This window comes from Hyperolius riggenbachi, chromosome 10, assembly GCF_040937935.1.
Source record: "Hyperolius riggenbachi isolate aHypRig1 chromosome 10, aHypRig1.pri, whole genome shotgun sequence".
In the NCBI taxonomy this organism is placed as follows: Eukaryota; Metazoa; Chordata; class Amphibia; order Anura; family Hyperoliidae; genus Hyperolius; species Hyperolius riggenbachi.
Genome location: NC_090655.1, coordinates 277,359,919 through 277,466,699, shown reverse-complemented (window position 1 = coordinate 277,466,699; position 106,781 = coordinate 277,359,919). Strand labels below are relative to the sequence as shown.

At 46.6% G+C, this 106,781-nt stretch overlaps 1 protein-coding gene across 1 annotated transcript; it reads right to left on the bottom strand.

Moving 5' to 3' along the window:
• Positions 1 to 16,131: 16,131 nt before the first annotated feature.
• On the bottom strand, positions 16,132 to 89,408 carry LOC137537230 (uncharacterized). Its single transcript, XM_068259326.1, has 23 exons — positions 89,010 to 89,408; positions 80,937 to 81,056; positions 80,679 to 80,813; positions 80,470 to 80,593; positions 79,559 to 79,656; positions 79,002 to 79,446; positions 75,477 to 76,577; positions 70,471 to 70,583; positions 66,177 to 66,973; positions 64,932 to 65,619; positions 63,800 to 64,081; positions 61,121 to 61,204; positions 60,859 to 60,965; positions 60,660 to 60,726; positions 59,974 to 60,040; positions 50,438 to 50,541; positions 49,698 to 49,748; positions 39,328 to 39,447; positions 39,069 to 39,203; positions 38,860 to 38,941; positions 23,180 to 23,277; positions 22,482 to 23,067; positions 16,132 to 17,492 (listed from the first exon to the last, which is right to left on the bottom strand). The coding sequence occupies exons 2-23, from the start codon at positions 81,030 to 81,032 to the stop codon at positions 16,306 to 16,308; spliced, it is 6,567 nt and encodes a 2,188-aa protein (XP_068115427.1). The 5' UTR covers positions 81,033 to 81,056; positions 89,010 to 89,408; the 3' UTR covers positions 16,132 to 16,305.
• Between the last annotated feature and the right edge of the window lie 17,373 nt (positions 89,409 to 106,781).

Here is a 106,781-nt window from a genome sequence, read left to right as displayed (position 1 = left end):
CTGGGAGACTGAAGGTGGAGCAGAGCTCCGTCCACCCGCAGGAGCAGCGGCGCATGCAATCTCCTGCAAAACCCAGCCCCAGGACTTGACCCAATTGGCGTTAGACGGTACTGGGGCTGCCTCCTTGACCACGCCCATGGGCATTAGACGGTCGTTTGGTAGTTAACCACTTGCCGACCGCCCACAGCCGACGGGCGGCGGCAAGGGCTGGGCCCAAACGATCGCAATACGCCCATCGGTGGCGGCGGGCGCGGTTATGCGGCGATCGCGTCATCCGTGACACGATCAGCCGGCGGCAACAGGCTCTGCCCCCCTTGCGCAGTAATCCGCCGGCCGTTCGGAATCGCCGGCGGGTTACTAGGTGCCCTAGTTCGCTGCAAGTAAAGCGTATAATACGCTTTGTAATGTATACAAAGTGTATTATACAGGCTGCCTCCTGCCCTGGTGGTCCCAGTGATTGAGAGACCACCAGGGCAGGCTGCAGCCATGCAGGTAAGCACCCAAGCACACTGATCACCCTCCCCCTCCCTTATGATCGCCCACAGCACCACTTAGACCCCCACTGCCCACCCCTCAGACCCCTGTTTACACCCAATCACCCCCCTAATCACCCATCAATCACTCCCTGTCACTATCTGTCAGCACTATTTTTTTATTAGGTCCTAAACTGCCCCCTGGGGGCTCCTGATCACCCCCCCCACACACACACTCTCAGATCCTCCCCAGACCCCCCCCCCCTGTACTGTATACATCTATCCTCCCCTGTAATCACCTGTCAATCACCACTTGTCACTGCCACCTATCAGATCAGACCCTAACCTGCCTCTTACGGGCATCTGATCACACACCCACACCATCAGATCGCCTGCAAACCCACCCTCAGATCACCTCCAAAGTGCATTGTTTACATCTGTTCTGCCATCTAATCACCCACTGATCACCCCGTCACTGCTACATATCAGATCAGACCCCCTATCTGCCCCTAGGGCACCCAATCACCCGCCCACACCCTCAGACCCCCCAGACCTCTCCCCCCTGTGTACTGTATACATCTATTCTCCCCTGTAATCACCTGTCAATCACCCCCTGTCACTGCCTCCCATCAGATCAGACCCTAACCTGCCTCTTACGGGCATCTGATCACCCACCCACACCATCAGATCGCCCGTAATGCCATTTCTTTCCCAGTATAGCCAAGTCCTCCAGTGTTCACCAGCACTGCCATTATCTTCCAGTATGTAATGTCCCCCACCCAGTAATGCCATTTCTTTCCCAGTATAGCCATTTCTCCCCTGTGTCCCCCAGCATTCCCATTATCCTGAAGTATGTAATGTCCCCCACCCCAGTATTGCCATTTCTTTCACAGTATAGCCATGCCCCCCCCCCCCCCCCGTGTCCCCCAGCATTGCCATTATCCTCCAGTATGTAATGTCCCCACCCCAGTAATTCCATTTCTTTGTATGGCCATGCCCACACTCCAGTATTGCTCCTTCCCCCACCTCCATGCAGAGTAGGTGGGCTGTGGGTGTGTGAGAGCTGACAATCACATCCAGAGCTTTTATTGGCTTCCATGAGAATGTGATGGGCAGCATACCTACTACACAGGTCCAGGAACTTCAGGCCATATTTGGAGTTCTTCCAGATTCTGGGAAACTTATGTTGATTTTTATGTTGTGATTTGTTTACACTTCTGGTCCCTGACAGTGCCGGGCTGTCTGTACATTTGAGAAGATAAAGCTCCATGGCCTTCTACAAAGCATGATGTACTAGAATGATCAGAATTATGTTTCTCTAGAATACATCTTAAGGGAGAACTCTGAATATAGTTTTCTGTGGGATTTATATGACAAGAACCCCACAGATTCTTACAATTCCCCCTGAGAAGACATATGCAGAATTCTTACCTATGTGTCTATTTATATTTAAGCTCCACCTATGCTTAGACAGTCCATATGAGTGTTTTCCTTGTTATGTGTCACCTTTCCATGCTCACACACTCTCCCTTATTTAGGTGTTTGTACACCGGGAGAGAGAGAGAGAGAGCAAAACTTCTCAGCCTCCGTTATCCTGGCTTTCTGTGATGCCCTAACTTCTAGGCTGATGTCACCCATCTGCTCAGCAGCATTCGTGTCACTTGCATTCTCATGGAAAAGTGAAACTTGATTTTAGTTGACACAGCAGAGAACCAGTGACAGGGTTCTTCTAAAAACACATTTAAACAACCAGCTCCTCTGCATATTTACTGCCTTAAGTTTGAGAAAACAACTAACATTTATATGCTATAGCTTATCCCAGAACTATTGGCCTATAAGACTGTGTATCGGCCACTAACCTTCTAACCATGTGGATTTTGTTTGAGTAGCTTTAAACACAAACTCACCTATGTAATGTTGCATATGATTGTAATCTCCATCATGATGATCAGGGGGTGCAGAAAAGAAGTTGCAAGTCGCAGAGGCCCAGTCTGAGGATCCCTGGAACATGGAAACCTTTCCCACCAGGTCAGACTGGAACTCACCTGATTGTATTTGTGTTCCACCTCTTATAGAGCTCCTTGATCATGGTGAAATATCACCTCCAGTTTAGTGTTATGTTTAACAACTTTAAAGGAATGCAGTCTTGTTTATTACTATTGATTTATTAAGTAAAGTAAGGAACAAGCATGAGGTACATAATAATACAGACAAATGGTGAACAACACCAATATACAAAATACAGAATTGGTAACAAAATGCATAGAGTTCCTGACTTGTTAACACCTACCAATACGAACCTCCAACCCGCCACAATGGCGGAGACTCCCTGTACTGTACTGTGCCCATGCAGAGGAGGACATAGGAGGACAAACAGAGCACACAGAGGGACACAAAGGGTATAGAGTAGGACACAAGGTGTACACAAAGAGGACAGCGGCAGACACAAGGGGGACAGAGGAGGACACAGGGAGACACAAGAGGTACAAGGGGGCATGAGGTACAAAGGGGGCATAATCCACAAGATGCACTTTCCCTATGAATAAGTAAATAAATATAGTGTGTGTGTTTCCCCTGGTTTTTGTCCTCTAGTAAATTCCAAGACATAAAAGGGTGAGAGAGCCCTGCCCTTACTTATAGCCAATAAAGTCACCAAGAATACATGCAGATCTCCTCTCTTGGATGTTAGGATCACTGTGGAAGGTAGTCAATCTCTCAGCTAAATGATAATAATATTAAGCTAGACTACTAGGCCTTTTATAATAAATTGTTCAAAATGGCAGCTTTTTAGTAGATTGTTGGTGATGTTATTAGTTAAAGGACAAGTGTAATGAGAAGAATGAGGGTGCCATATTTATTTCCTTTTAAACAATACCTATTCCCTGGCAGCCCTGCAGATCTATGTGGCTGCAGTAGTGTCTGAATAACACCAGAAACAAGCATGCAGCTAATCCAGTCAGATGTAACAATAATGTCAGAAACACTTGATCTGCTGCATGCTTGTTCAGGGTCTATGGCTGAAAGTATTAGAGGCAAAGGATCAGCAGGATAGCCAGGCAACTGGTATTGCTTAAAAGGAAATAAATATGGCAGCCTCCATATCGCCCTTGTTACAGTTGTCCTTTAATTGTAGTTCATACATTCTCCAAATTGTGACATTATAAATGATTATTTATTATATAGATTATTATATAGATTATAAAAGGGGTAATTGCTGCAGATGCACACACAGCACAGTCCCCAGTTTCCGGCGCCAGCGGGGATCACCTGAAGTGGGATACATGTGCTTGTCCGTTGCTTGAGCAATTGGCCTAAAAAGAACAACCCCCCCAAATATTCACTGAGCTTCCAGCTATGTCTTGCAGCCTTCCTCTTGCTCCTAGCGGGCTCCTAGTGGCTTTCCAGCTTCCCCTGTGCATGGAAGCCAGCTTGTCACCTGACCTGCTTCGGGTCATGTGACATGCAGACTTGTGTGCACGGACGCTGGAAGCAGCTAGGAGCAAGAGGAAGACTGCTAGATGTCGCTGGAGGCTTAGTAAGTATTTAAAAGACTGCAAACACCCAAAAAACCAAAGTCCCCATTATCCCTCAGGTATACCGGTTAGTTGAGGCTTCCGGTTAGTTGAGGATGCGCAACTGACAAGCTACGGAGGATGCGCAACGGACAAGCTACAGAGGATGCGCAACGGACAAGCTACGGAGGATGCGCAACAGACAAGCTACGGAGGATGCGCAACGGACAAGCTACGGAGGATGCGCAACGGACAAGCTACGGAGGATGCGCAACGGACAAGCTACGGAGGATGCGCAGCGGACAAGCTACGGAGGATGCGCAGCGGACAAGCTACGGAGGATGCGCAGCGGACAAGCTACGGAGGATGCGCAGCGGACAAGCTACGGAGGATGCGCAGCGGACAAGCTACGGAGGATGCGCAGCGGACAAGCTACGGAGGATGCGCAACTGACAAGCTACGGAGGATGCGCAACGGACAAGCTACAGAGGATGCGCAACGGACAAGCTATGCGCAGCGGACAAGCTACGGAGGATGCGCAGCGGCCAAGCTACGGAGGATGCGCAACGGACAAGCTACGGAGGATGCGCAACGGACAAGCTACAGAGGATGCGCAACGGACAAGCTACGGAGGATGCGCAACGGACAAGCTACGGAGGATGCGCAACGGACAAGCTACGGAGGATGCGCAACGGACAAGCTACGGAGGATGCGCAACGGACAAGCTACGGAGGATGCGCAACGGACAAGCTACGGAGGATGCGCAACGGACAAGCTACGGAGGATGCGCAACGGACAAGCTACGGAGGATGCGCAACGGACAAGCTACGGAGGATGCGCAGCGGACAAGCTACGGAGGATGCGCAACTGACAAGCTACAGAGAATGCTCAACTGACAAGCTAAGGATGATGCGCAACTGACAAGCTAAGGATGATGCGCAACTGACAAGCTAAGGATGATGCGCAACTGACAAGCTAAGGATGATGCGCAACTGAAAAGCTAAGGATGATGCGCAACTAATAATCTAATGAGGATGCACAACTGACAAGCTACGGAGGATGCGCAACTGACAAGCTACGGAGGATGCGCAACTGACAAGCTACGGAGGATGCGCAACTGACAAGCTACGGAGGATGCGCAACTGACAAGCTACGGAGGATGCGCAACTGACAAGCTACGGAGGATGCGCAACTGACAAGCTACGGAGGAATACACATGTTGAGCTCCGTAAGCAAAAGAAGCACACAGTGCTCTGCTTATGCCGGGGACACTCGGGGTGCAGGGACACAGAGGATCTGTCTGCCTTACATCCTGTTCTGGTGGGCGGCAGCATGGTGGTAAGCCTTTATCTAATGGGCATTACTGTAATCAGCTGCACACAATACGGGACACAGGGCACATAGCGGGGGACACACAGCGCTCTGCTTATGCCGGGGACACTCGGGGTGCAGGGACACAGAGGTTCTGTCTGCCTTACATCCTGTTCTGGTGGGCGGCAGCAAGGTGGTAAGCCTTTATCTAATGGGCATTACGGTAATCAGCTGCACACAATACGGGACACAGGGCACATAGCGGGGGACACGCAGCAATTACTGCTCAGCCTAAATACATATATTGCAGTGGCTGGTAGACTCAGGGGTGGCACAATCACGTCAGTATCTGGTACAGCACATTATGCACAGGGGAGGGGGACACACAGAGGTCTGCCATTGCCATCAATATATGCCATGGCTAACAACACAAGATGGGCCAACATCACTCCGCACATGGGGGGTACACAGAGGTCTGCCATGCATACTGCTCCGCTCTGGATGGGGAGGGGGGGATCTTTCCTCGCACAGCCACAACTATACATGCATTTCTGTGCATTGTCTGCTGAGCTGAAGCAAGTGAGTGTGCAGAATGTGGCACACATACCATTACATGTATAGATCTGCTTACAGTATACAGTAAGGCTCTGGTCACAGTGGGTCTTTGTAGCATAACAGCCGAGGTTTGCCACACTGCAATGCACCACCTATGTGATGTTCACAATGCAGCAGATGCGTTGCAGTGTAATGGTGTCCACATAGATGTCCCCTGGATTTTATAGTCTCTGCTACCACTGAGGTGTAAAGCAGAAGAGATCCGAGCCTCAATGTACTGCAGTGACACCCAGATGCCCTGTGGCCAGTGCAATAGTCCACTCCTGGGCTGACAATGCTTTAGCTGTAACTGGCAAAGCACAACAGTGCCTCTGCTTTATGAGAAAGATAAGGAGCGCTAACCCTCCACAGAAGCTGCTGGTTAATTACTACAGATGCACTATAGAAAGCGGTCTGACCAACTGCATGCCGGCCTGGTACAACAGCTGCACCAAGGCTGCCAGAGAAGTAAAACCCCCATAATCCAGCACCAACGGGGATTGGCAAATGCCGGATAAGTGTAGTTTCTGGTTGCTTGAAAGTCAATGTCAAAAAAAGGCCTAGCTAAAAAAAAAACAGTACTATACCACACACTATATACCAAACTCAGTATTAATGTTGAAATGCAGTAATTTAAAACACATTAAGAAAAAAGACAGACTTAACTTAATGTAGCAGAGGTTTATTATTGCATAAAGAACTGTAAAACAAGATTTATGCATCCTGCAAAGTCAGGATTTTTCCTTCTGGTTGCTGAGATTTCTGGATAAATGTATAAGACTCGCTGTATGAGAAGGGGATTACCTTCAGTAATTTTCCTTTTCTGGAACAGAAGATGGCGGCATACTGTTGAGTTTAGGCTCTGCCCCTGAACCCGAAAGGACAGTTCAATTATAAATTAACCACTTAAGGACCAGGCTCTTTTTTCCTGATCTGTGCTGCGTGGGCTCTCCAGCCCGCAGCACAGATCAGGTTTGCAGCATGGCGATCAGACTTCCCCCCCTTTTTTCCCCACTAGGGGGATGTCCTGCTGGGGGGGTCTGATCGCCGCCGGCTACATGTGATTTGCAGGGGGGGAGCTCCTCAAAGCCCCCCTCCACAGCGATTTTCCGCCCTCTCTGCCCTTCCCTCCCCCTTACGCTATGGGCTGCGCAGCGTAGCGTGGATCGGGGGGGTTGGCCCTAGAGCTACGCAGCCGCACTCGCGGCTATGCGGACTGCGCAGCCGCGGGCAAAGGATGCGGCCATCTTGGGAGAGGCGAGAGAGCCCGACCCGGGCCGTGGGGTCGGCAGCCGGCCCGGGGGGCTAATGAGCGGGGGGACCCCGCGGATCGGCACGGAGGGCGCGGACGGCGTCCTCCGTGCCTTAACAGATGAGGCAAGTGATTAACTTTTTGTCGGCGTTTCGCCCCGTAAGTCCTTTAACTCTGCATGTATATAACTATCAGGTTAGCTGCACCCAGACCCTCCTTCTGAGTTTCCTGTTTGCATAATAAGTAGTAGCAGTTTTGCATATGATTTGCATCTGAATTGAATGTGAAGTGTGCAGAAAGCCTAATAGAGGTGCTGCACACATGAGCTGGTTGTCATTTCAGATGCAGCCTTTGTGGTATGCGCTGGCCCTCTCCTCGCTGACACTCTTTTAGCCGAAGAGATAGCCACCAGGAATACAGTCTTTAAGGTGATATTCCAGAGGGAAGACATCTCAATTGGATGGAAAAGAGGTCCTGATAAAACCTCTAAAACCACACACAAGTCCCACTGTGAAAAAAAAGGCTTTCTTGGTGGTCTTACTTTTTGAACTGCTTGTATAAACTGTATAACCAAAGGATTCAATGCCCATTTGTGATTGGTTAAAGCAGAAAGGGCTGAAACTTGTACTTTAATGGCCGAAAGGCTCAGTTTCATGTCTACTCCGGTTTGCAGAAAACTGAGAATGTCTTGCACTTTAGGAGTTAACATATGAAAATTATTCACTGCTGCAAAGTTGGCAAATTTCCCCCATATTCTGTGATAGGTTGAATTTGCTGACACTTTTCTAGCTTTTAACAGACTGGATGTAACTTCTGTGGAGCAACCTAAAGCTAGGAATTTCCGCCTCTCAACCTCCACGCCATCAAACTTAGATTGTTCACATTCGGATACAACAACTCCCCCTGCTGCAGCAGATTCGGAATTTTCGGAAGTCTGATTGGATCCTCTAGGCTCATTTCCAATAGTAGAGTAAACCAAGGCCTCCGAGGCCAGTATGGCACTATAAGGATGATCGTGCAGCATTCTGATCTGAGTCTCTGAAGAAATTTCAGTATTAGTGGAAACGGAGGGAAGGCATTCCCCAGACTAAAATTCCACCAAGTCATGAGACAGTCCGTTCCTGCTGCTGCTGAATGGTAATAGCGTGAGAAGAACCTCGGTATCTTGCAATTTTCTACAGAAGCAAACAGACCCAAGTGAGGTAGACCTCACTTCTGTACAATCATTTGAAATACTTTGTTGTTCAGACACCATTCGTGGGGACTTGAAAAGTGCTTGCTCAACCGGTCCGCAAGAGTATTCTGTGGACCTGGAAGATGAATTGCCGTTAAGTTTGTTAAATGTCTCTGTGCCCAAGATATCACATGAGCAGTCTCTTGTAGAAGAGCATGACTCCTTGTTCCTCCCTGCCTTCTTATGTAACACACAGCAGATACATTGTCTATCTGGAGAAGCACTGATCTTCCCACAATCAGATGTTGGAATGACTTCAAAGCAAGAAACACTGCTCTGAGCTCCAGTATGTTGGAGGGAGTCTGAATTGGAGCAAATTTCCATTTCTGTTGGACACAAGTATCCTCACAATGAGCTCCCCATCCTGTCAGGATCGCATCGGATGTTACAACAATTGGTAATTCCTGCTGAATTTGATGACAAGACTTCAAGTTCCTCTCCGACGTCCACCAATGAAGGGAATTCTTTACTTCGGGAGGTAGAAAGAATCTCTGAAACATGTTCTTCTTGTTCCATTGCCTCAGAAAAAAGATCTGCAACGGTCTGGGATGCCAGTGTGCCTATTTCACCATAGGGATTGCTGATGAGAACGTTCCCAATAGGCTTAGACAATCCCTGGTCAACAGATAATTTCGAGACAGTACTGACCTGTCTTTTTTGCTGTATCGATAAGATCTTCTGATCTGGTAGGCAAACTTTGTTTTGATAGGTGACAAACCTGGCTCCTAGAAATATCATATCCTGTGAAGGATCCAACTGACTCTTCTGAAAGTTTATCACCCAACCCAGTATCTGTAAATTGCTTAGAAACATCTTTTGGTGATCTATCAGAATTGAGCGGTCCCGATTGACTAGTAAGAGGTCGTAAAGATAATGAAAAACTCTCAGGCCCTTCTGCCTGAGGGCAGCTATTACTGGAAGAAGTACTTTTGTAAACGTCCTGGGTGCTGTGGAGAGACCGAATTGAAGACTTTGGAATTGCCAATGTTGACCGTTGACTGCAAATTTTAGGTATTTTTTAAAACTGTACTTGATTGGAATATGGAGATATGCATCTGACAAGTCTACTGTTGTCATCCAATTGTTTATCCTTAAAGCCCCATCTACACCATGCCATATTGCAGCGATCCGGCGGCTCGATTAGCCGCCGGATCGCCTCTTCCGCATGCCCGCCGCGTCCCCGCTCGCCGCATTCGATTCCCCGCTCGTGCCCGCTCGTCCCCGCCGGCGCCGCTTATCTCCCGCACGATTCCCTGCCATTGTCCCCTCGCGGGGATCGAGCAGGGAATTGGCGGTGCGGAGATCCGTCCTGTCGGATCTTATCAATCGAGCCGCATCAGCGGCTCGATTGATAAGGAGCATCGCGGCCGCATCTACTCGTGTAGATGCGGCTTAATACTTTTATAATGGTCTGCAGAGATTCCATCCTGAATCAACAAATTTTATATGGCTGTTTAAAAACTTCAAGTCCAGAACCGGTCGCCATCCTCCTATCGACTTTGGGACCAAGAATAAGGGAGAATAGACTCCTAGGAACTGCTTTTGATCTGGAACTGGAATAATTGCATTGTTTCGAGCTAGAGAATCTACATATTCCAAAAGAACTTGACTTTTTTTGCTTTTTCTGAGGCAATCTTGTCTCCACAAATCTTGATCTCAGAGATAACCTTTTGAACTTCCAGCAGTGACCTTTTTGTAATGTCTCCAAAACCCATGCTTCCCCGACCGCCTCCACACAGACAGCCTAGAAGGAACGCAATCTTGCCCCCACTGGAACCGCCTGAGTGGTCGCACCTTCAGAAAGCCTTTGGGTTCTGACTTGTTCCTGGTGTAGGCTTAGATCTTCCAGACTTGAGAAAGGACGACTGCATCCCCTTCCTATGGTTATTAAATTGCTTGCGTTTTTTGCAGACTGTACAAATACTTTAAATGCATTCAGAGGCTGAAATTATATAGACTCCATTGCATTTCTTAAGTGAACCTTAGTAGGTCCCATGTTTCTGCACATCAATGGAATTTTCACACCTCTTCCAGCAGATTCTCAAGGCCAGCAGTTTGCTTTTGTCTACCCCCCACTGGTAAACAACAATCAAGGAAGAGCTTACTTAACCCTTTCCTTCCCAAAGTGCAATGTTAACATATAAAGCCAGCTTCTTACTGTCCCTCAGACCATTGAGAGCGGCTTCTCACATTGGGAAAAAACAAGCTAATTTGCTGGAATCTCTAGGGATTTTAAATAAAACGCACAGAGGTAAAAAAAAGGTGGCCAGGCCCATAAAAAGTGCCACACTCAGACTCAGTCCAACTTCAGGGCCCCAGGTCCATTCAAGGAAAAGAACTTTCCAGCGATCTCCAGTGACGTTTACTGGAAATCAGAGGCTGAAAGTAGCAGAGGTTACCATGTCCCTAGTCAGAGATGCAGTAACACCCTGGCAGTGAACCCAGTCGCCAATGCTAAGCCCCATGCAGTCACCGCATTGCTCTGCAATGCCTGCTCTATAAACAATAAGACAGATACTATTGTGGACCTTATTCAGACATGCGATTTTTCATTCATCACTGAAACCTGGATTGATGCCAATGCGGGCCCCACATTGGAAGCAACCATCCCATAAAATTACTCAGTCCTAAGTGAGGGAAGACGAGACCGCAGAGGAGGGGGTGTAGCAATTTGTGGCAAAACAACTCTGCAGCTCAGAGCCCTGAATGTTGGCTCAACAAAGTCTTTTGAATGTATAGGTGCCCAGATCTCAGCTGGTAAAGGCTTCAAAATTTTAGTGGTTTATCGTCCCCCCGGAGATGCTGACCCATTCCTACAGGAATTCTCAGAACTTCTGGCCATGCTGGCTCTGTCTTATCCGAGATGGATCATCCTTGGTGACTTCAACATCCGGGCTGATAACACTCAATCACAAGATGCAAATGAACTAATAAATCTCATGGGTGGACTAGGCTTCACACAAGTTGTAAGATCTGCTACCCACAGAGGAGGGCATACGCTAGACTTACTGTTCCACCTAGGAATGGACATTAGTAACATAACAGTAACCCCAGTGGTGTGGTCAGACCATCACATAATACAGTTTACTATTGAACATCACCCCATCAAGCAGCACCCTAAAGAAACAATCAAAATCCATCCCCTGAATAAATTAACACCGGAGAGGTTAACTGCCAACCTGGATTTTACAAATCTGCTCCACAGTCAAATGGACCCCAACACTCTAGTAACCCAGTACAACACCACGATATATGAAACACTTGACTGTATTGCCCCATGGCGCACCAAATCAGCAACCAAAAAGCAGAAAGCTAATTAGTTTGACAAAACCATCATGGATCTAAAAAAGAAAGGGCGCAGACTAGAAAGACAGTGGCGTAAATCAGGGTCTGAGGAGCACAAATCTAGCCTAGTTCAACACCTCAGACAATACCAACAAGCAATAACCAAGAAAAAATCAGACTTTATCTCGCACAAAATATCTACAGCCAACAACAGAGCTGCTCAACTCTTCCACACAGTGGAATCACTCTGCAATCCTTCCTGCCTAAAAGCCCCAACCACATTCTCCAGGGAAAGGTGTGAAAAATTCTCTGCCTTCTTCACAGACAAGGTGTCTACCATCTGCGCCAGCTTTACACCAACAACATCAATTGACCACTGGACTTTGCATATGCCTACTACCGTACCACCATGGCAAGTCTTTGACACTCTGAGTGAAGAAGATTTTGGAATTCTCATTCAAAGTCTCCGCCCCGCGACCTGGATCCTGGCCCAACTGGATCCTTAATGCAGTGCCCAGAGCTGATCAGGCCAACACTTCACAAAATCACTGAGTGCTCCTTGCAAAGTGGACTTTTCCCAGAACAACTAAAGAAAGCAATCATAAAACCCCTCTTGAAGAAACCATCACTAGATCCTGATTCTGTGACCAACTACAGACCTGTGGTGAACTTACCATTCCTATCAAAAGTTATCGAGAAAGCAGTCGCCAACCAGCTAGAAGCCAGGCTTACAGATAACAACATCTTTGATACTTTTCAGTCAGGATTCAGGAAAAGGCACAGCACTGAAACGGCATTAGTCCGAGTAATGAATGATCTACTTACTGCAAGGGACAAGGGTGATTCTTCTTGACTTGTCTGCAGCATTTGATACTGTGGATCATGAAATACTAATCCAGCGACTGAAGAATTACTGTGGCCTAAGGGGTAATGTTCTTAGCTGGTTTCAGACCTTCCTATCTGGCAGGACACAGCAAGTATGTGTGGGCACACACTACTGTAATCCAGTGCCACTTGCCTATGGAGTTCCACAGGGTTCTGTACTATCACCATTACTCTTTGCAGTCTACATGCTGCCACTGGGCAAAATAATCCAGAACTATGACCTAGGATACCATTGTTATGCAGATGACACACAACTGTATCTGTCCTTCAAGCCTGGCACCCAAGACCCATCAGCATCCATAAATGCGTGTCTAGTGGATTTACAAAATTGGCTGAACACCAGCTGGCTGAGGCTGAACTCTGACAAAACAGAGGTGTTGGTGGTAGGTGGTCCACACATGATGGATAAAGTACAAAACGCTCACCACCTCAAACTAGCAATTGGGGGAGATACTGTACAGTATAAAGACTCTGTGCGAAACCTTGGGGTGATCCTGGATGGAAATCTAAAACTCAGACAGCAGGTATCAGCTGTCGTCAAGTCTTCCTTCTTCCATCTAAGAAATATAGCAAGAATCAAACACCTTATCCCAGCTGAAGACCTACCTGCCCTGGTACATGCATTTGTATCCTCCCGCCTAGACTAATGCAACGCCCTGTTCATCGGATCTACAGATAAGGTTCTGCGCCCCTTATAGCTAGTACAGAATGCTGCAGCCAGACTCCTAGCCAATGCCCCCCGCAGCTCACACGTCACCACAGTACTGCAAACTCTTCACTGGTTGCCAGTAAAATGGAGAATCAATTATAGGGTCTGCCTGCTGACATTCAAGGCTCTACACCACATGGGACCCAAATACATAGCGGATCTATTGGAACTTTATGCCCCTCCACGCACCCTCCGCTCTGCCAACAAGATGAAGCTGGTTATTCCCAGGATACACTTAACATTTGGTGCTCGGGCCTTTTCCTATGCAGCCCCTACTCTATGGAACTCACTTCCACAATCAGTACGAGAGGCTCCCTCTCTGGACAGCTTTAAAAAAAGGCTAAAAACTCATCTCTTTTCCCTAGCCTTTGAGACTGCATAATGCAGAGTCACAGTGCTTTGAGTCCCCAGGGAGAAAAGCGCTATATAAATATTATTGTTATTACCTGGTCTATAGGAACGTGCTTGCTGTAATCTATTTGAGGTCTCTTATTCCCTTGTTGACGAAAAGGTTTCAACTTTCTATCCTGCGGCAAAAGTCCACATTTTCCTCCTGTCCCTTTTGCTATAGCAGTATCCATTTCTGACCCGAAAAGATGTTTGCCGTCAAACGATATTTTACACCAGTTATTTCTTGATGATTGGTCGGCCGACCAAGGTTTCAGCCATAAGGCCCTCTTTGCTGTTACACTGTGTAACACTGAACGGGCTGAAGATCTGATGGTATCAACTGCAGCCTCCCCGATGAAGTCACTTGCAAGTTTTAATTCATCAAGAGCCTTGATAACATCTTGCATGAGTTTACGGCTACTTCAATGTTATCAACCCAAACTTTTATGGCTTTTGCAAGAGAAGTTAATGCCACCGCAGGTTTGCATGCCGATCCTGCTGCCAGGAATGCTTTTTAATATCCGTGTCTACCTTCCTGTCCGAAGGATTAGAAAAGGAAACGGCGTCATCCATGGGAAGGGTGACATGTCTTGCACGTCTCATTATGGATGCATCAATTAAAGGGACAGAATCCATAAGTTTTGAGTCCTCACTTAAAGGATACAGTTTAGCGAATCTGTTAAAGACGGTTTTTGTTCCACTTTACTCCACTCTTTTAGAAAAATGTCCTTTATAACTTTCATAAACGGGAAGTTAGTGGGATGTTTATCAAGATGGGGATGATATTTATCCGGTTCTTGTGGCGTCTTTCTCCTCTTCCCAGCTTATTGCTGATCTAATTTGTGCTACAAAAGCTGGAACTAAGAAAAAAATCTAATCCAACAGGAGGTAGTCCTGCTACCGCTGTTCCTTCCTCAGACTGCAACTGAGAAGCTGATGGAGGCGGCTGAGCTGCTGCCCTCTTCTGGAATGTTTCCTGTGCAGCTTGCTGAATAAAAGACATCACTTGTTGTGATTCTGACTCTTTATCCTTGCCAAGCTCCATGAAGCATTCCTCACAGACCATTTTATCTGGCAGGGCTGGCTGTGCACATGACCAACACAATCATTTATCTGGCTGAGAATGTCTTCTAGGCTCTATAGGTGCTGGAAAAGGAGATCTACTTCTACTGTAGTGAGAATGAGATCCTCTCCTTGATCTATACTCATAATAATCATAATATGGTGAATATCTCCTTTCACAAGATCTCCCTCTTGATCTGTGTCTGCGACTTGGGGAACGACTTCTGCGAGATCCATAGTATGTACTTGAATAGTATAGATCAGGGGAACGCCTCCTGCTAGGAGATTGTCTCCTAGAAGAATGTCTCTTAGGTGGTTGTCTCTTTTCTTTAGGAGATTTCCCCCTATGCTTGGTAGGTGATCTTCTTTTAGATGAGCTTGCATCATAAGAAGAGTATACAGCAGACTGGCCCCTTGCAGACTTTGATCTTGACTGTGACTGGACCGGCTTCGAGGACTGGTGACCTTTATACACCTGCTGTCCTTCTTCTCCCTCATGCGGACTGTGGAGACACAAAAACAAAATATGTTCCACTAAGAAATCCGCTTCTATAAGGAAGAATGCTCTCTTTTTTTTTTTATAGGTACCCTGTGCCTTTAAAAATAATGTAAAATGACACCCTTGTGCTCAATCCCAAAATACACAGAGGAAAGCGTAACCAACAAGTCACTCCTTTACCTCTCCTGCGATACAGAATCCTGTGCTTGCATCTGATGTTCATCCTCCATCTGACAACAGATATACATGATTTAATATGCAGCCAATAAAAAAAAGGAAACATATTACCTGGGTAGTCTTCTATTAAAAATACCTCTGGAAGCCGAAAGAAGATACTTCAGTCCACTGGATGCTCTTAGTATACGTCCAGAACTCCAGGAAAGCCAGTGGAGAGGCACCGAGCAGAGCGGTACCTCAGCAGAGACGCTGCCACCCGCTCTGGCGTTTCTAAACAAATCCTCCTTCCCCCAGAAGTGACCTGCCGCCGCCTCCTCCACCAATCAGGAAGAACTGCGTTAGATCTCGCGAGACTCCCTGCTTAATAGCCAAGCGGGCGGAGGCCAGTGGCAGATAGAGTACAGCGGAGGAGTCCGGCAAACCGCACGCCAGTCTCTGCCCGGGGGGGGGGGGGAGCACAAAAGTGCAGCTAATGGAGGATGGAGGGAGACCCACCAGCATGTTTAAACCCCATTTAGGGGTCGCACTGCTTGCTGCCAAGACAGGAGAGGCTGAACCCGTCCTGTAAGTACGCCAAAAATCAATCAAAGTAAACAAAAAAAGGTGCAATAGAACTAACAAGAAAAAAACAAAATCAAACTGTCCATTCTAGGACAGAAAAAGAGAATGGCAGGTGGTGTTAATTTTAATTGACGTTATAGTTGAACTGTCCTATCGGGTTCAGGGGGGGGGGGGGGGGGCTAAACCCATCAGTATGCCGACATCTCTGTCCAGGAAAGAACGTTCTAACTAGGCTTAGTACTATATGTACCCATATTTATCTCATCATATCACTTCAGGGACTAAATAAGGTAAAAAAAAAAAATAAGAAAAACTGAAACAACATGCATCAGAACATTTGGAGTCAATACATTTTCCACACTCAACACAAGTGTCTGATAAGCTGTGACTTATGGCAAAAACATTTCCCACACTCAGCACATGGATAGGGCTTCTCACCAGTGTGAGATCTCTCATGCCAGACAAGATGTGATTTCTGTGCAAAACATTTCCCACACTCAGCACATGAATAGGGCTTCTCACCAGTGTGAGATCTCTCATGCCGGAAAAGATTTGATTTCCGTGCAAAACATTTCCCACACTCAGCACATGAATAGGGCTTCTCACCAGTGTGAGATCTCTCATGTTGGACAAGGTCTGGTTTCCTTGCAAAACATTTCCCACACTCAGCACATGAATAGGGCTTCTCACCAGTATGAGATCTCTCATGTGTGAGAAGATGTGATTTACTCACAAAACATTTCCCACACTCCACACATGAATAGGGCTTCTCACCAGTATGAGATCTCTCATGTGTGACAAGATGTGATTTACTCACAAAACATTTCCCACACTCCACACATGAATAGCGCTTCTCACCACTATGAAATCTCTCATGTATGACAAGATATGATTTATACGCAAAACATTTCCCACACTCCGCACATGAATAGGGCTTCTCACCAGTGTGAGATCTCTCATGATCGACAAGACTTGGTTTATGACCAAAACATTTCCCACACTCAGCACATGAATAGGGCTTCTCACCAGTATGACATCTCTCATGTATGACAAGATGTGATTTATGAGCAAAAAATTTCCCACACTCAGCACATGAATAGGGCTTCTCACCAGTGTGAGATCTCTCATGTTGGACAAGGTCTGGTTTCCTTGCAAAACATTTCCCACACTCAGCACATGAATAGGGCTTCTCTCCATTGTGAGATATCTCATGGCTGACAAGGTGTGATTTCTGAACAAAACATTTCCCACACTCAGCACATGAATAGGGCTTCTCACCAGTGTGAGATCTCTCATGTATGACCAGATTTGATTTCCACTTATAACATTTCCCACATGTGGAACAGGAATGAGACCCTCCAGCAGGGGGAGACCTGTGCTGGGTATGAGACCCCTCAGGGTTAGACAGGTGAGGGGAGTCTGGGGGAATATTTGGTGTAACCAGGATATCTGCAGGAGACTCTTGTCCAGTGACATCACCATCTGTTGTACAGTCTGTGGATACAGAGAGACGAGTCTCTGAGAGGTTCCTGATGCCGGGACTCCGCCCTGCAAATAGAGAAACATCATCACTTCCTGTTAGAGAATTCTGAGGGGAGGAACAATTATCATTAGGGATGAGAGGAAAGAGGATGGTCGGCACTGCTGTACAACTTCCTTTATTTGGCAATGTGCAGACAAGTAGGCTGTGTGTTACATCATCACCTCACAGTCCATAAGAAGAGACTAAACACATACCGGTGCGGGGGTGGATAATGGTGGGTGCTGGTTGCTGGGAGCCTGACGGCAGTTTCACACACAAGCGCTTCTTCAGAGGCTATGACGAGGGGGCGGGGCTATATCTGCTCTAGTTGCAGAAAGTGTGTTACTGTAATAGTAACCTGCAATCCAAGATTACAGTGTGGGGAGGTCAGGGAGAGGGAGGCCAAACAACACGGCCGCTATTCCTAATGGAATTACAAGTCCTGCTGCAGCAGCTAATTATACAAGCCACTAACATAATATCCCATGATGAATATAGGTCAGGCCATGCAGAGCAGAGAATCTGGCTGACCTCATCCTCATATACAACAAGGCCTGCCTGATTAGGGGAAGCTGGGGTTAGGTAGGTTTAACAGTTAGAGTTGTTACTTAGCAATGGCCGCTGCCTTGGTTTGCCACGAGGTAGTGATGTATAACTCCAACAATACTTCAATAAAGCGGCCGCTACGTAGCGTGCACAGAGGAAATACTAAATCATGTGATGTAGCAAGTACAGAGGAAATAAGTTGCGCTGCTCTATTAGCACTCGTAACAGTAGTTTAGTTGTGCTGTTTGGCAGCACTATACAGGGAGTGCAGAATTATTAGGCAAATTAGTATTTTGACCACATCATCCTCTTTATGCATGTTGTCTTACTCCAAGCTGTATAGACTCGAAAGCTTACTACCAATTAAGCATATTAGGTGATGTGCATCTCTGTAATGAGAAGGGGTGTGGTCTAATGACATCAACACCCTATATCAGGTGTGCATAATTATTAGGCAACTTCCTTTCCTTTGGCAAAATGAGTCAAAAGAAGGACTTGACAGGCTCAGAAAAGTCAAAAATAGTGAGATATCTTGCAAAGGGATGCAGCACTCTTAAAATTGCAAAGCTTCTGAAGCGTGATCATCGAACAATCAAGCGTTTCATTCAAAATAGTCAACAGGGTCGCAAGAAGCGCGTGGAAAAACCAAGGCGCAAAATAACTGCCCATGAACTGTAAAAAGTCAAGCATGCAGCTGCCAAGATGCCACTTGCCACCAATTTGGCCATATTTCAGAGCTGCAACATCACTGGAGTGCCCAAAAGCACAAGGTGTGCAATACTCAGAGACATGGCCAAGGTAAGAAAGGCTGAAAGACAACCACCACTGAACAAGACACGTCAAGACTGGGCCAAGAAATATCTCAAGACTGATTTTTCTAAGGTTTTATGGACTGATGAAATGAGAGTGAGTCTTGATGGGCCAGATGGATGGGCCCGTGGTTGGATTGGTAAAGGGCAGAGAGCTCCAGTCCGACTCAGATGCCAGCAAGGTGGAGGTGGAGTACTGGTTTAAGCTGGTATCATCAAAGATGAGCTTGTGGGGCTTTTTCGGGTTGAGGATGGAGTCAAGCTCAACTCCCAGTCCTACTGCCAGTTTCTGGAAGACATCTTCTTCAAGCAGTGGTACAGGAAGAAGTCTGCATCCTTCAAGAAAAACATGATTTTCATGCAGGACAATGCTCCATCACACGCGTCCAAGTACTCCACAGCGTGGCTGGCAAGAAAGGGTATAAAAGAAGAAAAACTAATGACATGGCCTCCTTGTTCACCAGATCTGAACCCCATTGAGAACCTGTGGTCCATCATAAAATGTGAGATTTACAAGGAGGGAAAACAGTACACCTCTCTGAACAGTGTCTGGGAGGCTGTGGTTGCTGCTGCACGCAATGTTGATGGTGAACAGATCAAAACACTGACAGAATCCATGGATGGCAGGCTTTTGAGTGTCCTTGCAAAGAAAGGTGGCTATATTGGTCACTGATTTGTTTTTGTTTTGTTTTTCAATGTCAGAAATGTATATTTGTGAATGTTGAGATGTTATATTGGTTTCACTGGTAAAAATAAATAATTGAAATGGGTATATATTTGTTTTTTGTTAAGTTGCCTAATAATTATGCACAGTAATAGTCACCTGCACACACAGATATCCCCCTAAAATAGCTCAAACTAAAAACAAACTAAAAACTACTTTCAAAAATATTCAGCTTTGATATTAATGAGATTTTTGGGTTCATTGAGAACATGGTTGTTGTTCAATAATAAAATTATTCCTCAAAAATACCACTTGCCTAATAATTATGCACTCTTTGTAGTTAGTGAATCAACCCTATTGTATTTTATAGCATGTAATTAGTAACTGTTGAATTGAAGTAAAAGAGGAGAGAGTCAGGAATAGATATGGCACCTATTCTGCTGAACTTCTGAGACACAATCTCCTCCCCAGTTCTCCTTGAATGTCGCTGTTGCCCATCTTCTAATGGCCAATCTCCCTGTTTCTTTTACATTATAACTTTTAAACCTTCCTAACCCCAGCTTCCCCTAATAGCTAACAGCGCTATAGCTAGTGAATCAACCCCAATGGCCACAACTCATTAAGATCATTCTGGTGATAATAAGGCAAGTGAAAACATCACCCACACATCGATCTATATTTTAAGTGTTAATTGACTAAAGAAGCTTGTCTTATCAACATGTAGTGCTAAGCTTTCACAGTGAGAGTGCTGTCTTATCACTCCAGTCCTGAAGTTTTCACCTTTGTAGTTATTCTCACATGCAGTAGGAAGGGAGGGGAGGAGAACACACAAGGAGGATGTAGCTCCACCCCCTGCTGCCAGGACGATTACAGCAAGGCTGGGTAGCACAGCAAGGGAAGGAGAGAGAGAGAGAGGCTGTGGAGGCTGTGCAGCTAGGTCTGTGTGTGTTTCTGTGTCTGTGTGTGTGTGTCTGAAAGTGTAAGTGGGGAACCTGTCCTGTTAAACCTCTGTATGGTCTTGGCCACCCTGCTGCAGCTCAGTGTAAGAGTTTTGGCAATCGTCTTACAGCCTAGGCCCTCTTTATGTAGAGCAACAATTTTTTAAGCTCCTCAGAGAGTTCTCTGCCATGAGGAGCCATGCTGAGCTTCCAGTAACCAGTGTGAGGGAGTGTGAGAGCGATAACACCAAATGTACCACACCTGCTCCCCATTCACACCTGAGACCTTGTAACACTAACCAGTCACATGACCTCAGGGAGGGAAAGGGCCGGAACCAATTCCCTTCCTCTGCTAAGTTCTCTCCTAGGACATCATTTTTCATCTTCTGATTAAAATAACTTCTCAACACTCTGCAAATGAAAAAGTACTGTAAAATAATTTTGAGTTTTTTGTTGCTTGCTGGTGGCTTAAAAGGCAATTTATTGATAAGATATGACAATATCACCAAGGAGAAAACTTAGGGAAAGAAGTGAATTGGATTGGGCCCTGAAAAGTCTAATTGAGTAGAATTTTGACATTTGTCACTTAGGGGTGTCCTCGCTTTTGTTGCCAGCGGATTAGACATTAATGGCTGTGTGTTGAGTTATGTTGGTGGGACAGCAAATTTACACCATTATACAAGCTGCACACTGACATCTTTACATTGTATCAAAGGGGTAGATTCCTGAAACTCTGGTAATATTACCGCACATACTGAGAGGAAGATGATCTATACTGTGCCCAGCAGTGACATACAGGGGTTGGACAATGGAAACACCTACAATTTGGCATCATAATCTTTGAACATGTTTTAAGCAATCAAAACTTGACATGTGTTAAATTTTTTTTGTTTATTATTTTTGTTATTTGATATGTTTAATTAAAAGAATTGTTTTTTTACAGATATTTAAACAAAAGTTGGTTATAATTTGTTGGTGTTCGCATGGCAGGCGCTACTGTAACAGAAACTGCCCGAATGCTTGGCATTTCAAGAGGTAAAGTAATGACTGCCTTTGAAAGAGAAGGAAAAACTTCCTCAGCAAAGCACAGCTGTGGCCGAAAGTTGACGTCGTCTGAGAGAGACTGTCGGACTCTAAATCGAATTGTTAGAAAAGCTTGCAAGACCACGGCTCCTAAAATCACTGCAAAGCTGAATAAACACCTACAGAACCCAGTTTCCACAAAAACTGTTCATTTTTAGCTGCACAAATCTGGATTCCATGGAAGAACTGCAATTAGAAAACCTCTGATCTCAAAGACAAATGTTTCAAAGCGTTTAGAGTGGTGTAGAAACCACCAGAATTGGTCCCTTGAGCAGTGGAAAAATGTGATTTTCTCTGATGAATCATCGTTTACCTTATTTCCGACCTCCGGCCGAGTGTACGTTTGGAGACAGCCAAAAGAAGCATTTCATCCAGACTGCCTTCTCCCAACCGTAAAACATGGCGGGGGTTCTGTGATGATCTGGGGTGCTATTTCTTGGAAATCCGAAGGGCCAATGATTTCCCTTCATGGAAGAATTACCAGTCAAGACTAGGAATTTTGGGCAACCAAGTTCAACCTATGGTTCAAGAACGGTTTCCGGAGGGGAATGCCATCTTTCAAGATGAGAATGCCCCAATCCATACAGCTAGAATTGTTAAAGAATGGCACGAGGAACATTCTAATGAAGTGGAGCATCTCATCTGGCCACCACAATCCCCAGACCTCAACATTATTGAGCATTTATGGTCGTTATTAGAGATTCAAGTAAGAAGTTGATTTCCGCTGCCATCGTCTCTAAAAGAACTAAAGGGTGTTTTAACTGAAAAATGGGCAGAAATTCCTTTGGAAACAATTCACAATTTGTATGAATCAATACCTAGGATAATTGAGGCTGTAATTGCTGCAAAAGGTGGACCTACACCATATTATAATATATTGTGTTGATTTTCAAGGTGTTTCCATTATTTTGTCCAACCCCTGTATTTGTTAGTCAGTTTATTAAGGATATTGAATATATCATTTTTATCACTCACCAATTCTCATATCTGCAATAATGTCTTCTTTCTTAGATGTCCTCATCATGTCACCCTCCTCCATAGACTGCTGATCACTCTTCACATACGTCTCTTCTTCCTCTTTCTTTATCCTCATCATGTCACCCTCCTCCATAGAGTGCTGATCACTCCTCAAATATGTCTCCTCTTCTTCCTCTTTACTTGTCCTCATCATGTCACCCTCCTCCATAGACTGCTGGTCACTCCCCACATATGTCTCTTCTTCTTCCTCTTTACTTGTCCTCATCATGTCTCCCTCCTCCATAGACTGCTGATCACTCCTCACATATGTCTCCTCTTCTTCCTCTTTACTTGTCCCCATCATGTCACCTTCCTCCATAGACTGCTGATCACTCCTCACATATGTCTCTTCTCTTTCCTCTTTATTTGTTCCCATGACTTCACCGTCCTCTGCGGACTGATCACTCCTCAGATAGATCTCTTGTTCTTCCTCTTTATTTGTCCCCATCTTATCACCCTCCTCCACAGACTGCTGATCACTCCTCACATACGTCTCTTCTCCTTCCTCTTTAACCACAGCACTTACATGTATCAGTTCTCCACCCTAATCACACAAAATAAGAAGCACGTAATAATTTATACACAGATAAAACCATAGACAACAGGAAAGAATGTCACATAGTTTGGGGTCTCTACTGACACTCAGTTCCACCTACCTGATAATGGTGGGGGGTGGGGCGATCTTCCTGTAGACAACCCTGGGAATAAAGAGGACCTGTACATCTCTCTGGTGGGTTTGTTTTACTGGACACATCTGTAGGAAACACACACTGACTGAATACATTGTCTGGAGCGTGAACAGGTAACGTAGCTAGTACAATACAAAGATTAGTCAGGTCCAAGCCAAAGTCATGCACAAGTCGGAGATATTGAGGTACAGAGTAGCTAGGCAATATCGTAGTCAATAAACAGGCAGGGTGATACACACAAGTCAGATGTCAATCGTACTGTAAGGATCAGGCAATAGCGAAGTTAGGGACAGGCCGAGTCGAACACATATCAGATGGCAGAGGTACAGAAGGATCAGACAAGAGCGAAAGTCAAGAGGCAGGCAAAAGGTCAGTACACAGATAAATATATAATAGATGTTACTTCAATAATATTACTAGAATATTACCAGTGTTCTCCCCAGAAATTTTTTCCAGCCGGGTGTCATGAAAAAGTAGCTGGGTGGGGCAAGATGAGAGAATTCAGGGCTGGCGCTTCTCTGCACAATTCTGCTTACAGCAGAGGAGGAGAGGAGCCGATGACAGCCGGGTACTCACCAAAACTAGCCGGGTGGAGCACCCGGCTAAAAGGGCCTGGGGAGAACACTGATTACAAATAAATTACAAGATATATAACTACAAAGTACAAGACTGACTGACTAGAGTACATCTATATTGTGCGTCTACACAATATATTGATGTAGCTCAAAATACAGCTAGCTAGGCCAAGAACCAGCGAACTGATTAGTATCAAGGCCAGTGAGTGACTGAGAGCTCTGGCCTTATAAACAAATTACAAATTCCCAGAAACCACTCCCAATTTAGCAGCACTTCCTGTTTAGTGATGTCATCAAAATGACATCACCACTGACGTTGCTCAAACCCGCCTCCTTAAAGGGACACTTAAGTCAAACAAAAAAAAATGAGTTTTACTCACCTATGGCTTCCAATAGCCCCCTGCAGCTGTCCGGTGCCCTTGCTGTCTCCCTCCGATCCTCCTGGCCCCGTCAGCAGCTACTTCCTGTTTCGGTGACAGGAGCTAACAGGCTGGGGACGCGAGTGATTCTTCACGTTCCCAGACACATTAGCACCCTCTATGCTGCTATATGGTATATGATATATGCTATAGCAGCATAGATGGCGCTATTGTGGCCAGGAACGCGAAGAATCACTCGCGTCCACAGCCTGTCAGCTCCTGTCACCGAAACAGGAAGTGGCTGGCGGCAGGGCCAGGAGGATCGGAGGGAGATGGCGAGGGCACCGGACAGCTGCAGGGGGCTATTGGAAGCCCCAGGTGAGTAAAACTCATTTTTTTTCGTTTGACTTAAGTGTCCCTTTAAGATATAAGACCTTTCAGGTCTCGTGCGGGTCCGTTTGGATGAGGATGCCGCCGGAAGATGTCAGTGTGGGAGACTTGCCAGCAGCACGGCCCCCGTCGGAGACGTCGCAGGACCTGCCACTGGAAGGTAAGCTCATCGCATTACATCCCCCCTTGAGGAGTGGTTTCCAAACACTCTTCCAGACTTATCAGGAAATTCCAGAAGAAGGGAAAAATTCAAATTCAGGTAAATGTCGAGCATCAGCATATTTTTTCTGTCGGGACACAGCATTCCGTATATTCTGCTGGACCTGAGGCCAAATCTGTTGAATATGAGTACTCCACTCCTCCAAAGCTGGGAAAGGAGAAGGAGATGATGGGAAAAAGGTAAACTTAGGGTTTTGACCAGTGACAAACCAAAATGGTAACAATTTGGTAGATGAATTGGGAAGGTTAATAAAGGCAAATTCAACGAATGGTAAATAATCCAACCATGACTCCTGACAGTCTGATACAAAACAGCGGAGATACTGTCCCAGGGACTGGTTAGTTCTCTCTGTTTGCCCGTTGGTTTCTGGATGAAACCCGGAAGAATAAGAGAGTTTGATGCCCAAGAGATTACTGAAAGCACGCCAAAAGCATGGCACAAACTGGACGCCCCTGTCTGACACTATATTCTCAGGAATACCATGCAGGTTGAAAATATGTATAATAAATAACTTTGCCAGTTCTTGAGCTGAGGGTAACACAGGGAGAGGTATGAAATGTGTCATTTTACTGAACCGGTCAACTATGACCCGAATAACTCTTTTACCTCCCGAGGAAGGTAAATCCACGACAAAATCCATAGAGAGGTGACACCAAGGTCTCGATGGAATGGGCAAAGGCATGAGATGACCTCGGGGAGCAACACGAGACACTTTATTCCTGGCACAGGTGGCACAAGCTGCCACAAATGCCTTGCAATCCTTACTAATCGAAGGCCACCACACATGCTGGGACATGAGTTCCAAAGTTTTAGTTTCACCTGGATGCCCTGCTAGTTTAGACTCATGAAAAACCTGTAATATCTGGAGTCAAAGATGCAAAGGCACAAAATCTACATTAGGGGGTTTCCCAGGAGGACTATCTTGTTGAAATGACTGTAAGGAGTCGTAGAAATCAGGAAACTCCTGGGTGTAAGTGGCTGCCAGAAGGGCACAATACTTTTAGGGGCGGCACCCTGGAATGTCTCAGCTTCAAATGTTCTCAATAAGGTGTCAGCCTTAAAATTTTTAGACCCGGGTTTGTACGTTATCACAAAATTAAAATGGGAAAAGAACAGTGCCCATCGAGCCTGTCTGGGGTTAAGCCTTTTAGCCCCCCTCAATATATTCTAGGTTCTTGTGATTTGTATACACTGTTATAGGATTAACTGCTCCCTCCAGCCAGGCCTGCACTCCTCGAAATCCTTCTTTACTGCCAAGAGTTCACAGTTGCCTACGTCGTAATGACGTTCAGCAGGGGAAAAGAAGGCACAAGGATGCAACCGTTCTGGACGGCCGGAAAACTGGGAAAGCAGGGCTCCTACCCCTAGATCAGAAGCATTTACCTCAACTATGAAAGGTAAATTTACATCAGCATGGGTGAGGACAGGAGCCGAGCAGAAAGCATTCTTGAGATCAGAGAATGCCTTATAAGCCTGGGGTGACCAATTGACCGGATCTGTATCCTTTTCAGTTAAATCGGTCAAAGGGGCAACCAAAGAAGAGAAGTTTTTAATAAACCTGTGGTAGTAATTCGCAAACCCTATGAATCATTGGATGGCCTTGAGGCCTTTGGGTGGTGGCCAGTCCTGAACTGCTGACAGTTTCTTATCATCCATAGACAGGCCAGTATCGGAAATGACATAGTTTAGAAAAGGAACCTGTGTGACCTTGAATAGGCACTTCTCAAACTTAGCAAATAATGAGTTCTCCCTCAGTTTTTGTAATACAAATCTCACATGTCCCTGATGCTCAGACTAAGAATTAGAGTATATTAGGATGTCGTCTAAATAAATGACCACAAATCTCCCTAATACAACTCTAAAGACATTGTTTACAAAATCCTGGAAAACAGCTGGTGCGTTACATAAGCCAAAAGGCATCACTAAATATTTGTAATGACCGTGCTGGGTATTGAAGGCTGTCTTCCATTCGTCTCCCTGACTAATCCTAATCAGATTGTACGCCCCTCACAAATCTAACTTAGAGAAAATTCTTGCTCCTGAAACCTGTGCAAATAGATCGTCAATCAAGGGTAGCGGGTACCTATTCTTAATGGTGATTTTGTTCAGTCCCCTGTAATCAATACAGAGCCGCAAAGCTCCATTTTTTTTCCCACAAAGAAAAAGCCGGCGCCGGCTGGTGAAGTGGATGGTCTAATTAACCCTTCCTCTAAGTTTTCTTTGATATATTTTTTCATCGCAAATTTTTCAGGGCCTGTGAGGTTGTAGAGGTGACCTCGCAAAGGCATGGTACCGGGCAACAGATCAATGGGACAATCGTAAGGTCTGTGTGGTGGTAATTTATCGGCTGACTGAGGAGAGAATACATCAGATAAATCCTCGTAAGGTGGTGGTAATGTCACCTGTTTGACCCCTAAGCTGAGGAGAGGATTCCCCCTTAAACATACATCCTGACAATGATGTGACTAACTGGTAAGTTGTCCTGAAAACCAATCAATATGGGGATTATGACTCTGCAACCAAGGCAAACCCAACACAAGAGGACTAGAAGGCATTCTGAACACATGCAACTGGATTTTCTCATAATGTAAAGCCCCGACCTGTAATGAAATCTCAGGTGTAATGGATATGGGTTGCTTGGTCTGCAAAGGGGTATCGTCGATTGCCGTAACATAAAGCTTGTTCTGCAAAGTGAGAAGCTAGAATGCCCAGGTTGGCTGCAAAAGCGGTATCTATAAAATTCCCTGCAGCACCTGAATCAATAAAAGCTTCGGTTAGGAACAAGTTACTGCCCCAATGTATTGTGACTGGTAAAAGAATGTTCTTTATTTTTAGGGGAAGAAGTGGCCCACCCAGGTGAAGTTCCCCAACTTCACCTAGGCGCTGGAGTATTGCGGAGCCTTTCCCTTTGCAGAACACGTCTGGGCAAAGTGACCCTTTTCACCACAATACATGCAAAGGCCTGCTTGCCTTCTTCTGAGCTTCTCGGCAGGTGAAAGTTGCATAGGTTCCTCACTGGAAGATGTACTACCTGACCTAGGGTTCCCTGAGACGGAATAGACTTTATTCTGACGTCTGTGTCTAATCCGTCTGTCAACCCTTATGGCCAGGGAGATAGCATCCTCCAAGTTTTTAGGTTCAGGATGGCTCACAAGCATGTCATTTACAGAGTCATCTAAGCCAAAAAGAGACTGGTCCCTGAGTGCTGCCTCACCCCACTTGACGGATACAGACCATTTTCTGAACTCGGCCGCATACTCCTCAACAGTATGTCTACCCTGACGTAAGTCTCGCAACTTATGAGCAGCTGTGGCTGAAATATCTGGATCAGCGTATATAGTTGCCATAGCATAAAAAATAAAAATTTCCACAGAAGAAAGAGCTGCATGATCAGGACTTAACCCATATGTCCAGGTTTGAGAGTCCCCCTGTAGTAATGTTTTAATCAGAGTAATTTTCTGGGACTCTGTACAAGAGGACCTAGACCTAACCTCAAACTATAACAAGCAAACTGCAGCGAGTCCCTGTGGAATAGGCCTAGTCAGGTCTATGTTGCCGGTGCACAATCCCTCTGTGGGTCACCACTCCACACACGGTTCAATGTAGTAAATACGAAGGAGGCACTCAATTGGCTTCAAACTTGCGTTTTATCAAATCCCAGTAATACACGACATGTTTCGGGGCATATCCCCTTCATCAGGTGTACATACATTGAATGGCACACAGTGAATAAATACATACTTCTAACCACCACACCCTAAATTGGACCACCTCCATCTTGTCAGCTGACAAGTCAGCTGATCACTGACATCACACAGTCCAAAGTCTTGTTAACCCCTTAGGGCACTGATCAGAGGCATTACTATATCCGTCTACCTCGGTAAACCTGATTAACAAATCAAATTACTGCATCTTAGGTAAACCTAATACAGACAATACTGCGAAAAACTTCTGTTGCAAATATTTGGACCACAGATCCATCTTACCACCCTCCAACCGACACCCCCAACCAATCACGATGGTGTGTGTCCCATTAATACCTGGGGATTGGAGAGAGAGAGAGAAATTAAGTCAGTAACACATAATACAGCATCATAAAAAACATTTCAAGCTGAACATTTCATTCATCCCCTTGGGGTTGATGGACTCCAACTTTCTCATCCACCGGGCCTCCTTCTGTAGGAGAATCCGGTCTCTGTTCCCACCTCTCTGCAGCGGTGGTACGTGGTCCAAAACTAGCCATCTTAACTGTGACACCCTATGTCCGCATTCAAAAAAATGTCGGGCTACTGGGGTGTCACAGCTTTTTTCTCCTGGCTTATAACCACGAATGTCACCCTTATGCTCCTGAATCCTAGATTTTACTATTCTGGTGGTTTTACCCACATAGAACATCCCACAAGGGCATTTCAAGGCATAAACAACAAACATGCTGTTGCATGTATACATTGAGTTAATCTTTATTCTGACACCAGAGTATGGATGTTCAACATAAGCGCCTTTTATAATTGCATGGCAGCAATTGCACTCCAAACAGGGAAAAGTACCCCTTTTCCCTGTCAGATCACCAATACATTGTTTCCTGGTTGACACATCAACCCTGCTCACCCTGTCACGTATTGTTTTACCTTTCTTGTAGGAGAATAAAGGTGGCTCAGTGAATAACATTCCAAAACTTGGGTCATGCTGAAGTATGGGCCAATACTTCATAACGACCCCCTTAATCATTCCAGACTGTTTACCCAGACTGTTTACCCTCTATCTAAATTTGTGGATGTGTATTTGCAAGACTTGGTAAAGGCAATACCGGTGTGTTTAAAGGACACCACAGACTTGCTACAAAGATTGGGAACACTCAGGCAGGTGTCAGGTTTGGTTTTAGCCACACTTGATGTACAGAGCTTATTCACCTCAATCCCGCATGAGGAAGGGATGGATGTGGTAGAAGATGCATTACTGGACACCACAATGAACCATCACCTGATATACTTTGTCCTCGATTGCCTAGAGTTAGTACTGAGGAATAATTACTTTAAATTTTGTGATGATTTTTATTTACAGAAACAGGGCACGAGCATGGGGTCCCCTGTAGCTCCCTCTTTTGCAAACCTTTTCATGCATAAACTAGAGAAATCAATGTTTATTGAGAATCCCAAATATTGTCACATGATACACGGGTATCTGCGGTTTGTGGATGATATTCTAATTTTATGGAAGGGTCCAGTGGAAACTCTGAGGGAAATGGTGGATGAGGCAAATCATGCGCATCCAACCATTACATTTACGTTGGAACACTCCACAGAGGTTATCCACTATCTAGATGTGGCGATCTCGGTTTCACCCCAGGGGTTACATACAGATTTGTATACGAAACCGACTGATCGCAACAATCTTTTAAGAACGGACAGTTTCCATAACTCCACAGTGGTGAAAGGTATCCCTAAGGGGCAATATCTAAGGGCAAGGAGAGTCGCATCCACAGACCATGGATACAGAGTTGCTGCAGAACGGATTACTAACAGATTTCTAGAGAAAGGGTACAAGAAAGGTGAGCTTGAGAAAGTGGAGAAGGAGGTGGCTCAAATCTCAAGAGATAACCTATTGAATAGTAGTAGACAGGGGAACAACCAGAGGAAAAACAAGATCCCGTTCGTGCAGACATTCTGTAAACAGTCTGGAATGATTAAGGGGGTCGTTATGAAGTATTGGCCCATACTTCAGCATGACCCAAGTTTTGGAATGTTATTCACTGAGCCACCTTTATTCTCCTACAAGAAAGGTAAAACAATACGTGACAGGGTGAGCAGGGTTGATCTGTCAACCAGGAAACAATGTATTGGTGATCTGACAGGGAAAAGGGGTACTTTTCCCTGTTTGGAGTGCAATTGCTGCCATGCAATTATAAAAGGCGCTTATGTTGAACATCCATACTCTGGTGTCAGAATAAAGATTAACTCAATGTATACATGCAACAGCATGTTTGTTGTTTATGCCTTGAAATGCCCTTGTGGGATGTTCTATGTGGGTAAAACCACCAGAATAGTAAAATCTAGGATTCAGGAGCATAAGGGTGACATTCGTGGTTATAAGCCAGGAGAAAAAAGCTGTGACACCCCAGTAGCCCGACATTTTTTTGAATGCGGACATAGGGTGTCACAGTTAAGATGGCTAGTTTTGGACCACGTACCACCGCTGCAGAGAGGTGGGAACAGAGACCGGATTCTCCTACAGAAGGAGGCCCGGTGGATGAGAAAGTTGGAGTCCATCAACCCCAAGGGGATGAATGAAATGTTCAGCTTGAAATGTTTTTTATGATGCTGTATTATGTGTTACTGACTTAATTTCTCTCTCTCTCTCCAATCCCCAGGTATTAATGGGACACACACCATCGTGATTGGTTGGGGGTGTCGGTTGGAGGGTGGTAAGATGGATCTGTGGTCCAAATATTTGCAACAGAAGTTTTTCGCAGTATTGTCTGTATTAGGTTTACCTAAGATGCAGTAATTTGATTTGTTAATCAGGTTTACCGAGGTAGACGGATATAGTAATGCCTCTGATCAGTGCCCTAAGGGGTTAACAAGACTTTGGACTGTGTGATGTCAGTGATCAGCTGACTTGTCAGCTGACAAGATGGAGGTGGTCCAATTTAGGGTGTGGTGGTTAGAAGTATGTATTTATTCACTGTGTGCCATTCAATGTATGTACACCTGATGAAGGGGATATGCCCCGAAACATGTCGTGTATTACTGGGATTTGATAAAACGCAAGTTTGAAGCTAACCTCAAACTATGACATACAACGGTTACAGAAGATACTAAAGTCAGTTTGGGAACCTGAACATTTTCCAGGTAGTGGAATTTTAAGCTCAGTAAAGGCTGGAACAAGAGCCAGTGGAGGAACCTGCTGAATATAAACATTTGCTGGTATATTCATCTGAGCGAGTGTGTTGGATAACTGAGTTAGCTGCGTTTGTGGAGTGGCCACTTGCTCAGTGAGATGATTGACTGCACCTGCGAGTGTCAGAATCTGGTCGCGTAAATATTATTAATATATATATATATATATATATATATATATATATATATATATATATATATATATATATATATATATATATATATATATATATATATATATATATATATATATATATATATTTTTTTTGGGGGGGGGGGGGGGCTTGATAATACCACGCTGGAGCGTGAACAGGTAACATAGCTAGTGCAATACAAAGATTAGTCAGGTCCAATGTACAATGTATCAATGTACCTCAAAGTGCAGCTAGCTAGGCCAAGGACCAGCGAACTGATTAGTATCAAGGCCAGTGAGTGACTGACAGCTCTGGCCTTGTATACAAAATACAAATTCCCAGAAACCACTCCCAATTTAGCAGCACCTCCTGTTTAGTGATGTCATCAAAATGACATCACCACTGACGTTGCTCAAACCCACCTCCTTAAGGTAGAAGACCTTTCAGGTCTCGCGCGCGTTTGTTTAGACGCATTGCGCATGCGTGCGCTGGAACTCACCGCCGCGGGGAGACAGAGGATGCCACCAGAAGATGTCAGCGTCGGAGACTCGCCAGCAGCGCGGCCCCCGTCAGAGACGTCGCGGGACCTGCCACTAGAAGGTAAGCTTATCACAATGTGTTTATCAGATGATGGAGGTTCTAGGTGGACAATCCTGGGAATAAAGAGGACCTGTACATCTCTCTGGTGGGTTTCTGTTACTGGAAACATCTGTAAGAAACACACCCACTGACTGAATACATTGTCTCTATGTGATTATCAGATGATGGGGGATCTAGGTGGACAATCCTGGGAATAAAGAGGACCTGTACATCTCTCTGGTGGGTTTCTGTTACTGGAAACATCTGTAAGAAACACACCCACTGACTGAATACATTGTCTCTATGTGATTATCAGATGATGGGGGATCTAGGTGGACAATCCTGGGAATAAAGAGGACCTGTACATCTCTCTGGTGGGTTTCTGTTACTGGAAACATCTGTAAGAAACACACCCACTGACTGAATACATTGTCTCTATGTGATTATCAGATGATGGGGGATCTAGGTGGACAATCCTGGGAATAAAGAGGACCTGTACATCTCTCTGGTGAGTTTAAGCTACTGGATACATCTGCAGGAAACACACACACTGACTGAATACTATGGGCTCAATTAACTAAGTGTTACCACATTGAAAAGTACAAATTACAGACTAGTGAGGTAAATTACCGGCTTGTGCGGTGAATACCTCGAAAAATGTTCATTCACTTAGATTAGAGCATTTGGTAAAACAAATAAAATGTTGGGTATTATTAAGACCTGGCTGGACCTGTCAATAACTAGAACTCAGCATATGGTAAAATTGACAGACTAGAGAGCAAGCCAATAGGAAGAGCCACCTGGTTCTGCTACTCTCCTCATTTGATCAGATGCCCTGCTGGGTGGTAGAGATGGCCCGCAAATACAAATTTACTGCAAATGTTTGCTCCACAGACTTTAATGGCAGTCGAACGGCCGCCAAAGTTAGAGTTTAATAGCAAAGCCCCCTTAAGTGCTAGAAACACCAAATTTACAGGGTATGTGGAGGGGAGAAGTGGGTACAAGAGGAAAAAAACATTTCAAAAAGACTTTATCGCTTTGGAGAAAATCAATTTTAAAAGTTAAATTTCAAAAGGAACTTTATTTTTTGTAGACATAGAAATAAGCTAAAACACCTGCAGGCCCACAAAGGGATTATAACAATAAATTGTAAAATAAATAAGTAAATAAAAAAATCTGCCTCTAAAGAGACATAAAGAAAGGGAACATTTTCAACAGAGAAAATCAATGCAGTCTGCTCACACATCAAATAAGATTAGAGATGGGCCGAACGGTTCGCCGGCAAATGGTTCCAGGCGAACTTTGGGTGGTTCCTGGAAGTTCGGTTCGCCCCCATAGTGCACCATTACGGTCAACTTTGACCCTTTACATCACAGTCAGCAGGCCCATTGTAGCCAATCAGGCTACACTATCTCCTGGAGCCCCCCCCCCCCCCTTGTATAAGGCAGGCGGCGCCGGCCATTACAGTTACTCGTATCCCTGCAGTAATTAGTGAAGGGAAAGCTACTGGCAGACTCTCATAGGGAAAGATTAGTTAGGCTCTTGTTAGCTTGCTCCTGGCTGATTCTTATTCCTAAAATAGCAACCCACTTCCTCCTCCTCCTCCTCTCTTGTCTTGTCATCCAGGGATTTGTAGGATGTCAAAAGCCAGCTTACATACATGAAACCCAGGTCAACTGCTTTGAAGGCAGCTATGCTCACCACTGTACCACCAACACTACATGCTTAAGCCAGCCTAGCATGTACCATTGTGATATACCCAAGAGAAAAATGAGCTTGCTTATTTGCCTAATTTGCTAGATGAAAGCAGTGGGACACTGTGAGGAAACGCGGAAAAGCCACCGCTAATACTCAGAGCAAGGCGGCTGACTACGCGTTCAACATGGCAGCTGGCGCGCAGTCGGAGCGCGGAGAAACCGCCGCATGCTCAAACAACAGGGCGGCGGATTCCGCGTCCGACGCGGCAAGTTGCACGTATAGGCCTGCTTCTTTCAGTAATGCGGAATGCGGAGAAAACGCAGCATGTACGGGCAGCGGTGCGGCGGATTCCGCATCCAATGCAGCTGAAACATTACAACACATGACTGGTGTGGCTGGGACTGATAGTCCACACTGGTTTAGGAGGACGCGCGCGCAGAGAGGCAGGGCCTTTATGACAGTCAGAAGGGGGTCAGCTGACCAAGCCGGTCAGCTGACAATTTCAGCAATTTTCATTGGTCCAGCACTTAGGGGGGGCGCTGGAGAGCGATGGTGTATATATACTGGGTGCTGGTCATTCATCTGGTGTCTGGAATTGCGATCACTACGTGGTAGCACTCAGACCTTGTCAGTATCTGTGTTATTAGACCAGTTTCTTAGGTGTTGATGATCACGGAGCTCACACCTTAGTCTAGGAATTCTGTTATTATCTGTGTTATTATCTAGACCAGTTTCCTAGGTGTTGACGATCAAGGAACTCACACCTTAGTCTAGGAATTCTGTACCATCTGTATTATTGTTATCATTAGTCTAGTTCCAGGAGTGTTGAGTAACTTGGCGCTCACACTCATGCCTAGGCATTGTTGATTATCTGTTATGACCTTCTGCTTTTCTGACCATTCTTCTGATCTCGGTGATACTGCAGATCACCGGTAATCAGACCCTCTCTGTGTTACACCGATCGTTACAGACACATGGTGAAACTGCTTACAGGCTTCAATTCAATACTTCAGAAAGATCATGTGCCCCCTTGGATGATGCTGGTGTAGCACACAAAGCAAAGGACAGCAATTTGAAGTCTGGAAGATTCCTGGGCAAGGGTGGGAAGGATGAAAAGCTTAGTGTAGTGTAACAGTTCACTCATCTCTTAAACTACAAGAAGGGCCCAGGAGTAGTCTAAGCTACCGTAATATCTATGTTACGGCAGGGCCCTTATTACACTTTCACTTACAGGGCTATGGAAACAGTTTTGCCCATGCGATAAAGCGAGGTGCCAAAATGAAATCATGTCTAGCAGAGGATGGTTTCGATCCATCAACCTCTGGGTTATGGGCCGAGCACGCTTCCGCTGCGCCACTCTGCTTACGTTTGTATATAACCTTCAAGTTTAAAGGGAACCAGAGACGGCCAGAGATGGAAAAGATTTTATACATACCTGGGGCTTCTTCCAGCCCCATAAGCCTGGATCGCTCCCACGCCGCCATCCTCCGCTTCCTCTATCGGCGGTACCGGGTCCCGTCACTTCCGGCGGACGCGGCAAATTGTCCGCATGCACAGGGGTTCCCTCCATACCCTTACGCATGCGGCTGCGCAGTAGGGAGCTGCACGCGTACGGGTATGGAGGAAGCCCCCTGTGATGCGGACAATTGGCCGCGTGCTGACGCCGACTGGCCGAAACTACGGGACCCAGTACCGGCGGATACAGGCAGCGGAGGACGGCGGCGTGGGAGTGATCCATGCGTATGGGGCTGGAGGAAGCCCCAGGTATGTATAAAAGCTTTACTGTATTTCATCTCTGGTTCTCTTTAAGAAGGGTACATTAGTTGAAATAGTTACACTACTATCTATGTTACAACAAGGCCCTAATGACACTTTCTCTTACGGGGCTATGGCCACCGATTGGCCCATGTGGTAAAGCAAGGTGTAAAAACCAAAGTACACCTAGCAGAGGATGGTTTCGATCCATCGACCTCTGGGTTATGGGCTCAGCACACTTCCACTGCGCCACTCTGCTGCCACACAGGGAATGCTTCGTTGTAGAAAAAAGTGAGCGAGACCGCTTAGCCGTACGGAAAAATGGGCACTCCTTTGCCTACTTCTTTCTGGCCTTTGTCATCATGAAAGGATCATAGAAATATATGTAGAAATTTGATATATACAGGTTTTGTTTAAAGTGGCATTAAAACTTCTTGGAGCAGACTTTTTTTCCTTCCTCCATAAGACACACACACATCCACATAAAATCGTTTAGCAACAACTGTGTGCACAGTCTCTGTCGTGCAATCAGTTAGCGTGTTCGGCTGTTAACCAAAAGGTTGGTGGTTCAAGCCCAGAGAGAGAAAGAGATGATTCTACATGGCTATCTGGGTTTCTTATTGGACAACTGTTGAATGCAAAAGGCAAGGCTGTCCCTGGGTGGGCTTGAACCACCAACCATTCGGTTAACAGCTGAATGCGCCAGCCGATTGTGCCACAGAGACTGTGCATGCAGTTGCTGTTGAATTATTTTATGAGGATGTGTCTTTTGGAGGGAGGAAGTAAGTCTGCTCCAAGAAATTTCAGCATGTAGTGTTGGTGGTATAGTGGTGAGCATAGCTGCCTTCCAAGAAGCTGACCTGGGTTCAATTCCTGGCCAATGTACGTGAGCTGGCTTTTGACATCCTACAAATCCCTGGAAGACAAGATCCCTGGAAGAGAGGAGGAGGTGAAGGGAGGAGGGAGGAAGGAGGTATTACACTCCCTGATTGATGTATACACATGCAAGATGTTATAAAGCAGTTTAGGCCTGCAATTTAGCATTCACTGTGATTTCTGCCTATAAACCACTGCTTTGCGTCAAATCCAGATTTTGTTCCGAGACTTGATATCTATCCCACTCAACCATGTCTCCCTCCAAGTATTAGACCCCTTGAAACATCTTTTCCATCACTTTCCTGGCCAGCATAATTTTTTTAATTTTCCAAGTTCGCCTTCCCATTGAAGTCTATTGCGGTTTGCAAAAGATTGCACGAACTGAACTTTTGCAGTGGGTTCGCAAACCTAAAATCGGAGGTTCGGGCCATCTCTAAATAAGATCAAAAATGTGATTCAAACATAAATGACGTACCAAAAGGCTTCAGAACCTATGGAGGTAACGTGATAAACCTGTATTGTCTAGCCAAGCGATCCATGGGGACCAGATGATACAGAAGCCGAGCATATTAGCTGTAACCTCAGCTGTTATATGGGCAGCCAACATCATCTCAGAAACAGGGGTATAGACTTTGCTAACAGGGAGGATTGGGGTAAGCCAGTTCCTTGCTAGAACCCTTCTGGCAGTACAGGCTTTGCATTGGATGAGCTTGTGAGCTGGGAATTTAAGCCTCTGTGGTTTGTCACCTAAAATGGAAAATATTCAGACTAAAGGGAATTTGGCGACCCAACACACTCATAACCGTTTTCCAAATGTGCTTCCAATACCAGTGAGCCCCAGGACAGGTCCACCATTTATGCCACAGTGTGCCCCCCTCTCCACTATTACAAAAGCAATGGGGGGGGGGGGAACTTATGGGTCCATCTTATTAAACCTATCGGGGGTATAGTAAGCCCGATACAACAAATTTGCTGAGAGTAGTACATTTACTACTTGACCACCAGTGAAATGCTTCTGGGGACTGCCCGGGTTTCACCACAGTACGACTGCTCCACAGCAATTGGCCTGAAGTCCTGGGGCGGGGTTTTGCAGGCGATCGCGCTTGCCTATGCGCGCATCTCCACTTGAGTGACGGAGCTCAGCTTCGTCATCAGTCTCCCAATGGCGATCACCACTACTAGACTGTTAGGTAGCGAAACTGCCGTCTATTTACATTGTACAGCGCTACGATCTACGGCAGCACTGTACTGGGGACAGCCGTGTGACACAGCTGTCCTCTTGGGAGGCACAGGAGCAATCGGCTGTCATTGATCGGCTGTGATGCCTATGACAGCCGATTGTGGTGATTGGCTGGTGGGGGGAGGGAGGGATGTGAATTAAATAAACAAAACAAACAAAATAAAAAAAACCTTTAAAATTGATTTTCTCAAAAACTATAAGGTCTTTTTGAAAAATGTCCTCCCACACACAGCGTGAGAATTCTAGCATATAAGGGGGCTTTGGTACTAACCACTAAAGTCAGCAGCCAGTGACTTCAATGTAAAAATGCGAACGCAAATTTGTTTTTTGTTATTTTAAAAATGTGTGTTAAATATGAACATCAAACAGCCAATGATTGTCAGGAACTGTTCAGGCCATTTCTACTGGTCGGGACATCAGAAAAACATACAAGACACAACAGCAGGAGACATTTACAGAGGCTTCCCTGTATCCCTTTAGACATGCAGATCTATATACTGCTACACAGAAGAGGCCCTTTAGTGGCATGCATACACATCTAAAGGGATGTAGGAAGCCCTTTACTGTCTAGTAAGCTGTCATACAGGAATGGGTTATGCAGACACTTGTAAGAGAGAACCTCAGCTTGCTGCAGAGACCTCCTCCACAGCTGGGAGACTTCTGCATTACCGAGCAGGTCTTACTGAACTGAAGCAACATTTCTCAGTAAATTACCTATTACTGCATGTGTGACAATCTTAGTGAATTTGGAGAAAAAAGTCTAAAATACAGAATGCTGTATTTCCCAAACCTCTTTTTATTTTTTTACTAATAAGCCCTTATTGAATTGAGGTCATTGTCTGTTTGTGTTTATCAGATGAGGGGGATCTAGGAGGACCCCAAGCGCTGCTTTCTCCAGTACAAGTAATTAAGAATCTCCTCTTACCCGGTGATGTGAGGGGCGGCTGATTCTCAGTCATGGTGTCCTTGTAGAGGTCCTGGTGTCCTTCTCTATACTTCCACTCCTGCTTGGAGAAAAAGATGGTGATACCTTCACAACTTATAGGACTCTGACACACACAATGATACAGTCACTAACTTGACACACCCCTTTTTGTTACTGGATAATGTCCCATAATTGCCAGCACTGCTCACCTCTCCTATCAGCAGCTCAATCATCTTCCTGGTGATTTCCAGAATCTTCTGCTTCCTGTGTCCCTCAGATATCAGGAAGTGAGGTGGTGGAACCGTGATGTTCACATGATCACTGGACTTCACAGGAGGAAAACTCTGCATTAAAAGAGCAACATTAATGTCACATGATCTCCCAAAATCCCCCTCACCTCTCTGGTCAGGTGTGTTTTATTAAGAGAAATAAGAGTTAGATTATGTGACCTCCCAGAATGCTCCTCACCTCTCCAGTCAGCAAATAGATTATCTCCAGTGTGAGGTTGAATATCCTCTCGGTCATGTGACTCTGGTCCTCGTCCATCCTCAGTGATGTGGTCATGTGATCTGCACAGGAAGCTGCTGCCTTTGGATAGATAATAAGGGAAAAATCTAGGTTATACAGCTCTCAGTAGTGAAACTGCACATACAGGATCCCCCTCCCCCCAGCACTACCTATTGCTGTCACTTGTGGGTGGTGGGGCCATGCAGAGTATTGCAGGAAAGCATAATAAGCTGGTTTATAGCTACCTGTGCACTATACTTACAGCGTGCTGCAGTCCTGTCCTCCCTCTGCCTCCTCTCCAGCTGGCCTCCTCTCCTCACATCCCCCTCCCACTGTTACCATTCCTGTGATGTTACAGCAGTGCTGGTAGTGGTAGATGGATGAGGATATGAGGAGAGACAGAGACTGAGGCTAATGGGAGCAGAGGACTGGAGCACACTGTGACAGCTGGCTATAAACCAATGTAATCCTTCATTTTACTACTCTGCATGGAGGTGGGGGAAGGAGCAATACTGGAGTGTGGGCATGGCTATACTGGGGGAGAAATGGCATTACTGGGGTGGGGGACATTACATACTGGAGGATAATGGCAATGCTGGGGGACACAGGGAAGGCATGGCTATACTGGAGGAGAAATGGCATTACTGGGGTGGGGGACATTGCATACTGGAGGATAATGGCAATGCTGGGGACACAGGGGGACATGGCTATACTGGGGAAGAAATGGCACTACTGGGGTGGGGGACATTACATACTGGAGGATAATGGCAATGCTGGGGACACAAGGGGACATGGCTATACTGGGGGAGAAATGGCATTACTGGGGTGGGGGACATTACATACTGGAGGATAATGGCAATGCTGGGGACACAGGGAGGTCATGGCTATACTGGGGGAGAAATGGCATTACTGGGGTGGGGGACATTACATAGTGGAGGATAATGGCAATGCTGGGGGACACAGGGGGGACATGGCTGTACTGGGGGAGAAATGGCATTACTGTGGTGGAGGACATTACATACTGGAGAATAATGGCAATGCTGGGGACACAGGGAGGACATGGCTATACTGGGGGAGAAATGGCATTACTGGGGTGGGGGACATTACATACTGGAGAATAATGGCAATGCTGGGGACACAGGGAGGACATGGCTATACTGGGGGAGAAATGGCATTACTGGGGTGGGGGACATTACATAGTGGAGGATAATGGCATTACTGGGGTGGGGGACATTACATAGTGGAGGATAATGGCAATGCTGGGGGACACAGGGGGGACATGGCTGTACTGGGGGAGAAATGGCATTACTGGGGTGGGAGACATTACATACTGGAGGATAATGGCAATGCTGGGGACACAGGGGGGAACATGGCTATACTGGGAAAGAAATGGTATTACTGGGCTGGGGGACATTACATACTGGAGGATAATGGCAATGCTGGGGGACACAGGGAGGACATGGCTGTACTGGGGAAGAAATGGCATTACTGGGGTGGGGGACATTACATACTGGAGAATAATGGCAATGCTGGGGACACAGGGAGGACATGGCTATACTGGGGGAGAAATGGCATTACTGGGGTGGGGGACATTACATACTGGAGAATAATGGCAATGCTGGGGACACAGGGAGGACATGGCTATACTGGGGGAGAAATGGCATTACTGGGGTGGGGGACATTACATAGTGGAGGATAATGGCATTACTGGGGTGGGGGACATTACATAGTGGAGGATAATGGCAATGCTGGGGGACACAGGGGGACATGGCTGTACTGGGGGAGAAATGGCATTACTGGGGTGGGTGGACATTACATACTGGAGGACAATGGCAATGCTGGGGACACAGGGAGGACATGGCTATACTGGCGGAGAAATGGCATTACTGGGGTGGGGGACATTACATACTGGAGAATAATGGCAATGCTGGGGACACAGGGAGGACATGGCTATACTGGGGGAGAAATGGCATTACTGGGGTGGGGGACATTACATAGTGGAGGATAATGGCATTACTGGGGTGGGAGACATTACATACTGGAGGATAATGGCAATGCTGGGGACACAGGGGGGAACATGGCTATACTGGGAAAGAAATGGTATTACTGGGCTGGGGGACATTACATACTGGAGGATAATGGCAATGCTGGGGGACACAGGGAGGACATGGTTATACTGGGGAAGAAATGGCATTACTGGGGTGGGGGACATTACATACTGGAGGATAATGGCAATGCTGGGGGACACGGGGACATGGCTATACTGGGAAAGAAATGGCATTACTGGGGTGGGGGGACATTACATACTGGAGGGATAATGGCAATGCTGGGGGACACAGGTGGACATGGCTATACTGGGAAAGAAATGGCATTACTGGGGTGGGGGACATTACATACTGGAGGACAATGGCAATGCTGGGGACACAGGGGGGACATGGCTATACTGGGGGAGAAATGACATTACTGGGGTGGGGAACATTACACACTAGAGGATAATGGCAATGCTGGAGGACACAGGGGGGACATGGCTATACTGGGAAAGAAATGGCATTACTGGGGTGGGGACATTACATACTGGAGGATAATGGCAATGCTGGGGGACACGGGGACATGGCTATACTGGGAAAGAAATGGCATTACTGGGGTGGGGGACATTACATACTGGAGGACAATGGCAATGCTGGGGACACAGGGGGGACATGGCTATACTGGGGGAGAAATGACATTACTGGGGTGGGGAACATTACACACTAGAGGATAATGGCAATGCTGGAGGACACAGGGGGGACATGGCTATACTGGGAAAGAAATGGCATTACTGGGGTGGGGGACATTACATACTGGAGGACAATGGCAATGCTGGGGACACAGGGGGGAGGGGCATGGCTATACTGGGGGAGAAATGGCATTATTGGGGTGAGGAATTGATATATTTGTCCAATTGCTCAACCGCAGCATAAATTGAAAACACTAGTGAGTTGCCCAGTCAGCACCCGGGCCCTGAAAAGGTGCAGGAAACATACATAAAATCAAGAACAACCGAGTCTCGACCTGGATGTAAAGGCTATAAAAGCTCAAATTATTATTGTATCCCAGTATAAAAGCAGAACGCTTCGGCGCACAGGCCTTTGTGAAGTGCATGAATGAACTGAAGTGAGAGGGATATGGAGGCTGCCATATTTATTTCCTGTTACACAATACCAGTTGCCTGGCATCCTGCTGATCCTCTGCCTCTAATACTTTTAGCCCCAGACACTGAACAAGCATGCAGCAGATCAGGTGTTTCTGACATTATAGTCAGAATCTGCAGCCAAATAGATCAGCAGGGCTGCCGGGCAACTGGTATTGCTTAACAGGAAATAAATATGGCAGCCCCCATATTCTTCTCACTACAAGTGGTCCTTTAAAGAAAAACATTTATTTGTTACACCTGATACAAATCCTGCAATAAATCTGCATTATGCCAACTTCCTGCTTTCATGGAAGCAGACATATTGATAACATCCTGTGTTTACAAATTAGCTGCCCTGCTGTGCAGAGAAGATTCCTGAGCTGACACAGCTGAGAGATCAAATTACAACTTGTGATTAGTCACAGATGAGGGGGAGTTAGTAGACAGGCTAAACTCTCTTAATACATACAGGGTGCATTTCTCTATGTTTTCCTCCTGTCCTGTGCAAGAGTTCAGGTCCACTTTAAATGAAATCTGCACTAGGAGCAGCGGCTGGATAGTGTACTGGATATAGGAAACAGAAGGATCGGACCAGCACCATATAGGTTACATCATTCATTTACATAAATAGGATAGAGAGTGTGCTGGGGTAACACAAATAGCACAACACAAGAGAAAGTACCCTGTATAGCTCCACACGGACCGCAACAATACATCTAAAAAATCATTATCAAATTACAATCTATTGAGCAATGAAAAAAAATCACCTAAAGGTGAAATGAGTGGTGTCCTAAATCAACAATCAAAATCACAGGTCCTCCTCATCCAAAGTGTCACATATGCAATGTAAACAAATCACACGTGATAAACACCAATAAAAAAATACAAGTGTCACAAGCCGCCCCAGAAGGGGTAAATAGCAATAATGGTAGAGATAAATGTCTATAATGTAACGTGCACCGTGCAATAGCAGCAATACAGAATGACAAGGAAAGTGCTCACGTGTAATAGAAGAGATGAGGGGACTGCAGGACTACCAACCACAAAGCCTTATTGCACCACGTGGGCAACTCCCGCTGCAGAAGAGGCACTGTGTGGTGTATAAAGGACAACTGTAGTGAGAGGGATATGGAGGCTGCCATATTTACTTCCTTTTAAGCAATACCAGTTGCCTGGCATCCTGCTGGTCCTCTGCCTCTAATACTTTCAGCCATAGACCCAGCAGAAGCATGCAGCAGATCAGGTGTTTCTTACATTGCTGTCAGATCTGACAAAATTAGCTGCATGCTTGTTTCTGGTGATTCTGACACTACTGCAGCCAAATAGACCAGTAGGGCTGCCAGTCAACTGGTATTGCTTAAAGGGAAATAAATATGGCAGCCTCCATATCCCTCTCACTACAGTTGTCCTTAATGGCTTTGTGGTTGGTAGTCCTGCAGTCCCCTCATCTCTTCTATTACACGTGAGCACTTTCCTTGTCATTCTATATTGCTGCTATTGCACGGTGCACGTTACATTATAGACATTCATCTCTATTTACCCCTTCTGGGGCGGCTTGTGACACTTGTTCACCTGATTTGCTGATTTTTTGCTGGATTTTCTCCCTTTGTTCTTTTGATTTGTCATTTTGTTGAGAAACATTTTTTTTTTTTTTTTATTGACATATTTCACGTGTGATGTGTTTACATTGCATATTTAACAATTTTGATGAGGAGGACCTGTGATTTTGTATTTTAATTATTGAAGCCTGTCGGCCGAAAGTGAAGGTAGCTGGCGGCAGGGGACAGGTGGATCCATGAGTGACTGCGAGGGCACCGGACAGCTGCAGGGGGCTGGTAGAAGCCCCGTTGAGTAAAACTGATTTTATTTTGTAGGCTTAAAGGCTGCTGTAGGGGGGTCGGGGGAAAGAGAATTGAACTTACCCGGGGCTTCTAATGGTCCCCTGCAGACATCCTGCGCCCGCGCAGCCACTCACCGATGCTCCAGTCCCCGCCTCCGGTTCACTTCTGGAATTTCCGACATTAAAGTGGGAAAACCACTGCGCCTGCGCGCAGGGCTGTGGAGTCAAGGAGTCGAAGCAATTTTGGGTACATGTAATCAGAGTTAGATTCTAAGTCGGTGGTTTTATAAACTGAGGAGTCGGAGTCTAATGATTTTTGTACCAAATCCATCGCCCTGGTAAGTATCAGACTAAAGAGTCGCGGTACTTACATATTATCCAGTCTGGCAGGATGGCTCAGCAGTTAGACAGGCTGGAAAAGTGTATGCAGCACTTCTTCAGCCGCTGATTCGTCACAAATTCCTTTCAGCTAACAGTGAGGGAAGGGTGGTGATTGCAGTGGGCGGGGCTTGTGCTCCCAGCAGGACCCCTCCCACACTGACTCCCTCGGAGAAGAGGAGGTAGCGGGTAGGCCTGAACGATTCTAGGAAAAAATTGAATTTAGCGATTTCTGTATGAAATTGCGATTTCGATTCGATTCACGATTTCCTTCAAATCAAGCTTTGTTCCCCCTCTTTGCCTGTTTGTTCCCCGTTTGTCTCTTTATGCCTCCTCTGGGTTTTTCTCTTGCCCCCTCTGTGTCTCTGTGCCCGCTGTGTTTCTCTCTGTCTCTCTCTGTGTTTCTCTCTGTCTCTCTCTGTGCCTCCTCTGTCCCCCAAGCTGCATCAGGTCCAGCGATCCCCGTCTATCCACTTCGCCTCCTGCAGGCTCTAATGCATGGAATACTTCCTGTCTGTCATGTGACATACAGGAACCCGGAGTTCTGCCAAGCACAAGAGCCGGCAGACGGCGATAGAGGTCGGAAAGCGTTTTGACTCGTGCAGAAGGTATGTCCAACGCTGTGGGAAGACGTGATCACGATAATTGTCGATTTGACGATTCCGAAATTGTGATCTTGGTGATCGCGATTTCGATTTAAATTCGATTTATCTTTCAGGCCTAGTAGCGGGGCCACCCGGGTCTGATTGAGGAGAAGAGGTAGTGAAGTCCGTGGGGGATCATCAGGCCGGATACTGAGTTCAGAGCTCTGCCCCCCTGGCTGGCCTCTAGCTGCAGCCCGGGTCACCGCCACTCCCTCCCGAAGGTTCGTTCGCAGAGAGTTCCGGCTACCAGAACAGCGGCAGCCGGTAAATCTATGTCAACCCAGCCAAACACTGAGCGCTGTGGCCCCGCCTCCGTTTCATACTACAAGGAGGAGCTAAAAGCTGCTGCTGAGCGGAGAGAGCAAGAACTGCTCTGTCTCTATTTACAGAGGTCCCCAGCGTGTACTTGGGCACCTTGTCACAAGAAAGTTGTGCGAAACGGAGCAGATGATCCGTGGTGAATCAGCCGCTGTAGAAATGCTGCATACACTTTTCCAGCCTGTCTAACTGCTGAGCCGTCCATTTAGACAGGATAATACGCAAGTACTGGAGTCGGAGCCATTTTGGGTACCTGGAGTCGGATTCGATGGTTTCATAAACTGAGGAGTCGGATGATTTTTGTACTGACTCCACAGCCCTGCTTGCGCGCCCGTGTCCCCGCTCCCGCTGACATCACCAGGAGTGTACTGCACAGGTGCTGACTGTACTGGGCCTGCGCAATACACTCCTGGTGACGGGAGCGAGGACGCGGCCGCGCAGGCGCAATAGTTTTCTGACTTTAAAAGATTAAAACTTTAAAAAGTTTAAAACTTTTAGGGCTCGTTCCCACTGTTGCGACGCGATTTCGGCCGCATTCCGACGCTTGTAAAAACGCATGCGGATGCGTTTCCGCATGCGTTTTTACCCGCGATTTCGCATGCGATTTCGCATGGCAGGGTGCCATGCGAAATTAACCATGACACTGCCAGGGCTAAATAAAATTGAAAAAGGTGCGAAATCGCACGCGAAATCGCGGGTAAAAACGCATGTAACAAACGCATGCGTTTTTACTATTAAATACATTAGCGGCGATTCGCACGGATTCCCGACGCAGGCGAAATCGTTGGCTCTTTTGTGCGTTTTTTTCACGCTGAAAAAAACGCACCTCAACAACGCTACAGTGGAAACAGGCACATCCACTTGCATTACATGTGCGGATCTGCATGCGTTGGACGCATGCAGATTCGCGATAGTGGGAACGAGCCCTTAAAGTCGGAAATTCCAGAAGGCAGGGAACACACTTGACTGTTTTCATGCACATTTTCTGCACAGAAAAACTGAGAACTCATGTTAATCAATGGGCTAGTTCACACTCAATGTTTTTCGCGCGCAGAAAAAAAAAATCTGACATTCTGCATGATGACTCATGATGCACATTTTTTTTCAGTTTTCTCTATGAATTACATCAGCTGCTGTGAAAAAATGTGCGCATTTTCCTGCATAGAAAAACACTAGGTGTGCAGAGAAAGTATGCAGAAAAACGCAAGCAGAACACTGAAAGATAAGTGTGTTCCCTGCCTTAGTGAACCGGAGCATCGGTGAGTGGCTGCGCGGGCGCAGGATGTCTGAGGGGGACCATTAGAAGCCCCCTGGTAAGTACAACTTATTTTCCCCCTACAGTAGTCATATAAGGATCCCTTTAAAGGGGATATATCGTAAAATAAGTGGTACCTCGCCGCAGCCGTTCGCCACAGGTCTGTCCCGGTCCCCGGCGATGACGTCAGAGCGACCTCCAGGTTGCTCTGTACTGCGCCTGCGTGATTGGCGCTGTCAATCACTGCCACGTGGGCCGAAGCAGACTGCGCAGGTGCAGTACTACTGCACCGTCCTCTCCGGCTCACGTAGCGGTGATTGACAGCGCCGATCACGCAGGCGCAGTACAGAGCGACCTGGAGATCGCTCTGACATCATCGCCGGGGACTGGGACAGACCTGCGGCGAACAGCTGCGGGCAGAGCTGCGGCGAGGGACATCCTGGGAGCTTGGGGCTGGAGGAAGCCACCGGTAAGTACCACTTATTTTACGATATATCCCCTAATGACTCCTTTAATGTAGGCTGACCAGGCGTCCTCTTTTGCCCGGACAGGTCCACTTTTTCAGACCTGTCCGGGCCGTCCTGCCGGGATTTTGAATTGTCCTGTGAGAGAGCTGAACAGGAGCTGAACACCAGCGGCAGAAGAGCCGCTTGCAGAGAAAGAGAGCCGAACTGGAGTCAGAAGAGCCGCTTGCAGAGACAGAGAGCCGAACACGAGTCAGAAGAGCCGCTTGCAGAGACACTGTCTCTGCAAGAGGCTCTTCTGACTCATGTTCGGCTCCCCAAACGGCTCTTTGGCAATCAATCCCTGTTTCACTGCTCTGCTCCGCCCAGGGGTGGACTGGAGAATTCGCTGGCCCTGAGGAGGAGAAGGATGGAGGACAGAGGAGGTCGGGTCCAGACACAGCCAGCCAGTGAGGAGATGCAGAGATAGCGTGGTGCACCTCTCTTTATTTGAAATGGCAGAGACTCCCCGAAGAGTCCAGTCCTGCCTCGTGTCTGCAGCGTGCTCCTAGAGTGCCAAGTGTCCCCCTTAGCTCAGTCCCAGCATCCTGGCTCTTGAAGCTCCCATGGGACAGGGACACTGCACACTGGCCGTGCAGACACCACAGACACTCTAATTGGTAAGCCGACACCTCTTCTCTCTATTTGTCTTCTGTGCAATGAACAGGCAAGCCCTGCTAGCACAGCCCACATCTGTCTCCTGTAACCCTTTCATTGCTGGTATTAGCTGAATGAATCAGCTTGTTGCAGCACTGGTACGTTGCATTTAAAGGAAACATCAAGGCTTTTTATAAAAAAACAAACCGATCTTATCTGGGGCTTCCTCCTGCCCCTTGCAGCCTATGTGTCCCTCTACTCCCAGACGTTATTCTGGGGTCCCCTCCGTAGCAGTTGGCGACCTGGTGTGGCCGGGAGCATTTTGCGCAGGCGGCATGGCTGTGTGCAGTTGCAGAACTGGCCAACCTCACCAGGTCCCCGGCTGCTATGGAGGGGACCCCAGGATAACTCCTGGGAGCAGGGCTGAGGTGAGGGACACATAGGCTGCCAAGAGCAGGAAGAAACCCCAGATAAGATCTGTCACGCTGGTGCTGTGTGGCCTGTGAGAGCAATTCTCATTGCATTAGTGGGGAAATCTGCTGCCAATCTTATAGCATTTGTGGGGAAATCTGCTGCCAATCTTATAGCATTTGTGGGGAAATTTGCTGCCAATCTTATTGCATTTGTGGGGAAATCTGCTGCCAATCTTATTGCATTTGTAGGGAAATCTGCTGCCAATCTTATAGCATTTGTGGGGAAATCTGCTGCCAATCTTATAGCATTTGTGGGGAAATCTGCTGCCAATCTTATTGCATTTGTGGGGAAATCTGCTGCCAATCTTATAGCATTTGTGGGGAAATCTGCTGCCAATCTTATTGCATTTGTGGGGAAATCTGTTGCCAATCTTATTGCATTTGTGGGGAAATCTGCTGCCAATCTTATTGCATTTGTAGGGAAATCTGCTGCCAATCTTATAGCATTTGTGGGGAAATCTGCTGCCAATCTTATAGCATTTGTGGGGAAATCTGCTGCCAATCTTATTGCATTTGTGGGGAAATCTGTTGCCAATCTTATTGCATTTGTGGGGAAATCTGTTGCCAATCTCATTGCATTTGTAGAGAAATATGCTGCCAATCGGATTCCATTTGTGGGGAAATCTGTTGCCAATCTCATTGCATTTTGTGGGGAAATCTTCTGTGAATCTGATTGCATTTTGTGGTCGGTCGGCCCTCCACCATGTGGTCTGGAAAAAAAACTGCCCTCCATGCCCGCGAAGTTGGACAGCAAACTGCTAAGGTCTTGTATATTTGGCCCCACCCATGACCACGCCCACATGCTGTTGTGATCGTCCTCTTTTTTGGAAATCAAAATATGGTCACCCTATTTAATGCCCAGGAGGGGAGGGGGTGCTACTGACTGTGCCTTCTGTGGCTGCAGCTCCCAAGCACTGTGAGTCAGACAGGAGAAAAGCCCTGTGTGACTGCTCACATTCCATCTAACACTAATGCTCTCTTCCCCATCTCTCCTATATACAGTTATTGCTGCATACAATCTCTATGCTCATTCATACTATTACTATCCTCATACTTGCCCATGTCTGCACTGATCTCCCCACTGCAATACATCCTGTACAATGCCCAGCAGCCATATATGTGCTAGTATATAACAAGAATCACACAATTACCTCTTCCAACAACGTCTCCTCTCCACTTCCTGCAACTTCTCTTGTTCCTTTCTGACATCACTTCCTGTCAGTGTGTGATCGCCATCTTGTGGTGAATAGACTAACTGCAGCCACTGTTTGTGGGATCTCCTTTACTAAGAGTTGCAGATTGCCTATAAAGCTCATGGTGAACCAGAACTCCTTGGAGTGTGTAAAGGGCATAAAAGGGACCAAAATGGACTCAGTGTTAAGCAAAACAGAAATTTGCCTTCCCAAAATAGAAGGTACTTGAAATTATTCAGAGTGGAGTGAGCATATGATGTCTCCCACAATGCATCACTGCTGAATATGCAAATCACTCCTTTATTGTCCCCGTCAGCTAAACACACCCCCAAAACCGCTGGAATGCAATGATGAGTCATCTTGTTAATATTACAGAGCCTCAATAATCCAACATGAATACAGACTGGCTGATCCTCATCAGTGCATGGCATGGATTAATATTGCTCTATGGGGTAGTGCTTGGAACACCCTCTCAGTTACAGATTGCCCATCAAGCTAAACAATCTATTATCATTTGCCACACAGCAGTCTCATCTACATATACTGATACATCACATATAAAATGACAAGAAAAATAACAAATCATTATTATTATTAGTCCCCAGACAGCTGCTGGAGATATAGAGCTGCCATATGGATTTGTCTCCATGGTTACAGGAAGTGTCTTGCAGCAGACTGGGAGGAAGAGGCAGAGTTACCGGAGAAGCTAAGGAGGAACGCTCGCAGCCAGCTGCTGGAGTTATAGAGCTGCCATATGGATGTGTCTCCATGGTTACAGGAAGTGTCAGTTTCTTGCAGCAGACTGGGAGGAAGAGGCAGAGTTACCGGAGAAGCTAAGGAGGAACGCTCGCAGACAGCTGCTGGAGATATAGAGCTGCCATATGGATGTGTCTCCATGGTTACAGGAAGTGTCAGTTTCTTGCAGCAGACTGGGAGGAAGAGGCAGAGTTACCGGAGAAGCTAAGGAGGAACGCTCGCAGACAGCTGCTGGAGTTATAGAGCTGCCATATGGATGTGTCTCCATGGTTACAGGAAGTGTCAGTTTCTTGCAGCAGACTGGGAGGAAGAGGCAGATTTACCGGAGAAGCTAAGGAGGAACGCTCGCAGCCAGCTGCTGGAGATATAGAGCTGCCATATGGATGTGTCTCCATAGTTACAGGAAGTGTCAGTTTCTTGCAGCAGACTGGGAGGAAGAGGCTAAGGAGAAATGCTCGCAGCGAGGTCAGTAAGCAAGAGAAGCATTCGGATAACACATAACTTACTGTCCGATGTGGTTAATGCCTCTATTGGTATTATGACGTACTCTGACCATGCACCAGTTCTGCTGACCTTAGTTAATAGGACCAAAAATGAAAGACCCTTCAATTGGAAACTTAATACCACAATGCTAAATGACACAGCCGACAGAATTAGGAGAGAAATAGAACATTATTTCACGGTCAATAACAATGGAGAAGCCCCTGAGCCCACTGTTTGGGAGGCCCATAAATATGTTCTACGAGGCTATTTAATCCAATTGGGGGCGAAGCTGAAGAGAGAGAGAGAGAGAGAGAGAGAGAGAGAGAGACGCAGAGCTGTCCAGGCTGCTTCAGGAGATTCTGACTCTTGAACAAAAACACACAAAAAACCTCCTACAACAGGATTATGACAACCTGACTAGTGCCAGGGAAAAAGTTAAGAAAATTATGCACTTTAAACCCCAAAAAGCAGCTTTCAGGTTACAGAACCTCTACTATTTACATGGCAATAAATCAGGTAGGCGTCTGGTGAGAGCTCTGCATCAGCAGCAACAAAGGAATTACATTGCCAGGATTATTGATCATAAAGCTAAACACCACATTAGGAATGAGTCAATGGCGAGAGCCTTTAGAGAATCTTATGCAGGTCTCTATAACCTTCTAGACAAACAAGATCAGCACTCTAGAGCAGACTTTCGCAGTAGAATACAGGCATATTTATGCTCCTCAAGAATGCCAAGCCTTCAGCCTCACATGATTGGGGAACTAGATGCCTGCTTCACTGAAGACGAAGTAGCCAGGGTGATCGCTCAGCTCAAACCAGGCAAAGCCCGGGGGCTGGACGGGCTTCCTATTGAATACTACAAGAAATACAAACAATTGCTGATTCCCAGATTATGAGCCACTTTTAATGCTATAGCTGACCCAGACAACCCTGTCTCAATCCCGCCACAAACACTGGAGTCACATATCTCCGTGATCCATAAGGCTGGTAAAGATCCCACCTCTTGCGCGAGCTATAGGCTCATCTCACTTCTCAATCTTGTTCTCAAGATATTTGCCAAAACACTAGCCAATAGACTTGCTCCCTGGAAGGGTCACCTGGTCAATTGGGACCAGGTGGGCTTTATCCCAGATAGGGAAGCCAGGGACAAAACAATCCGCACACTAAACCTAGTCCAGTCCGCTCGGTCAGCCAACATACCTTGTATGCTTTTATCAACAGACGCCGAAAAGGCATTTGACCGAGTGGATTGGACCTGGATGATGGAGGTGTTGTCTCACATTGGCCAAGGACAGTGATGGCTAACCTTGGCACTCCAGCTGTGCCAAAACTACAAATACCATCATGCCTCTGCCTCCTCGAGTTATGCTTAGAACTGTCAGAGTATTGAAAAGCCTCATGGGACTCGTAGTTCCACCACAGCTGGAGTGCCAAGGTTAGCCATCACTGGCCTAGGAGATGGAATGCGTGCGTGTTAAAGAGAATCTGTATTGTTAAAAATCACACAAAAGTAAACATACCAGTGCGTTAGGGGACATCTCCTATTACCCTCTGTCACAATTTCACCGCTCCTCGCCGCATTAAAAGTGGTTAAAAAGTTTTAAAAAGTTTGTTTATAAACAAACAAAATGGCCACCAAAACAGGAAGTAGTCCACACATAGAAAATACATCCATACACAAGCAGGCTGTATACAGCCTTCCTTTTGAATCTCAAGAGATCATTTGTGTTTCTTTCCCCCTGCATCTCGCATGCACTGAAGTTTCAGGCTGCTCTTTTCTTCCTGCAAACAGCTTTGCCCTTGTCTGTAATTCCTCACTATGTGAAAGCCCAGCCAGCTCAGAGGACGATTTATCCAGCTTGTAAAAGATAAGAGAGAAGCTGCTCTAATCTAAATAACACACAGGTAGGGTGCATAGAGGGGCCTGGAAGGCGGAGTTCATAGCAGAACCACAACACTGAAGAACTTGACAGCCTTCCAGACACAGGCTGACAAGTCTGACAAGAGATAGATAAGTTGATTTATTACAGAGACTGTGATAGTACAAAGTGCTGCAGTAAGCCAGAACACATTAGAATAGCTTTTGGAACTTGTAGGATGATAAAAAACAGGATGCAGTTTTTGTTACGGAGTCTCTTTAAAGAGTAACTGTCAGGCTGCAAAAGCTAATTTAAACTTCTATTCTCCTGTGTTAAACAGTTTAGAAGGAAGCCAAAAAGGCAATACTGAAGTTAAAAATCTCTCTTACTTTGATGCTTGCTGAACAGCAAGGCTGGTTATTCCCAAGCTCCTAAGGACGCCGGCAGGCCGCATAACATACTGCAAAGCATTCTGGGGCTGCTTATTCTCCCCACTCTGCACTACCTTGGGTCCTCCCCCTTCATTTCCCTAACCCGCCCTAAGGCTGCTTTCACAGTGGGAAGTTACAGGCTCATGTTACAGCAGCTTGTAACAGCAGCCTACAATTCACAGCACTGAAAAATCACAGGGCACATGTTCCATTAGAGTATACTGCATGAGTCACTATTGTTCCTAGCCACATGGCTAATTAATATTCACTGCACAATAGTGTTGTCCGGATCATGAACCATTAGGATCTTTTTTGTGAGTCAAATCATCAGGAAGGAGGGAGGATATTACATCACAATTGGCTTCATACGAGACAGACAAACATGGAACCTGCCATGAGCTGTCAGGAGCATCATTCTCTGCAAATACTATATAGAAATTCTGTGAAATCCAAACGTGGACAGTGAAATGCATATGTAATGTATGTACAGCCAATATTTAGCTACTGATATATGTGTTTTTTTTCTCTGAAACCCTATACCTAACAGCTCCTCTTTAATTGTTTGTACTCCAGACCATCGGCCCGTATTAGGGTTAATGGAGTTCTGTCAGATAGCCTGGCAATTGGTAATGGAACTAGACAGGGTTGTCCATTCTCCCCCTTAATATTTGCTTTGGCCTTGGAGCCTTTCCTGTGCCGTATAAGGGACAACCCTGATGTCTCCGGCCTCCAAATTGGGCATACCATGCATAAAGTAGCTGCATACGCGGATGACCTGCTCTTCTACATCTCCAACCCGGTCATTTCTCTCCCTAACTTGATGGCAGAGTTTGGCGAATTTGGGTCTCTCTCTCTCTTCAAAATTAACTATGATAAAAGTGAGGCTCTGAATGTAAGCCTAGACGCTAATCTAATGGGTCAGATTAAAGACAATTTCCCCTTTAAATGGCATACAAACCACATCACTTATTTAGGTACCAAATTGACACCTGATGTCAGAGATATATTTAAGTCCAACTTTCCGCCTCTTTTGGATAAGCTATCTGCAGATCTCAAAAAATGGAATATGCCGCATTTCTCATGGCTGGGAAGAATCTCCATTATCAAAATGAATCTTATGCCACGTCTGCTTTACCTTTTTCAGACTCTCCCAGTAGCTATTCCAAAAGAGTTCTTTACACTTGGTCTTTAACAGATACATTTGGAAAGGCAACCCCCCACGAATTAATAGCTTCACACTATATAGGACTAAAGCTGATGGTGGCCTAGCAGTCCCTGATGTACTAAGTTATTATTGGGCTGCTTTACTCACACGTATTGTGGACTGGAACAGACATGTCATTACTAAACAATGGGTATCCCTGGAGCAATCACTCACCTCTTCCCCACTTCGACTCCTGCCTTGGGCCTCATAAACCCTAAAAACCAGTTGTCTACCTCACAGTTGGTGTACACAACTCTGCAGGCAGCCAGATCCTCTCAGCAGATCTCCCCCTGGCCCACGCCTCTTCTTCCCATCTTTACAACCCAGAATTCCCACAAGGCTGTTCTCAGCTTTATCTAAGGGAATGGAGGTCATTACCACACTTTGATATTAGCAAGATTCATAAGGATCAAAGATGGCTTGCCCTAGCAGAACTCAGATCGCTATTTAATAATCAGTCACTGGATTGGTGGGGCCTTCTCCAAATTAGGCATCTTTTAGCTTCATTAGATGTGAACACACCTCATAGGATAAGACTCCCTTTGAAGATGCATGTTTGGCAGCAGGCCCAATCAAACAAACCCTGTCCTTAGTCTACAAACTCTTTATTGACAGACCCCTAGAAGACCTAAAATACCTACAAGAATGGGAAAAGGATCTGGGCGTTACATTCACAAAAAAAGAGAGAGTTAATATGTGCATCTTTGCACACATATCTAGTGTTGCTGTCCGTATCCAAGAAAACAATTATAAAATATTGGCACGCTGGTACTACATTCCCCTACGAATTAGTCAGTTTTTTCCACTCAAAGACCCTAACTGCTGGCGTTGTAAATCTGAAGTAGGGTCTTTGGTACATATACTTTGGAGTTGTGATAAACTCTCTCACTTTTGGAAAGCGGTCGAGAAACTGATCAGGGAAATGACAAATAGAGACACACCTTTCACCTGTTCGTTTTATTTGTTACATATGCATAACTGGAAAATGAAAGCTTACAAACAATCTGTTGTCAGACATATTTTAAATGCTGCCAAAACAGTTTTAGTCAGACTCTGGGGGCAAAACCACTTTACCCACTTTTACCTAAGTGATCCAAGAATTAGATCAGATCCAAAGCCTAGAGAGAGATAGGATGCCCCTTTATAAATAAACAAGAGTTGTTTTCCAAGATGTGGAATCTATGGTCTGTATATAGAGAATCGGAAGACCTGAAAGATGCCTTGGCACAGCCATGAGGTGTTACCTGAGAAATTGCATTCTGTGCTCTCCTCATACCCCTCTTGGTGTTTGTCACACACACGCTCAGAAATCCTGACTTATCACGTTTAACCTCCCTGACGTTAACCTTAGCCGGAGCAGTTCATGTTTTGTTAACAGCCCTGCTACGTTAGCAGTAGAAGCTCATCCCTCCCGCCACCTGATGATATTCTTTAGAGACGAGGAGGGTGAAATGTGTCAGAGGTATCCATACAACTTAACCCATCTTCTGTGCTCTGCTTCTTTTACTGTTATTAGCATATGGTGTTTGTATGCAATATAAGGTGATTCTGCTGCAACTGACATGAACCATGTGAAACTCATATGATGATATTTTATTGTAATGTGTCAGTTTTCTTATGTATACCTCTTTGTCAATAAAGAATTTGAAAAAAAAAAAAGATTTATACATACCTGGGGCTTCCTCCAGCCCCATAAGCTCTGATCGCTCCCATGCCGCCGTCCTCAGCCTTCTGCAGCGCCGGTACTGGGTCCCCACATGTCTGTCAGCCGGCTCCAGTCTACGCAGGAGAAGTGCGCTCTTTGCGTATCTCTCCAACAACAGCTGCTAGAGAGATACGTAGAGGGCGCACTTCTCTTATGTCAGACTGGCTCCGAGTGACGGAAGTGTGGAGACCCGGTACTGGCGCTGCAGAAGACTGAGGACAGCGGTGTGGAAGCGATCAGAGCGTATGGGGCTGGAGGAAGCCCCAGGTATGTAAAAATCTTTTTACTGAAACGAGCTCTGGTAAACTCTAAAGCTTAACTGAGAGGGATATGGATGTCTCCTTTTTTATCAATCATCTTTTTACTGAAAGCAAAAAATATATCATACATCATAAAACAATATATAACATATAGAAAATAGAGGCACCCTTGTGGGAGACAACTGGATGAAAGTCCTTCGCTAAGAAAGCAAAACATACAGGGGACATGCAGTCCATCACAACTATAGATCAGCACAAACTGTGCAGTCCACCCTGTTACACCAGTAGGTTCCCTACTCCACAAATAAGAATATAGGCATAAAGACTTACAACACTACGATAAAACAGCAATACAAAAAAGAAATGAAATCAACAATAGCAAAGAAATAAAAGAAAACAAAATAAACAAAATAAACCAAAAGACCAGGGTTGGAGGATGTTTCCTTTTAAACAATACCAGTTGCTTGTCAGTCCTGCTGAACTCTTTGGCTGCAGCAGTGGCTGATTCACACACCTGAAACAATCATGCAGCTAATCCAGTCTGACTTCAGTCAGAGCACCTGATCTGCATGCTTGTTGAGGGGCCGTGGCTAAAAGTATTAGGGCCTGTTTCCACTACACGCAGATTCTGCATGCAGAAAACTGACTCCAATGAAAGCCTTTGGGCCTGTTTCCACTGAATGCAATTTTTCTGATGCAGGTTTCCCATAGGCATTCATTGGAGTCAGTTTTCTGCATGCAGAATCTGCGTGTAGTGGAAACAGGCCCTAAGAGACACAGGATCAGCAGTAGAGTCAGGCAACTGGTATTATTTTAAAAGGAAAAATCCATATCCTTCTCAGTTTAGGTTCCCTTTGAATACATACCTTTTAGCTTCTACCTGAGTCAATCATTTTTCACATTTTTTTAGGTATAAGCTGAGCATAGACTTTAAAGGGACACTGTAGGGGGTCAGGGGAAAATGAGTTGAAGTTACCCGGGGCTTCTAATGGTCCTCCGCAGACATCCTGTGCCTGCGCAGCCACTCACTGATGCTCGGCCCCTCCTCCGGTTCACTTCTGGAATTTCAGACTTTAAAGTCTGAAAACCACTGCGCCTGCGTTGCTGTGTCCTCACTCCCACTGATGGTACCAGGAGCGTTCTATGCAGGCTCAGTATGGTCTGTGCCTGTGCCGTGCACTCCTGGTGACATCAGGGGAAGCGAGGACACGGCAACACAGGCACAGTGGTTTTCAGACTTTAAAGTCTAAAATTCCAGAAGTGGACCGGAGACGGGGCCGGAGCATCGGTGAGTGGCATGCACGGGCACAGGATGCCTGCGTGGGACCATTAGAAGCCCCAGGTAACTTCAAATCATTTTCCCCCGACCCCCCTACAGTATCCCTTTAACTTGAGTATATATGGGGTAGATGCTGAAGGTCTGCCAGCATACGTTACAGGTTTCTGGAAATCCCAGATTAGTACCGTGTAGCAGGGAGCAGGTTCAGGTGTCCACATAGATGCCCCCTGAATTTTATAGTCTCTGCTACCACTGAGGTCTAAAGCAGAAGAGGCCCGAGCCTCAATGTACTGCAGTAACACCCAGATGCCCTGTGGCCAGTGCAATAGTCCACTCCTGGGCTGACAATGCTTTAGCTGTAACTGGCAAAGCACAACAGTGCCTCTACTTTATGAGAAAGCTAAGGAGTGCTAACCTTCCACAGAAGCTGCTGGTTAATTTCTACAGATGCACTATAGCAGTGATGGCTAACCTTGGCACTCCAGCTGTGGTGGAACTACAAGTCCCATGAGGCATTGCAATACTCTGACAGCTCTAAGCATAACTCAGGGAGGCAGAGGCCTGATGGGATTTGTAGTTTTGTCACAGCTGGAGTGCCATGGTTAGCCATCACTGCACTATAAAAAGCAGTCTGACCAACTGCATGCCGGCTTGGTACAACAGCTGCACCAAGGCTGCCAGAGAAGCCCTGCAGCGAGCTGTAAAAACAGCAGAAGTCATTATCGGCACTGAACTACCATCACTGGAACTCTTGTGCAGTAAAACCCCCATTATCCGGCACCACCGAGGATCGGCAAATCCCGGATAAGTGTAGTTTCTGGTTGCTTGAGAGTCAATGTCAAAAATAGGCCTAGGTAAAAAAAAAAAAAAAAAAAAAAAAAAAAAAAAAAAAACAGTACTATACCCCACACTATATACCAAACTCAGTATTAATGTTGAAATACAGTAATTTAAAAAAATTAAGAAAAAAGACAGACTTAACTTAATGTAACAGAGGATTATTACTGCATAAAGAACTGTAAAATTAGATTTATGCATCCTGCAAGGTCAGAGTTTTTCCTTCTGGATGCTGAGACTTCTGGATAACTGTATAAGACTCGCTGTATGAGAAGGGCCAAAAACATTATAAAGGACAACGCTCACCCCAGAAATGCCTTGTATGAGCTCCTGCCATCAGGTAGACATTTGGATCAATCTGCATACACACAAACAGACTGAAAATCAGCTTTTTTCCCATCTGTCATAAACTTGTTAAACTTTGAATCCTCCCTGAAGTAATGAACTGCGTACAAATTATTTAAATATTTGAAATACCTGGCATACTTGTATAATTCCTCAATTTCTACCTTTGTTACTATCACTATGGGGTTGGTTTATTAAGCTTAAGTGCGCTCTATTAACTTAACAGGTGCTTCCTGTTTGAATGGCCCAAAAGGCTTCCGGCCACGTGATAGACAGTCTATTGGGCCAATCAAAGTGCTGGGATCTCATCCTGTGAAGCCAGGGGCTCAGGGCAGGTTCAGTGGCGCACCCGTTAAGCTAATGGAATACGCGTAAGTTAGCATTACCGCAGCATAGAGTGCGCTGGAGACTTTTACCTTGCGCTCCTGTCATTAAGCTGCGCTGCTTTATCATTGGCAACAGGTAAACAGACATTGGCAGACAAAACCAGGAACAATAGTCAAGTAGTGTAGGTGGAAAACATTTACAGAATGAGGGTAATAATACACCTGGGCAGGAGATATTGCACTACAGAGGTGCTAGGAGGGTGCTGCACCCCTGCAGTGTTTGGAAGACCAGAGCGGGCGAAGGGGAGTCTCGGCTGTCTGGGGGGTAGGACTCAGCAGAGGAGGGATAGAGTTCAGCAGGAGGGCGGGCTCAGCAGGGGAGGGATAGAGTTCAGCAGGAGGGCGGGCTCAGCAGGGGAGGGATAGAGTTCAGCAGGAGGGCGGGCTCAGCAGGAGAGGGATAGAGTTCAGCAGGAGGGCGAGCTCAGCAGGGGAGGCGTAGAGTTCAGCAGGAGGGCAGGCTAAGCAGGGGAGGGATGATGCTGCTACACCTGTTTGTTCTAGAGGGGATGGTCCTATAATGGCGGCCCAATGGGAGGAGCTCAAAGAAGCGGTTGCCTGGGTGGGAGGGGTCACGCATAATCTTGGTGGCCCTAGACCTCATTCTCGCTGTGTGGAGATTGAGAGGTGGCAGAGATGATCTAATGATCTTTTCCACAGTGCTAATCACTCTTTGGAGCTTGTACCTGTCGCTGGTAGAGATGGCCCAAACTGTTCGCCGGTGGACAGTTCCTGGTGAACTTGGGCTGTTGACTGTAAAACAGAGACACAGAGAGAGGGAAATCTACTATCCTCAGTTCAGTCTGGATGAATGGGAGCTTCTAATATCCCCACATCTGCAGCTCACAGCAGGTAAATAACAATGTTATATAGAACTTTCCTGGAGTGTCACATTCTTATTTTCACTTTAAGGGGTTGTATCCTGACTCTGAATTATGCACAGCAGCGAAATTAGTGTAGTGTAAAAACTGGTGTATTCAGCTCCCAGCAAAAACAAATAATGATAAATTCAGCACTCTTGTGTTATCAGGAGTGTTTATTCAGCCAGATAAATGTGTTTTGGCTTTTATTTACTCTTCAGGAGAGCCATGGCTGCATATGACTGTAGATCCTACCTCATTTGTATAGATAAAGCACCTGGTTCATAAGCCTTACATTAGAAAATAAAAAAAGTGAACACAAAGCAAGTGCTAACTAGGCTCAGTACTATATGTACCCATATTTATCTCATCATGTCACTTCAGTTCAGGGACTAACACTTTATAAACCAATGCACTGAGTAGCATGAAAAAATCTTCAGCATTCTGTGTAAATATATTAAAAAAAGAAGATAAAACAAAACAAAGTGCATCAGAACATTTGTGGCCAATACATTTTCCTTATGCCAAAAACATTTCCCACACTCAGCACATGAATAGGGCTTCTCACCAGTGTGAGATCTCTCATGTGTGAGAAGATGTGATTTACTCACAAAACATTTCCCACACTCAGCACATCAATAGGGCTTCTCACCAGTATGATATCTCTCATGTGTGACAAGATATGATTTATCAGTAAAACATTTCCCACACTCAGCACATGAATAGGGCTTCTCACCAGTGTGAGATCTCTCATGTACGTCAAGCCTCTGATTTATACCCAAAACATTTCCCACACTCAGCACATGAATAGGGCTTCTCTACAGTGTGAGATTTCTCATGATTGACAAGCTGTGATTTCCCCGTAAAACATTTCGCACATGTGGAACAGGAATAAGACCCTCCAGCAGGGGGAGAACTGTGCTGGGTATGAGGCCCCTCGGGGTTAGACAGGTGGTGTACAGTCTGTGGATACAGAGAGACGAGTCTCTGAGAGGTTCCTGATGCCGGGACTCCGCGCTGCAAATAGAGAAACATCATCACTTCCTGTTAGAGAATTCTGAGGGGAGGAACAATTATCATTAGGGGTGAAAGGAAAGAGGATGGTCGGCACTGCTGTACAACTTCCTTTATTTGGCAATGTGCAGACAAGTAGGCTGTGTGTTACATCATCACCTCACAGTCCATAAGAAGAGACTAAACACGTACCGGTGCGGGGGTGGATAATGGTGGGTGCTGGTTGCTGGAAGCCTGACGGCAGTTTCACACACAAGCGCTTCTTCAGAGGCTATGACAAGGGGGCGGGGCTATATCTGCTCTAGTTGGAGAAAGTGCTTTACTGTAATAGTAACCTGCAATCCAAGATTACAGTGTGGGGAGGTCAGGGAGAGCGAGGCCAAACAACACGGCCGCTATTCCTAATGGAATTACAAGTCCTGCTGCAACAGCTGATTATACAAGCCACTAACATAATATTCCATGATGAATATAGGTCAGGCCATGCAGAGCAGAGAATCTGGCTGACCTCGTCCACATATACAACAAGGACTACCTGATTAGGGGAAGCTGGGGTTAGGAAGGTTTAAAAGTTAGCTTAAAATTTCCTCTGTGCACGCTACATGCGCTAGTGGCAACATAGCATGCGTTACTTAAAGGGATACTGTAGGGGGGGGGGGTCGGGGGAAAATGAGCTGAACTTACCCGGGGCTTCTAATGGTCCCCCGCAGACATCCTGTGTTGGCGCAGCCACTCCCCAATGCTCCGGCCCCGCCTCCGGTTCACTTCTGGAATTTCTGACTTTAAAGTCAGAAAACCACTGCGCCTGCGTTGCCGTGTCCTCGCTCCCGCTGATGTCACCAGGAGTGTACTGCGCAGACGCAGACCATACTGGGCCTGCGCTGTGCGCTCTTGATGACATCAGCGGGATCGAGGACACGGCAACGCAGGCGCAGTGGTTTTCTGACTTTAAAGTCAGAAATTCCAGAAGTGAACCGGAGGCGGGGCTGGAGCATCGGTGAGCAGCTGCGCGGGCACAGGATGTCTGCGGGGGACCATTAGAAGCCCCGGGTAAGTTCAGCTCATTTTCCCCCGACCCCCCTACAGTATCCCTTTAACAACGGCCACTGCCTTGATTTGTCGCGCGGTAGTGATGTATTGCTCCCGCGATCCTTCACTAAAGCGGCCGCTATGTAGCGTGCACAGAGGAAATACTAAGTCACGTGATGTAGCGTGCACAGAGGAAATAAGTTGCGCTGCTCTCTTTGTGTTCGTAACAGTAGTTTAGTTGTGCAGTTTGGCAGCACTATAATTAGTGAAATTTGTGTTTTATAGCATGTAAAGCACCTGTTAGTCTTACCGGTAACGGTGTTTCTGTACAGCAGCTGGGATACCCTCTGAGTAATGGCTCCGCCCATGCTCTGGGGAAACACAACCAAGAAAGTATAAAAAGCTCCCGCCCCCCTCCAACCTCAGTGTATAAAAAGTAAAAAGACCGAAACACCGGGAGAAGAGGAGCGAAGCACCTCCTAGTGACCCACTCAAAACAGAAGATAGGTATAAGGAAGTGCGACAGGCTAAGGGAGGGTAGTAGACGGTATCCCAGCTGCTGTACAGAAACACCGTTACCGGTAAGACTAACAGGTGCTTTCTCATGTCCATCAGCTGGGATACCCTCTGAGAGATAAGCAAGTAAGAAACCCACCTAGGGAGGGACTACCGCCTGTAGCACCTTTCTGCCAAACGACTGATCCTGCTGCGATAATACATCCACTCTGTAGTGCTTGACAAAAGTGGAAGGACTTGCCCAGGTAGCCGCTTGACATATTTGTTGAATCGAGGCACCAGCTCTCTCTGCCCAAGATGTTGACAAGGACCGTGTCGAATGTGCCTTGATGCTTGATGGTGGAGTGGAGTCTGAGACCTTATACGCTAGTGCAATACCCTCACAGATCCACCTTGCTAAAGTTTGTCTGGATGCTTGCTGACCCTTATTTTTCCCCGAAAAGAGAACAAACAAATGCGAGGACTTCCTGAAGTCTCTTGTCCTCTCTAAATATGCAAGAATTGCCCTCCTAACGTCTAAACAATGAAATTCAGCCTCTTTCGCACAGGAAGGATTGCTGCAAAAAGAAGGTAGAACAATGTTCTGGGTTCGATGAAAATCAGAAGAAACTTTGGGTAGATAATTAGGATCCAGACGTAAAACCACTTTGTCCGGAAAAATAGTGAGAAAAGGATCTTTAATTGACAGGGCTTGCAGATCTCCTAGACGCCTGGCCGACGTGATTGCTACCAAGAAGGCTACTTTCAAGGTAAGAAATTTTAGATCAATGTCTTCAATGGGTTCAAAGGGGGTTTTGGATAAAACATTCAAAACTAGGGACAAATCCCATTGAGGCAAAACTTTTTGTTTCACTGGGGTGGATTTTTGAATTGCTCGAAAAAAATCCTTCAGCAACCTTTCCTGTGCCAAAGGTTTGTCCAGTAGTATAGATAAGGCAGAACACTGAACCCTTAAGGTGCTTAAGGCCAATCCCATTTCTAAGCCCTCCTGCAAAAAATCTAGAATAGCCCCAATCTGATTCTGATCTCTGTTATGAGAGGAGCACCAAGAAAGATAGACCTTCCAAGTCTTTCTATAAATCTTATGCGTTACCGGCTTTCTGCATTTAAGAAGCGTCTCAATCACCTTATCAGAGACCCCCTTATTTTTTAACATTAACCTTTCAGGATCCAGGCTGAGAGTTTGAATAACTCCGGTCTGGCATGAAACAATGGACCTTGTCTCAATAGATCCGGCCTGACTGGTAGATTCAGAGGTGGTTGGATCGAGAGACTGAGTAGAGTAGAGAACCATACTCGTTTGGGCCAGACCGGGGCTATCAAAATTAACTTTGCTTTCTCTTTCTGTAATTTGTCCAACAGTTGTGGAAGCAACCTGAGAGGAGGGAAGGCATAACCTAGGTTGAATGTCCAAGGGACCGATAGGGCATCCAACCCCAGAGAACTCGGACAATTGTGGATCGAAAAGAATTGTGGAAGCTTTGCATTTGTTGGGGATGTGAAGAGGTCTACCTCCGGCTTCCCCAACCTTTTGTGTGATCCAGAGAAAAACCTCTGGATTTAATTCCCATTCTGCCTGGTCCACTTCGTGGCGGCTTAAATAATCCACTTCCAAGTTCAAAACTCCCTTGACATGGACTGCTTCTAATGACAAGAGATTCTGCTCTGACCAAAGCAGAATTTCCGATGCAAGTTGCACCAAAACCGTCGATCTGGTTCCCCCGTTTGTTGATATACGCTATCACGGACACATTGTCTGAAAAAATGAGGACATGTTTGTGAAATATCATGTTCTGGAAGGTTAGAATCGCCTCCTTTACTGCCCGAAGTTCTCTGAAATTGGATGATTTCATGGCTATTGGTTTGGGCCATCTTCCCTGAGCATGATGACCCATTGCTGTGGCACCCCAGCCCCAAGCACTGGCATCTGTATATAACCTTACAGGATCTAACTGTCTCCAAATCCTTCCTTGATTTAAATGGTTGGGCTGTAACCACCAGTGAAGAGTTTGTTTTACGTATGCTGGAACCTGCACTGAATGTTCTAATGCTAGTTGCGTTTTGTCCCATGTTTTTAACAACCAGCTCTGAATCGCTCGGCTGTGAAACTGGGCCCAGGGTACGGCTGGAATGGAGGCTGTCAATAACCCCAAGACCCTCATGATTTGTCTGATTGATATCTCCTGAAGCAATAAAAGTTCTCTTATTGCCTCCTGTAATTTTACTATCTTCTCCGTAGTGAGGAAAATTCTTTCCCCCACTGAGTCTATCACATAACCCAGGAATACAATAGACTGGGTTGGATTTAATTTCGACTTCTGGTAATTCAGCATCCACCCCAAACGAGATAGAATCTGGATCACCAGATCCCTGTGCCTTCTGACCTTCTCCTCTGAATTTGCAAAGATCAAAAGATCGTCCAAGTAAGGGACAATTATTATCCCCTGTTGTCTTATCACTTTCATGACTTCTGATAACACTTTCGTGAATATTCGGGGAGCTGAAGCAATCCCGAACGGTAGTGCTTGAAATTGAAAATGGTAGACCGGTCTTCCTATTCGAACCGCAAATCTTAGGAACTTTTGATGGGATTCCGCAATCGGAATATGTAGATAAGCGTCCTGAAGGTCTATCGCCACAAAGAATTCTCTTCCTTGTAGAAGCGACCTTACAGAATATATGTTTTCCATTCTGAATTTCTTGTATACCAGAAACGGATTCAGGGACTTTAGATTCAGTATAAACCTGAATTCTCCGTTTGCTTTGGATACCAGAAACACATGAGAGTAATAACCTTTTAGTTCCTGCACTGGAGGAACCGAGACAATTACTCTCTTTGAAATTAATTTCTCTATTTCCTTTGTCAGGCCTTTGGCCTTGACTTGATCTCGAGGAAGCTTGTTGATGAATACTCTGGGAGGAGGTTGAACAGAAAATTGAGGATGGTAACCCTGTTTTATAATTTTCAAAATAAACGGATCTGGCTTGATTGCTTCCCATTCCGACAGAAAATAAAGAAGCCTTCCTCCCACAGGTAACGAGTCATTTGTTTTCTTTGGGGGGATTTGGCTTTGCAAGCGCAAAACCCCCCTTGCCTTTGCCCCCAGGAAAGGACCATTTCCTTTGCTGTTGCTGATTTTTTGGCTGTTAAACAATAGGTTTCTTGAAAAGACCCTGAGGCCTGTTTTTAAAACCTTTACGTCTAGCTGGAAATTGTTTACCTTTCTCCGCTGATCTAGACAGGACCTCATCAGCGTTGATAAGAGCCGTAGTTCGTGCTGAAATACGAACTATCTCCACCAAAGCATCTGCCAAGAAAGCCACAGATTTCAGGACCACTGGTAAAGATTTGACATAATCATTTAAATCTGACCCGGCTTTAATGTGGGTAAGCTTTTTTAAGTAATAGATCTATCTTTTTGTCCATTGCGTCCTTCAGGACTCCTGCATCTTCAAAAGATAGATCTGACCCTTTGGAGTGTTTGGACAAAGCTGCGTCTAATTTTGGACATTTAACAAACTGATTTATATCTGAATCAGAAAAGGGAAACTTCCTCTTGGCTGCCTTAGGGATAAAAAGTTTTCTCTCTGGCTCTTTCCACTGTGAACCGATAATCTTTTTAATTGACTGATGAAATGGAAAAACCCGACCTGATTGTTGGGCAAGCCCCGAGTAAACTAAGTCCTGAGCTGATAACTCTTTTGGTGTCTCTGAAATCTGTTCAGTGGCGTAGACCGCTTTTAATAGATCATTGATATCATCTGTATTACACAAAAATCTGGACGCCCTTTTCATATCGTCCTCCGAATCCTCCCCTGAATAAACATTTTCCCCCTCCTCTCTATCCGAGACATATTCCCTGCCCTCCAAATCCTCTTCCTCTTCCAACTCCTCCCCTAGTAGCCCTGGGAGAACAGGAAAAGATACAGGCGGGAGCTCAGGAGCAGGCGCCACTGGAGCAGGAGGAACTGCCGGGGTGGGGGAGGGAGCAACCGTCTCCGTTGCAGAGGAAGGTCCAGCAACAGGAACTGAGACAGGGGGTAAAATAGACTCTTTAAATTTTTGCAAAGTATCATTCATATCTCTTTTAACCGATTTCATAATGTTTTTGAAGATAGAGGACGACTCAGAAGCGATTACTGCATCTATACACCCCTGACACAAGGTTTTTGCATAACTAGATGACAGTTTTGTAAAACATTGGCAACATTTCTTAGATTTTTGTCGCCCTGCTGAACCTGTACTAGGTCCAGACTCCACTCTAGCCTGAAAAACACAATAGGATAGAGAGAACATTAGGCTCCAAACCAATGTGGAAACAACAAGCCAGGGATCCAAGATCCCACTCACCCCACCATCCGAGTGTGTATGACCAGCGGCCGCACTGGATGCGGAAGATGTTGCGGAGGCATCCGGGGCTGCGGAGGCAGCAGCTGGGTTAGCTGAAGACTCCTCCATAATGCTGCCCCTCCGCACGCCAGGCGTTCATTTTTAAAATCTCCCCGCCGTCCGCGATGCAACTTCCGGTCCGCCTCCCATGACGACTTCCGGAACTGACGTCACTGCCGGATGTCGTCATAAGCCCAAGAACTGTCTTGCGCAAGAGGAAGGCAGCAGCCCGACAGCCCAATCCCACCCGTGGGCGTCCAAGCGTACAGCGGCCCCAGCAGCAACAGGTCGCGCTAGACATCCTCACACCACCAACCGTCGCTACCAGGTACCGCTCTCCATGACCCTCTCACCCTCCGGCGAGGCCAAAAAACAAAAAATTGGGAGCTGCACTTTCTCCGTGTGTTTCCGGACGGAAACACAAATGAACTGAGGTTGGAGGGGGGCGGGAGCTTTTTATACTTTCTTGGTTGTGTTTCCCCAGAGCATGGGCGGAGCCATTACTCAGAGGGTATCCCAGCTGATGGACATGAGAAATAGTAACTGTAGAATTGAAGTTAGAGAGGAGAGAGTCAGGAATAGATACAGCACCTATTCTGCTGAACTTCTGAGACACAATCTCCTCCCCAGTTCTCCTTGAATGTCGCTGTTGCCCATCCTCTAATGGCCAATCGCCCTGCTTCTTTTACATTAAAATAAAGGTTACTTTTTATATAACTTTTAAACCTTCCTAACCCCGGCTTCCCTTAATAGCTAACAGCGCTATAGCTAGTGAATCAACACCAATGGCCACAACTCATTAAGATCATAATAAGGCAAGTGGAAACATCACCACACATCAATCTGTATTTTACAGGTTCACTAAAGAAGCATGTCTTATTAACATGTAGTGATAAGCTTTCACAGTGAGAGTGCTGTCTTATCACTCCAGTCCTTATGTTTTCACCTTTGTAGTTATTCTCACATGCAGTAGGTAGGAAGGGGAGGAGCACACACAAGGAGCATATAGCTCCACCCCCTGTTGCCAGGACAATTACAGCAAGCCTGGGTAGGACAGCAATAAAAGAAGAGAGAGAGAGGCTGTGGCTGTGTGGCTAGGTCTGTGTGTGTTTGTGTTGGAATTTGTCTGTGTGTGTGTATATTTACATATATATGCTTGGTGTCTCTCTTTCTCCCTCCCTCTCTGTCTATAACAATGAGCATGTTCACACAGCTTCCTTGGTCGCCCATGCCCAAAGCCTATTCAGAGTGGAACCTGTCCTATATTAAAGGGGAACTGAAGTAAGAGGTATACGGAGACTGCCATATTTATTTCTCCTCTGGTGAGGTTACCTTAGAGAATCTATCAGTATTGTACTATTACACCCACCAGCTCCTCTGGTGAGGTTACCTCAGAGATCTATCAGTATTGTACTATTACACCCACCAGCTCCTCTGGTGAGGTTACCTCAGAGATCTATCAGTATTGTGCTATTACACCCACCAGCTCCTCTGGTGAGGTTACCTCAGAGATCTATCAGTATTGTGCTATTACACCCACCAGCTCCTCTGGTGAGGTTACCTCAGAGATCTATCAGTATTGTGCTATTACACCCACAAGCTCCTCTGGTGAGGTCACCTCAGAGATCTATCAGTATTGTGCTATTACACCCACCAGCTCCTCTGGTGAGGTCACCTCAGAGATCTATCAGTATTGTACTATTACACCCACCAGCTCCTCTGGTGAGGTTACCTCAGAGATCTATTAGTATTGTGCTATTACACCCACCAGCTCCTCTGGTGAGGTTACCTCAGAGATCTATCAGTATTGTGCTATTACACCCACCAGCTCCTCTGGTGAGGTTACCTCAGAGATCTATCAGTATTGTGCTATTACACCCACCAGCTCCTCTGGTGAGGTTACCTCAGAGATCTATCAGTATTGTGCTATTACACCCACCAGCTCCTGTGGTGAGGTTGCCTCAGAGATCTATCAGTATTGTGCTATTACACCCACCAGCTCCTCTGGTGAGGTTACCTCAGAGATCTATCAGTATTGTGCTATTACACCCACCAGCTCCTCTGGTGAGGTTACCTCAGAGAATCTATCAGTATTGTGCTATTACACCCACCAGCTCCTCTGGTGAGGTTACCTCAGAGATCTATCAGTATTGTGCTATTACACCCAGCAGCTCCTCTGGTGAGGTTACCTCAGAGATCTATCAGTATTGTACTGTTGCACCCACCAGCTCCTCTGGTGAGGTTACCTCAGAGATCTATCAGTATTGTGCTATTACACCCACCAGCTCCTCTGGTGAGGTTACCTCAGAGATCTATCAGTATTGTGCTATTACACCACCAGCTCCTCTGGTGAGGTTACCTCAGAGATCTATCAGTATTATGCTATTACACCCACCAGCTCCTCTGGTGAGGTTACCTTAAGAGATCTATCAGTATTGTGCTATTACACCACCAGCTCCTCTGGTGAGGTTACCTCAGAGGTCTATCAGTATTGTACTATTACACCCACCAGCTCCTCTGGTGAGGTTACCTCAGAGTTATCAGTATTGTGCTATTACACCCACCAGCTCCTCTGGTGAGGTTACCTCAGAGAATCTATCAGTATTGTACTGTTGCACCAAACACCAATCTCTGTATAATAAAGTGGTGACTAGCCATCCTTCTCATCGTGTTTACTATATTTGTATTATTGGTGATTCTGCAGATCACCATATAATCAGATATAGTATCTGTATTATTGGTGATACTGCGGATCACCAAATAATCAGAACTCAGTTACTTGCTGACACCCATTGTTACAATAGGCGAATGAATGGAAGGAGTGCTGACAGGTAAAAACTGCTCTGGATTTTTAAGGGGAAGATGAAGTGGTTAAACCAGGTTCAAAGGCTTAGCCAATCGTACAGAAAATGCCAAAAGGGAAAAATAATAAACAAGAGGGGTTCACATACTGTTTCATATGACTGTAAAACAAAGACTCAGAGAGAGGGAAATCACCTGTCCTCAGCTCAGTCTGGATAAATGGGAGCTTCTAATATCCCCACATCTGCAGCTCACAGCAGGTAAATAACAATGTTATATAGAACTTTCCTGGAGACTCACATTCTTATTTTTACATTAAAACAAATCAATTTCAAAGCGCTCAAGCGGATCTAACCTTTTGAGCCATACGCATAACCAGAGTGCACTTCAATTAGATCTTAGGCTGTGATCATTCAATTATCAAGCAGTATTTCAGCGCACATCCTATTAACAAGTTCTCATACACAGAAGTCCATCAGCAAATAAAATGTTCAAGTGTTATGTATCTTGCTATGATCAGTATGCTTTCCAGGGCCACCACCAGATTCACCCTTATAAAAAGGCACACTCACCGGACGTCTCTGACCACTGCTAAACTGGTCAGAGAGGGCATGAATCCAGGAGCCTCTGTGCTTCAGGTCAGGGACATAAGGCTGGACACTTGAACGTTTTATTTGCTGATGGACTTATGCGGATGAGAACTTGTTAATAGGATGTGCGCTGAAATACTGCTTGATAATATTCTTTTCTCATTAAAGTGTACCAGAGATGGGAAAATGAAAAAGATGTTATACATACCTGGGGCTTCCTCCAGCCCCATCCGCCTGGATTGCTCCCACACCGCTGTCCTCCGCTGCCCGCAGCTACGAGAACCGGGTCCCCGCACTTCCGTCAGATGGACCCAGTCTAGTGTAAGAGAAGTGCGTTGTTTGCATATCTCTGCAGCAGCCGCTGGAGAGATACGTAGGGGGCGCACTTCATCTGCGTACGCTGGCTCTGATGATGTCAGTGACGGGATCAGGATCTCGCAGCTGCAGGCAGCGGAGGATGGCGGCGTGGGAGCGATCCAGGCGGATGGGGCTGGAGGAAGCCCCAGGTATGTATAAAATCTTTTTTATTTTCCCGTCTCTGGTTTACTTTAAAGGGTTGTATCCTGACTTTGAATTATGCAAAGCAGGGAAATCATTGTGATGTAAAATCTGGTTTATTCGGCTCCCGACAAAAACAAATAGTGATAATTTCAGCACTTGTGTTGTGTTATCAGGAGTGTTGGTCCAGCCAGATAAAAGTGTTTTGGCTTTTACTTACATGCATGCAACTGCAGATCCTGCCTCATTTATATGGATAAAACACCTGGTTTATTAACCATTGCAATGGAAAGTAAGTGAGTGAACACAAGACAAGTTCTAACTAGGCTTAGTACTATATATACCCATATTTATTTCATGATGTCACCTCAGTTCAGGGACTTTAACGCTTTACAAACCAATACACTGAGTAGCATGAAATAATCCTCTGCATTCTGAGTAAATATGCTTTCTTGTGCAAAAAAAAAAAAAAAAAGACAAAGTGAATCGTAACATTTGTAGCCAATACATTTTCCGCACTTAACATAAGTGTTGAATAAGCAATGACTCATGCCAAAAACATTTCCCACACTCAGCACATGAATAGCGCTTCTCACCAGTGTGTATTACCTTCTGTGAGGGCTCATTCACACTAGAAGCGTTTTCAGCCTTTTTTTCAAGCGCCTGTGCAATGAATGTCTATGAGTAGGTTCATATTAGAGCGGTTTGTGCGCTGTGCGTTCACCAATGCGGTGCGTGTACCATTTTCTAGGCAATTTTGCTATAATAGAAAGTATAGGAAGAGCGCTAATCGCGCACAAAAAGTTTCTCCGGGTCAGCCTGCACTTCCTGTCTCCGGGTCAGCCTGCACTTCCTGTTTGAAGCTACAGCTGAAGCAGCCCAAAAAAACGATGATGAGCAGCAAAAGCTGCGTTCCCACAGAGGAGCTGATCACCAAGATCCAGGAATACCGGGAATTCTACAACAGACATCCACACTTCAAGGACACCTCCAAGACAAATGTGGCCGGACTAATATAGCTGCATCCTCCTTCCAGGAGTTCTGGGACTTTCTCACTCAAACAGCACAAGCAGATATAAGTGACTGTTCTGCTGACATTAATCAGATATGTTCTTGCATCATGTGGTTGTGTATGTGTTACTGAGGTCATGGCATTGTGTGCAGAGAACAAGGCAATACTGGGGGGCTTCTAATAGGCTTCACTACAGAATTGGGCCACACACACACACACACACACACACACACACCATACACATCACACATACCATACACACCATACACATACCATACACACACACACACACACCATACACACACAATACACACCATACACACACACACACACACACACACACAAACACCATACATATCATACACACACACGTGTATAATAGATATATATATATATATATATATATATATATATATATATATATATATATATATATATATATATATATATATACACACACACACACACACACACACACATACATACATACATACATACATACATACATACATACATACATACATACATACATACATACATGTTGCTTCTAGTGGTGTGCGTTTTTCAATGCTTCTTCTAATGTCATTGTTAGCAAGCAGCCACAAACATATTTAGCATGTTCTTGTTAAGAATTGGACTTAGAAATGTAAAGGTTTTGTAGATGTGTTTTTTGTAGCAATCTTTATAGGAAAGAGATATCATAACCAACATTTATCATCATTGTGGAAGTCAGAATAGTTTGGTGCTGCCGTGGCTCTGTGGTAAAAGGGCATTATGTAATTTAGTGGTAGGGCCAAGTCTTCTGTAGCAATAAAGGATAATGGGAAGTCCTGTGACTGGGGGTTAGGCCGAGGGCCGGGGTCAGGGATGGGAATTTGGATCAGTGGCATCTCCAGACAGATGTGTTCAGCAGCTATACAACACTGTGTTTGCTACACTAGATTTGCACTAGTTGTATTACACATGTCTAGGCGCACACATGTGTCCTGTTGTAATGCCTTTATCATTGGTAACAAATAACAAAGCGTTTTGTATTTTGTCTTTGCAGTTGACCAGTTGGAAGCATTATGGAGATCTATTCTGGAGAACTACAAAAGTGATTTGATGGCACATAACCTTTACCAGGAAAGTGTTCCAGGGGCCAAACACCGCAGAACATGCAGATATGCTGCCTTTCTGAACCTTATGAAGCCACATTCTTGGGCTGCCCTGTAAGTATTGGAACTGAGACATTTCAAGAATAAGGGGAGGTGGATTATTACCGTCTTTCCCCGAAAATAGTACCTCCTCCAAAAATAAGACCTAGCTTATATTTCAAGCAAGCTTGAAATATAAGCCATCCCCTGAATATAAGGCCTAGTTGGCCGCCTAAAGTCCCCCATTTGCTCCCACCCTCCCTATGCAGAGTGGTGAGTGGAGTGCAACCTATAAAGCAAACAAGAAACTCACTGGCTTCCGAGGGGCCAGCGTTAACACCTCTCTTCAGCAGCGCGCGGCTTCCTCTCCTTGACAACGGCTCTTGTCATGTGATGTACGCACGTCCCGGCGCGTCACATGATGCTTTATAGGTTGCGCTCCGCTCGCCACTCTGCAGAGGGAGGGAATGGCTATACAAGCCTGGGTGGAGATCGGGAATGAATGGAACATGCTGGGGGCTGCCGCTGACTACACAGGGGACACATCTGACTACCGGGGGGGGCACATCTGACTACACAGGGGGCACATCTGACTACTGACTACGATACATGGGGGACACATCTGACTACCGAGGGGGGTGGCACATCTGACTACATGGGGGGCACATTTTACTACAGGGAGCACATACAGTAGTGTCACCCCTCATAATTATAATCCCTCCCTGAAAATAAGCCCTAGCACACCTTTTGGGGGAAAAATTGATATAAGACAGTGTCTTATTTTCGGGGAAACACGGCATTCTCCTTTCTTAACAGTGCAGAAGACAATCTACCTGATGAAGATCCCACACAGACTACCAGAACCGATGTGGACATAACTGAGCCATCATCAGTGGATAGTGGTGTTACATGTGTGCAAGAAGAGGAGGAGGAGAAGATCCCTATGCACTCCCCAGAGAGTCCATCCACGAGTTATACTCCCCCATGGAGAGGGCACTCCTCCGTATGGATAAATGTGATGAAGAGCGAGCCTACTTGCATGACCCCAGCACCCAATTTCTCCTCAGTTCAGCTCCCTCTTTCAGCAAAATACCACAAGGTTGTGTGTCCAACGTGCTATAATTGAGGAGCTTGAGCAATATGTCACACCACATCCACCTAAAGACCCGCAAGACACATCCTACTATAGGCAAAATCATATGGGTAATCCTCATGCTCCACCCCAAACCCCAACTACAGCCATCTTCTCATAGTCAACCTAGATATGACCATCCAAAGTACTCTGTACCAACTTATCCCACATATTCTCTAAGGTATCCACACCCATACTATCCACCCATAGCAGCAGCAGCTATGTGTAAAAGACCAGCAAGTCCCCTAGACTCCTCTCCTGACACAACACTCTTCACAGACCTAAGTGGGCAAGGCAGTGCACAGAACAGACCACTGGAAAATGAGTCTGAGAGTGAGGCAAGGAGCATGTGTAAATTTGAGTTTGAAGAGTGGAATGTAATGTGGCCTCCTAACATAAGCACAATGGTCACTAAGGTTTGTTAGTAAAGGGTTAAGTTTACTTTGTTAAAGCACAATAGTGCAACAGGCCCTATTTTAAAGCACAGGGCACATATTTTTAGTTTCAAATTACATTTAGAGTAATAACTGTGGTTGTGTAGGACAAATAAGCAACAGAGAGAGTGAAGTTCTCTAAAATGTTTACCCAACAATATGAAGACCATTACAAAAGATATATATTTTTTTACAATTAGAAACATTTAAGTGTGCCATGTGAAAGCAACATATGTTATTTTGTGTACTGTGGCCTTTATTTGTACACAAAGTGTAATGTTTATTTTGGGGGGGGAGGGGGGGATCATTATTGTGTCAAGTACTGACAGAAATGCTGGGATGCAGCCAGGAGCGAGGAGGAATGGGCCTTGCCCTTCAAAACAATAAAAGACCCAACTAGAACAACAACAACTCTTCCACCATGGCTAGTCTGTTATCTACAACCCACAAAGCATTGCAGGTAACACTCCCCTTATATATCCTGTCCATTACACTCATCACATATTTTATTATGTTAATTTAACATTTAGAACAAGGGTTCTTTAAATTCAGCCGAAATATAGCTGGAAAATATAAAACGCCCCACCAAACAAACGCTTACAAAAACGCGAGCCAAAAAAAGCACTGCCCACCCAAGCACCAGGTAGAAAAAAAAAAGTGTCACATAATGCAAAACGAAACCGCTAACAGAACGCAATGAGAACGAGGCGTAAAACAAGCTCTGTTTTCTGTTCAAAACATTTCCCACACTCAGCACATGAATTACTGCTTCTCACCAGTGTGAGATCTCTCATGTGTGACAAGATGTGATTCCTGTACAAACTTTTTCCCACACTCAGCACATGAATAGGGCTTCTCACCTGTGTGAGATCTCTTATGCTTGACAAGCAGTGATTTATACCCATAACATTTCCCACACTCAGCACATGAATAGGGCTTCTCACCAGTGTGAGATCTCTCATGTGTGACAAGCAGTGATTTATGCCCATAACATTTCCCACACTCAGCACATGAATAGGGCTTCTCACCAGTGTGAGATCTCTCATGTCTGACAAGATGTGATTTATGCCCATAACATTTCCCACACTCAGCACACGAATAGGGCTTCTCACCAGTATGAGATCTCTCATGTCTGATAAGTAGTGATTTCTGTACAAACTTTTTCCCACACTCAGCACATGAATAAGGCTTCTCACCAGTGTGAGATCTCTCATGTCTGACAAGATGTGATTTATGCTCATAACATTTCTTACACTTAGCACATGAATAGTGCTTCTCACCAGTGTGAAATTTCTCATATATATGTAGGTTTGCACTATTCTTGAAAAAATTTCCACACGAATAGCGCTTATCGCCAGTGTGGGACCTCTCATGTCTATGTAGGTTTGCGCTACTCTTATACAATTTCCCACACTCAGCACATGAATAAGGCTTCTCACCAGTGTGAGATCTCTCATGCCTGACAAGATTTGATTTCTCAGCAAAACATTTCCCACACTCAGCACATGAATAAGGCTTCTCACCAGCGTGAGATCTCCCATGTGTGACAAGAGTTGATTTATAACCAAAACATTTCCCACACTCAGCACATGAATAGGGCTTCTCACCAGTGTGAGATCTCTCATGTCTGACAAGACTTGATTTCCATAGAAAACATTTCCCACACATGGAACAACAATAAGACCCTCCAGCAGGGGGAGAGCTGTGCTGGGTAGGAGGCCCCTCAGGGTTAGACAGGTGAGGGGAGTCTGGGGGAATATTTGGGGTAACTGTGATATCTGCAGGAGACTCTTGTCCAGTGACATCATCATCCGTTGTACAGTCTGTGGATACAGAGAGACGAGTCTCTGAGAGGTTCCTGATGTCGGGACTCCGCCCTGCAAATAGAGAAACATCATCACTTCCTGTTAGAGAATTCTGAGGGGAGGAACAATTATCATTAGGGATGAAAGGAAAGAGGATGGTCGGCACTGCTGTACAGCTTCCTTTATTTGGCAATGTGCAGACAAGTAGGCTGTGTGTTACATCATCACCTCACAGTCCATAAGAAGAGACTAAACACGTACCGGTGCGGGGGTGTTGTTTCACACTATTTTGGTTATGTACTATACTTCCACATGTGTTAATTCATAGTTTGGATGCCTTCAGTGTGAATCTACAATGTTCATAGTCATGAAAATAAACAAAACTCTTTAAATGAGAAGGTGTGTCCAAACTTTTGGTCTGTACTGTATATATACACACTTGGTGTGTGTGTCTCTCTTTCTCCCTCTCTGTGTATGATGCTGAGCATGTTTATTGAGTTTCCGTGGCCTATTCTGAGTGGAACCTGTCCTGTTAAACCTCTGTATGGTCTTGGCCACCATGCTGCAGCTCAGTGTCAGAGTGTTGGCAATCTTCTTATAGTCTAGGCCATCTTTATGTGGAGCAACAATTCTTTTTTTAAGCTCCTCAGAGAGTTCTCTGCCATGAGGAGCCATGCTGAGCTTCCAGTGACCAGTATGAGGGAGTGTGAGAGCAATAACACCAAATGTACCACACCTGCTCCCCATTCACACCTGAGACCTTGTAACACTAACCAGTCACATGACCTCAGGGAGGAAAAGGGCCGGAACCAATTCCCTTCCTCTTCTAAGTTCTCTCCTAGGACATCATTTTTTATGTTCTGTTTAAAATAACTTCTCAACACTCTGCAAATGAAAAAGTACTGCAAAATGATTTTTAACTAGCTGATGGCCTGGTGTTGCCCGAGTATGCATTTGACTGGTGTTGACTGCGCCCACTTTTACTAACCCTAACACACGATTACTTAATGACCAAGTTTGTGAGCTTTGCGGTCTTTGGCATCAATAATTTCCATTGAAATGAAACAAATCCGATTGGCTGTTTGTGGCTCCACCCCCTTTTCTGAATTTGAAGCCCAGTCACCCAATGACCAACTGGACCAGGTTTGAGGCTTGTGCCATTAACAGTGCAGGAAAGGCAGCAATTAAATATTCACCTTAAAAATCAACAGGGGAATTTTGATTGGCTTTTGTAGGCTCCACCCACTTTTCTGAATATAAATCCCAGTCACCCAGTGACCAACTCTGCAAAGTTTGGGAAGCCTGCCATTAACAGTGTAAGAATGGCTGCAGTTTACATTTCCCAGTGAAATTTGTATTTGTCTCCACCCACTTTTTGGTTATGGGGATAAAAAGTCTCCTATATGTTATTCCAGGTGATGTACTATGTGTGGGACAAATTTCATTCAAATCCGTTCAGCCAGTTCTGTGCGATCGAGTAACAAATATCCAAACTGTCACATTTATAATCTTAGTAAGATCTTTTGTTGCCTGCAGGTGGCTTAAAAGGTCATTTATTGATAAGATATGAAAATATCACCAAGGAGAAAACTTAGGGAAAAAGTGAATTGGATTGGGCCCTGAAATGTGTAATTGAGTAGAATTTTGACATTTGTCACTTAGGGGTGTCCTCACTTTTGTTGCCAGCGGTTTAGACATTAATGGCTGTGTGTTGAGTTATGTTGGTGGGACAGCAAATTTACACCATTATACAAGCTGTACACTGACTGCTTTACATTGTATCAAAGGGGTAGATTCATTAAAGCGGTATCGTCACCATAAAAATCAAATTTCAACAGCAACTGGTCTGAGTGTATTAAGTGATAAAGATGCTAATCCTGCATTCAAAACTTGCAAAACTTTTTCTGCTGTTACGGTTTGGAGTCATCACATACTTTAGGGGCACTGGCCCTAGTGCCAAACAGTGCCAAAGAGTTGAATGCTGGGAGTTCTTTTTATCTATAATATATTCCTCCTCTTCCATTTATTTCCCTGCCTAGCTGCTTATCAGAAACACCCTCTGATCACTTGTGTTTACAAGCAAGGCTGAGGTGACTCAGTGATTGGATGTGTAAATAAAAAAAAAAGACTGGGAGGAGGGCAGCTAATGAATACACAATGAGCAAGAGAAAGGAGGGGGAACAAGAGTCAGGGAGGATATGATGTCAGCATTAGCTTGGCAAGATGGCCACTGCCTAGAATAGGATTTTCTGCTTTACCCTTATAAAATTCACAGGAATCATTACATGGATAGCACAATACATCTGTTAAGTAGAAGAAGTATTTATCTACTTATAAGTTTTTTATTTCTAGGTTAGCATGGGTGTCACTTGTTCTTTAAACTGTGGTAATATTACCACGCATATCAAGGGGAAGATGATCTATACTGTGCCCAGCAGGGACATATCTGTTAGTCAGTTTAATAAGGCTTTTTAATATCTAATGTTTATCACTCACCTGTGCTCATCCTTGTAATAACATCTTCCTCCTTAGATGCTCTCTTCACGTCCCCCTCCTCCATAGACTGCTGATCACGCCTCACACGTGTCTCTTCTTCTTCCTCTTTACTTGTCCTCATCATGTCCCCCTCCTCCATAGACTGCTGATCACTCCTCACATACGTCTCCTCTTCTTCCTCTTTACTTGTCCTCATCATGTCACCCTCCTCCATAGACTGCTGGTCACTCCTCACATACGTCTCCTCTTCTTCTTCCTCTTTACTTGTCCTCATCATGTCACCCTCCTCCATAGATTGCTGATCACTCCTCACATACATCTCTTCTTCTTCCTCTTTAATTTTCCCCATCATGTCACCTTCCTCCATAGACTGCTGATCACTCCTCACATACGCCTCTTCTTCTTCCTCTTTAACCACAGCACGTACATGTATCATATCTCCACCCTAATTACACAAAATAAGAAGCACTTTATAATGTGAACACAGATAACAGCATAGACAACAGGAAACAATGTCACATAGTTTGGGGTCTCTAATGACACTCAGTTCCACCTACCTGATGATGGCGGGGGGTGGTGGGAACTTCCTTTAGACAATCCCAGGAATAAAGAGGACCTGTACACCCCTCTGGTGGGTTTCTGTTACTGGATCCATCTGTAGGAAACACACACACTGACTGAATACTATGGGCTCAATGAACTAAGTGTTACCACATTGAAAAGTAAATATTACAGACTAGTGAGGTAAATTACCGGCTTGTGCGGTGAATACCTCAAAAAATGTCAATTCACTAAGATTAGAGCATTTGGCAAAACAAATAAAAAGTTGGGTATTTTTAAGATCTGGCTGGACCTGTCAATAACTAGAAATCAGCATGTGGTAAAATTGACAGACTAGGGAGAAAGCCAATAGGAAGAGCCACCTGGTCCTGCTACTCACCTCATTTGATCAGATGCACTACCAGGTGGGACATCAGAAAGATAAACAAGATACAACAGCAGGAGACGTTTAAAAAGGCTTCCCTGTATCCCTTTAGACATGCAGATCTATATACTGGTACACAGAAGAGGCCCTTTAATGGCATGCATACACATCTAAAGGGATGCAGGAAGTCCTTTACTCTCTAGTAAGCTGTCACACAGGAATGGGTTATGCAGACACTTGTAGGAGAGAACCTCAGCTTGCTGCAGAGACCTCCTTCACAGATGTGAGAATTCTGCATTACCGAGCAGGTCTTACTGAACTGAAGCAACATTTCTCAGTAAATTACCTATTACTGCATGTGTGACAATCTTAGTGAACTTGGAAAAAAAAATCTGCAATACAGAATGCGTTATTTCCCCAACCTCTTTGTTTTGCTAATCAGCCCTTACTGAACTGTCTGTTTGTGTTTATCAGATGAGGGGCATCTAGGAGGACCCCAAGCACTGCTTCCTCCATTACAACTAATAAAGAATCTCCTCTTACTCGGTGATGTGAGGGGCGGCTGATTCTCCATCATGGCATCCTTGTAAAGGTCTTGGTGTCCTTCTATATACTGCCACTCCTCCATGGAGAAATAGACAGTGACATCCTGACATCTCATAGGAACCTGACACATACAATAATACAGTCACCATCCAGACACATATCTTGCTGTTACTGGATAACGTCCCATAATTCCCAGCACCGCTCACCTCTCCTGTCAGCAGCTCAATCATTTTCCTGGTGATTTCCAGAATCTTGTGCTTGTTGTGTCCCTCAGATATCAGGGAGTGAGGTGGGGGCACCGTGATGGTCACATGATCACCAGACTTCACTGGAGGAAATTTCTGTATGGAAAGACCAACACTACCGTCACATGATTTCCCAGAATCCTCCTCAGCTCTCTGGTCAGGTGTGTTTTATGAATAGAAAAATAGTTATATCATGTGACCTCCCAGAATTCTCCTCACCTCTCTAGTCAGCAGACAGATGATCTCCAGGGTGAGGCTGAATATCCTCTTGGTCATGTGACTCTGGTCCTCATCCATCCTCAGTGATGTGGTCATGTGATCTGTACAGGATGCTGCTGCCTTTGGATAGATAATAAGGGGAGGATAATCTAGGTTATACGGCTGTCAGTGGTGAAACTACCAATACAGGACCCCCCTCCCCCCAGCACTCCCCATTGCTGTCACTTGTGGGTGGTGGGGCCATGCAGAGTATTGCAGGAAAGTATAATAAGCTGGTTTATAGCTACCTGTGCACTATACTCACAGCGTGCTGCAGTCCTGTCCTCCCTCTGCCTCCTCTCCAGCTAGCCTTCTCTCCTCACATCCACCTCCCACTGTTACCATTCCTGTGATGTTACAGCAGTGCTGGTAGTGGTAGATGGATGAGGATATGAGGAGAGGCAGAGACTGAGGCTAATGGGAGCAGAGGACTGGAGCACACTGTGACAGCTAGCTATAAACCAATGTAATCCTTCCTCTTACTGCTCTGCATGGAGGTGAGGGAAGGAGCAATACTGGAGTGTGGGCATGGCTGTACTGGGGGAGAAATGGCATTACTGGGGTGGGGGACATTACATACTGGAGGATACTGGCAATGCTGGGGGACATGGCTATACTGGGAAAGAATTGGCATTACTGGGGTGGGGACATTACATACTGGAGGATAATGGCAATGCTGTGGACACAGGGGGGACATGGCTATACTGGGGGAGAAATGGCATCACTGAGGTGGGGGACATTACATACTGGAGGATAATGGCAATGCTGGGGGACAATGGGGGGAGGGGCATGGCTATACTGGGAAAGAAGTGGCATTATTGGGGTGGGGAATTGATAAATTTGTCCAATTGCTCAACCGCAGCATAAATTGAAAACTCTAGTGAGTTGCCCGGTCAGCACCGGGCCCTGAAAAGGTGCAGGAAACATACATAAAATCAAAAACAACCAAGTCATGATCTGGATTTAAAGGCTATAAAAGCTCAAATTTTTATTGTATCACAGTATAAAAGCAGGACGTTTCAGCACACAGGCCTTTGTGAAGTGAATGAATGAACTGAAGCGAGAGGTATATGGAGGCTGCCATATTTATTTCCTGTTACACAATACCAGTTGCCTGGCATCCTGCTGATCCTCTCCCTCTAATACTTTTAGCCCCAGACACTGAACAAGCAAGCAGCAGATCAGGTGTTTCTGGCATTATAGTCAGAATCTGCAGCCAAATAGATCAGCAGGGCTGCCAGGCAACTGGTATTGCTTAGCAGGAAATAAATATGGCAGCACCCATATTCTTCTCACTACAAGTGGTCCTTTAAAGAAAAAAACATTTATTTGTTACACCGGATACAAATCCTGCAATAAGTCTGCATTATGCCAACTTCCTGCTTTCATGGAAGCAGAAATATTGATAACATTCTGTGTTTACAAATTAGCTGCTCTGCTGTGCTGAGAAGATTCCTGAGCTGACACAGCAGAGAGATCAAATTACAACTTGTGATAATCACAGATGAGGGGGCTTTAGTAGTAGACAGCTAAACTCTCTTAATACATACAGGGTGCATTTCTCTCTGTTTTCCTCCTGTCCTGTGCAAGAGTTCAGGTCCACTATAAATGAAATCTGCACTAGGAGCAGCGGCTGGATAGTGTACTGGATACAGGAAACAGAAGGATCGGACCAGCACCATATAGGTTAAATCATTCATTTACATAAATAGGATAGAGAGTGTGCTGGGGTAACACAAATAGCACAACACAAGAGAAAGTACCCTGTATAGCTCCACACTGACCGGAACAATACATCTAAAAAAAATCTTTATTATCTTTAATAAATCTTTATTAAAATCCAACCCAATTATGAGCAATGAAAAATCAGGAAAGGTGAAAGGAGTGGTGTCCTAAATCAGTAATCAAAATACAAAATCACAGGTCCTCCTCATCCAAAGTGTTATATATGCAATGTAAACAAATCACACGTGATAAACAGTGGCTTGCGAAAGTATTCTGCCCCCTTGAAGTTTTCCACATTTTGTCACATTACTGCCACAAACCTGAATCAATGTTATTGGAATTCCACATGAAAGTCCAATACAAAGTGGTGTACACGTGAGAAGTGGAACGAAAGTAATACATGATTCCAAACATTTTTTACAAATCAATTACTGCAAAGTGGGGTGTGCATAATTATTCAGCCCCCTTTGGTCTGAGTGCAGTCAGTTGCCCATAGACATTGCCTGATGAGTGCTAATGACTAAATAGAGTGCAACTGTGTGTAATCTAATGTCAGTACAAATACAGCTGCTCTGCGACGGCCTCAGAGGTTGTCTAAGAGAATATTGGGAACAACAACACCACGAAGTCCAAAGAACACACAAGACAGGTCAGGGATAAAGTTATTGAGACATTTAAAGCAGGCTTAGGCTACAAAAATATTTACAAAGCTTTGAACATCCCACGGAGCACTGTTCAAGCGATCATTCAGAAATGGAAGGAGTATGGCGCAACTATAAACCTACCAAGACAAGGCCGTCCACCTAAACTCACAGGCCGAACAAGGAGAGCGCTGATCAGAAATGCAGTCAAGAGGCCCATGGTGACTCTGGACGAGCTGCAGTGATCTACAGCTTAGGTGGGGGAATCTGTCCATAGGACAACTATTAGTCATGCACTGCACAAAGTTGGCCTTTGTGGAAGAGTGGCAAGAAGAAAGCCATTGTTAACAGAAGAGCATAAGAAGTCCCGTTTGCAGTTTGCCACAAGCCATGTGGGGGACACAGCAAACATGTGGAAGAAGGTGCTCTGGTCGGATGAGACCAAAATGGAACTTTGGGGCCAAAATGCAAAACGCTATGTGTGGCGGAAAACTAACACTACACATCACTCTGAACACACCCTCCCCACTGTCAAATATGGTGGTGGCAGCATCATGCTCCAGGGGTGCTTCTCTTCAGCAGGGACAGGGAAGCTGGTCAGAGTTGATAGGAGAATGGATGGAGCCATATACAGGGCAATCTTGGAAGAAAACCTCCTGCAAAAGACTTGAGACTGGGGCGGAGGTTCACCTTCCAGCAGGACAACGACCCTAAACATAAATCCGGGGCAACGATGGAATGGTTTAAAACAAAACCTATCCATGTGTTAGAATGGCCCAGTCAAAGTCCAGATCTAAATCCAATTGAAAATCTGTGGCAAGATCTGAAAACTGCTGTTCACAAACGCTGTCCATCTAATCTGACTGAGCTGGAGCTGTTTTGCAAAGAAGAATGGGCAAGGATTTCAGTCTCTAGATGTGCAAAGCTGGTAGAGACATACCCTAAACGACTGGCAGCTGTAATTGCAGCAAAAGGTGGTTCTACAAAGTGTTGACTCAGGGGGCTGAATAATTATGTACACCCCACTTTGCAGTTATTAATTTGTAAAAAATGTTTGGAATCATGTATGATTTTCGTTTCACTTCTCACGTGTACACCACTTTGTATTGGTCTTTAAAGTGGAATTCCAATAAAGTTGATTCATGTTTGTGGCAGTAATGTGACAACATGTGGAAACCGTCAAGGGGACCGAATACTTTTGCAAGCCACTGTACATCAATAAAAAAAAAATCAATATTGCTTGAAAAAAATGACAAATCAAAATATGCAAGGGAAAAAATCCAGCAAAAATAATCAGCAAATCAGGTGAACAAGTGTCACAAACTGCCCCAGAAGGGGTAAATAGCAATAATGTTAGATAAAGAAAAACATCTATAATGTAAAGTGCAATAGCAGCAATAAAGAATAAAAAGTAAAGTGCTCACGTGTAATCAGGGCTGTGGAGTCGGTACAAAAATCCTCCGACTCCTTAGGTTAGGATTCCACCGACTCCGACTCCTCTAATTTGCATATTACAATCTTGTTGATTGAAAGTATGTAACAAAAAATGCATCTCTTAACTGCCAACGCTTAGGAATTCTAAAAGACAACTGAACTGAGAGGGAAACTGAGGCTGCCATATTTATTCCCTTTTAGACAATACCAGTTTCCTGGCTATCCAGGTGACCTTCTGCCTCTAATACTTTTAGTCATAGCCTCATTCACATCATATGCGCTGTCGTGCGCATTTGGAAGCGCGTATGATGTGGTAACATGCAAGAACAGCAGAAAGGTATAGACAGCCCCTCTGTCGTTCACATCAAATGCTCTGCGCAGCAGTATGATGCTCTATGATGGGCTTGTGTACTGCTGCATGTATTCTGCTTGCAAGCGCAGAGCTGACCCATTCACTGTCAATGGATGGGATCAGCAGTGCAGCAGGTAGCAGCACAGATGGGGTGCGATTCTACGCGTTGTGTTCCAATGGCACGGCCATCTGCGCTGCATTGATGTGAATGAGGCCTAAGGCTGCTTTCATAGTGGGATGTTAAAGTCCCACGTTACAGCAGCCAGTAACACAGCCCAACTCACAGCACTGAAAAATCAATGTGCTGTTCACAGTGCCCACGTTGCGTTACATTGTAACACTGCACGTTCTGGGAAAGTGCAGCATGCTGTGTGTTATACTGGCACTTTGCTGTGTTACACTGCTTGCACATGCTCAGTAAGGGTTTTTGTTCCTAGCCACATGGCTAATTAATATTCACTGCACTGTAGTGTTGTCCACATCATGAACGATTCGGATTTTTGAACCGGATCTTTTTTGTGAGTCGAATCATCTGAATCATCACAATGAACAATTCGGTTCACAATGGATGTCTGGAAGAAACAGGAACTGCAGTTTCCGTGCACAAGCACAATCTTCCTGCTGCATCTCTCCCTTCCCCATTAGCACCCTCAATGTGCCCTCATTCTCCTGCACCTCTCACTCTGCTGCACCCCTGCTTCCCTAGTAAAATGATTCAAAGATTCGGTTCAAAGATCCAGATCTTTTCAATGATCCGATTCAAATCATCCGAATCATCCCAGTATAGAACGAAAGAGCCGCATAACGCAGCTTAATCTGACGTCCAACTTGAACACCACCATGCGTTGTGTTAGGGGCACGTTATGCGACTTTAACGTCCCCAAAACTCAATGTCTTCGTGTGAAAGAGGCCTAAAACTAGTCCTTGGTAAGGCCTGGTGCACACCAAAACCCGCTAGCAGATCCGCAAAATGCTAGCAGATTTTGAAACGCTTTTTCTTCTTTTTCTGTAGCGTTTCAGCTAGCGTTTTGCGGTTTTGTGTAGCGGTTTTGGTGTAGTAGATTTCATATATTGTTACAGTAAAGCTGTTACTGAACAGCTTCTGTAACAAAACCGCCTGGCAAACCGCTCTGAACAGGCGTTTTTCAGAGCGGTTTGCGTTTTTCCTATACTTAACATTGAGGCAGAAAGGCATCCGCAATCCAAAAAATGCCTCACCCCGGGAGGATTCGTTTCTGCAAAACGCCTCCCGCTCTGGTGTGAACCACCCCATTGAGATACATTGACCAAGCGTATCCGCAGCCGCAAGCGGCTGCAGAAACGCTGAAAAAGCTGCTCGGTGTGCACCAGCCCTAAGAGTACTTGTAGAAGGTACAGACCGGAACAAACAATATCTATCAGGTCCTAGGCAATGTAACTGTGGGTACATGTAAGAGTGATGTGCAGGTACTCTGCAGGGAAATGAGGCGATTCTTCCTCTATTACACATTCTTCATGTACAATCTGAACCAGGTTTATGGGTGATAGACAACACCTCTGTGTTCAATGTGCACAACATTCTCAGTGGATTCCCTGCAGCTCTGTGGGGAGTGCATATGGAGAGTATAGTACTACTGTGTAACAAAGTAAACCTGAGACAGATGAACGTTTTATACATACCTGGGGCTTCCTTCAGCCCCCTTCAAGCTAATCAGTCCCTCGCTGTCCTCCTCCGCCACCTGGATCTTCTGCTATGGGTCCAGGCAATTGAGCCAGTCAGGTGCAGTGCGCATGCACACACTTCGCTGCCAGGAATGTACTACAGCTGCTCAGCACTACTGTGCAGATGCAGAATGCTCCTGGCAGGGGAAGCAGCATGCGGCTGGACTGCGCTGACTGGCTGAATTACCGGGACTCATAGCAGAAGATCCAGGTGGAGGAAGAGGACAGCGAAGGACTGATTGGCCTGAAGGGGGCTGGAGGAAGCCCCAGGTATGTATAAAACTTTCCTTTTCATCCGTCTCAGGTACCCTTTAATTCGTAGTCACCAATCCAAATTTTAACATATCAAATTATTTGATTTCATGAGCAAAGGGAGTGCGTACATTTGCATAAATCAGCATCAATGCAGAATTATTTCCATCTCATTGACCATCTCTATTAGTGACACAGCTTCACATCAGGCTTTATTCTTACAGCATAGATGTTATTTAGTAAATATAAGAGATTCCTGTGTACACATCATATATACAGTCACAATCAGATATGTATATCTGACTTTAAAAATACGGGGACTGCTTTATTGAAGCAGAACAAGTAACTATGTTTGATTGGTTTATTTCATTTTTGTGGGCTAAGCACAGCTATTACTGTATGTATAATTTATGATGACTATTATCTGAGAAATAGAACATGTTATCATGTTTTCTATTTTAATTACAGTTTGAATTCAATAGGAGTCGGTGCATTTTTTCCCGTCTCCAGGTACCCAAAAATTGCCCCGACTCCTCCTTCACAGCCCTGCGTGTAATAGAATAGATGAGGGGGACACCAACCACAAAGCCTTAAAGGACAACTTTAGTGACAGGGATATGGAGGCTGCCATATTTATTTCCTTTTAAGCAATACCAGTTGCCTGGCAGGGGTGTGTATTATGTTAGTGTGGTGTGCTCCATGGCGAACAATGGGTGTGGCTATGACATCACATGGGTGGAGCTAATTGTACTGTAACAGCGAGGCAGCGAGCCAGAGTTTCCTCCCAAAAGTTAGGCAAGTGACCCTAAGGTTAATTACAAAAAGAGGACACACTATATTGGCTAAGGAGGAGGGTGACTGGGATGGGAGGAGGATGACACTGATTGGATGGGGAGGAAGGTGACAATCACACACACAAGAAGGTTCATGGGGGGTGGGGTGCAAGAGGAGCAGCAGGAGAACACACACTGAGGGACAATGCTGGAAGGAAGGGGGGGGGGTCACACACTGGAGAGAAGAGGGAGACACATACACATTGCGGGACAGTGCTGGAGTAGGGAAGGACACACACACTGTGGTGGGAGAGGGGTACACATTGCAGGACAGGACTGGGGGAGAGAGGGACACACACGTGGGGAAGGGGGCACCGAGGGACAGTGCTGGTGACACAGGCTGCTTTGAAGCTTATATGCCACTCTTACCAGCAAGCAGATGCAGTACACACCGGTAAGGGCTCTCCTGTATGGATTGGCTATTCAAAAATCCCGCCTCCCTGTCCCACAGATCTGTGCGATTAGGCTGGGCGGGGTTGGCCGCACTGATTGGAGGGAGGGCAGGGCTGATGGGGAAGCACGCTGGGGGGTGAATTTGATGCCAGGTGGCCACGCCTACTTCCCACAGCACAGCCCATTGGATGGTGGCCAGAGTCCTGCGGCCGGGTCATCCCACAGCCAAAAGCAGGACATTTCCCGGGACCCCATGCAGCCTGGGACAGGGAACCCCAAATCCGGGACGTGTCCCTGCTAAGGCAGGAGGTCTAGTCACCGTATGTAAGAGAGCTGGGTGCAGAGCGGGGAGCACATCCTGGCTGGAGGCAGCATCTGTTTAGTGATACATTTATTATGCAGCTTAATGCCCAGGAGGGGAGAGGGTGCTACTGACTGTGCCTTCTGTGGCTGCAGCTCCCAAGCACTGTGAGTCAGACAGGAGAAAAGCCCTGTGTGACTGCTCACATTCCATCTAACACTAATGCTCTCTTCCCCATCACCCCTATATACAGTTATTGCTGCATACAGTCTCTATGCTCATTCATACTATTACTATCCTCATACTTGCCCATGTCTGTACTGATCTCCCCACTGCAATACATCCTGTACAATGCCCAGCAGCCATATATGTGCTAGTATATAACAAGAATCACACAATTACCTCTTCCAACTAGTGATGGGTCGTTCGCGAACGAGCCGGCTCTTTGCTGCGAACGACAAGAGCCGGTGCTCAGTTTTGAAAGACCAGATGCCTCAGCCGCCCCACACAGCTCTGATTTGCTGTGTAATAAAGGGCGCTGAGGCATGCTGGGAGATGTAGTCCTCCTCTTGCAGCTTGTAGTAGTGTATGGGGCGGAGCAGAGCAGTAGCAGGAGGGATTGCCCCAGTCAGGAGTTGTCATGGAGACGGGGGCGGGGCTTTTACTCCGATTCTGAGTGGTGTCTAGTGATTTTCAATGGAGAGCCGATTCAGAGCCGTAAGAGCCGGCTCTTTAATGGGGCCGATTCAGAAGAGCCAATTCTGAGAGAAGAGCCGGAATTCCCATCACTACTTCCAACAACGTGTCCTCTCCACTTCCTGCAATCTCTCTTCTTCCTGTCTTACATCATTTCCTGTGTGTGATCGCCATCTTGTGGTGAATAGACTAACTGCAGCCTCTGTTTGTGAGATCTCCTTTACTATGAGTTGCAGATTGCCTATAAAGCTCATGGTGAACCAAAACTCATAGGAGTGTGTAAAGGGCATAAAAAGGACCAACATTGACTAAATTTTAAGCAAAACAAAAATTTGCCCTTTTAAAACAGAAGGTATTTGAGATTATACAGAGTAGAGTGAGCATATGATGTCACCCACAATGCATCACTGCTGAATATGCAAATCACCCCCTTTTTTGTTACTGTAAGCTAAACATCCCCAAACCGCTGGAATGCAATGATGGGTCAGCTTGTTAATATTACAGAGCCTCAATAATGCAACATGAATACAGACTGGCTGATGCTGCTCAGTGCATGGCATGGATTAATGTGGCTCTATGGGGAAGGGCTTGGCACACCCCCTCAGTTACAGATTGCCCATCAAGCTAAACTCTATTGTCATAATCATCATTATTACTTTCAGTTGCTACACAACAGCCTCATCTACAGATACATCTACAATAACTCACGCCCCTGAGTACTTACTGAGATGAGCGCATGATTCTGGGCTTACAGACAGGATAGTCTTTGGCAGTAAAATGCTTACACACCAGCACGCTATATGCAAAAAATATATACCCCCCCAAGGCTGTATATATATGGTCCTGGTTCGCCTCCTCTATGTATTCAATTTTGACGAAAAGAGAGGAAAAGTGCTCACAGTACAGGGTAAGAGTCCTCTCAATGCTGTACAACAAATATCACTGTCCTCGGTGAAATACCCCGACAGCAACAAAGTCCCATTAATACAATGATAACAGATGCAGCAATTGATGCCACTTCTCCACAGCACTTCTAGCAACTTCAGAGACGAGTACATTTGAAATCGGCGCCGGTAGACTTGGGCGCAGGATTCAGCGGTATAAGGCTGATCCTGCTTCTGCACAAGTCCGGGCCGTTTTAATTACTATTCCCCCTCCAGGCCGACATGGATAGTGGGGGAATGAAATAATTCAGCTTCCAGCGATTGCTGGAGGCCGAATTATTGTGTTTTTAAGCAACCTAGGCTCCGTCTTCTGACGGACCCGACGTTACTCACTGAGCGCTGCAATAGGAGTAATTTCTATTGTAGTCTATGGAGGCGCCGGCTGCGCCCAAATCTAGCAGCGCTGTAAAGCACTGCTCCGTCAGAGAGAGTAAGCCTCCACCACACCCCACTGTTATCCACTCACCATGTGGTGACACCTCCACTTAGGTCTATTCACACACGCCGGGAGGCCCTTCCATGTCAAAGCTTTGATGCAGAAGGGACTCCCGGCGAGGACAGCGTGGCGTAGCGGGCGGGCGCCTTGGATACATTGGACAGCCTGCCGGACAACTAGCTGGGGAAAGCCCGCGTCTAAATTACTCTGTGTGATTTGATCTTAAAGGAATATGTGGGTGCATTTCAATTTTATTGGTTAATAAATTAAGGAGATTTTACACTATGAGGAGCTTTTTTATTGAGTTATACGGAAGGACAAGTGTGCTGAGATGAGGTGTAAGCAGAGGACAACTATCATAGAGACCGTTAGAGGTGGGGGACGGCCAGGCTCGGACAGAGCCGCCGAACCACCGACGGTCCCATCGGTGGGCCCCGACTGCCCCTCCTCCTGGGGGCCCCTAGAAGGCGTGCGCTGCATGGGAGAGCCGGGGAGGGCAGCCCGACTGTTTTTTTTTTTTATGTCCCTTAAAAAAAACTATTTTCCCCGGGGGGGCCCCCTCCTATCCTCCCCCTCCCTCACCTCGGAGGGCCCCCCTCCTGTTACGAGCGGCGGCGGCGGTTACAGCAAAGTTCCTGCGAGGTATAGCAGAAGATAGAGGTCCAGCTGCCTCCCGGGCTACGCTGTCTCCTCCTCTATGCCGCTCGCACTGCTTCCTGGTTTAGTGCGAGCGGCATAGAGGAGACAGCGACTGGGAGGCAGCTGGACCTCTATCTTCTGCTATACCTCCCCGGAAGTTTGCTGTACCCGCCGGCGCCGCTCGTAACAGGAGGGGGCCCTCCGAGAGTCCGAGGTGAGGGAGGGGGAGGATAGGAGGGGGCCCCCGGGGAAAATAGTTTTTTTTAAGGGAAAAAAAACAAAAAAAAAACAGTCGGGCTGCCCTCCCCGCGGCTTGTAAGGAGGGGGGACACCCAGGTGAGGGGGAGCATAGGAGTCGGGGCCCCCACTGGCTACCCACTCGGCTACCTAACTGCCCACCCTCCCACCTGGCTACCTAACTGCCCACCCGGCTACCTATCTACCCACCCAGCTACCTATCTGCCTACCCTCCCACCCGGCTACCTATCTGCCCACCCGGCTACCTATCTACCCACCCGGCTACCTATCTACCCACCCAGCTACCTATCTGCCTACCCTCCCACCCGGCTACCTATCTGCCCACCCGGCTACCTAACTGCCTACCCTCCCACCCGGCTACCTATCTACCCACCCGGCTACCTAACTGGCTGCCCACCCGGCTACCTATCTACCCACCCAGCTACCTATCTGCCTACCCTCCCACCCGGCTACCTATCTGCCCACCCGGCTACCTATCTACCCACCCGGCTGCCTATCTACCCACCCAGCTACCTATCTGCCTACCCTCCCACCCGGCTACCTAACTGCCCACCCGGCTACCTAACTGCCTACCCTCCCACCCGGCTACCTATCTACCCACCCGGCTACCTAACTGGCTGCCCACCCGGCTACCTATCTACCCACCCAGCTACCTATCTGCCTACCCTCCCACCCGGCTACCTAACTGCCCACCCGGCTACCTAACTGCCTACCCTCCCACCCGGCTACCCTTCTGCCTACCCTCCCACCCGGCTACCTAACTGCCCACCCGGCTACCTAACTGCCTACCCTCCCACCCGGCTACCTATCTACCCACCCAGCTACCTATCTGCCTACCCTCCCACCCGGCTACCTAATTGCCCACCCGGCTACCTAACTGCCTACCCTCCCACCCGGCTACCTATCTGCCCACCCGGCTACCTATCTGCCCACCTGGATACCTATCTACCCACCCAGCTACCTATCTGCCCACCCGGCTACCTAACTGCCTACCCTCCCACCTGGCTACCTAACTGCCCACCCGGCTACCTATCTACCCACCCAGCTACCTATCTGCCTACCCTCCCACCCGGCTACCTATCTGCCCACCTGGCTACCTATCTACCCACCCGGCTACCTATCTACCCACCCAGCTACCTATCTGCCTACCCTCCCACCCGGCTACCTATCTGCCCACCCGGCTACCTATCTACCCACCCAGCTACCTATCTGCCTACCCTCCCACCTGGCTACCTAACTGCCCACCCGGCTACCTAACTGCCCACCCAGCTACCTATCTGCCCACCTGGCTACCTAACTGCCTACCCTCCCACCCGGCTACCTAACTGCCCACCCAGCTACCTATCTGCCTACCCTCCCACCCGGCTACATAACTGCCTACCCGGCTACCTATCTGCCCACCATGCCATGGGCGTCCCTACATAGGGCAAAATGGGGCATGCACACTCCCCTGGCTAGCTGCTGCCCCCCCCTAGCTACCCGGACGTGGCTGGCCCGCCCGCCCTGGGGTGGCAGCGGAGAGAGAAAAGAAGCGGCAGGCACAGCGGCGCTGCCTGCCACATCACTTAATTCTAAAGGGGGGAGCGAGAGAGGGGGAGCCCCAAGGTGAGGGAAGGGGGTGGGGGAAACGTCCTCCCTTCCCCACCGCTTCTCTTCTCTCTCCGCTGCCACTGAGGACACCTATAGATCTGGCTATTTAAACTGGGGACACCTATAGACCTGTCTATCTATACTGGGGGGCCCTGTCACTACCTAAACTAGGGGCTCCTGTCACTATATACACTGGGGGGGGGTCCCTGTCACTGCATACACTGGGGGGCTCCTGTCATACCTAAACTGGGGGTACCTGTCACTAACTGAACTGGGGGGGCGCCTGTCAATACCTGAACTGGGGGCACCTGTCACTACCTAAACTGGGGGCACCTGTCACTACATACCCTGGGGGGCACCTGTCACTACAAACACTGGGGGCTCCTGTCACTACATACCCTGGGGGGCACCTGTTACTACCTTAACTGGGGGGCACCTGTCACTACAAACACTGGGGGCTCCTGTCACTACCTAAACTGGGGGGTATCTGTCACTAACTAAACTGGGGGGCTCCTGTCGCTACCTAAACTTGGGGGTCCTGTCACTACCTAAGCTGGGAGGCTCCTGGTGCTACCTAAACTAGGGTGCACCTGTCACTACCTAAACTATCCAGGCCAGCCCAGCATCACCACCAGCCAACCAGCCCAGAATCACTGTCAAAAGGCCACAGCATCACCACCAACAGTCAGGCCAACATTTACTTCAACCAGCCAAGTACAGCCCAGCATCACCGCCAGGCCGGCCACAGCATCACCGCCAGGCCTTTCAGCCCACACATCATCCCCAATCCAGCCAAAAACAGTATTGCCTGGCACAGCAGCCAGTAGAGGAGAATTCAGAATCCAGGTGAGAGGTGTCTACCATATTAAGTGGGCATTCTGCCTATTTATGTGAAATGCTGTTTATTTATGTGCCTCATGACTGCTGAATTTGTCTTGTTGGGCGCCTCATGGTTACTGAATGTCTTGTTGGGGGCCTCATGATTGCTGAATTTGTCTTGTTGGGGGCCTCAAGATTGCTGAATTTGTCATGTTGTCATATTTGTCATATCTAACCTATGCTGAGGGAAACTATTCTGGCTACCTATATTAGCCCACTGCCTTACTGTTACAGTTACATTACAATTACCCCCCACCCATGTGATGTCATGTCCACACCCATTTTTTTTGTCGCTGCGCGCTTTGCTTTTTTTGGGGGGGGGGGGGTGTTGGTAAATTATCCGCACCTGGTGTCAAACACCCTAGCTACGCCACTGGAGGGGGGCACAGCTTGGAAGGGGGGGAATTGGGCACAGAGCGGCGGGGAGGGGGGGAAGCGTCCCCCCCTCCCTCACCTAGGGCCCCTCCCTTCCGCGCACCCCCCTCCTCCAGAAGTGCAGCCAGCAGCGAGCGGAGAATAGCTACAGAGATGATGCTATCTCCGCTCCGAGTCCGCATGCCGCTGCCCTGCTGGTCTCTGACTGTAGTGTGTGACGCTGTCCAATCACGTTCTCGCAGTACTTCCTGCTAGAGCGTGATTGGACAGCGTCACTACAGGAGACAGAGACCAGCAGGGCAGCAGCGGCATGCGGAGCGGAGCGGAGATAGCATCATCTGAAGCTGGTAAGCTATACTCCGCTCGCTGCTGGCTGCACTTCTCGAGGAGGGGGGTGCGCGGAAGGGGGGGCCCTAGGTGAGGGAGGGGGGGAGGCTTCCCCGCTGATCTGTGCCCTCTGCCCCCCCTTCCAAGCTGGGGGGGACTTGCATTGTGTGGGGGTATCTCTGCCACCAACCTGATTGCATTGTGTGGGGGTATCTGCAGCCAACCTGATTGCATTGTGTGGGGGTATCTGCAGCCAAACTGATTGCATTTTGTGGGGGTATCTGCAGCCAAACTGATTGCATTTTGTGGGGGTATCTGCCATCAACCTGATTGCATTTTGTGGGGGTATCTGCCGTTAACCTGATTGCATTGTGTGGGGGTATCTGCCGTCAACCTGATTGCATTTTGTGGGGGTATCTGCCACCAACCTGATTGCATTGTGTGGGGGTATCTGCCGTCAACCTGATTGCATTTTGTGGGGGTATCTGCTGCCATTTGACTACTTGATGAATTATCATGAGGCATGTAACTACTTGAATATACAATGTATCTGGTCGGACCTAATCTCTGTGAATAACGCCGCTACTTATTTTGTGTTTTGTATTTTTTTTTTTAAGTCTGCCCATGACTCATCATGACCACGCCGATGTTCCAGTGCGTGGTGACACCCATTTAGTTTCGCATTTAGACATATCCCTATTGGAGACTGTCCTCAGAATTGCTCACAATCTATTCCCTACCATAAAGTCATGCAAAATTTCTAGAGTACATGTGTATGTGAGCCCAAAATGGGGGGGGGGGGAGGGAGGAGGAGGAGAGGGGGGTGGGCCCCTGGCTGAAACTTCCTCGGTGGGCCCTTGGTGTCCCAGTCCGACCCTGGGGACGGCCCAGCAACGGTCCCAAGGTGTGAATAGACCTAAGTGGAGGTCTCACCACACGGTCAGTGGATCACAGTGGGGTGTGGTGGAGGCTTACTCTGTCTCTGAAGTTGCTAGAAGTGCTGTGGAGAAGTGACATGAATCTGTTATTATTGTATTAAAGGGACTTTGTTGCTGTTGCGGTATTTCACTGAGGACAGTGATATTTGTAGTCTTTGGCAGTACTCGGAAATGGGAGTACTTCTTAAAGAGAATCTGTATTGTTAAAATCACACAAAAGTAAACATACCAGTGTGTTAGGGGACATCTCCTATTACCCTCTGTCACAATTTCGCCGCTCCCCGCCTCATTAAAAGTGGTTAAAAACAGTTTTAAAAAGTTTGTTTATAAACAAACAAAATGGCCACCAAAACAGGAAGTAGGTTGATGTACAGTATGTCCACACATAGAAAATACATTCATACACAAGCAGGCTGTATACACCCTTCCTTTTGAATCTCAAGAGATCATTTGTGTGTTTCTTTCCCCCTGCAGCTATCTTCCACTGAAGTGTAAGGCTGTTTCTTCCTGCAGAGTGCAGACAGCTCTGCCTGTGACGAACATTACGGAAAAGTCGTGCGCTAGCGCCATCGACTCTTGCATGGTCGTGCACAGTTCCTGTCAGTCTTGGGTAAATGCACAATAGATGTCAATTTCCCTCTCTCTTACTGAGAGAGGACAGCCCTCCCCCACATCCTGTTCAGGTCAGGAAAGAATTCACACGTGGCTAGCTCCCCTGCCGAGAGGCCATTTGGTACATAGCTCATCTTTCCCCAAAAGGAAACCCAGCTCAAACTGGTTGAGATTCAAAATTTCCCTCCAAGCGTATAGCTTCACACAAAGGGAACGTTAACTTATTAATAATTCAAAATAGGTTTGGCACAGCAAGACCAAAATTACATTTCCTGATACCTAGGAAACAGGTCTATAATTCACATGAATTATCATTCTCTAGCTATCAGGAAACAATAGAGAATCCACTTGATCCGGCCTGCGTAGAGCAAATTCGACAGACTAGGCGTGTATAGACTCATTTAATACAGAGTCGCGTGCTGCTTATGAATATGGTCTCGGATTTGCGTTGCACCCATCTGGGGCGGAATTACACAAATTATTAATAATTGGTACATTCCTTGCTCCAAGTCTGTGGGTGGTAACTTGCCTGCCAGGAGGTAACCCTGCCTCAAACACACCTACTTTCCAGGTAGTGACCGCCCCAAAACTCTGGTCAGTAAAAAGCGTTTGCAAGGAACTCCTCCCAGTTCTTCAATTCCCATCTACCAGGAAGGTCTAGACATGTGCTCAAGGAGAACCGGGCGCATGTTGTGTACAAAGACTTTAACCTGAATGCCTACTTTAAACTGGACTATTTTCTTCATTTTTCAAATGGACTGCTCAGCTAACGAAGTAAGAATTTTCTGATTTTATTCCTTTTATTTTTAAGCTCTGTGTTTTATATGTTAATGGGTGTATATAACTGTATGTAATGCATTTGTGTTATTAAACGTTTAAAAATCGTTTAGCGGTTATGACCTGTTGCTGAACATACACAATCGTACCTATTCTCCTGAACTCGCTACCCTGTGTTTAATAGAAGCATACTGCTAAGGGTTACTAGAGCGTTCTCGAAGTCCTAGTAAAATTACAGTAGCGGGCTGTGTAACTCGCTTGGTGGCAGATCTTTGAATTGTATATGTGTGTGGAGTGATTCGGTTGGTATCAGAACGCTCCCTTCGCGAGTCAGTTCATCAAATTGCGAACGCGGGTTACCCTTCGTGATGAACAAATGACCGTGTAAGAGGATTTCTGACGCTGATCGATTTACCCCATCCGCAGACCGGCCTAGCGGTCTGTGACACTGCCTGTATGTAATTCCTCAGTATTGAAAGCCCAGCCAGCTCAGAGGAGGATTTATCCAGCTTGTAAAAGATAAGAGAGAAGAGAGAAGCTGCCCCAATCTAAATAATACACAGGCAGTGTGCAGAGAGGGGCCTGGAGGGGGGAGATGCATCACAGAATGACAACACTGAAGAACTTGGCAGCCTTTCAGACACAGGCTGACAAGTCTGACAAGAGAGAGATAAGTTGATTTATTACAGAGATGGTGATAGTAGAACGTGCTGCAGTAAGCCAGAACACATTAGAATAGCTTTTGGAAGTTGTAGGATGATAAAAAACAGGATGCAATTTTTGTTACGGAGTCTCTTTAAGGCTTCCTGAACAATACTGCAGCGCTATTTTACCTGGCGGGTCAAAGAAGTTAGATCAGGCATGGCACAGTAACGACGGCCACTGACTGTCCTCAGAGGAGCTCACAATCTAATTTCTTATATAGTCATAGTGTAATGTCCTACCATATTATTGTTATGTATTTATATAGCACTGACATCTTCTGCAGCACATTACAGAGTACATAGTCACGTCACTGACTGTCCACAGAGGAAATCACAACCAAATCACTACCATAGTCATCAAAACGTTTTTATTTCTTCAGGATGGTAAAAACAGAGGAGGCCCTAATGGAAAGCGCTCCCCCCTACCTTACAGCCCATACGTGAGGGCTTCACATCATCAGAGATATTCTGGGGATGCAGGGAGGCCGGTATACTGCGCCGTTACTGAGCTCCTGTTTGAAATGAGCGTGGCGTTTGAAGTCACCAGGCGCTCCTCTCATCGTATGCGTATCCTGTTATGCGTTCTGGGGGGTGCTAATCCTTTCCGCTCTTCAGTTAGGGTATGATCCAGGTATATTGACAATGTGGTTCTGGTGTGGTCATCCACCAGGGATGAATTTAATGCATTTCTAGACTTTTTGCAAATTAACGATCTGAATATGCAATTTACAGGTGTGTGGGGAGGGGAGGAGGTGCCATTTCTGGATGTGGTGGTGGGGACATCACCTACTGGTTACTACACGAGAGGATTTAGAAAAAACGCTGTATTGCATTGGGATATCTATCATCCCCAACATACAAGGAAATCTTGGTATTAGGCAAGATGGCGCTGGACTAAGCAGCCGCAGCACACAGGGCTCCGGCCCTTTCTCCTCCTTTCTGCCTAATTGGCATCTGTTTTCACCTGGGTCCCCCCTCGATTGCAGACCTCATGTTCCAGTCCGCACGAGTCCGGTCCATCAGTGCCCACGCCGTTCCTGCTTCCAGAACCAGCAGACAAGACCATGTGGACACCACCATCTCACGGCCTGGACAAAGACGCCACTTCGCTCTCAGCTAATCGAGCCGACGCAACCAGCTGACCTAGATGCTCTGTGTTGATGGAGGCTGCAGCAGGAGAAACCAGGACGTCGCACGGAGGAGATCACAGCTGTTCCCCTGCCGCCGCACACAGTGGCCTGAAGCCGCCACCGCCATGGAGACCAGGACGTCGCAAGGAGGGAACCCCCATCTGTTCCCCCACCGCTCACAGCCAGTGGAACCAGGTCGCCGCACAGAGGGAAGCCACAGCTGGTCCCCCGCTGCTGCTCCCAGCCTCTCACTGCACATGGGACAGCCATGGCAGGGGAGGATGCGGGACACAGGAGAAGACACGCGGAGAGTGTTCTGCCAGCTGATCGAGCGATCAGCTGTTCAAGCTCTCTCATCACCACCGCCTGGACTGTTCCTGCTCCCGCTGCTGCGTGCATCAGCCACTCTAACCGCGGAACAGACGAGGCCTCTTCCATCGCCGCCTCCCTGCCTGCCAGATCGCGTGATCGGGAGGATGGAGACCTGCAGGATCCCACGTGGGGCAGCTTCAACTTGGGGGCAACCACACGCTGCCTAAGACATGCGGCTGATCCACTGTCGTGATCCGTGGACCCAGAGGCTGCTGGATCTACACCACTCTTCCGGCTTCTCCTCTGCTGTCGACTGGGCCTGCAGGCACCCTCGGAGCACACCACCGCTGGTCAGGTCAGTGCACTCTCCTGGCCTTCCTCTCCGCTGCCTAATTCAGGCCACTGCTGTGTCCCCAGAGGAGTCAGTCCACCACCATCTCTCTGGCCCCTGGAAAAGCCATCCCATCGTCTGCCAAACTGGCAGGGTCCTCCAGCTCGCTCCAGCTTCCATCATCGCAGGGCTGCACTTTAAAGTTACCAAGTTACCAAGCAGCTGAACACAGGGACAAAGACAATGCCAGACCAGCAGACACGGTCCCATCGCAGTTGAAGACCAGACAAGTCGAGTCACTAACCGGACAGGTCACACCACAACCCCAGGGGCTTTTTCGTTTTCGTTCCACTTCACTATTCTACAGCTCCTCTCTTTTTTTCTCTATCTTTCTCTCTCTCTCTCTTCCCAAGGACAGACCAGGGGCATCTGATTCAAAGTATCGCTGCAGAAGCGTTTTGAGTGCCTTGGACGGCAGCGGATGTCCCCCTGGTCCTTTCTCCTGGGTTCATTCTTTTACGGGTCCTCTACCTATGCCTCGCTCTGTCTCTATTGATGCATTGTGCCTACTGTATGTATCCACTGTATATATGTATGTGCTATATATATCTACTGTGTACCTACTGTATGTTGACTGTTCAATTTCTGTACTGTACCACCACCGAACCTGTTGTGCCAAAACCAGTTTCGGGTACAACTCACGTTGTACTTGGCGAAATAAATGATTCTAATTCTGATTCTGATTCTGAAATCTATTCTATTAAGCCAGTTTATGAGATTGAGACAGAACAACCAAAATGATGATGACTTTAGACAACAAGCAATAGAACTTCGAAGTTGATTGATCCAGAGAGGGTACCCTGTTGATATTGTGGAAAATGCTCTTCGGAGGGTTATACAAAAGCCGAGAAACTAGAAGAGAGTTAAAAGAGGTGGAACACGGGATGCACCTAAAACAGCGTTCTTTACGTTTGACTTTTTCCCCAATGTCTGGAAGCATAAAAGAGACAAACGTCAAATATTGACCAATGCTAAAGGACAATGCCTTTTTAAAGGATAAGACAAAGGCTCCGCCCATTGTCTCGTTTAGGAGATGTAAGAGGTATGATAGTGTCGAGTTTAAAAAGCTTTAGAATCCTACGTGACGATCAGATATGCCGCCAATCGGGAACTTTCCATGTGGACATTGTTCGACTTGCCCGTTTACAGAAAAACAGAAAAGTATTATTTTAGGAGGTAGAAATTACATTATTAAGGACCTGAGTACATGTAGTTCACAATTTGTGGTACATGCACTCTATTGCACATGCGGTAGGTTTTATATTGGCATGACAACTAGGCCAATGTGAGAACGGTTCCAGGAGCACAAGAGATCAATTGATTCAGGACATGGGTGTCCTAGAGTGATGGAACATTGTAGAAATACCCATAATGGCAATATAAAGGCAATGAAAATTGTAGGTTTATGTATTGTACAAATACCCCATAGAGGCGGAGATAGAGAAAATTACTATTACAAAAAGAAGCTCAAATAATTTCTGAAACAAATGCATTGGGCAATTTGGGCATGAATGAAAAGAATGATCTAGGGGGCTTCCTGGAGCCGTAGTAAATTGGTCTTTGACTATGTATGACAATTATGAGTATCTGATTTTGAATAAAAATTCCTATTCCCCAATCCGATAGAAGTTAATGTATATAATGTGTAAATAAATTGCTGATTCTCTCTCCCTTCTTCTGCATCTCTGGCTACTTTATATGGATCGGGTTTCTGGTTCTCTGACCCTCCTTTGTCTATACTTCTAATTTTCCTGCTTAATTTACCATCTATGGTTAGTGTCTTGTAGCCCTTGCTTCCGCTTTGTGCATGACTGATAGGTATATGCGTACCTTGTTACGTGTTTCCCAGCATGTATACGCATAGCGTTATGTGGTAGCAACTAGAGTTGGGCCGAACGGTTCGCCTGCGAACGGTTCCATGCAAACTTCAGTGGTTCGCGTTCGCGTCCCGCAGGCGAACCTTTGCGGAAGTTCGGTTCGCCCCATAATGCACATGGAGGGTCAACTTTGACCCTCTACATCACAGTCAGCAGGCCCAGTGTAGCCAATTAGGCTACACTAGCCCCTGGAGCCCCACCCCCCCTTATATAAGGCAGGCAGCGGCGGCCATTACGGTCACTCGTGTGCTGCCTGCGTTAGTGAGAGTAGGGCGAGCTGCTGCAGACTGTCTCTCAGGGAAAGATTAGTTAGGCTTAACTTGTTCCTGCCTGGCTGCATACCTGTTCTGTGAACCCACCACTGCATACCTGTGCTGTGAACCCACCACTGCATACCTGTGCTGTGAACCCACCACTGCATACCTGTGCTGTGAACCCACCACTGCATACCTGTGCTGTGAACCCACCACTGCATACCTGTTCAGTGAACCTGCCACTGCATACCTGTTCTGTTCAGTGGACCCGCCACTGTATACCTGTTCATTGAACCCACCACTGCATACCTGTGCTGTGAACCCACCACTGCATACCTGTTCTGTGAACCCACCACTGCATACCTGTTCAGTGAACCCGCCACTGCATACCTGTTCTGTTCAGTGGACCCGCCACTGTATACCTGTTCAGTGAAACCGCCACTGCATACCTGTTCTGTTCAGTGGACCCGAAACTGTATACCTGTTCAGTGAACCCACCACTGCATACCTGTGCTGTGAACCCACCACTGCATACCTGTTCTGTGAACCCACCACTGCATACCTGTTCAGTGAACCCGCCACTGCATACCTGTTCTGTTCAGTGGATCCGCCACTGTATACCTGTTCAGTGAACCCGCCACTGCATACCTGTTCTGTTCAGTGGACCCGCCACTGTATACCTGTTCAGTGAACCCGCCACTGCATACCTGTTGTGTTCAGTGAACCTGCCACTGCATACCTGTTCTGTGAACCCGCCACTGTATACCTGTTCTGTTCAGTGAAACCGCCACTGCATACCTGTTCTGTTCAGTGGACCCGCCACTGTATACCTGTTCAGTGAACCCACCACTGCATACCTGTGCTGTGAACCCACCACTGCATACCTGTTCTGTGAACCCACCACTGCATACCTGTTCAGTGAACCCGCCACTGCATACCTGTTCTGTTCAGTGGACCCGCCACTGTATACCTGTTCAGTGAACCCGCCACTGCATACCTGTTCTGTTCAGTGGACCCGCCACTGTATACCTGTTCAGTGAACCCGCCACTGCATACCTGTTGTGTTCAGTGAACCTGCCACTGCATACCTGTTCTGTGAACCCGCCACTGTATACCTGTTCTGTTTAGTGAACCCGCCACTGTATACCTGTTCTGTTTAGTGAACCCGCCACTGCATACCTGTTCTGTTCAGTGGACCCGCCACTGTATACCTGTTCAGTGAACCCGCCACTGCATACCTGTTGTGTTCAGTGAACTTGCCACTGCATGCCTGTTCTGTGAACCCGCCACTGTATACCTGTTCTGTTTAGTGAACCCGCCACTGTATACCTGTTCTGTTTAGTGAACCCGCCACTGTATACCTGTTCTGTTTAGTGAACCCGCCACTGCATACCTGTTCTGTTCAGTGGACCCGCCACTGTATACCTGTTCAGTGAACCCGCCACTGTATACCTGTTCTGTTTAGTGAACCCGCCACTGCATACCTGTTCTGTTCAGTGGACCCGCCACTGTATACCTGTTCAGTGAACCCGCCACTGCATACCTGTTGTGTTCAGTGAACCTGCCACTGCATACCTGTTCTGTGAACCCGCCACTGTATACCTGTTCTGTTTAGTGAACCCGCCACTGTATACCTGTTCTGTTTAGTGAACCCGCCACTGCATACCTGTTCTGTTCAGTGGACCCGCCACTGTATACCTGTTCAGTGAACCCGCCACTGCATACCTGTTCTGTTTAGTGAACCCGCCACTGTATACCTGTTCTGTTTAGTGAACCCGCCACTGCATACCTGTTCTGTTCAGTGGACCCGCCACTGTATACCTGTTCAGTGAACCCGCCACTGCATACCTGTTGTGTTCAGTGAACCTGCCACTGCATACCTGTTCTGTGAACCCGCCACTGTATACCTGTTCTGTTTAGTGAACCCGCCACTGCATACCTGTTCTGTTTAGTGAACCCGCCACTGCATACCTGTTCTGTTCAGTGGACCCGCCACTGTATACCTGTTCAGTGAACCCGCCACTGTATACCTGTTCTGTTTAGTGAACCCGCCACTGTATACCTGTTCTGTTTAGTGAACCCGCCACTGCATACCTGTTCTGTTCAGTGGACCCGCCACTGTATACCTGTTCAGTGAACCCGCCACTGTATACCTGTTCTGTTTAGTGAACCCGCCACTGCATACCTGTTCTGTTCAGTGGACCCGCCACTGTATACCTGTTCAGTGAACCCGCCACTGCATACCTGTTGTGTTCAGTGAACCTGCCACTGCATACCTGTTCTGTGAACCCGCCACTGTATACCTGTTCTGTTTAGTGAACCCGCCACTGTATACCTGTTCTGTTTAGTGAACCCGCCACTGCATACCTGTTCTGTTCAGTGGACCCGCCACTGTATACCTGTTCAGTGAACCCGCCACTGCATACCTGTTGTGTTCAGTGAACCTGCCACTGCATACCTGTTCTGTGAACCCGCCACTGTATACCTGTTCTGTTTAGTGAACCCACCGCATCAGTGCGCATACCTGTGCAGTTAAGTGAACCCACCTACCTACGTGAGTGCACGCAGTGTGATATACCACTCCGTGCATACCCGATATGGACAAAACAGGTAGAGGAAGAGGTAGTGCCAGAGCCAGAGGAAGGCCACCTGGCAGGTCTGCGCGAGGTCGTGTAAATGTAATTTCGTGTGGACCTGGCCCACAGTACAGTGCTCGGAAGAAGGCACGTCCCATCACCTCCCAAGATTGTCAGGACGTGGTTGAGTATTTAGCGACACAGAACACCTCATCTTGCTCAGCCACCAGCGCTACTACTAGCACCACTTCCGCTGCATTTGACACTTCGCAAGAATTATTTAGTGTTGAAATCACTGATGCACAGCCATTGTTGTTACAGCCAGATGAATTTTCACCAGCTAATATGTCTGAGTTACGCGGCAACACTATGGATGTAACGTGTCAGGAGGATGAAGGACCTACTGATGGTGCAAGTTTGGATTTGTCTGAGGCAAGCGAAGCTGGGCAGGATGACTACGATGATGACGGTAATAGGGATCCTCTGTATGTTCCCAATAGAGGAGATGAAGAGGGGGACAGTTCAGAGGGGGAGTCAGAGAGTAGTAGGAGGAGAGAAGTTGCTGAAAGAAGCTGGGGCAGCTCTTCGTCAGAAACAGCTGGTGGCAGAGTCCGGCACCACTATGTACAGCCAGCCAACTTGCCCTTCAGCATCAGCTGCTGAGGTCCCCATAGTGCCCACATCCCAGGGTGGCTCAGCGGTGTGGAAATTTTTTAATGTGTGTGCCTCAGATCGGACCAAAGCCATCTGTTCGCTCTGCCAACAAAAATTGAGCCGTGGAAAGGCCAACACTCACGTAGGGACAAGTGCCTTACGAAGGCACCTGGAGAAAAGGCACAAACAGCAATGGGATGGCCACCTGAGCAAAAGCAGCAGCAGCACACAAAAGCAAAGCCACCCTCCTTCTCCTCTTCCTCCTCCATCAGGTGCATTATCTGCTTCTGCCGCTTTCTCCCTTGCACCTTCACAGGCACCCTCCTCCACTCCGCCTCTGCCCTTGAGCGGTTCCTGCTCCTCTGCCCACAGCAGCAGTCAGGTGTCCGTGAAGGAAATGTTTGAGCGGAAGAAGCCAATTTCGGCCAGTCACCCCCTTGCCCGGCGTCTGACAGCTGGCGTGGCGGAACTGTTAGCTCGGCAGCTGTTACCATACCGGCTGGTGGACTCTGAGGCCTTCCGTAAATTTGTGGCCATCGGAACACCGCAGTGGAAGATGCCAGGCCGCACTTATTTTTCGAGAAAGGCCATACCCCAACTGCACCGTGAAGTTGAGAGGCAAGTGGTGTCATCTCTTGTGAAGAGCGTTGGGTCAAGGGTACACCTGACCACGGATGCCTGGTCTGCCAAGCACGGGCAGGGCCGCTACATTACCTACACAGCCCATTGGGTGAACCTGGTGGTGAACGATGGCAAGCAGGGCGCAGCGGACCAAATTGTGACACCTCCACGGCTTGCAGGCAGGCCTCCTGCCACCTCCTCTCCTCCTGCTACATGCTCTTCGCTGTCCTCCTCCTCCTTGGCTGAGTGGCAGTTCTCCTCTCCAGCTACACAGCCCCAGCTCCGCAGGGCCTATGCTGCATGCCAGGTACGACGCTGTCACGCCATCTTAGACATGTCTTGTCTCAAAGCGGAGAGTCACACTGGAGCAGCTCTCCTGGCTGCTCTTAAGAAACAGGTGGATGAGTGGCTGACCCCGCACCACCTGGAGATAGGCAACGTGGTGTGCGACAACGGCAGCAATCTGCTTGCCGCTTTGCATATGGGGAAGCTGACACACATACCCTGCATGGCACATGTCATGAATCTAGTGGTTCAAAGATTTGTGGCAAAGTACCCTGGCTTAGCGAATGTCCTGAAGCAGGCCAGGAAGTTCTGTGGGCATTTGAGGCGGTCTTACACAGCCATGGCACGCTTTGCGGAAATTCAGCGCAAAAACAACATGCCGGTGAGACGCCTCATTTGCGATAGCCCGACTCGCTGGAACTCGACCCTGCTCATGTTCTCCCGCCTGCTAGAACAGAAGAAAGCCGTGACCCACTACCTCTACAACTACAGTAGAATGAAACAGTCTGGGAAGATGGGGATGTTCTGGCCCGACAACTGGACACTGATGGAAAATGCATGCAGGCTCATGCGGCCGTTTGAGGAGGTGACCAACCTGGTGAGCCGCAGTGAGGGCACCATCAGCGACTTAATTCCCTACGCTTACTTCTTGGAGCGTGCTGTGCGTAGAGTGGTGGATGAAGCTGTGAATGAGCGTGACCAGGAACCGTTACGGCAGGAACAGGCATGGGACCAATTTTCATCAGACCCAGCTGTTTCCTCAACACCTGCGGCAGCACAGAGGGGGGAGGAGGAGGAAGAAGAGAAGTCGTGTGCAGAAGACGAGTCAGACTCAGAGGATGATGAGCAAGGTGTTTCTTTGGGGGAGGAGGAGGAGGAGGAGGAGGGGACAGCGGCAG

What these genes read in the sequence shown, in the direction of transcription:
- LOC137537230 (XM_068259326.1), bottom strand. Translation starts at nt 81,032, where the DNA reads ATGACCACATCACTGAGGATGGATGAGGACCAGAGTCACATGACCAAG. An exon ending in TTGTCCAAACACTCCAAAGG is followed by an intron (nt 65,620 to 66,176) that starts GTCAGATCTATC and finishes ACCTCCTCCCAG; the next exon opens with AGTATTCATCAACAAGCTTC. An exon ending in TCTCAGAGACTCGTCTCTCT is followed by an intron (nt 60,966 to 61,120) that starts GTATCCACAGAC and finishes CTCACACTGTAG; the next exon opens with AGAAGCCCTATTCATGTGCT.